General features: G+C 36.6%; 4 protein-coding genes across 9 annotated transcripts; all 4 read left to right on the top strand.

Annotated features, from left to right (window-relative positions):
* The first annotated feature begins 5,639 nt into the window (after positions 1–5,639).
* On the top strand, positions 5,640–50,730 carry LOC121329488 (harmonin-like). Of its 4 annotated transcripts, XM_041275061.1 has the most exons (22): positions 5,640–5,720; positions 11,125–11,192; positions 13,316–13,459; positions 14,147–14,285; positions 17,786–17,894; positions 18,093–18,117; positions 18,255–18,312; positions 18,652–18,755; positions 19,225–19,309; positions 19,424–19,483; positions 19,929–19,985; positions 20,417–20,559; positions 21,714–21,779; positions 23,722–23,855; positions 24,712–24,797; positions 42,711–42,752; positions 43,141–43,194; positions 44,693–44,792; positions 45,677–45,786; positions 46,261–46,316; positions 47,368–47,480; positions 49,653–50,730. In XM_041275061.1, the coding sequence occupies exons 1-21, from the start codon at positions 5,685–5,687 to the stop codon at positions 47,459–47,461; spliced, it is 1,770 nt and encodes a 589-aa protein (XP_041130995.1). In that variant the 5' UTR covers positions 5,640–5,684; the 3' UTR covers positions 47,462–47,480; positions 49,653–50,730. The 4 variants fall into 4 exon arrangements, with proteins under 4 accessions (XP_041130995.1, XP_041130996.1, XP_041130997.1 ...); XM_041275062.1 differs by lacking the exon at positions 42,711–42,752; XM_041275063.1 differs by lacking the exon at positions 47,368–47,480.
* LOC121329489 (harmonin-like) lies at positions 25,199–34,805 on the top strand. Its single transcript, XM_041275065.1, has 5 exons — positions 25,199–25,812; positions 26,047–26,163; positions 26,643–27,282; positions 34,198–34,251; positions 34,579–34,805. The coding sequence occupies exons 1-3, from the start codon at positions 25,546–25,548 to the stop codon at positions 27,135–27,137; spliced, it is 879 nt and encodes a 292-aa protein (XP_041130999.1). The 5' UTR covers positions 25,199–25,545; the 3' UTR covers positions 27,138–27,282; positions 34,198–34,251; positions 34,579–34,805.
* Positions 50,731–52,187: 1,457 nt separating the features above from the next.
* LOC121330387 (ATP-binding cassette sub-family C member 8-like) lies at positions 52,188–105,165 on the top strand. 3 transcript variants are annotated; one of them, XM_041276867.1, is made up of 40 exons: positions 52,188–52,679; positions 56,150–56,312; positions 57,455–57,596; positions 58,712–58,830; positions 59,901–60,067; positions 62,344–62,586; positions 64,514–64,702; positions 67,112–67,276; positions 67,897–68,052; positions 70,315–70,449; positions 70,928–71,090; positions 72,961–73,001; positions 73,695–73,840; positions 76,125–76,233; positions 76,470–76,577; positions 77,163–77,238; positions 77,337–77,442; positions 79,225–79,257; positions 81,205–81,243; positions 81,815–81,913; positions 84,423–84,507; positions 85,742–85,822; positions 87,439–87,576; positions 88,087–88,212; positions 88,372–88,471; positions 90,575–90,819; positions 92,241–92,407; positions 94,336–94,405; positions 94,836–94,993; positions 95,423–95,515; positions 95,689–95,791; positions 96,200–96,313; positions 98,652–98,772; positions 98,872–99,002; positions 99,176–99,254; positions 100,250–100,358; positions 101,088–101,191; positions 102,376–102,509; positions 103,389–103,451; positions 105,025–105,165. In XM_041276867.1, exons 1-40 carry the CDS (start codon positions 52,659–52,661, stop codon positions 105,160–105,162), a joined length of 4,779 nt encoding a protein of 1,592 aa, XP_041132801.1. In that variant the 5' UTR covers positions 52,188–52,658; the 3' UTR covers positions 105,163–105,165. The 3 variants fall into 3 exon arrangements, with proteins under 3 accessions (XP_041132801.1, XP_041132803.1, XP_041132802.1); XM_041276869.1 differs by lacking the exon at positions 67,897–68,052; XM_041276868.1 differs by lacking the exon at positions 96,200–96,313.
* Positions 105,166–107,125: 1,960 nt separating this feature from the next.
* Positions 107,126–109,818, top strand: LOC121329569 (ATP-sensitive inward rectifier potassium channel 11-like). Its single transcript, XM_041275213.1, has one exon. The coding sequence runs from the start codon at positions 107,363–107,365 to the stop codon at positions 108,521–108,523; it is 1,161 nt and encodes a 386-aa protein (XP_041131147.1). The 5' UTR covers positions 107,126–107,362; the 3' UTR covers positions 108,524–109,818.
* Positions 109,819–117,604: the final 7,786 nt, after the last annotated feature.

Genomic DNA, 117,604 nt, shown 5'->3' with positions numbered 1-117,604 from the left:
AAGTACAAGCACATTCTTTACCAATTAATTTTGAGAACTATAAGTGGGGAAGGATTCTAGAATACCATCCAAGTGAATGTTTCTGTCTGATAATAAGCTAATCACTGATAACAAAACTATACATTGTGTTTAGAGCCATAGAAAACAGCACGGTCAGCAAGTGAATGGCAAAGTGTCTCTTTCATTAAAGTAATGAATGTAAACTGTCTGCCGATATTGATATCCACATACACACACTACTGAAGATGTGGAAAGATCACTATAAATGTAATTTAAACATAAAAAATATCCCTATACTTACCATAAGCTGCATGCAATAATGAATGAAGAGCTTCCACTGAATGTGATGTTGTAGCTGACACTGTGGCAGCAGTTAAACTTGATTTCTGTAGTAAACATTTTATACATAAATTAGATTGAGCTATGACACAATGCAGGTTCTCTTGCCATATCAGCCTTCCCTTGCTACATCAACCTCACAACTCCCCCAGTGAAACAATCTGCTTCATACACGAAATAATAAAGTTACCTAAATGGATGGACTAATAAACACAATGAAGTGAAATGCATGAAAAAGAACACATTCTAACCTGTATATATTGTATATATTGACTCTCTTTTTGTAGGACACATTGCTTGGTATAGCGTGGGTATTAAAAAGCATTAGGGGTGTAGACAACAAGAGAGATTAAACACATCTAGCGCTATTGGGTTTAAAATAGTATGCAGGTATTTATGAAAAATCCTATAAATACTAGGATAAAGTCCAAGTAAGAGATCCAGCACAACCTCTAAGCTGTTGAAACTGAATCTGCACCATTTAATTAATTATGTTAAAGCTTCTTGACTTTAATCAAACTGTTGAATTCCTCTACTAGTTAGAAAATAAACCTGACTTCTCAAGTAACAGATTTATAAAGAAGCCTATTTAAAAATAAATAAATAATAAAAAAATCAGTTCTTAGCAGGTTTGAAGCAGTTAAAGAGTCCCAGGCACTGTGTATATGTGGATTATAACTCCTCCACCCAGGTAAGGTCATTGGGCATAGGGTCAAAGGGTTATTGGGTTACAAGGTTAAGTGTGATCCTGGAGTACATGTGATCACTACTTAAAACAGTTCTTGGAAAACGTAATTCGGAACTGAATGAAAGAATGAAAAAAAAGTTTCTAAAATCCACACTCATTTCTTTGAATAATTTATTTTCTAAAGCTCTATATCATAAATTAACATATATACAAGTTGTGAATGTATAAGGGGCATAATTAATTCTGAATTATCACACCACAAACTGTATATAAGAATTTTATTATATCTTTAACAAAAATTAGTTTGGCATTCACTGGGGTGATTTATCTTTGCCAGCCCCAAAATAAAAATCACATTCCCCCTCTTGGCCTGGGTCAGTTTTAAAAGGTTTTGGGCCATGGTGACTGTGCAAGCATTAAACTCTCAGGTCATTTCAGATGCTTTTATCTAAGTTTACCCCAAGGAGCAACATCAACCTCACAACCTCCAAATGAAATAATTTGTTTGTCACGAATACAATGAATGCCACATTTTCACGATAGTGGAGAAGAGCTTGGACATACTATACTCATATTCCTTTATATTAATAATGAAACAAATATGTACAGAAGATGACATCACTTTATAAATAGACAAGCAACTGAACACATCCAAATAAAAAAACACACAATAGTTATTTTTTGTATACGAATGCAAAATACAAAAACAAAAAGACTCTCTTGTTTTTTGTTACCATCTTGTAAACGAGAATACATCTTTTTAATGCAAATCTTAAATAATTCCATGTGTCTTTCAAATTAATAGGCATTAGGAAATTGTTCCATTCTGCAATATTTACATTTCATTTTTTATACAATACATTTTAATTCTTTTGAAATCTAAATATTATAATAAAAATTAGGTTGATTTTGGTTTTGAGTTATACAAATATATACCTTGGAGAAACAACTGTACTAAATTGTTCTTTAATAAAAATACCTAAAAACTGTTGTAAGTACTGAGTTATAAATAGTGCAGACTATATGAAGAATAATTTCCAGTAAACATGTAAGAGATTAGTTAGATTATAAATATATGTATCACTCCTAGAAAACATGACGCACTCCTGTTACATTTTATATAGATAAAAAAACAAATCCAATCTTGAATCTATTGTGTTTTTTTCATAACTTGTTAATTGTATTATTTCATAGTGATGCAGCAAAGAGCTTGCGTTATTGCAACCCATTAAACAAAAGTTAACTTGTCATGTACTTAATTCACTTAATGTTTACTCAAAAAGAGTATGTTAGTGTGTATGTTAGTGTGTTACAAATCAATGATTCTGAGTTCCTACCTGCTCTCCTTGGGAACTAGTATCCCATTTCTGTAGTATTATAGTGGAGAGAGAGAGAGAGAGAGGTGTGTAGTTCTATTCGTGTTAGCTAATATCTGCTACCTATCCTCTGGAACTAGTTCTGACCCTCCCTAGATATTCCTCCCTCTGTAGTATCATACGCTGACGACGAAGACGCGAGGAGAGAGAGAGAGAGAGAGAGAGAGAGAGAGAGAGAGAGAGAGAGAGAGAGAGAGAGAGAGAGAGAGAGAGAGAGAGAGAGAGCTGGTGCAGCTCTCTGCTCTTTCCTCGCTCTCAAGGAGATAGCAAGGCGGGGTTTGTTCCTGTACAGGTCCTCTGCACTCCTTTCATTGACTCATGACTAGCATATACTGAAACACCAAAATAAGACATGCACCTTTGTTAACTTGAACTAATGAAACTCTATAATTGTCTTGATTCTAATTGTGTTCAACAAAAAAGAATTAATGAAGTTAATCATATATATATATATATATATATATATATATATATATATATATATATAGAGAGAGAGAGAGAGAGAGAGAGAGAGAGAGAGAGAGAGATAGATAGATAGTAGATATAGATATATTCTATATATCTATATATCTATATATTTTTAAGGTAAAAATCAAATTAAAAACTGTCTAATTTCTCGCCGTTACCCGATTAGAAAGAATAGTTTAACGTATCAGGTAATATCATTGTAGTAACGAAATTTTTTTTTACAACAAATTTGTGAAGACAAAAATATAATTACTAAAATAAATGTTTAAAAATGTATTAATAGCTGCACCAAATACATGCAAGATTAGTAGGTGCCTTATGTAAGTTTTCTTTAAGCAATAATAATAATAATAATAATAATAATAATAATAATAATAATAATAATAATAATAATAATAATAATAATAATAAAAGAGGTATATTTCTAAGGTTCAAGTTCGATTAAAAGTCAGCTGCTATTTAAATCATTTTTTGCTCGCATGTATATTTTCTTAATTCATGGTGTAAGTAATACATAAATACATAATTTGGTATGACAAATGCACGTTTTAAATGGCTTAGTGTTGCTTACTTATGTTGCACATCCCCATTAGGTAAAGGCACACTCTCTACACTCCGTGAAGTAAGTGCTGTAAAAGTAAAATATATACCGGCATTAAAACAAGCAATGCATTACATCCTTCTATTCATCAACAATTTAAACTTTCATACAATAAAATAGCATTAATACCTACTAATCACTTGTAATGTAATGCATTGATTTATAGTAAACGTAGAAAATGTTACTAACACAAAAACAAATTCTTTAAACTCACCTTGACATATTAAAATACAACAAAATAATAAAAAATACACATTTCGTTTAATGTTGAAATTTAATTTAGAATCCATCCGTGATTCATATAATCCAGCTGTTTGTGGAACCGATTTCTTCCAAGCCAGGAGAACAATTTAGTTGCACGAAAGACACATTCTGCTCTAATTACTTGGATGGAAGTTAACTTGTTTTCAGGTCTCTCACTCTCTACTGTTCTACATCTCCAGCATCCTTGATCCCTGCTTAAAGAATGACGACTGCGGCCAATTAGCATAAATTATGCGGGCAGGTAGCTGCTGTCTATGCAAATTAGCTCTGGGGTTTTCTTTGAACCTCTGGGACTCATTGTTGGCAAGCAAAGCCACCAATCACCGTAACAGTTTACTGGCAGGCAAAAGCAATACAGTTCTTTTGTCAGTCTGCTTCAGTAGATAAAACTGCTTTTCTAAAAAGGATTTTTAAAAATAGATGAGTAGCAGTGTGCTGTTGGTTTACTGTTATTTTTTCTTATGCCTAGACTTGTGTAAAAGTGTCAGGTTTTTGTTTCAATTGTAAAAAAAACGTATGCATATTTTGCAGCAAAATGTGACACATAGATAATAATGAAATTCATATATATCAAATTACCACTGAACTGTTAATCAGCAAGTTCAAAACTAGGCTTCATATACTGTAGTTGGTCTGTTAAAACTAAGATTGTTACCTTATACTGTATCTGAAACCATTGTGCGCGGCATTTTACATGGCTATATAGACTCAAACAAATGCTTGGTTATATAATATAAATAAAAAAGTAACACAAAAGTCCGTTCGTTTTTCAATACGCTTTATATTATTTTCTATAGCACCCTGCCTACAGGGTTCCGCTCTACAGGTTTCTTTCGTTTCTGTCGACGTGACTATTCCCTGCCTGCAACGAAGTTCAACTGTGTAAACTGTCAAAAGTTTAAAAACAAACAAGATCCTTATGAAAATATACACAATTGTTATGTTATAGTGCATTCTTTCCGTGTATTTATAAATAACTTGAACATACAGTACCGCAAATAAAGGTTGTGCGACAAAAAGCACGTGGTGCAGGACTATGTTGCGCTGTGATTAAATCACGCGCGCAGGTTTCAGCTGGGAAGCTACAGCATCCATATTACAGAAACTTGACCAACACAAAGCTAGACTGGTGGGGGCCTGTATTCTGAACAGATCTCAGTGTACTAATATGTTGCAATTACAAAATGTAGACTGGTGCAAGTACCAGTCCTGCGGATGCAAATATGATGCCCGTATAGGAGAAATATGGCAGAATATCAATGTATTAACCTGCTAAAACCCCAACACCATTCTGCGTGGCATGCTTCAGGAGGTTTGAGAATTATTGCGCATACTGTTGAGACAATTATTATTATTATTATTATTATTATTATTATTTTATTATTATTATTATTATTATTATTACAGACTTTTATATATCCCGGTATTTCATTATTCAAAATCACTTTGCATAACGAGGTACTGCAAGTATGATTTTTGTTTCAAAGATACAGTATGTTTTAATACTGAATAAACATTTTTTTAGTCCACCCCCAACTGCTTTTGTTTGTGTTTTTTTGTTAAAGATAGTCACCGGTAAGACACCTGTCTGGCTGATAGTCTATACATTACGAAAATAAAATAAGTTCAAACAATAGCTATATAGGACAGAATGCTCATCATTTGTTTTCTAGTAATGAAATTGGTCATTGAAAATACAGGTACTTTTTTTTTTTTTTTTTAATGCATTGTGAACTTTAGTTTTATAGCTACTGTTATAATAACACCTTGCAGGGTAGCAATAAAAAAAGCCAATAGCATTATCCGAGAAGCACTGTCAAAAGGGAATCACCTTCAGTTCCGGGCTCCTCCCAGCGTTCGGGAAAGGCTGTTACACAGTGACTGAGAATCTAGCGTTTGATGAGACAGTAGTGAAGTGTAAAAACCCGACAATTGCGCAGAAAGAAACATGGAAAGAAAAGTGGCTCGTGAATTTAGACACAAGGTAGGAAACTCCCGCGGCAGAAAACCATATTGTCTGTTATTTAACTGAGTCGTTATGCTGTGGTTTGTGTTTTTTGACGGAATATGGTGTTCTTTTTCTAATCTGACTTAAGTCAGAGGCAAGTGATGTACTCTGGACCCTGTCGTATTAACTGGTGTGGGGGAAGGGCCTTATTACTCTGTAAACAATAATTAAGAAACGAAGCAAAATAAAGGATTTGAATACACAAATCATGTAAAAGGTAGCGACTAGCAGCAACGTTTATTGTTGGCACAGGTGTTTCTGCCGTTTTTCAATTAGAACTCGTGAACTATTCATGGCCTCGGAAATAATGTATGTTTTTCTCCTGGTGTGCCACAGTATCAAACGTTATTAGTTTGTCGACTTGGTAGTCGTAATAATCATAGTCGTAGATGTATTTTGTAGTGTAGTACAGCCTCTACTTTTATTGGAGGAGTTTTAAAAGCGTTCTTCTTAGAAAGGTACTTTTGTGTTTTATGTCAATAATTTATTAGCAGCAGACGCAAGTGTTTCATTCACCTTGAATAGAGAAGAGCAAGTGCTGTGTTATGTTTATGTATTTATTTATAAGTACATAAAATGGAAGCATACAGTGTGCTCTTTAACTGTTAGGGTAACCACTTGTTAAAAATACTAGAGTGATCTTCTGATGCATCTGCCATTAGTTAAAAGCGATTTTTAGACGCCTCTTTCAGTCTGTGAAAATGAAAAAACACATTTTAATTTTTTTTTTTTTTAAACCAGCTAGGACTTTATTCTAAACAGTGTTTGAAGTTCCAACTACTGTACAGTGTGGGCTGCTATAATCCTTACAATAAGGTTATTTTAAAATAATGTATTTTCAGCCTTTTTATAGCATTGTACAGGCATTTTTGATGTGTGTGCCATTACATACAAAGCAGTAAAAAGGTATAGAGTGCAGTTATATGGAATAAGTTGTCTATTAAAACTGTTAACCTGGTACTGTATGTACATTACTGTAGTTTGATTAGACATGTGGTATGTGTTATCACAATGCAGTGTCTTATGTTTTCCTTTCAAACTTCCATCCAATTTAGGCTTGACTTATTAAACCTTCGACCCTATAAACTGTGACCTCATGTATTATACTGACACAAAAGGCACTGGCAGATCATTTAAAACAAGGACCACAGATGTTCACTCAGCCAGAAACTGGCTGCTGATTTACTGTTGATCTGAATTTGAATGACGCAAATGGTAGACAACATTGCATAATGAAGAAGGCTCAGCTATAAACAATTCAGCTTCATTGCTCTTTTATTGTGTGGACTGCAGATTCCAGTACTTGAAAAATTGACTTGCTGTACATGATGTGTTGGCATTTGTAAAGGTTTTCTGTTTTGAAAGAGTGGTGTTTAATAATTAAATGTGAATAGTAGTAGAACAGTTGTTATCTGAGAGCTCATGCTATAGTAGCACAACAAAGAATGGTACTTATAAATTACACTAAAAAATACTATATAACGTTGTGTTGCAGTAGCTGTATTTATTACCTCCTTTTAGCATTCGCACAGAATGCTGCTTAGGCAGCCGCATGTTCATTTTCAAGTATTTTCAATGTTCAATTGTATTTCTGTCTAATATTGTTGTAACATTGTTATCTGCATTCGTTTTAAAACTTTAAGTACAATATAATGGAATTATATAGGTGGCATTTTGTACAGATTCATACTACAAAGTCTAGCTGCTCTAAATTAGGTGTGTAGCAGCAACTATACAGTCTAAGCAATTGTTGCTAACATTAAATCGATTCAAACTACATATGGAAGTGTGACTCACATCACCTTTGTTCTGGCAATAAAAAAAAAAAATGGAATATAGGGAGATGCATCTGATTTACAATCAAGGCATTTTATGGCTTATGCATCCTAGAAATTGACCTTTGCTCAGTTCCGCATTTTGTGAGTTGCTATGTGTAACATGACTAACAATGCAGTTTCTGATACTATAAGTGGGTTGTATGTGTCCAGTTTTTTTAGATGAACACAAATCAATTAATCATATTTCTGCATATCCCTTAGATCAGGCTGAATGATGGTCAGTACTAAACATAAAACAATGCTCACAATGTAATGGTGGTTTGATAGCTTACTGTACCACCAACCAGTACAGTGACATCATAATCATCAGGGTTTTCAATTAGTTTTAAGGTATGTGGCACTTACAAGGTACCAATCTCATCGTGGTGCATAGGGCTGATGGTGGAAGAGTGTGGGAGGGGGGTGTTCCCCCCTCCCCGTCTTTGAAAAAAGGGATTAAAATGGTGCTTTCTGGTGCAATTGTGGATGGTTTATGCATGTTCTAGACTAGTAGTGGTCTGCTTGTAGTGTCTGACAAAGTACTCTATTAGTGCTATGAAGGAGTTTTATTTCAGCACTGCTCGCAGCAAGGCAAGACAACAACAACTTCTGGAGCATCAAGGCCCCTGCAATACAAGACTGGCTGAAAATGTGGCATTGGTGACCGCACCTTTAATTTTGTACAGTTGTAATATGGGAAACCGCATGCTGCAGCGTCCATGCTCAGCATTAGTCAAGTCTTGATCTGACAGCATGTAACACAGGCAGCTCTTATGAGTACATGTTACCATTTATTTTTCAGTAAAAATAAGTTTAAATTTCAGTGTATTTGTTCTGCTATTTTCAACATTAAATACACCACAGTAAGCACATTGTCATATATTTTAGTTACAGCGCACTCCGTTTATAAGAATTACTGATATAAGAGTCAACCGCATATAGTGATCAACACCACTGGGACAAAGTCATTCTTGTACTAGCCGTGCTAAAATACTCCGCTTGTAAGAATCAAGCAATCTGCTTAAAGAATCATTTCAGGGAAAACTGACTGCATGTTATACGATACTGTATCAAGTGCAATGATGTGTGCAGTCAATGAAGCTGTTTTTAAATTTGAATTTGATCACATCCCGTATGTAGCATGTAAACAGCATAATCCCTGGTCTGCAGCGACTCACAGTAGAAAAAAGCAAGTTGTGCAGTTTCCGTGCGAGTCGACATGGCAGGTATTTTTTTTTTGTTCTCTCTTAGTGAAAATTTGTTTTAATAAAGTGAATACACATTCACTGAAAACATAGTGATTACAGCACTGTTATTGTATGATGTACATGTAGGGGGAGGGGGATTGCATAGCGCCATGGTGAAGAGGGGGAGGATTGCATTTCTGCTTAGTTAAAAACTGAGATTTGCATCGCAACTGAAAAAAAGCAAGCCACAGATGCTTAAACACAGTGGTAGTCCTAACAATTAAGTACTATACTGTAATGTCATTTTAATTCTTAGGCCATTACACGTAACACTGCACGGCCGTTAAACTAGGCACCCTCACTATAGTAAAATAAGATTCTGCAGCCTTGAATAAACATAATCGTGATCGTATAACAAGTTGCTTATCCACAATGACTTGTTTGGATTGTTTTGATGTATTGTCCTCAGAAAATGAGCACCATTGACATTTCTGTACTGTATTTAAACTGCTGATGTGTTGAGGCACGCTTTTGCTAATAAGAATCAACCGCTTATAAGAATCTAGTCATCCAGGATGGATGTGATTCTTATAAACGGAGTGCACTGTATTTTCATTGGCACAATCTGAGAGCTAAATTTAGTGAAAGCAGTTTATTTTACCACAGTCAAATAAGCGGCAGTACATTTATTTTTAATTTTTTACCAGCAGTACGCTTCTTAATTATTTCTATGCGTTCTGTTTTCACCTTTCTAGTCAGTCACTTTATTTTCCCTCCAGCAGCTGAAACTAAAATTACCATGCTTGCTCCTTTAGCTGAAGAGATATTATCAACTCATCATATAACTAAGTCATCCTTAAACTCCTGACGGTAAAAATGTTGCAGATGCTATAGATTCTAGAAGATGCAACACTTAACTTTATTTAGGCACTATGCGATTTGACTGGCGAAAGATAACGTAGGTTTATTGCACAAAAAAACCCTTCGTAGCGTAAGCTTTTCACTTCCTTTTTTGTTGAGCTTTGTGCTGCAGTACATCCCTTCATTCATATTATTTTCTTTAAGTTTTCAGGGCAACATTTTTGTTTTTTGCTGTTCTTGTTTTAAATGTCTTGAATGTAACTGTTAATTAAGTAATTTTTTTACACAACAGTACTCACACAAGTTTGATCACCATCGCAGCTGTTGCATGAAACTGGGTTTACCATATTCAGTGTTAATAATATACAGCAACTCTCTGCACCTAAGCATTTGTATATCAGCTGACAAGGTTTTTTAATAAAGTAGCTGGCACAAATATAGTATTAGGGGGTGGATCGCACCAGTCGCCAGCTTATTTTGAAAGCCATGAATCATGTTACATTTTTACATCAACCGATGCTTAGTTACAAATGTCTTGTTTTAATACAAGCTTGGCGACAGACTGTATGAGTATTACCTTTGGGCAGCTCAGTATCACCATTGTGCCTCAATGTGACCAGCTGTCAAACGGATCCAGCATCTTAGTTGGCCAATCCTGGCTAAACCACTTATTGCACTGGTTGGGTGCCTAGCCTTGGCTGAACCAAACATAAGCCCAGCCCTGGAATTCTACATCCACTGGCAGCAAGCTTAACAGTATATGTGTGTAGTCATGTTTTAGTCTCACTTTGCTTTACAGCATTGCCTATTGGGTCACCAATTAAAAATGTAATCACAAGAATCATTATTTATTAATATAATGCAAGCAACGTGAGTTAAAAAGTCTCTTATACAATAAGCCATTTCAGCCAGGGATATTTAACGCGCATATTGCGTTGGCTGGTTTTAACGTTGTTTTTATTTCTGAAAAAAAAATTGTCAAACTTTACACTGGTGCGAATCAAACAAAATTTGGATACCAGTTTGTGAAGGCGCGCCTGATAAAGTGTTGTAAAGTGACACTAGTCTAATTGAAGCCACCGTCATCAGCTACGGAAGTGGCTACTAGTACTGCTCTGTGTCAGGGCTGTAAGCTGCAAAAAGAAAGCGATCTGCCCCAAGCAACCGTCTGTGTAGAACAATACCCGCTGGACTGCCATGTAGCAGGTCTTGGGCCAGTGATCACTTTACACGAGCAATTACACTGATTCTGCATGGGAGGGATGTGTTACATTAATGAGTGGCCCAAAAGGTTTCTCAAAATATTGGTTCAGCAGTTCAGTCGCTACCAGGTAAGGCAGTGAGTTTAATTTCTGTAATGTTTGGTTTGGCTTTGATGACAGCTTTGTGGCTATTATACTGTATTTCAGAATATCTTAAACCACTGTTTTTATCTGGCTTATAAAGAATGGTGCATTTTTCAAATGCAATCCTAATTTTTTTGTGCTGAATACCTGTATCATTTTATAATTCCAGGTGGAACTGCTGATTGACAATGAAGCAGAAAAGGATTACCTTTATGATGTGCTTCGTATGTATCACCAGTAAGTTTTACTTTAATTGTTTTGGCCTTTGCAGTTTAAATGTCATGGCACCTTGTTATACTGGTCCGGAACAAGCCAGTTTTTGGTATTTTCGGTTTAGTTTTAAGAGTGCATGATTTTATGTTTCACTGTCTATTTCACTTTTACCGGGTGAAGAGACCTATGTCATCATGGTTTCTTGTTTAGATTTCAGCTTCAATGTTGGTATAAAAAGGGTATCAACTTCAGCACTGTGGAAACTGTGGAAACACTCCATTGTTTCTATGTTTTAGTTTATTTCTTGTTGTAATAAAATCATTATTATATATATCAAATATCAAACTCCTTCTTTCCTTATAAAATAATTTGCTGAAAAAAGCATGTGAATTATTAGAATTCGGCTTTGCAAATAAAATGCTATTAGTGAAAAACAGTGTTTTTATTTTCTTTTTTCTGTTGTGTACCGTATCTTGTTTACAGTGTAATAATATTTCCATATGCCACAGCTCTTGTAATGGCAGCTGTTATAAATCATTGCCTTTGTTACCGCACCCTTTCTGTACTCCATTTTACAATGAAAAGTCAGACTTAATGTCCTCATTACAGTCTATAAATGTAATTTGAAGTCACCTTGTTATGCACATACATTCCTAGAAAGCCGGCTATTTATGTGATTGCAATTTTCATGGTAAAACACGGTTTAAATACATGTACACGCCTACACATGACCCAATTAAAAAAAAAAGCACTCTGAAACTTAGGCAAATACAAATTCATGCAAATACAGGGCACATTTAGATTAATTGTTGTTTTGATTCATTATTGATCTAAATAAGTAATTCATGTCAAGCTGTCCTATTTCAATAATTAAATACATTTCTTCAAAAATGAATATAATTAAATTAACTGGGTTATGCAATACGTGATATGTAATTTGTAATAACCATTATGTAATATCTAATATAAGCATAATATTAATGGCATTTTGGTGAGAAATATACGTAAAGGAGGAATTGTGTACCTTCCTGAAGGAAAAAGCTGCTGTGGGACATATTGTTCCCATTGACTTGTGTAATAATAGCAGCTGAATGGAGTGAAATGTAGATGTTGCTGAAGTTTCCATGTGATCCTTGTGGTGAGGAACAGTTTTGTTTCCCAGTAGCCTCATATCCGATTCTCTTTCATTCGAGTCTGTCAGATTGAACGCTCTATTCATAAAAGCACTGCCTGTTGCTTGCGAGTCAGGAATGAAATAGCCATTGTTAATAATTTACAGCCACTGCCGTGGTTACTAAATTCATAAACAGCTGTCAAACAATGCTCCAGCTCCTTTTCATAAGGTATGGTTTACTAGCGTGCCTCAGGACATTGCTGGCACTTTTGAGCTGAAGCACTGTGGAGAACCAGTAACTGAACCATTGCCAGCAACTTCATGGCAAAGGTATTAAATATTGCTTATGATAACTGGTTATCAAGACATTCTATCGGCAAGCATATCTAAAATGGGAACTGTGCATATTGCATCACAGTACATTTTTCAGTCATAATCCATCAAATTCTTACATTTTAAAATCAATTGAAGAAGCAGCAGCAGTAATACATTTATAAGTCACTATTTATTATCTCCCCACGTCATACTAGCTAGCAAATCAACATTATTTAGCATGTCCTTGAGAGAATCTGGGGATATAAGAAGGTATCTGTCTGAATCAGTCAATCAATCTTTATTTTATATACATTAAATACAGTATATCTACAATCATATGCCACATTTTTGTTTCTACACATTCTGAGATATATATAAATATATATATATAAACCACTTCTCCAATTGTGATGAAACTTGGTTAGGATATTGTTTAGTTATTGTAAGCATCACAATTTGGGTGTATGTGTTGTATTCACAGGTATGTGGCACTTACATCATTACAAGTAAATAGAGTGGGTCTACATTTTCTAATACACAATGGTTATGGTCACTGAACTAGATGTATATGACAAGTAATATACTGAATTCCTATGCATAGACTGGCTTGGTTATCCATTGAAAACAGTTATATTTCTTAAAGTAAATTAAAGTGCAGTTATAAAGGGTATATTAGTGACAAAATGATAGTGATTCACTTTGTATCTCTGTTTTCAAGGTCCATGGTTCTCCCTGTCCTGGTTGGGGATCTGAAGCTGGTGATTAATGAACCAAGTCGTTTACCTATTTTTGATGCCATTCGACCGCTCATCCCCCTCAAACACCAGGTGGAATACGATCAGCTCACACCTAAGCGATCAAGGTAAGTCTGCGTGGACAGTTTAAGGAGAATCATGTTGTAAAAAAAAAAACGATTTTACCAGCTAGGGAAGGAATGCACAAAGAACAAAGTTTGGTATTTATCCCCTTTTAGTTTTTAATTGCTTTTTTTTCTTCATATACACTGACCTGAGTCAAGGTTGTGGATTCACTTTTATTCCAAAGAGATTTAGCATCAAGGGTGCTCTATGAATGCCGTTCAATGTCAAGGATCACCAGTATAGAAAATAAATCAATAAATAAACTAGTAACAAAATAATTGAGTTTACTTGCACTAAAACAAGTACATTTCTGCAAAAAAGAATTTAATTTATTAAAACTGTATATTTTTTATTGTGATGTGACACAACCTTTAATCCATCTGGGCTCCATCTGATTTATATTAAAATTGAGCTAACAGATAAAAATGTATCTACGTCACACACATTAAGAAGTCGAAAACAGTGCATTTAAGCATTTAATATCGGAACTGAGTTTAGCTGAACGTTAGTATAGCAAGTTCTTGCAGAACTCAAAATGAGTCCTCTTTCTTTAATGTATGGGAAAGGTTAAAAAAAAAAAAAAAAAAAAAAAAAAAAAAAAATTGCATTCTGAAGATATTTAATCTTTAAAACTAATATACCAACCTGCTTGAACGTGACAGCCTTGATTGTTCCGTCTAATTTTTTAGGAGGTTGAAGGAGGTGCGTCTGGACAGAACTCATCCCGAGGGGCTGGGGTTGAGTGTGCGCGGAGGACTGGAGTTTAAGTGTGGCCTTTTCATATCTCAGATAGTAAAGGATGGGCAAGCAAGCAACGTAGGCCTACAGGTGAGGAACCAAATTCTCACTTTGTAAAATGTGGATTCTACAAGGGCAAGAATTTTTTCATACAGAATGAGAATTGGAAATATAGTATATTGAAAAGTAAACTGTGCAAGATTTCTAAATGTAAAATCACCAAGTTGTTCTAGCCAAAGGTTATGCTTTCCTCGCTTAATGGTTTGTAGAGATGGGACTGGTCACACACTCAAAAAGACTATTCTTTAAACATGACCACTGATGTACAGATTTTTTTTTTTTTACCTTTTTATTTGCTTGAAAATATTCTGATTCAAACAAAAATTGCATTACTTGCATCTCACACATGTGTATAGTAGTAACTCGTCAGTACTTGCACACTTAAGCTGTGTACCTTCTTTCTTTTGCCGTCTTCCACAACAAAATCCCTATGGTCACAGGCACATTCTTCTGGGGTTTTTGGGTGTAGGCATTTTTTTACATTTTGTCACAATTCTGTTTTAAGTCTTCTGTATCTTAAGTGTAATACAGCTTTAAATCCCGCTAACAAGCCCCCATTCCTGATTGTAATCTCTTTTTAAATCTCGCAAGCGGAGTCTCCAATAGAAATGTAGGATTGTGCTGCCACTCAGCAGTTGGGGCGGGTTTAAAGTATTCAGAACGAATCAATGATAGATACAAGTCAGGAAGGAGGGACATTGCCCAGCAACACTGGGAAATGTATTTATTATTATTTTTCTAGTAGGTTTTATTTTTTAAGGGGTAAAGTCAACATGAATTGATTAACCATTTCCACTGTTTTTCCGGTGTTTATTGGCTATCCACCAATTTCATATTTTGTATCGGGGGGTGTTTTATTGGGTTTTATTGATTAAAACCGAAAATCAGAAGCCCTAATTTATAACAAAGATATACAGAAATGTTGTAATAAAGAACGAGTTTAGTTTAAAATGTCAAACAGGTATCATTTTGTAAATATATTTATTTTTTAAGTTGCAGACATTAACAAATGTTAGGTAGATTGCTAAAGATTGGTGTACGCTTGCAACAAAAACAAGAGGCATGACTAATTTCTTAATAAACGGCAATAGGAACAGATAAAACAGCCCCAGGTGGCGATTGTAAGTGAATCATGATGGTCGTGTTATTGGTCTGTCTGGTATTTGGCGTCGGGGATTACCTCTGTGTGTCTCCTTCGTAGTCAGGCTTCCAGGACAGCTTTCAATCCTGTTAAATAAGGATAGGCAATTCATTGTTTCAGAGAATTCTGTCTCCTGTCAGAGTGAACGGTTTCTGAAATTTCATCCATTGGGTATTTTAGGAGAATTAGTTAACTGAATCTCTTCATGTTTTGTAATCTTCTAAAAATGCATCTAATTATGTCGAAGACAGAATAAAAAAGGGTTTAAATTTTGGGAAAATCTATGATCACATTAGTTTTCAGAACCTGGATATATTATTGTAAAGCAGTAATCTGAGTTTAGGTAGAACATATTGTATTTCTTTAATCTGCCTGATGACTGACCTAATACAAAGCAGCAGTATTGCTTTTATTATATTGACACAGGTGTACAACAGTATTCTTGAGTAAGAAGATCACAATGCATAATTTAGCTTGTCCAGCAGGTGGAGTAAAACACCAGTTTGTGACTTGACCATCGGTTCTGTGTGAGGAGCTGTATTATTATTGGGTAGACAATCAGCATGGTATGAATGCTCAATACATAAGCAAACATCTTCCCTTTAAGTCTGTGCTTTTAGTTATAGCTTACTTTTTAATATAATAATATAATGAACTTTATTTTATATTGCGCTTTTCGTAAAATAATTATCACATAGCGCTTAACAATGCAAGGGAAGAAAAGTAAAATTGCAATAAAACAAAACTTATGACCTATACAGAATTGGATACAAACTACTAACAGCAAGAAAAACAAGAAAATAAAAACAACAAAGAATCTAAAATAATGCCAATTTACATACTCTTTGATGGAGGTGATTACATTTAAAAATCCCAATGTAATAAATATCACAACCAGGGGTGCAATTCACAGTTCAAATAGTACTCTGTCTCGTGGCAGGAATAAAAAATATATATTTCTAAATAAATGCGTAAACAATAAAAAACTTTCATGAATACAAAATCTTATTTAATTGAAAAAAAAAAGTATCTTTAAAAAAAAATTAAAGTAACATTTTGTGAATATGGTGCCATCTGTGTCAACAGCATAGCCAGGAGAGACCTATAGATCGTTTGTGACTACACCGAAGAGATAACATGCTGGGTAATTACAGACTGGTTGGAACTAGCTCTAGTGACTCTTCAAATGTTGCTGCAATTATGCGTTGTCAGTAGTAATTCAAACATGTAACTAAAGCTCTCAACTGGCACTTGAGGTATGCTGAAAACCTATTTTTTGAACCACAGCAGCTGCATCTGTAGTCATAGTGATGTCTGTGTTGTCATGAAAATTATAAGTGTTTATCTGTGCCCCAGCTTCATTCTGAACAACAGCTTTTTATAATAACAGCAAAGTGCCTTTCATTTCTGTATCTTTACTGTAGTAGAAGCAATGTCTAGTTACTATGAGTTTTTTAACCTTTGTAGCCAATAAAAAGGCTTGTACCTTTCCAGACCAGAAAATAAGACACTGGAAAAACCCAGCCTTTGCACATCCCTTTAATCGTTGTGTCTCTGGTTTGTCTTCCTTGCAACCAGGTTATCACTCCTTCTGGTTTCCAAACCAATAATATTGTAAAAGATATAGTTCTACATGCGATATTAGATTTACTTAATTAATTTCTTGTTCATTAAATGACCTCCTGTGAAGACTAACCCACTGTTTTCCCTTTGCTGATCATTTCCCTAATGTGGTTTATGAAAATCTTTTCATGGCCTTTTGGGACCAGCTCATGTGTAATTAACCCAGTAAGGCGCTTTAAACCTTGTTGGATTAGAGTATTGTGTTTCAGCTGCATGGGTGAGCAAAACAATTCAGATTCAGATCAAGACAAGCAAGTTCTGACATCTGACTGTCCGACCAAGGCTGATTCAATTCAACTATACTGCATTAATGAGATGTTTTTCAAGGAAACATTGCAAGCTTTCAAGATAGATTACACAATATAGGTCACACAAGGGCTGTAAGATTGATTTTTTTTTTTTTTTCTACATTTCCCTTTTCATGATTGTGAGCGGTTCTGGGTTCCGATGCGCCAATATTGAAGAGTTACAGTTGTTTGCTATAGCTACCTTTACCCTTTATTTACTTTAACCAATCAGGGTTTGGATTTTTGAGGAGGCAGCATATAGAGGTCTTAATGACATAATCTGTAGTCATGTAATTCTGTACCCAAGTGTTCAGTAAATGAAATGAAGCTAATGGGCAGTAATTAGATCCATTGCAGTACCTTCTATAAAACAGCATTGTAATGATTTGGTCTCTGTCAGTAGTGATGCATACATACTCTGGGTTGTTTAATGATGATGTGATGGTAGAAAATGAATTGGATCTTAATTTACCCTTTAGGTTGGAGATGAGATTGTTCGGATTAATGGCTACTCTATTTCTTCATGTATTCATGAGGAAGTGATAAACCTGATTCGAACCAAGAAGACTGTGTCACTGAAAGTAAGACGTAAGTAGAATAACACGCCTGCCCCTTTTTAAAATGACATTCAACACTATATTTAATCATCATATTTTATACAAAAATATATTTAAGGAGCTGTAAATAATGTAACATTTTTTATTCAAAATGTTTGATTAAATATATGTTTGTATGTATGTATATGTTTTATTTGTTACAAGTTACATGTATGTTCTGTCTTTACAGATGTTGGCATGATACCTGTCAAAAGGTAAAAGGTTTCTGTTTGTAGTCTATAAATGGGGGTGGGAGGTGTAATACAGATTATAAATGATATGTTTGACGTTCATTTCAGGATTGAAAGATGCTTTCTAGGTGGTTTAACTGAAATAATTTATTTTTTAATAGCTCTCCTGGTGACCCCCTGAAATGGCAGTTTGTTGACCAGTATGTATCTGAAAGTGGGGTAAGACATTTTAATATATGTAATGTTAACTTTTAACACATCTGAAAATAAATTGCAGTCTGATTGCTGAACTTTTTGCACGTATGTCATATTCTGTAACACACACACAGTGTTATCAAAACTACATTTCTCCAGTGACACACCATTCAATTGTAATGTGCGTGCCCTCCCTTTAGAATTTAATTTTCTCATCATGACATGACGTAGCTAAATTACAAAGTGAAATGACTGTCATGTTAAAGAATAATATATTTTGTTGGATCAGGAATCATTGAATCATGTTGCATCTCAGAATTTTGGTGTTCTGTGCCATTTGAACATGTTTCTTGGATGTTACAGGACCATAAAAACAGCATTGCTGGATTAGCATCAGTTGGAGGGAAAGAAATCAAAGAGAAGAAGGTGTTTCTCAGTCTGGCTGGCACAAAGGGCATGGGATGCAGGTGGGTCAGTCATAAAAGATTGTGATCATTTATGAACAAGTCTGACGTATGTTTCACCCCTGCCTGGTACCTGCTGTAAAATCCAGGCACACTTTCAATTACGTTCGACATCAAGTAGACAAATATATTAATTTATTTATCAAATATATTCTTTTATTTATCAGATATATTCATTTATTTATTTGACATATTTCTTTTAGCATGAAACTATTCTATACTTTTTCAGGCCCGCTCCTTTGCTTCCTGTCCCTGAATAGTTTTAGCTGTAAACTATAACCCCAGCCCGAACTGTACTCACTTATTACTCAAAATGTGGTTATTTGCATAATGAATATTTAGGGTATGCAGGCTGCATGTTTGTCTGCGGCTGTCGTGCGGCTGTTTTTTTTTTTTTTTTTTGGTTTTGTTTTTTTGATATTTTCTTTTTGCATGCCCTTAACTAATTGCTGTGGATCATTTGCTATTGCAGCATTTCAAGTGGACCAAACCAGAAGCCCGGTATTTTCATCAGCAATGTGAAACCAGGGTCTCTTTCTGCAGAGGTTGGTTTACAGGTAAGTCACAATATTTGCATGAGTTAAGGGAAATATGTATTTTTGCTTAATGAAATGTTAAGGAGGAACCCATTCTTTGAGTGATGTGCACTAGGGATGTTGTGTTTCCTGTAGGTTGGGGACCAGATCGTTGAAGTGAACGGAACAGAATTTTCAAACTTGGATCACAAAGAGGTAAGGGAAGCCCGATTTCTGTTCTGTTTGCTCCAGGCAATGTTTAGCCTGCAATTGCAAAAAAAAGAAAAAAAAAGTAAATTAAAGTATATAATAAAATAAAAACTGATTTAACTTTTACATTAATCAGTTCATATTTATTATCGTTCTACATAAGTCTGTGAATTAAGGAAGCATCATCTGGCTAGAAATTCAGGTATCTTACAATGTTGTAAAACATGCATAGGTATCATTCTCGAGAGAGATTCTGGCCTTTGCAGGACTTTCACTTCACAACCAAATCCTTTAATGTGGGTAGGGTTCAAGAGACACCCTTAATGTGATTTTTTTTTTCAAAAGGGTCTAATTCAGTTAGGTTGAAAAAAGGTTTGCAGTCACTAAATCAAATCAAATTACTGTCACCCTTTTCAAAGTCCTTTTCTATATTTTTTTATGTTTTGTCTAGGCTGTAAAAGTCCTGAAGAGTAGTAGAAGTCTGACGATCACGGTTCTTACAGGAGCGGTAAGTATTGTGTAGTAAAACATCTTCGTGTTTACCTTTGTATTATAAGAAACCTATTTAAGGTTGTCCAGTTATGTAGAGTGATATTCTGATTTTTGTCAGCAAGGTCTACCAACCAGGTGCTCAAAAAAAACTAAGAGCTATCTGAGTTGTATAAAGAATTATGAATAACATACATGTTGATGTCTGTTAACTGTTTCTAAATAAACAAACTGTATGTTAGTTTCTTGTTATAAAACAGAATGTATACGGCATCAAAACAACAATAAACATTATGTGAAGTCATCGAGTGATGTCAATTGAAAGATAATTGCCACAGACTTCAAATACACATAAGGCATAGGCATTACAATAATTATCCAAGCAGCTCTGTGCTTTAAAATAGTGTCCTGGGAATATGCTATCTGATTCGGTGTGCCTTGTGGTTTAAGGGGAGGGAGCTGTTCATGACCGACGAGGAGCGAATGGCTGAGGAGAGTCGGAGGGAACTGGATCGTCAGGAGTTGATGCATCAGAAAAAAATGGCTTTGGAGACGAACAAACTCTTGAAGGAGCAACAGGAAAAAGAAAGAGCGTGAGTGTCCTTATCCCACCTACTCTGTTGTCATGGGTGACAGAAACTTGGCCTAGTTTTCAAAGCTTGGTAAACTCTGATAATAAAGCTGGAACCACATAAAGCAAACTGGTGCATGTTTCATAGAAACAATATGGCTTCACTGAGTTGAAATACAAAAAAATATATTTACACTTTTAAAATTGACCAAAGTGAGCATGTTTACTCACAAGTAGGCCTTATGTCTTTCTTAGAAATTGTTTGTGCCTCATGATTTTGAGGTCAAAATCTCATTTACCATGAAGCATTGCATACACTAGTTACCTGAGAGTATTTTGACAGATGGGATAAACACAAAACCAATGGCATTTGTTGCCTGTTTTACCCCACTTACCCCCTGTATAGTAAAAGTCATAGTAAATTAAATAAAGTAAATTAATAAAATGTGCACAGGGGTTGCTTGTTAATGTAGTTTGCATGTGCTCTATGTAAAGATTAGACAGCATAATATAAAATAAAAATGTTTAAAACTTTGTGTTTTTCTTTTCAGTAGATATATTGTCAAGCAATAATTCACCAGTATCATCAGCTACCTTGGTTACCGGTTTTATTGAGTTTCCAGTGTAACATCAGATATAATTTTCTGCAACATTTTGCAAACAGAGGCCATTAAAGGAGGTTGTTTTGGGCTAATGGGTTTAAATAAAAAAATTTTTTAGCATATGGTGTTTGCATGTCGCAAGCTATTAGAAGACACTGAATTGAAGCATTCTGTTTGTAAAGAAACATCACCGGTGTGGTTTACTTTTACACAGGAGCAACATCCATCTGTTCATCCAGATAAATTGATCGGGGTTTATTGGGCTGAAGTGTACTGTCCCCATAAATTTTCTAGCAATATGATGACGCTGGTGCATGTTTCATGATTCAGTAGTCCACTGTATGGCCATGCATATTTTACTTAAGCTCAATAACTCACTCATTTTGATACACATTAAATGTCTTTATGTGCAGATTCAAATTGTAAATTACCAAGTGAGCACTTGTTAATAATTCATGCTAATAATTGCTGGATTTAGTAAGAAAACCTACTGTAGCAAGATAACAAACACAGTCCCAGGACTTCTGATGCACCAGGTACTGTTGTTAACAATCTTTTTGAAATATGTTTTCAGAAGGAAGATGGAGATTGCGCAGAAGACGGCAGAGGAAGAGGATCGATACCGCAAGGAAATGGAAATGTAAGTTGCATCTCTGGCAGAATGAATTCCCTCAGTATAGAGCGTGACCAGAAAAAACCTGAAAATGTGTACAAATAACATCAATGATAGTTAGCTCTCATTCTCTAGCAGCATTCAGAGTGGTGGAAGCATCTGCTAGTTCTGGGGTCAATTAATGCCATTTCAGATGACGGGCTCAACAGAAATGTTCTTCTGTAGTACAGGATGTACTTTACTTAAAGTAGTTTAATAAAAAGTTACTCTAGCCCTAATTCGTTGTCTGTGTTATTAGTGGACAGAAGTGAGGGCTCAAGTCATTATTTAATTGTGTTCCCATGTCATTATTGTTCTGGAAATTGTTGCTGAATTTTTTCTGCTCACATTTTAAAAAGACAGAGACTGCATGCATTCATATTTTTTTCCATGTTAAAATAGCAAGTTAAATGAGTTGTCCCACAAAAGCAACTTTATATGGTTTGGTATCTAAATTGTAAATGTAATATTGTTGTAGTACAAAAAGCTTTTAAACATGCAATCAGTTTGTGTCACTGCTGTTTCAATGACACAGTTTTTTGGGCTGTGTCAGCTTTCTCTTCCTTACGCATTAATTAACTTTGAGAGATGACAGCAATCTGTCCCAAAACCACTATGAGTGTTCCAGGGCAATTACCCTGCTGGGTTGGGCTTGTGAAAGGCTAGATCTGAAGAAATCACAGTTGATTGTCCAAATTTGATTAAACTTTGCATGGACAGCTGCTAAATTTGCCATATAATGAGAATATATGCCCTGTATCATGACATCTAATTGGCTGTGCTTTCCCAAGTCTGTATTTTAGGATCCATTTGTCAAAATTTCTGTGTGAGTAGGGTATTTTATTCCACATGCTCTCCACCTGGGAAATCTATAAAACCATTATAATATGAGGTTTATAGTGGTACAGTGTATAAAACATGCATCACTCGATTTTCTACTGAAGAGTCTTATCCTAACAGACAGCTTGGTATACATGTTGTTATCTGCAGGATAAATGAAAAAGCCGTTAAGCCGCACATGGGAGTTACGTACAATATGTCTCAGATTTATTTACCCCAAGAGTTGCTATAAATAGTTAAGAGGTGAAGGAAAATTAATTGTGGATGGGAATCCTTTGAGCCAACAGAGCATGTAATCACAGAAGCAGTATTACGATAGACTTTAATGGAATACCAGGGGATCATCAATACAGAAATGGGTGTTTTTACACATTGTAGCATGTGGCTGCTCTGAGACTGTGCTCTGTATGTCTAAGCAATCCCCCCAAACAAAAAGCACCTGAGCCCAGGACCCTTGAATTATTGAGAATTCAAGAAAACCATGGGTAGGACTGAGAAACGGGGAAGACAAAAGCAGCATAAGATAATTGATTATAATATTATAAGATAAGCACTGATTATAAGCAGATTACTGTTGCTGAAACTGGAATTAAGTGGCTTAATCATGGGATCGCTATAATGTTTTGTAAATTATGCCAACATAGCCAAGACTTCCATCATGCACTGTTAGACAGTATATAACTGGCCCCATTTTGTTATTCTTAAATTATATTGTCTTTTAGTCCAAACACAAACAAATGCAAAGGTAGGTTGACTGCAATCATAGTGATCCAATTAAAGTGAGCCTGAACAGCTGCAGACACTCCCAATGCCCATTCATAGTCTTGTTTTACAATAGCAGTTGATAAATTGTACTGTACTTTAGAAGTTGCTCTTTGGCAATCTCTTATAGGTAGTCGGTCTTAGTTATCTGCAAGCGCTTCACTGTTAAATGGTTTTTATTATTATTATTATTATTATTATTATTATTATTAGGCGTAAAATAGTCGGTTCCTAAATCCAGCAACCTCAGAGTAGACTGGGTCCAGATTCCAAAACATCTGCTACAAACCAGACACTTGCTCACCTGACTTGACCTTGTTTTCTAAAGGATCGAAGCTGCAGAGCAGAAACATAACAGGGACTGGGAGGAAGACTGGGGCCCCAGGGAACAGGCAGCTAGGAAGAGCCCGAGCCCCGTGCCTGCTGACATGATTCCACCTCCACCCAAGCACAAAAGCTCTGGTCAGTAAGGCTTTATATGTGGCTGTTGAATGTACCAATCTTTTAAAACTTCAGGAGTGCATTAGTAAACAGTACTGATTCCTGTCAAACCCACTTTCAGCTTGAACATTGCCAGTCATTCGTAAGTCATTATCATACGTTATATAGCAATGAAAATTGATGCTGCCATGTGGTAATGAGAAAAACAATAGTAACCCCCTTTGAACCCTCTGCATGCATGCATTAGTTTCCTACATGTACAGAATGTTCTGCCAATACTATCTAGTGGTGATTGGTAGTTCAGAAAATTGCCAACGGATACAAAACAATTGAACCACCTTTGGGGGGGGGGGGGGGGGGGGGGGGGGGGGTGTGCACCATTTACCAGATGTTTCAAAAACACATTCTTGCAGGTCAAAACAGAATGTTCCAGTAAATTACAACCACTGAAAGGTTATTGGCTTGAATATAATATGTCTGAGACAGGAAAAATGTGGGATTTTTTTGTAAAAGGACATTGTATACTGCTGGTTGTAAAGCTAGTCTCTTTCAACGGATACAAGAGACTTGTTATAGTCGATTTGATGCATCACATTTTGTTCCGTTTTATTTTACAGATGCATTTGTGGTCTTGTGCACATTACTAGTTGATATTTCAGATAATTTAAAAACAATCACAGATGTCTTCCCTGATACAGCAACTTCTCATAAACAAAAATCTTTTCCAATTGTTTTTTTTTTTTAATCCTCGAAGGTTCAGACTCTACCTGAAATCCAAGAGCAGAAGACTTTTTTCTTTTTTTCCTCCATACTATATTGATGCCTCTAGCCTTCTGCCTTTTCACTTTCCTTCTTTCCTTTCTGACTTGTTTAACAGAGGATAAGCAGACAGGCTTGCATCACAAGAAGGCTGGGGATGAGGAGGTGCATGGAGGAGAGAGTGACTGTGAAAAAGAGAAACAGGTTTGCAGCCAACCTACCTTGTGATACTCAAATTGCTGCAAAGGAGTTTCTTTTGACAACTAAAACTGAGCTTTGCTTTTCCCCTCATTCTTTCAAACATCCTTTTATTGGGAGTTAGTTGTGGTTTTTTATTTTGAAGTTGACATCATTGTGGACGAGATGAGTGGTTAGACATCTCTTTCAATTTCTAACAGAAAAGTATTTATTTTTATATATGTATATGTTTTTTTTTTTTTTTTTTTACTGCTGTAGCTTTTGGCTGGTTTTATCGTTATGAAGGGAAATTGCCTACACTTCGAAAGGTACTATGCGGATGGGTGATTTGTTTTTCTGTGTCCTGGTTTTTGTTGATTTTAACTTGTGTGATTTTTACGCTATAATATAAAACAAAAATAGACAGTAAAAAAAAAAAAAAAAGCAGGCAAACCACAATGCACTTAAGGTTGAAGTGTTTTGGGACGCCGTAGATCTATGGTAGTGGTTATTTGGTTTAACAGTTTGTTTTTACTAACTTTACAGCAAGCCAGTCATTAAGCATCCTCCCATACATTTATTGCAAATGTCCTGATAACCTATAGAGCTTGGACTGTGTATTCTACTTTCTTCGTTTTTCCAACACTGTTTCAAACAGAATACACAACAGTATTTAATATCCTGGACTAAAACCTAGAGAAGCTTCAGACACTGAATCAGATACTGTTTTATTCTGTTTGAAAAGAGTACGCACAGTGTTACAGCATGAAGAAGCATGCCTTCAGTAAGCTTAAGGGTTTGCTCCTCCGAGTGTAGTGCTTTCCAGTCCTGTGCTCGTCAGTGTACGTGTCTTAATGACCCCGTGCTGTTAACCTCACAGAAAGGAAAAGAAAAACAGAAAAAGAAGTCCTCTAAAACTGAGACACTTCAGGAGCAAAAGAAGAACAAAAAGGAACTCGAGTTCGAACAGAAACTTGCCAAAGAAAAGGAAGAAATGTTCGAACGAGAAAAACAACTGAAAATTAATAGGCTTGTTCAAGAGGTACACTTTGATGTGTGTGCAGTGTTTAAACCGTTGTGTCAAAGCCATGTTATTATGATCGTAAAAAGAAATAATGCAGAACTGTCAGTAGCAACACAAGGTAATTGCGAGTTGGCGCCTGTGAATAATGTCCACCCTGTGTAAAGCAAAAACAGCTCAGATCAGGTGGAAAGTGATACACAAAGGTCTTTTATCTTTCTTGGCCCTTGTTGTGTAATGGGAAATGTGATTCAGGTGTCGGAGACTGAGCGAGAGGACATGGAGGAGTCAGAAAAGGTTCAGCATTGGGTTGAAAGGCTGTGTCAGACTCGATTAGAGCAAATATCCTCTGCTGAGAATGAGTCCCCTGAGGTAATTCTGCCTTGTACTTTGTAAAATGATTTAAAAGGCTCTGGCATTATTCAACCTGCTTAGCGTGTGTGTTTTTAAATTCTGCTGGAGTGTAAAGATAGAAGCAATGTCCTTTCTAAATCCAGGTGTGTGTGTTGTACCTTCACCTGCTGTTGTGAACTGTAGTGGACGAATAAACCTCTAATTATGGTCACTTGAACTGTCACTAAGCCAATGCCCCAGAATTGAACAAAATGTTTTGTCGCTTCAGAGAGTTGTTCATTTTTCACAGGAAGTACGGATTTTTAGCTAAAGTAAAATTTGAAAACAAGAATCTCTAGAAAGAAGGTTAGAAAACTGGCATGCGATATAGAACCCTTGTTTTAGAATCAAGTTTTAGTTTTTGTGTGAAACCTTTGCTTGTGACTCTTCCTACATCCTTGGATTTGACCTGTGTGTTTGATAATGGCACTTGAGTAGCTAACGCAGTCTCCTCCTAGGTGTCTGTGGGACGGAGTCCCTCCACAGGATCATCCATGCACAGGTTTGCCGGTGGTCTGCAGCTCCACACCACTGATTTGGATGACATAAATTTAGACAACTTGGATCAGAGTTTAAAACAGCCCATGAAAAGAATAGCACCACCCCCTCCGTCCCCAAGGAACCACCACCCCCCCTCCCCTCGGCTCCCGCACCCTCCCACCCCAAGACTGCCTCCTCCTTCCCACTCTCCCATCTCCCCCCACAGACCTCCACACTCCACAATCCACCGACCTCCACAGCACTCATATGCCACACACTCACAAGCACAACACCCCTCTCCCCAGCCCCCATCCCAGGGCATGTCCAACCATTCCTCCTGGAGGCCCCCTTCCCCCCCCCACCCAGCCCCTCCACCATCACCACCTCCACCCCCACCTCCAGGTCCACCACCTCCCCCCGCCCCCTCCCAGTCAGCAAATCAGCTTTGCTCGCCAGCAGCCCTCTATTCCTGAGGAGGGATATGGTAACAACAGGTATCTTTCCACTAGCCCAGTTGAGTCTGCAAATCACTGGGAGGGTCATCCCTACAGAACAAGAGCCGGGTATGGTGCAGTCAGCCCACCATCCAGTGATCATGCGTATCATCCCAGCCCAAAGGTAGCACCGCATGAGACTGTATGCTTTGTTTGAGTGTGTTAATAAAACTGCAGTAGCTCCCTAATATATAATGATCTTTCCTGCCAGTTATAGAGTGAAGGTGAATTTTAGAATATTAGATCACTTGGAGTACATTAAGGCAGCATCTGTAAGCTACCGTTTAGTCTAGCTTTAATAATACACCATTATAGCCTACTAATGTTCTCTTATTTATTTTTTGCTGTAATTCGTCTTCTGACTTTACAGTAATATATACAATATGAAGTTCAATTGACTTGTGTGATTTGGTTTAAAGACATTTAAAGACATATACTGGCGTTCATCTTGCTGTCCTCATGCATACTATTTTAAGCATACTCTTATGGTGTCTGTTGATCCATAGCATTAGAGATTCAAACCGATCCAGGCATTTAGCTCTAACTTCTGTTGATGTTTAGCCGAAATGACAGAAATAACTAAGCACCACACTGTGTACAATTGAACTGAATCAGGTGATGGTGCCAGCAGCTGCAACTTTAAAGGTCAATTCACACCAGACATCATGTGATTTGTACTGTGATAAAATGATAGTTTTGCTGCAACACTATCTTTCATACCAGTGACAACAGGTGTGCATGATGTGATCAGTGACTCTCCTCTGATTGGTCATTGGTCAGTTTCCTAGCAGCCGTGTGACACAATGGTAAAAATAACCATCAATCCTATTTTTTTTTTTTTTTTTTTGCCACTTCAGTGTCGCAGGCATTTGAATGGTTCATATCAAAACTTTTTTTGTTGTGTTTTTTTTTTTTCATGGTGTAGTGTGTCGTACTAGACGTTCGCTTTTCGCATCACATCTGGTGTGAATTAGCCTTAAGATGCCAAATACACATTAGAGCATAATCAAGGAGATATAAGATATACTGTATATGTTTTCAGTAGATCGTCTCGTCAGCAAAGAACCATTTTTATAAGTCATAATAATTAGTTGAGAAAGTGCACAGCATTTTAATATTACAAACTGATATTGTGTTGTCTGGCATTATAATCTGAAGTTGGAAGTTGCATGGTTTAATTTGGATTGCCGTGTGTCTGTTGCATTTGGTTAATCACATTGTGATGAGTCAAAGGGGTTTCGGTCTGTGATTCAGCCTCCCGACAGTAGGTGGCATCAAACCAACTCGGGACTTCCCTTACCAAGATCTCGTGACCATGGCAAAAGTCATCTTTTGAGGGGCGGCACCTTGGTGAGGGGCGGAAGTACGAGTATGTAACTTCCAGCCACTGGAGTCAAGTAAAGGAAAAGGACACGTGTCAGCTGGGGATTGGTGTTCCACTGACTACAGAGGCGGGACATTACATACTAAAGGGAACGTACTACTGTGTTCGGGGTTGGTCCGAAAGAAAAGTAGGAGGAGTCACGGGTGAAGCGAGAGACTGGTTTTGTGCAGCGGGTTTTTTTTGAAATACTAACATTTCTTTTGTCTTTTTTTTGTTTATGGTCACGACGAAGACAAATTAAAGACGTGTCATCAGTTTGTTTTGGATTTCACCCCTGCACTCCTTCCCTCACACCATTTTGTTTTTTTCGTTTGTTATTTAATCCTTTTTGTGGTGTATAGAAAATAAAAATAAATTATTTTATTTCTGTACACATAAATTACTGTCTGGACATTCCATTTAATACACTCTCGCCTCACACGTGGTGTCAGAAGTGAAAATGGATCCAGCTACAGTTTTGACAATGTTTAGGGAGCAGGAGGAGAAGCGAGAGGAGAGAGAGACACGGCACCTGGAACAGCTCGCCCAGTTCTTGGGACAGCTGGTAGAAAAACTATCAATATCAACATCAGAGAGAGCGGTTGCCCGGATGTTTGCAGCTCAGCCTAATCTTCAGAAGATGACCTCGGAAGATGATCCCGAGGCTTTCTTGATTACGTTTGAGAGAGTGGCAGAGGCTGCAGAGTGGCCTAGGGAACACTGGGCCATGAAATTGGCACCCTGCCTGACAGGGGAAGCTCAGGCAGCGTATCGAGCCCTGACGGCCACGAATGCAGGGGACTATGTTAAAGTTAAAGAAGCCATTCTCTCACGCCTCGGGATCACGGAGGAAACATACCGGCGCCGTTTTCGGGAATACCAGCTGTCCAAGGGGATGCGGCCCCGGGTTGCGGGACAATATCTTTTAGATCAGTGCACCCGGTGGCTGCGGCCAGAAGAACATACACCCCAAGAACTGGTGCAGAAAATAGTTATAGAACAGTTTGCGTCTATACTACCGCCAGGGAATCGAGAGTGGATTAAGAGGAATAGACCTACCACTCTCGAGGATGCCCTCCTCCTGGCGGAGGCCTACGAAGACGCAAACGAAGGTGCCGGGTCAGACCCCACTCCTGCCCCTAAACTAACTCGGACCAACCAACCAATGAAGCCCAGAGGGGGTAACCGGACCTTCAGACCATGGAGGTCGAGGTTAGCCCCATCCTGGGCGAGAGAGAATCCCCCTAACCTGCCGGTCGCGGACTCGCAGGACAGATTAACTCCGTTGATGCCTCCTAACCAAGTGTGCTACCAATGTAATGAGCCTGGACACATTGCCAGGAATTGTCCAGTAAGAAAGGTGGACCTGGCGACAAGATCCTGGTCAGCAGTAACAGGTAGGAACACTGGGGAATGTCGGGAGGGCCCTTATCAGTTAAGAGTACAGGTCGGGGGAAAGAGTACTTACGCATTTGCGGACTCTGGGTGTGCACAAACATTGATTCGGCAAGCTCTCTTGGATGGGGTAGCCTGGGAGCCACAGGGTAAAGTGGCTATCTCCTGTATTCATGGAGAAACTCGGGTTTATCCCACCACTAAAGTTAGACTTATTGTAGGTGATTATTCAGCTTGCGTTAAAGTGGCTGTAGCGCAATGTTTACCATACCCTGTTCTCCTGGGAAGAGACTGGCCGTTTTTTGATCGTATTTTAGGTCGGGAAATGGTCTTAGTTTCTACCAGGGGACAATTAAAGCAACAGGAGAAAACAATTGGCGAGATTTTTCCGTTGCAATCCGACCTGTTTAACCCTAAAATCCGCCCAAGAAAAACAAAAAGAGAGCGTCGGGTGGAAAAATATGAGGGAACTCTGAGACGACAAGGGGAGGGGTCTGACACAAAAGTAAACCAATCGTTGAAACGGCAAGGAAAGGGAGTAGGTATTCAGTGTAACCGGGGCTGCGAGGTTACTGAGGTGGAAGGTCATGTAATAAAAGACACTCCTCTCTGTGTACCTAGCCATTGGGACCGAGATATTGACTTGGGATATGAACAACAAAATGATCCCACGTTACAGTATGCTTGGAAACGGGTTAGATATATCGAGGGGAAGGATATGCAGGAAGGACAACCGGTGGTATTTCCGCATTTTTCTGTATCTGGGCACTTATTATATAGAATAACCCGGGCTCCCGGGACGGGACAGCTCGTAAAACAGTTATTGGTTCCTAGGCCTTTTCAGTCAGAAGTCATGAGATTGGCGCATGACATTCCATTTTCAGGTCATTTGGGAACTGAAAAGACTCAGGAACGAATTCTGGCCCGGTTTTTTTGGCCTGGGGTTTATGGTCTTGTGCGGAAGTATGTATCGGAGTGTCCTGAATGTCAATTAGCTGCCCCTAAGTCAGTTCGCCCCGCACCTCTGGTTCCACTTCCAATTATTGGGGTACCGTTTGAAAGGATTGGTGTAGATTTAGTAGGCCCTCTGGAGGGAACAGAGTCAGGATATCGGTATATTTTAGTAGTAGTGGACTACGCAACGAGATATCCAGAAGCTGTTCCCTTACGCTCTATGAATGCAATAGCTGTAGCGAATGAATTGGTAAAAATATTCTCTAGGGTGGGAATCCCGAAAGAAATTCTCACTGATCAGGGCACTAATTTTATGTCAGACTGTATTCAGCAACTATATAAATTATTGAAAATTCGTTCAATTAGAACCTCAGTTTTTCATCCACAAACGGATGGGCTTGTTGAACGATTTAATCAGACTTTGAAAAATATGTTGCGCCGCTTTGTAGATCAAGAAAAACGCAATTGGGCTAAACTGCTTCCCTACTTGCTCTTTGCAGTTCGCGAGGTACCACAATCCTCAACGGGGTTTTCCCCGTTTGAGCTCTTGTACGGTCGGCAGCCGCGGGGTATCTTGGATCTCATAAGAGAAGGCTGGGAAGAACAGTCAAAGGAGTCTAAAAATGTAGTAAAATACGTGTTGCAGTTACGCGATCGCTTAGAATTAGTCGGTCGATTGGCACATGACAATCTCAAAGCGGCACAGCAGAAGCAGCAACAAAGCTACAATAAAAATGCAAGAATTCGGAACTTTCGACCTGGAGATAAAGTGTTGTTATTGTTGCCCTCATCGGAATCTAAGTTGTTTGCTAAATGGCAGGGTCCCTTTCAGGTTATTCGAGCAATTGGTAAAGTCAATTATGAGATCCGACAGCCTGGGCGTCGGAAAGAAAGTCAAATTTATCATGTTAATCTCCTGAAACCGTGGAAAGAACGGGAAGTCCATTTTATATCTCCTGTACAGGAGGGAGAGGATTTTGGACCCTCAATTGAGTCAGAGTCAGCAATTGAGGTCCCGATGGGGGAACAATTAACTCCTGATCAGCGTGAAGAGGTAAGCAATCTAATTAAAATGTTCAGTGATGTGTTTTCTAACGTGCCTGGAAGAACGCATTTGATCGAACATGCTATTATCACTCCGCCAGGTCTAAGAGTTAGACAGAGACCGTATCGCATTCCAGAGAGTCGGAGAGATTCTGTTCGAAGGGAGGTGGAGTGTATGTTGAAACTTGGGGTAATTGAACCTTCCCGAAGTGAGTGGTGTAGCCCAATAGTACCAATAGACAAGCCAGATGGGTCACTACGATTATGTATCGATTTTAGGAGGGTGAATGCTATCTCCAAGTTTGATGCATATCCCATGCCTCGAGTAGATGAACTCTTAGACAAACTGGGGCAAGCTCGGTTTATTTCAACTCTGGATCTGACGAAAGGATATTGGCAAATTCCATTAACGAAAGCCTCTCGTGAGAAAACGGCATTTTCAACCCCAGAGGGTCTTTTTCAATTTTGTACTATGCCGTTCGGACTTCATGGAGCGCCTGCTACTTTTCAGAGACTAATGGACAGGGTTTTACAACCTCATCGAGAGTATGCAGCTGCGTATATCGATGATGTAGTCATTTATAGTTCTTCCTGGAGAGAACATTTGACTAGATTAGAAGCCGTCTTACAGTCTCTGAGGAGGGCGGGGCTCACAGCGAACATGGCAAAGTGCGCTATTGGAAAAGAAGAAACTAAATATTTAGGTTTCATAATGGGTAAGGGTAGAGTGAAACCGTTGGTTTCAAAAGTCCAGGCTTTGTTGGATTCACCGGTACCTACCACGAAAACCCAGGTGAGATCACTGTTAGGGTTGGCTGGTTATTACCGCCGCTTTATTCCACACTTTTCCACTATAGCCGCCCCTCTCACTGATCTCACTAAAAAGAACGCTCCAAATAAAGTTAAGTGGAGTGCAGAGTGTCAGACAGCCTTTGAATCTATTAAAACTAATTTGAGTCAGGCCCCAGCATTAATAAGCCCGGATTTCAGCCGAGAGTTCGTCCTGCAGACAGATGCATCGCAGACTGGTCTGGGGGCGGTTCTGTCCCAGGAGAGAGATGGTATAGAACACCCGATACTATACATCAGTCGGAAGTTACTGCCCAGAGAACAGAGGTATTCGGTAGTGGAGAAAGAATGCCTGGCAGTGAAATGGGCAGTGGAATCTTTAAAATACTATCTTCTGGGACGACCCTTTGTACTCATCACAGATCACGCTTCTTTAAAGTGGTTAGACACGATGAAGGATTCAAACGCTAGGATTACGCGGTGGTACCTGGCGCTCCAACCCTTCGCCTTTCAAATAAGGTATCGTGCGGGTAAGTTACATCAAAATGCTGATTTTTTTTCCCGGGAGGGAGGTAAAAGGGAAGGGTTAGAGGTTTCCGAGTGTTCCTTCGGCTCCACTCTGAGGGGTGGGATATGTGATGAGTCAAAGGGGTTTCGGTCTGTGATTCAGCCTCCCGACAGTAGGTGGCATCAAACCAACTCGGGACTTCCCTTACCAAGATCTCGTGACCATGGCAAAAGTCATCTTTTGAGGGGCGGCACCTTGGTGAGGGGCGGAAGTACGAGTATGTAAATTCCAGCCACTGGAGTCAAGTGAAGGATAAGGACAGTTGGGGATTGGTGTTCCACTGACTACAGAGGCGGGACATTACATACTAAAGGGAACGTACTACTGTGTTCGGGGTTGGTCCGAAAGAAAAGTAGGAGGAGTCACGGGTGAAGCGAGAGACTGGTTTTGTGCAGCGGGTTTTTTTTGAAATACTAACATTTCTTTTGTCTTTTTTTTGTTTATGGTCACGACGAAGACAAATTAAAGACGTGTCATCAGTTTGTTTTGGATTTCACCCCTGCACTCCTTCCCTCACACCATTTTGTTTTTTTCGTTTGTTATTTAATCCTTTTTGTGGTGTATAGAAAATAAAAATAAATTATTTTATTTCTGTACACATAAATTACTGTCTGGACATTCCATTTAATACACTCTCGCCTCACACACATTAAAACAGTTTTCTGCTATGTTCACAAACACATTATAGCCATAAGTCGGTACTACAATGTATAACTTATTTTTTGGTCACGTACAGTAGCAGCAATGTGTAAAGCCAAATTAAATGCTGAAATTGCTAAGAGGTTTAAGCCATTTTAGTTGTAAACCAATTTTTTAGTTAAATTATTGATATTTAGATAACATATTATAAAACTTACTGAACATGTGAATTGTCTTTTTTGACATCTGCTTTTGAATTTTAATAACATTGCTTTCATGTGGTTCAGGTTATGAGAAATACCTCTCATGTCAGCAAAATTTCAACCTCAAGCAACCCACTGGTATGTTTTCTATTCCTTGCAAATAGCCTCTTACAAATACCATAACATACCTTTTAATCAGACATACACTGTTTAAAATGTTCAGAATGTTCCTCAAACTGTAGTCTTTTTTAAAGTCTGGTATCTGGATGTTTTCTTTTGAAAATTTATATTTATGAAAACATATCTTAGAAAAAAGAACCTTGGAAGCCCTGTGCTTCTGAGGAATAAGATAAGTCACTTTAAACATAAGTAGATGATGATGATGATGATTTTTAGTTTTCATGTTAAACTATTTTAATGTATCAACTGACATTTTTGTCCATTTAATTCATGACCTCTGCATAGCAACTGGCTCCCAGTCCGCCCTGCCAGCGTCGCCCTGCTATGCCCGTAGTCTCCAAGCCAGTCATGCTGCCACCTTCACATGCCACCCACAGGCACACGATCAAATCAGAGGCCTTGGTAAGACATCAGCCTGAGTGATCTGTCTGCTGTGTGCCAGAACCCATGGAGAGTGTTGTGGCTCGTTTATAGCCTTTACAGCAAATGGTAATGCTATTGGCAGTATAGAGTTTTACAATTTTTTTTTTTTTTTTGTGAACCACCTCAAGATGCTATACAAGTTGAGAAAGAGATTCAGAGAATATCAAAGTAAAAGTCTCAACAGCAGGAAGTGTTGAAAGTAATAGTTTTTCAGGTACAATATAAAACAAACAGTCTGATTTATAGTATAATAATCATGTTTGCTTTTTGTTTTGTTTTTTTACAGTGTAATTGTGTGATCAGTTGCATGTGTGCTAGAGTTACGTGCTGTATTTAAAACTGGGAGTTAAAATAACCTTACATAGAAGATTTATGGAACGGAGGGTGAAGTACACTTCCAGTTGGCAAATGTTCAGCTAATTTGGGAGGTGCCCTATAGCCACACCTGTTTGAGGGATTATTACTGTGCTGAAAGATCTTTGCACTAGTACCACATGTGGCCAGCTGGTTGATGCTATGCAGTTCCATGGATAATTTATAAATGGCAATGAGTGATGTTTTATTTGGTCTCTGAGTATATTCATAGTGCTGGTTATTTAAACTATATTTGAGAATGTGCGCACCACATTTTGCACCAACTCTGCCCCATGATGTCATTTTTACTCTATTCACATATTCACACAGAGCTTAAATATATATATATATATATATATATATATATATATATATATATATATATATATATATATATATATATATATATATATATATATACACACACACACACACACAGTACTGTGCAAAAGTTTTAGGCAGGTGTGAAAAAATGCTGTAAAGTAAGAATGCTTTCAAAAATAGACATGTTAATAGATCATCAATTCAATATATAGGTTGAAACACAATCATTAACTGAAACAGAAACAGCTGTGTAGGAGGAACAAAACTCAGCTAACATGGTGAGGTTGCTGAAGACAGTTTACTGTCAAAAGTCATACACCATGGCAAGACTGAGCACAGCAACAAGACACAAGGTTGTTATACTGCATCAGCAAGGTCTCTCCCAGGCAGAAATTTCAAGGCAGACAGGGGTTTCCAGATGTGCTGTCCAAGCTCTTTTGAAGAAGCACAAAGAAATGGGCAACGTTGAGGACCGTAGACGCAGTGGTCGGCCAAGGAAACTTACTGCAGCAGATGAAAGACACATTATGCTTACTTCCCTTCACAATCGGAAGATGTCCAGCAATGCCATCAGCTCAGAATTGGCAGAAAACAGTGGGACCCTGGTACACATATCTACTGTCCTGAGAAGTCTGGTCAGAAGTGGCCTTCATGGAAGACTTGCGGCCAAAAAGCCATATCTCTGATTTGGAAACAAGGCCAAGCGACTCAACTATGCACGAAAACCCAGGAACTGGGGTGCAGAAAAATGGCAGCAGGTGCTCTGGATTGAAATATTTGGCTGTAGCAGAAGGCAGTTTGTTCGCCGAAGGGATGGAGAGCGGTACATGAATGAGTGTCTGCAGGCAACAGTGAAGCATGGTGGAGGTTCCTTGCAAGTTTGGAGCTGCATTTCTGCAAATAGAGTTGGGGATTTGGTCAGAATTAATGGTCTCCTCAATGCGAGAAGTACAGGCAGATACTTATCCATCATGCAATACCATCAGGGAGGCATCTGATTGGCCCCAAATTTATTCTGCAGCATGACAACGACTCCAAACATACAGCGAAAGTCATTACGAACTATCTTCAGCGTAAAGAAGAACAAGGAGTCCTGGAAGTGATGGTATGGCCCCCACAGAGCCCTGATCTCAACATCATCGAGTCTGTCTGGGACTACATGAAGAGAGAGAAGCAACTGAGGCTGCCTAAATCCACAGAAGATCTGTGATTAGTTCTCCAAGATGTTTGGGCCAACCTACCTGCCGAGTTCCTTCAAAAACTGTGTGCAAGTGTACCTAGAAGAATTGATGCTGTTTTGAAGGCAAAGGGTGGTCACACCAAATATTGATTTGATATAGATTTTTCTTCTGTTCACTCACTTTGCATTTTGTTAATTAATATAATCTATTAACATGTCTATTTTTGAAAGCATTCTTACTTTACAGCATTTTTTCACACCTGCCTAAAACTTTTGCAAAGTACTGGTGTGTGTGTGTATATATATTATATATATATATATATATATATATATATATATATATATATATATATATATATATATATATATTTATTTTTTTTTGTTTTTTTTTTTGCACTTTGAAATCAACATAAACCGGAATGTGTGGAAAATTCTTCAAATAAAATTGTCACACAATCCAAGTACAGTTTGACTGCACAACTATTATTTTCATTTAAGACATGTTTTTGTGACTTGTAGGTACTAAGTGAACTGTTATGGAACCCACAGGGAGTTACATACAGTAGCATAGTAAATACAGTCTTGCACATGTAGTGTACTTTGCTGGCACAAACTAGCACCTGTTAGGTTTAATTTTTTTTTTCTTTCTGTTTAGCAATGTTCTGTTTAAAGCTTATACTGTCAATTTCATTAGTATGGGAATATTGATTTTTAATTCAAACTTTTCTTTTTTTATTTAATGCAAGTTTACTTCAAAGAAACATGTGGTAAGAGTACCACTGTAAAGATGTTTTAAAGGCTTACTGCTTAGTACTGGTAAGGCACTAAAATTGACAGGCAGTGCAAACCCACAAAGTAGCTGCTGTGTGATGCTTTCAGCTGTTTTCCAATGGTATTTGTTTTCCCTGCAGTTGCATATGAACCCTTAGTTTTAATATCACTTGTTTCCTAGTCTGTAGTTGTTGGTGGAAGTTTTAGGCAGACAAGCTGTGCAGCAAAATTGCTATGCGTATTTTTCGCATAAAATTAAAATTTTGTGCATATTTCGGATTTTTTAAACGACATGTACGCAGCTTATCTGGCCCGCTATATATATATATATATATATATATATATATATATATATATATATATATATATATATATACTTCTCTTTATCTATATCCCAGGACGAGGCACCCAGGATTTTAAAAGTTGTTCCTTTTTTTGTAGCACCAGCATCTGCATATATATGTGTGTATATATATGGTGGCAGTGTGTCTTCTGGATTTATTTTGTACCTGGGTCCACCTGAATGTATAATCTGTGTATTGCTCTTGTCCTTTTAAGACCAGGCATAGCTGGTGTTGATAAATTGCCCATTACAGCAGCTTTTTGAAGCAGTAGATACGGTTGTTTATCAGTGGGGATGCCATTAATATGGATACAGTCTTGGTGATGTCCCTTTCATTAAAGTTCATATGCTACCTTTAGATTCTGTGAATTAGTACCCAGGGGTTGTTCCTTAAAGCCAGTATACAATGATGAAAAATGTATTCTTTGTTCTGTGAAAGTGTATACTTGTGCTTTTAAAATATTGGACTATTAACAGATGGATATGTGTGTGTATATACTAAATTATTGGGAGGTGTCATCTGTTAATCAGCTTTCCACAATTTTACAAATTACTTTCTTGTGTGCAGCTTGGCTGATGAAATGCATTTTTGTTTGTCAAAAATCAAATTCATATTGTCTCTGTAAAGTTTGGAATTTTCTGTGAAATTAATTGCCACAGGCCTTGATCTGAGAGTATAAAGGTACTTTTTTAAAAGGCACCGTTCAGTAAAATTAGCCTGTTCATTGATAAAAACACTGTCTTTGGCATTAATGCTAATAGTATGCTTGGCTAGCATAGATATCCGTCTTTTTTAAAAGAACGCTAACCAGTGCTTTAAAATCCACTTTGTTAGCTTTATTGACGAGATTACAGGGCCTACTTTTAGTGCATTGTCAATCTTGTCTATAAACAAACGGCTGCATCCTTGTACCTTCGCTGTAGGTCACATGACCAGACTGGGCACCTGAAATCAGCAGCAATGTCCTAATCTTTTGGACTGTATTCAAATATGTAAAATAAACAAGCAGGCAATAATTTGAAACTGAGTTAACCTTATGTAGCATTCCTTTAAATGTTTATATTCTAATACAGTAGACTTTTTAAATACAAAAAGTTATACTTCTAGGGTCAGGCAGTCCAAGAATATTGTGAATTGGAGTGTGTGAAACCTGTTTTTTGTCTGGTTTTAGTCTGTGGTGGAGTTTACAATTCCTAGGTATTGTTAGTTCGAGTGTGTGTTATCATATAGGTGGTTATACTTACAAAATCATATGTCAACAAATTAGCTGCAAAGTTAATTACGATAAATGTCCTTAGCAGGAGCTATCATGTATGGGTTTTTTTTTTTTCACCTGGTAGAGCAACACTTTGGGTTTGATTGAAAAACATACACTTTATAAAACACAGTAGTTCCTAGTTGTATGTCACTGCCCATGCAAACATTAAATATAAGCTGTTTTATGTTCAGAACTTGATATGTGATGCTCATTAGCTGCTCTGCAGATGCAGGTTTTTATTGAGCGGCGGATTACCACATCAGGTCCTGGAGTTAAATGGCTTGCTTCTTTTAATGACTGCAGAATGGTGTCTGCGGAGAATGAAATGCTTATTGCCTCTTTAGTTAAGTCTCCAACCTGCTGCATGAACAACAAAAATAAATGATTTTAGCTTGGTAGGGAACATAATTAAATTTCAAATGTATTTATAAACCAGATAAAAAGCTACTAAGGTGAAGAGGTGCACTAGTCATTAACTGTTGATTTGATTCTGCCTATGAAGCAGATCCTTGATCCATGTTCTAATATTAGTATTGTACACGTACAGTACATTCTTTATTGTTCGATGTAGTACCAGTCTACATTATTCACTGATGATTAACATGATTGTCATGGCAATCACTTCAAAATTCTAGGCAAGGCATTTACAACTGATTATTCAGTTTGCTTGTGTGAAAAGGAATACATGTGGAAGACTCAAATTCCAACATTGTGCACTGATAGATTTACAGTTGATTCTTACCGACTGGCGAATAGTACTCTAAAAGGCTTACCAGAAACGAGTACATGGGAGGTTATACAGAAGCATCTTCAAGTTTAGGATACACTAGACTCCTTTTGTTTAAAAACTACATGAAGAAAACTGAACCTGGTAGTACAGAATAGGTTAGCATAGAAATCTCAAACATAGTGTTTATTTCCTTGTTCCAGTCCAGTGTCTAGCAAGCCGATTTCTGGAGGAAAAAAAGCTGTATCCTGTGTTGAAATTGCTGTCCATATTATGAGTGCTGTTTCTCTGTTAAAGGGCAGGATGTGTGTATTGAGCCCTCATTGTCGTGATGTTGATAATAAATCCACATTGACATGTGTACCCATATCAGGATGTTTGCATGAGTCTAACATATTTCACATTTAATCTTTTTTTACAGCCACCAGAGATGTTGAAAAGAATGGTGGTGTACAATTCATCATTTAGATCCAACAAAAAACAAGTAATTGATCCTAATAAACAATGTACCTTGTGTGGCATTCCCATCTCTCTCACATACATGCTCTATTCTGGTTTCATTTCAATAACAGACACCTTCCTTACCATTTTCCGCAAACTGTTAACATGACCATGTCTTGTATTTGTGTGCAACATCGATACACAGCGGTCATTTTAAGTATGTGTTTTTATCCGTTACAACCGCTATTTGTTTGCTAGGTGACAGACACACAAGCTGGAAGGTAACACATCAACTTTATACACAAAACTGGTTTGCAGAACATGGTACGACTACCCACACCTAATTTTTTTTTCTTTTCCGCATTAATCTCATGTTTAATGCCTTTCAGTGTATTAAGGCATGTTTTGCAGAGTACAATTTTACAAAAGCTTTTACTGTATTCTTGGTTTTCCACTGGCCTTGCAGAGCTCTAGTCATTCCTGATCTTCAGTGTCCACCTATCTGCCCAGGAACGAAGTGGTCAGGTGTCCATGAAGCTGTTTTCAGTCACAGTTGTGTGTACTTTGAGAATAATTATCTTTAAAGTGTTTATCTTTAAAGTGTTGGGGGGGGGGGGGGGGGGGGGGGGGGGGGGGGGGGGGGGGGGGGGGGGGGGGGGGGGGGGGGGGGGGGGGGGGGGGGGGGGGGGGGGGGGGGGGGGGGGGGGGGGGGGGGGGGGGGGGGGGGGGGGGGGGGGGGGGGGGGGTCTTTAATTAGTAGCTCTGGGGATGACTGGCATCCAAGCCATTTTTTTTGTTTAACAAGAGCCAGCACCCTTAGATAAGTTTCCCATGGTATTTTTGCACTTTTACCATGCTTTTTCCATGGTAATACCATGTATTAACTATCAATCCCTGGTTTGCCATGTTTATTAATATGTTTTGCTATACCTCACTGTTCTTTCCTATGCTTTCACTTTGCTTTATTATACTTTGCTATGCGTTTACTATGGTAGACTTTTCTAAGGGTAGTTAAGGGACTTTGTAAACAGCTTGCTGGTCTATAATGTTATCAGATCATTAGTGGGTTTTCTGTTTTATTAATTTCAGTTTAGTGTTTTGATTAAGGATATCTTCAATTAGGGATTTCATTAATGTTGTTGTTTTAACTGTATATTCTGTACATTTATTCTCATACCGGCGGTGGTCATTTTCCTTTAGTTTTATAACCCCTAAATAAGCTTTTTTTTTTAATTTTATTTAACAGTTATGAACATCAGCTTGACATAAAAGATGACTGAAGCTTGTTAATGCTGTTGATGCATTCATATTAGCATAAATGGTGGTGGAGTACTTGTGTCTGCCTGTTTGGTCAGGCTTTTTACGTTCCTACTCACTTTAGAATGAGTTGCTGTTCAGACATCTCTTCTAAAAAATTGAAAAAAGCTTGAACGATTTGTTTAATAGCCATGCATACCAGTCGAGATAAACCCACAATCCCATATTAAAAATCAGAATATGTAATGATTTAGTGGCAGTGCTCTGGGTTATACATACATTGCATTCACTGGATTATACAGTTTAAATCCATAGCCAATTGCTTAGTCTATTTTGTGCTTCTCCCTCAGTTTTTTATATATTATATAATTTTGTTTTATTTTATTGTTTAATATGTATTGTATGTTTGAGCCCCCAGGCAGCTATTTCATTTTATATTTTATAAGGTGTTTTCATATAATATTTTTGTCTTTTTGGTGCTTTACAAAAAGACAGAAATAAATAAATCTATGGATAGTTGTATAGGAAACAAACATATAAAATGTGCTTAATTACAAAATATATATATATATATGTTCATAATTTGGTTGTCAAAAGAAACACGATGTTGTAGTTTAAAGTAATTATTTCGTTTCTTCTTACTGTATATTCATGTTTCTTTCAAATCTGAACTATTACCAGATGTACTTACTTTTACTGTTTTCCTACTCAGTCTCTTGTCTGTCTGTCTATTGTGGTGATTATGCTTTGTAAGAAGTAGCAGGATGCAGGATAGACTATCCCTTGTTTTCAAAGGGCAATTATGCATGTACCTTTCTGCATTACCCCAGCCTCTGTATTGATGTGAATTATTCAAATCACAAAGCTGAAATTGACCTTGGAAACTTGCTGTATTTCTGAAAGGAGTATACGTCCCTTAATCAAATACGTAATCATTGCTGGCTCTTATTGGGTTGGTGCCCCTCCTCCCCTGCCTCCACCTTGTAGCGTGCCTTGTCTAGGGGGGAGGTGGCATCAAGTGCCCCTTGTTCTGCCCGCTGACATTGTGTACTTCATTCATCATAGTTACCAGCATAAGAGAGGCTAACGAGCTCCAATGAGCAAGACCATGGGTTAAACTCAAATAACAATGTAGTCATTCATAGGCATATTTATCTGTCAAATCAATAAATTGTTCATTTCATTCCATTGGCGTGTTTCCTTTCTGGAATAATCATTCTCCATCTTAGCTGCAGAATATTACTATTTGCCACTTTTTAAACCCATTTTGATTAAGCCGTTGCATTAGACTAATGCTTATCACACATCCAAAGTAAATCTATTGGATTGCTTTTGCAGGGCTTTCAGAAATATGTCGAAGACTTTGACCCATATTCTACGGTATGTTCTATAGTTGAAATGTTTTGATATGAGGGGTGCTTCCATTTTTTGTGTGGTGTTTTGGGACTCACCCAAAAGATTAACAAATTTACAACATAAACATTATTAGAGATTTTTCTATTTATTTATTTTTACACAGTTGTATGAATTTCCTGGAAATTATCATTTTAAACAGAGGAAAAAGAGGTTTTGTACACTGTCTGGTTGTGTCTTTGCCTTGGAAAGTATTAGATGTAGGTCTCTTATAACCTTGCATATACAGCAATGCTGGAAAAACCAACTACACTTCAACACACACACACTTCATTTTAGTATTATCAATTTAAGATTCACAAAGCTATCAGCAGCTACATTGTGTTAGTATTCATTTTCTTCTCCTGTATTACAGTTTACTCCAGATCAGATTGCTAGAAGGGATGTTCGACTACTGAGAATTAAAAAGGTACAGTAATCATTGTTTTTTTCTTTTTTTCTATGTTTTTAAACATGAAGATAAACCTGTTATTAATGAAATTACTGTTCAACTGAAATGCTTTTAGAAATGCGTTCCTCCACTTAGTGCTGCTGCTTTATTAATTTGAATTTTTCATTTGCATGTAACCCCCCCCCCCCCCCCCCCCCACACACACACACACACACACACACACACACACACACACACACACACACACACCTGCATAAAGCACCTCTGTCATTGACAGTGGTCTTCATGAGAATCAGTAAAAACTAAAAATCTAAGTCTAAAGAAAGACATGAAAGAAAGTTTTGTATCTAGGAACCTTTAAAATTTTTGTAATAACTTCCTAGGTGACCAGGTTTGTTAAGAGATTTTGCTGTGAAACACATGCATTGCTTTACATGAGATCACAAAAATACAAAATACAGTATGAGACCAATATTTGGGATCATGAAAAATTGAACGTGCAATATTCTGAACATCCTTACCTGAGGCCTTTCTGACTGATGGTACATGGGCAATTTCAAATAAAAAAATGTTCAGTATGCTGAACAACCTGACCAAGAAGGGTAGACCTACACTTCCATTCCTTTTTAAAATTTCTCAAAGAATCCCAAACTTTAGTTTAAATGTGTTATTATTGGGAGTATCTCCTGTGTTTTACCTTTTCACAGTTTTTCAGTCAAGTGCATGAGTGAATGACAAGTCTCTGCTTCATAGTCAGAGAAGAGCTTTTGAGAGACAGCAAAGATCTGTATTGAAACAAACCTGCTATTGCCCTTGTCCATTGGTGGATAATTGTGATGTGACAGTACAGCATCAGAAGAAAATTAATTTGACAGCTTCGTACATTCAGAATAGACCATCAGTCTTCATAATGAGATCACTGATGACAGTGTTTTTCCACTGGGGTTGTAATAAACACAATAAGAATCCGGAGTTTTTTGTGTGTTCTGACCTTGGTTATGTACTTGTTATAGCTACTTTGAAATGATTACCTTCAGACCTCCGCCAGACCCAGAGTAAAGACTGTACAAGACACAAACTGGTTTTCAGCTGTTTGTTTGTTTGTTTGTTTGTTTGTTTGTTTTTTTTTTTTTTTTGTTTTTTTGGTTTTTTTAATAAGAAAATAAGCTGTAACTCAAAATTGTTTATACAGCTATGGCCAAAAGTATATTTCACATCATATAGTAAAAGAAACTACAAAATGATATCACACAAGTCTACTGGAAGCCATAATAGTAGCTCAGTATTTCATGTTAGATTTAGAAAAATGTCAATTTTTCGTAAAGTACAGTATATGAAAACTACAGAGAAATATGTTAGCATAACATTATTCAGCAGGTTTTGATTCCACTTTATCAAGCAAAATTAGTTCTTTCTATAGGGTGATACAAAACTTTTGGCCATATTGTGAAGGATTGTTTATGCAAATACATTGCGTGAATCCTATGAAACTGATCATATCTGTTTACTTTTTTAGGCGGGTCCACTTGATCTTGCATTAGAGGGTGGTATTGATTCACCCCTTGGAAAAATAGTGGTTTCTGCTATTTATGAAGGAGGTTCTGCTGACAAGCATGGTGAGTGTGTGTGATGTGGACAGTCCAGCAGTCTGTTCTCATCTGTGAGCATAATGTAATTGAACACTCCATTAGTGGTGCTTCTTTATCAAAAACACAATAAAACTTTTTTTTTTTTCTCTTAGCAATATTAAATCAAATATTGTTATTTGAAATAACACAGAGGTTACTCTTATATTGTGCACCATACTTCCTTGGAGATTTAATCCCAATTACACAAGTTGTATGCCAGTATGTTTAAGTCTTTTAACATTAATGGAATCATGGTATTTTTATCGAAAGGTTCATTGTTCACTTTGTATTACATACCATGTGTTCTAGAACTAATGACCTTTGGTGCACACCAGGATCTCTGCAGTATGTATTACAAATTAACAAAGAAGCAAGCTACTGGGTTTTTCTATTTTCATTACTTGTTTTGTTTATAGTAATGCTGTATTGATTAATCCAAACAGCAGTGGTATTAAATACTGCTACATGTTAGATAATTAAAATAGCACCCTTTCTGTACCAAAGATTAAGGTCAAGAACCAAACAGATCTTCAACTGAAGGCTTCAGTAATTTTAATAACCGTTTTTTTTTTTTTTTTAAATATCAATGATTTTTACACTTCACAGGATATGCTCCTATTATTTTGTGCATAATATTGGACCTTTCAGTAGGGAATGTTTTAAACTGTTTCCATTAAAAAACAGTATGTATGTAATCTGCGCTATAGATCTCTGATTATTTCATTGGAATTTAAGAGAAAGTACAGATTTTGCTTCATTTTGAATTCCAACTACTAAGTGTGAACATGCTACCATCTGCACTTTGACAGTTCACAATGAGATGCTGGTAAAGACTTTTCTTTCTGAACTCTCTTTCTCTCTCTTGTTCCCAGGTGGAGTGGTAAAAGGAGATGAGGTACTGGCAGTGGATGGGGAGATATTGACTGAAGCTACCTTACAGCAGGCCCAGTCTATCTTGACAAGGGCCTGGAACAGTGGTGGGGTAAGATATGGTTATTGAAGCAAGACATTTAACATTATTGGCTGTTTAGTACCTTATATTCTTTAGTGAATAAACTTTACACTGTTAAGAGGACAAACAACAAAGTTTTGGGGTTTTTTCTTTGGCACAGCTGTTTTTTTTAATTTCCAGCTTATATTAATTAGTGGAGGCAGAAAGCACTGTAAGTAACTATAGTATTATAACCTATAGCACAGGTTTAAAAACAGCAAGCCTGCAAATCAAAGGGTAAGCATGCAGTATGCTGTCAACATTGATTTGCTATGCTTTGAATAGAAGTACATGCTGTTTATGTGCTGATCATCAGGAAGGCTGTAGGTAGCTGGGTAGAGAGGTGAACTTGTGGATGGATTGGTTTTTAATACAGCAATAAAAATTGCTATGGTCTTTACTGGCACTGAGATCAGGTCTGTATTCTTTGGAGACTGGTTTGTGATTCCTTTTTTCTGTTCTCAGGACTGGATTGATCTGGCCATTGCAATTTCCCCACCCAAGGAGTATGAAGATGAAGTGTATGTAAACTAAAAGTTTGAAATATCCATGGCAGAACTGTCAATTCATAGAGCTTTAGTTATAGTTTGACTGTTTTAAACACTTGTTGGACAAGAACTTCTATTTATTTATTTATTTTTGACTACTGCACATAAGATAATTACGATATAAAACATTGTTACTGATGGATATAGGTTCAGTTGTGTAAGCAATATCAACACAAGAGCTATAGCATCATATTTCTACATGTTTTCATTTTGGAGTAGGCCTCTAGGCTTGATGGTGGGATACAGCTTACTAAATGTGTGTTGGTTTACCTTACTGTGTGGAAGGAATGGAGATGAAAGTGTATTCTCCCTTGGACCAAAGATACATTGCCATATAAAACCTGTTAACTGATGCAAGTTGACACCAGAAAGCTGTAACTCTTCAATCAATTGTAGGTTGTCTTTTTTTTGAGTAGTTGGCCCTTGCATTTCAGTATAATATACAACTGAACTTAGTCACTTAATTTGCTAGAGCTCTACTTTACAACATAATTATAAAATGGAATTGGTCACCTTTTACATCTTCATTTAAAAATGGATTTTGTGCAACATTATCATTGCTATATATGATTCCCATGGGATTAGAACTGTAGGCTCCACCCAGCATAAATCGGAGCTGTTCTGTAACTCCCTGTGGTCTGGAAAAGTTGAGATTATTAATAGAAATGGCCTATGTTTACAGTTGCAAAAATAGCGTCATAGAAAAATGAATAATGCATTACTGGGAGTACATAAATTATAAAGACAGATGGGTGCATAATACATAGAACATAAATGAGGAGGTCTAAAACTAATATTATACAACACTATATTAAATCTCTGCTTGGTCAGTATGTATTTCTCATTTTTCCTCTGTACACAGAGTTGCTAACATAATTTACTGAGCGACTCATTCACAGTTTGAAAGTTTTGCGTATTACTAAAATGCACCTTGCAATTCATGACTATATAAGTACAGCCCATAATGATTTAGTGTAAAACTGCTTTCCACTGAGTAATGCTATGATATTGTTTGCATATGCAGCCCCAAAGCAGCATCAGTCAGTCCCTCAGCAAACAGAAAGGTTTTCGACGGCAGTGCCTCTGTATACAGACAAGGGTACCTGCTCCAGCTGTAGCACCTTCACTTTCCTAATGGTAATTACAAACTGGGGTTTGGCATGAGACTTCCAACGGCATGTGTCAGTCAGTGTGTGCATCATCTGCATGTTACAGCCTCGGTCTACATGTCAAGGTCATACTTACATACCCCCTCCGCCTCGCATTCTTGAATCTGTGCCCCCGCATCCCTGTTCTGAATTAGTCTTCCATATGGTGAGTAGTTTTGATCACAAGACATCTGTTTTGTCTCCCCCTGTAAATTCAGAGATTAAGTAAACTCCCCGTCCCCCATATGCCCCATATGCACAAATTGATTATTTGACAGTGTGGTTAAAATGCATGAACTCTAGAAACCTTTAGACAAGCCCAATGAAGCCTGAAATTTTTTCTTCTGCTATCGAATGTAATTTGCCTTTATGCACTGCAGGCAGCATAAAAAAAAAAACATTCTGTTTTGTGTAAATAAAATCTTTGGGATCATCGTTTGTGCCAGTATAAAAGTGAAAAACAGACATTAAAGTCATTGCTTACTAGATTGTCATTGTTTAAAAGAAACACAATGAGTGGCTGTTGCTAGCAAAATGGAGTAGCACTTAAAAATGACCGATATGATCACAATGTTATTTCTAACCGAGGTGTAGTTCTGTAAATGCTTGATTTTGTTTTGGTGCCTGTTAATTGAGCCTAACTGAAATGGAGCATGGAGCTAAGCACAGTTTATAGCAGTAGTTGGGATTGTTGCATGTCATGACACATACAGTATTTAGTATTTTGATATTTTATTTCTGAACCATTATTTTAAGTTGGCAGGCCCTAGTCACAAAGATGTAACTGAATTATTAAAAAAACAAAAAAACAATGAAGTGAAGTTTGATTTTCACAAACTGTCCTGCCTGTTGTTAAAAAAACTAACACCAGTCTATAATGGTTTTCAGTTTATGAACATTCAACATGATTTAATTAATCAAAATACAGCATACTTTTTAAGCTTTTTGAATAGCATTTATTTTTTGCTGGTATTTTATGCTACTCAATCCAGGTTCTACATGCCAAGTGTACACTGGAAGGTAATAGTGATTGATGGGATTATTGTTTTTAAACCTTAAACATTTGTTGCCATTATCAAAACATAAGACCTTGGGTGTATTATGTCAGTTGGGATCTCTTTATTTAAAGCATAGTACAATAAATAGTACTTGAGTTTGCAAAAAATAATGTTGTTGCATCCTTTTACTTGCACAAACTAGAAGTTTGCTTAGAAAGCATATCATAAGATATGTTGACAAGCAGAAAAAAGAATCTACAAATGTCAAAAGTTATAAACCATATTTTTTAGTAACGGCATACAGTAAAGATCATACAGCTTTAAAAATGATATAGGAATCTGTGAAATAATGTATGAACTGCATTGTCACGTTTAATATTGCTTTAAGACCTATAAAATGAATAGCAATCTCAATTACCTTAATCCTGGTATCAAAATAGACAAGTTCAGACTGCAACACAGAATGTAACACATACTGTCTGTGTGAAATATCCGGGGGGGGGGGGGGGGGGGGGGGGGGGGGGTATTACTGTCCAGGTATGAGTAGAACTATGGCCAAAAGTTTGCATACCCTAGAATTTTTGTGTTGAGACTTTTTTTTTTAAACTATGTGAACATAATTTTTTTCTTTTTATGTACCATCATGCAATCAAAGAAACTACAAAAATGATATCGCAAAAGTCTACCGGAAGCCATAATAGTAGTACAGTATTTCATGTTAGATTTTGAATTGTCACATTTTTTAATTGTTGTCATGAAATATTTGGAAAACTACAAAGCGGTATGCAATTCAATATGTTAACGTCACATTATTTATCAGGTTTTCGTTTGACTTTATGAATCAAAATGTTTTATATTGGCCAAAGCTGTACATCACTAATGTAATATGAAAATAGAGAATGAAATTTTACTGATCCAGGATACACCTATCATTTACATAGTATAGTGGATTTTGTATCCAGAATATGTCTGTGTTTGTAGAATAAAGTAACAAAGAAGAAAAGGTCAAAACTATGAAACAAATTCTGCTACACGCAAAGTTGTATAACCAGCTGCACTATCGGGTGTATCCAGGATAAAGATAAATTGTGACTTTGGACTTTATTCTTATTGTTTGTTTTTTAAGACATCTGTGAATGAAAAGATGTTTGTGTTCTTTGCAGGACATTCTTTTAGAAATGATGACCTGTTGTGCCTGCCATGCCAAACCAATCCAACAGGGAAGGAGGATCATGTTGTTTGAAGCGGAATATTTGAAATGAAGAATTCATATATTGTCAGTTACTATTAAACAAAAAAAAAATCAACTTCCATGTCTCGTAGAAATTTTAAACGAAAAACCCAATCTTAACTAAATGCACAATTCAATAAATAAATACATACAAAATCATTATTTTAATCTGCAGCAGGGGGAGATTTAAAAGGCTCCTAATAATTAGATTAGCTCTGAGCAGTACAGGTTGTGTAATTGTATCCATATGGTTAGTTTCCATCCTGTACTTGCTAACTATCATAATCAATTAGTATGCAGTTGCTCAAATTCTTTAACATGGATTAAAGAGTAACCAGCCGTATTTGCTGTTTAATCATAGGAACGACAGGAAAAAGGTTGTGAAGGGGGTACCATACATTTTTTAAAAGATGAATAGCAGAGGAAAGTGTCTGACATTGTTTCATTAACTATAACCCCTTTTAAGGAGGGAGTAAATGGGTTGACAGTTAATTATATTTTCACCCTGCATGGATTTCAGTGCACAAATTTATAATGTAAAAGACCAAGGTGGCATTGCCAAAATGGAAGAAACAACCACCTGTTAAATTAAACAATGTAGGTGTGTTTTTAGGTTAATTGTAAACCCTTTTTATTTTCCATTCAGCGGGGTTTTCAGCATTTTTTAAGTCATTCACAACAATGCAGGTGAATCTCGTTACTGTATTTCTGTATGTAAAAGTATCATGAAGTATTTAGATTCACTTCTGTTTAGATCAATTAAGTAGACCCCACTATCTCTTTTGGTAGACATAGATTTCTTAAGCTTTACCCATTAGTCCAGTGTTTACTGTAACAGCTTTTATTGTGATTTCTTTCACCCTAGAAAGGTAGACCATTTCTCTCAAAAAAAGTGAAAAATAAAATAAAATACTGTGGGAAACAATATATTGCCATTGTTTTACTCTTGGGAAAATGTCTGTTCAATACTGTTTTTACTGAATCAATAAAGATGTACATCTGAATTGCAATATTTTAGTGAATATTTAATGTTTTTTTCATTTTTGTTTTAAATGTCTTGTGATTTAGAAAACTATCTTGACCAAGTAAGATAATTGATCAGTTTTTACTGTGGAAAAGAACACATTCCCTATTGATTTACTGGGATATAATTTCATCAAAAAGTTGCAAGGTCTTCAATAGGAGGTCTTTTGTAATTTCATGGAAATGTACACAGATAGATTTTTTTCTCATCCTGATACTGTGTTGTCACTATGGATACCCAGCTGTTTTCTTGGATATTGTGCCCATAATTTGTATCCTAAAGTGCCATAATCCTACCAAAAAGGGGGAGGAATTGCTCCTCTTCTGTAAGTAGCCCCTCTATCCAAGAGTTATTGCCATCCGATTTGCTACAATGACCACGTTCCATTCCATTTTCTGAGAAGTAGTGCTTAATCATTACAGTAAAGCTGTAGACAGTTGGCCAGGTACTAAATAAGTAAATGGAATTTTGTATTGACTAATCTTGGCAATGTGCTTAATGCCTGTGTCTTGTGCATTCCTCTCGCAAACTAACAGCTTCTGTAAAATGGGCAGAATGCCAAAATCATTTAATTCTGATTGCATAAATGGTTGTGGCAAGTGTATTAAAATGATGTAGCGGTCTAGTTTTTTACAGCATAGTAATGGAATGGCATAACCTTGCAATATGCCTGCTGCATATACTGTACATTAACTGCACTGTTTAGAAAAAAACAGGAACTAATAAGTGTTAAATGAGTAAAACTGCGCAGAACGTTACTAATGCACACGTACTGTTCTGTACCTTACATGGTTTGAAGGAAGTCTTAATGAATCTTGCAGAGAGAACATTGTCATTTTATACCAGTAGGGGGCAGGCCTCCCTGTCCATTGCATTTCACATAACAATAGGGTAAGTGGTCACTCTTGTGTCTTGTAGTATACACATTACATTACATGGTCCATGGAAAAACCGCTAACTGCACAGTGTCTCTTTTTAAAATGTACAGTATGAAATATTTATAAAAGAACAATGTTCATATTTTTAAAGACTGTGACATTAACACAAATTACATACATATGTGGAATAATGTACTTCCTGTTTTGGAGAATTGCGCTCTCTGACTCGTAAATCTACCTCTTTGTTTGACAGCAGGTCAGATACACTTATGTCATATTGAAAGTGGGATCATCACTAAAACCACGATCAACTGTACATGTATACATAATACATAGGTACGTATTACAATGATGCACACATACACTAAATGCCTTCTAAAAAAAAGAGTATGTATGCCAAATAAGTATGGGGGGGAGCAACAATCGAAAAAAAATAAGAATTGCACAACTGCTATGAAGAGAGCCGTGTAGTCTGTTACAGGACATCATACAAGGCCCTTGCAGAGATATCCTTGTTCAAATAAAAACACATTGTACTCTCGTTTGGAGTCGGAGGTTTGGGATTAATACAGGGAATAGTTTTTCATCTGTTTATACCGGTTTTCTGACAGTTCAGTTCAGCACCTCGGCTAGCTCCTTCGTGAGGATTCGCCATCTGGCACTAGGACCGTGTATTTCTCCTGGGAATGAACCACGATTATGCGTGTCTAATTCCTGCAAAAAATTAGAGTAACCCTTAACGATGCATTCCAGTCACGTTTATTATTTCCGCAGGTTTTCGAGATTCGTGTGATACATATCGATATATATATCCTGAAAAGTAAAGGTGTTTTAGAATGTAAATGGTTTTTAGCTATTTATAGCACAATATTACGAAAAGTATAATGCTGACCTACTGCTGCTGCTTAATAATTAAGATTGCTTTTCATTACGAGGATATTGTACTGTGAGCCTGCAATACCATTTGGAATAGTCATATCCATTGTAATTTGTATACGACGGCAGTTGTAGAAATACATCACGTTTTTGGATCAAGATGGTGTCGAGATACAAACCGGTAGGTCTGTGCATATGTATTTTAATATTGCTTTATATATAGTCCACCCTGCAAAACATTAAAATCGGCTTTGGCCAAGGAAAACTCAGTGTTTGTTAAATGTCTGAATGAGAACAATATAGTTTGTAGGTTTTACACCAACTGATTTGATCCTTAAACACACATTTGACATAAACAAACATGTAAAAGTCCCTTTCTCTCACCGGTTTTTATCCTACGGGACAAGAATTTGGTTGCTGTTGGATAATATGGCAGCAGTTCACATAACTGTGCTGAAGCATGTTGGCTTCTTACACCAAAATAAATCAGTCCGTAATTATATATTTTTAACGGCATTAGGTGTTAAGGTTAAGTTAATGTTATGGTTAAGGATGCACTGTTTCCCATTAACACCTTTTAACAATGAATGGTTAATCTTAGGACAGGATTAGAGTACAACGAACACGTGTTAAATGTGTTAAACCAGCGACATAAAATGGGATCATACACAGCTCTGATGTGGTAACTAATGCGCACTTTCTCACAATTTACACACAGCAGGTGGTTAATTAGACATGTCCATGAAATAATTCCTTTAAATTGGTTTAATTTTAGCAATCGGGTTATGAAACGTATCCATACACTTCAGTATCCTAGTTATTTTAATTGTATCTATTATTTTCAAATTTTCGCATCGAGATATACACTATAAGACAAAGCATCTCGTTTGCACGGGGTCCCAGAGGCAGCAAGGTGAAAACCAATCAACCGATCCATTTTAGTCAAACACACACGTTTTGTCTGGTAGTTTGAGAGACTTTCCTCCAGTAGTGTGCTTGAAATAAATGATAATGGTGATGATAACGTTGGTAACATATAATAGTGAGTCTCTGTGGTATTAAACTTCACTTCCAAATGTTAAGCAATGTTTCTACTGTTTGTGTTTAGCGTAACAAAAATGTAAACTGTAATATGAATAGAACTGGACTGTCGCTGCTTTGCCATTGTCCTTCATCATTTAGCTCTATAACAGAACGAATAAATGACTGGACTGCAATTGTTATAATAGCTGGCAATGTTTGTGTGCATGTGCGTGTGCATGTGCGTGTGTTTCTTTTTTCATTCTATTTCCCAATGGGACTGGTCATTGTTAAGATGGATTGGCTTTTCCGTTGTAAAAACTCGCCAGTAGCCAATTGCAAGAGCTTTGCTTAAGGGATGTTTCAAGACAGGCCAGGGCAAACCTCGTTCAAGGGAATAGTCTTGGACAGCTCTACCAGGTCTTCAGAGAGTATGTGAAAATGTATATTTATTATAATAATAATAATAATAATAATAATAATAATATAATAATAATAATAATAAAAACATCACCTTCATCCATAGAAAACGCTTACTAAGCATGGCATTCTGTAAAGCCCACTTCTTCATTAAGATGTTTAATGTATATTAGCAAATGCACAGGCAAAGATAAGGGTCTGCTGGATATTGATAGCTCGATAGCGTTAGATAAGATTTGTTAACAGGGCTCTGGGTGTTAAAACAGAATTATAAAATGAAAAAAAACATGTTGCGACACAAGACAAACTAAGCAGACAGGCAAATCAATCAAAAAAACTGGTTACAAAAAGGTAAAGAATGGATAAAAATACATTATAGGATGCTCTACTGTAAAACTGTAACTTAACATTTCATTTGGAATTTCATTCTATGTACAAGTTTTAGTGTTAGATTAGAACTGATGTTTTGTGCATAGTTTGCTCAGCTGCTAATCTTTTCTCATTAATCTTACAAGTTGCATATAGTCTGCTGAATCTCAACTTATTTTCCAAAGGCGTTTTGGTGATTAATCTTACTTCTCACTTCCGTCTGGCTTCAGGGCTTCGCTAAACAGTGTGCTGGCTAACCTTTAAGCAAGGTCCACATTGAATAGCTGATGAGCACCATGCAGATATTTGTGAGCTATTTACTGCAAGTTTCACAGGTCCCGATTACCATAGTATTGGGAAAGTAGTCCAGGTATAGTGCTAATTGGGGTCTGAGAAACCAGCCACTTATTCCTTTGCTGGGACACATGCTCTTAAACATTGGTTTCAGACTGCAAATTAATGCATTGGGTTCTTTATTAATATGGACTGACCTGTAACAGATTATTCCAGGTATAAAATAGTAAGCATATAGTAAGATGTGCAAATAAAAATGTAAAATCGAGTGATGGGTGTCAAATGTCAGCTTTTACTAATGGTTTGCATTATAAAACCATCCAAAGAAACAGTACATATCACTTAGAGTTACCCTGCTGGTCCACATGTGCTCCACAATCCCCCATCACTAAGAAAATATTTTGATTACTGTTGAACACTGCATTTCACATTCATGGTATTATTTATTAATCTTGCTGACTATAACTACTGGTGTTTGAAAGCCCCGATGAAAACAGATGTTGACTGTATTGTTTGGAGAGTCCTTGTCTATGCATTAATGTGTACTGGCTAATAAGAAAATGGCCTGTGTTACACTACCTGGATCCTTTTACTGTGCTCATCTCAATTTTATAATGGACTGTCTAGACAGTCTGATGGGTGTTTTGATTGAAGGTATTGACAGGTGGCACTGTGCAATATAAAACAAATCTTTGAAAAACCTGTTTAACATTGATTGATGAAGGTAAATTATTTGGCTATAAAAAAAATCAAACACATAACCTTGTAAATGGTTCAAGGGAAAACCACATCTGATATAATTATCTTTGTTTTATATATATATATCTCCAAGGTAGCTGTAGTTACTTGAACTGAAACAGAAAATGACATTTATACAGTAACATCTCTGTTGTAACCATGATTTCTTGAAGACTCTTTAATGTACAGTAGAAGTCAGGGTTCAATCATGATCCTCTCCTAATGTAAAAGTGTCCTTAGATTCTTCAGATATATTTTAGCCTCTGATGCCAATGGGCAACATTAAAGGCTTATGGTAAACCTACTGTACATGGCTACTATCAGTTTTACAATAAGATAACTATACTAGCTCCTTTTTAATCTCTTGCAATAGACCGTCACTCTGTCAAACTGCAAGGGCATGTTGTTATTGATAAGATCAGCTGAAGAGGCAGCTAGTGCTCCTACTGCCCTCAACAGTTTATTTAAAACACCCTGTTTGTTCAGAAGACATGAATGGGTCTACAGAAGCTTTGGAAGGGATCCTGATGCTCTACACAATTGACTGTTCAGGCGGCTGAGACAGTTTACAAGGATTCCTGTGAGGCTGGAGTGTGAAACACAAGGCATGTGCTGCTCTCTGAAAGCTCACTGCAGAAGAGAGGCTGCTTCTCTAAGTGTAGTGCTAGACTCCACTAAGCATTTTCTCTTTTTCAGCATTCTGAAGCAAAAATGTGCAGTGTGCAGTGCAGCACAGGGCTTGTTGTTTTTTATCCTGTTTCTCATTTTGGACTGCTCTGAAGTCCCTCTTCCCTTTCCTGATCTTCACAGAGTCCCAGCTCGACCATGTCCTTGGCATTCTGTGGCAATGACAACAATTCAGCTGCATACAACGTAGACCGGGGAGTACTGAACAACGGCTGCTTCCTGGACGCCCTCAGCATAGTGCCACATGTATTCCTGCTATTTATAACCTTCCCTATACTATTCATAGGTAAGTCCCTGCAGTTCAAGGACTCATGCATTTATGCATTTATGCATTTAAAGTAATAGCTAAAATTCAGGGTCCAGAAAGTGGTGGCATAGCATGTCAATGATTTAAGGTGGTATTGCTACATTTAGGAGGAAGGTAGTATAGCTGTTACTAGTTGTCATTGTTTCAGTTTTTATCGCTTCCTTATTTATATTGAATTCTGTCTGTATGTGAGTATATGGATAGATGTATTTTCAAATCTTAAACATTAGTATCTTTAGTGGAATGGTTTTTCTGTCCCTTTTAAATTACTCTAATAATATAAATTAATATTTAATGTATAACAATTTACAATTATAAGCTGCATAATAGCTGAGTGTAAGCAAAACTATTAGTACCTGGGACTTGTTCTCATTATTTGTATATAGTTTATTACCATTCTGTATACAATATTGAATAGGCAAACTAAATAGTGGGCAAATTATACAACTATTCCCATGTGTGTATGTATAATGTATTAAAATATATTAAAATTGCACAACCCAGTGAATATGTATGAGGCTGGAATCGTATTTAGTACTATGTATGTAACATAAATATCAGCCTTCAGTGATGAATGTATCAACACACACTGTATGTGTTAGTTCCATAAGGAATGAACTTAAAATCCTGCATTGTACACTATCATAGTCTGGTCCTAGTTATATATGTTTTATTCATAAATCCTTTCCGAAAAGATTGACAAATATAACAGGATACAAATTACAAGACTGTCACCCTGAAGAAGCCCTAGAATAACCATTAGCAGTCCCCGACGCACTGTTACTGATTGGTACTGTGCTTCTGCAATACAGGTAAATCCAGTGTGCTTTGGTTCTTACTATGTTTTAAAAATGTGATACCATTGTAGCAACCCTTCCACTAGCACATTAGTACAGAGCCTTTCCTTTGCCATTGTGGTTCCACTTATTTGTCATTAAAGTGGATCTTGAGAGTCATTTTCTGTAAATGATCCAGCTTGTACGTGAATCACCTAGAACATCGCAAGAACTGAAACATGGTAGGAAAAACAAAAATGCATTACTTGGGAAGGTGTTTACCCCAAAGAATATGCACAATATTTAAGAAAACCAAATGTAAAAAATAATTCTCTTTTCACACAGGGTGGGGCAGTCACAGTTCCAAGGTTCACATACATCACAGCACGTGGCTGCAATTCCCAGGCCATAATTTAAGATGGATCCTGACATTTATTCTCCTGTTTGTGCTGGTGTGTGAAATTGCAGAGGGCATAGTGTCGGATGGGTAAGTGGGTGCATACCTTTGTGATATTGCTGGCTATTTTTACTGCGTTAAGTGCTAATGACTGATCTTTCCTGATCCACTCCCCCTCCTGCAAGCATGTGATCTGCCATCATGCTACTGACATGCCGGCTTCACGACATAAAATTCTAACAGTAGTGCCAACATGGCTTCGTTTTAACTTGTAACCTCACTTAAAGACCGCAAATACAGCCACCAGCAGTTCTATCTGAGCATGTCAAAATAATTCATATCTTGTGTTTATTTATGATCATACATATATGTGGCACAAATGTATTCTTAGTGTGTGGGCCTTATACACAATTTTATTTAAGCCTGTTATTAATTAAAGAAGGATATTGTTTGTGAAGAGAATTCATTTTCATGTATCCAAACACTCTCCAACCTTAAAGAAAGGTTATATTCATTAAAAAAAAAAAAAAAAACACACATTGAATGTTGAACACATTTCCAATAATTAGATTGGAGTGACGGTAGACTGCACTCTACAAACCAGACTCTGACCCCTTCACATCAATGCATAGACTGTGTCGTCTTGGTTTCCACACACACAACTTTGCAAAAAAAAGTATGCAGTGCGATTTCAATTTTATGAAGGTCCTATGGGGTGGATTTGTCACTGTGTCAGGATAAGACAACCCCAACACATTAAACTTGACACACACTTTTAGAAGAATGATTGTTCCCATACACCATAGAGACCTTCCACCACTCTGAAATAGGTCAGGTGTGTCCAGCCCCCTTACTGCTTCAGTAGGTAGTCCTGCTTACTATTAATGATTTCAATTAAATTCTCACTGAGTTAAATTACTTTCTAACCAGTGTGAATAATCCTACGAACATCATAAATTGTATACTGGTGGACATTTCATATTGAAAGTCAGTGTAGAACCATGGTCATTCTTTACAAGACTTACTAGATCTTGGTACAATGAAAAGTGGCAACATGATTAATTGGAACAAAATCCATACTTGTACAAAATACATATAATCTGGCCTGGCAGGCAGGCTCTATTTACAAGGGCTTTATTCCGGCATGTGTGAAAATGCATCTAGCGTCTTCACCCTGACATACATTACCGTCTCACTTTCCCCAGGATGGAGTCCCGCCACCTGCACCTCTACATGCCTGCTGGACTGGCATTTATGGCTGCGGTTACATCCATCATCTACTACCACAATATTGAAACCTCCAACTTCCCAAAGCTGCTGCTAGGTATGCTGACACCCTGCTGTGCTTCCAGTTCATTAATATGCTTGTACTGGCCTTCATATGATGCTGAAGCTATTATTGCTTTTTGTTTTCATCCAGTTACAATGACTAAAACCAAAATGCTGGCATTTTTGTCAGGTAATGTAAGAAGGATTATAATGCTGAATTACAGTGTTTAGTTACATTTCCACCTCACCTGTATAAATACATGTAGCTTCGAACACATTTGTTAAAGCTTTGTGAATAGGGCCAGTGTATTTCAAGAAAGTAAAATAAACCTCCTTTACAGTATTATTATTTGTTTAGAAAATAGTTTTAACTTGTAATTAGGCCATTTAAAATGCAGTATGCAGCCCTAATTGAGCTTGATAATAAGTAGCACATCCTAAACCAGGGGATGGTTATGATTTAAGAGACATGTATGGCCTTATAGCGGATGCATGCATAATTACTACCAGCATGACTGCTTCCTATTGTGATGAGCAATTCAATATTAACATCTGGGTGCTCTGAGGGTGGGCCGTGTGTTAGACTGAGTTTTTATCTCATGATACATCATCCTTGCAAAAGGTTAATTATACTGAGACTGGAAGGTCTAGCATTATGTGTTTAATAACTAGCAGCAAAAATTGTACAGCAGTCATTTAACCTAGATTACAAAAAATGTATACATTTTGGTGCCAATTCAGTTAATCTAAAAGAAGGCAGATCTAAATACTGCTGTTGCTTAAAACTGGGCCCTCCCAGTGTTACAAATTTGTACAGACAGAGGTCCACTGAAGATACTCATATACATTGTTAGATGTTTAATTTTCATAACCCTGGTCTTATTTGAGTGATTGAAACAGAAAGATTCACCACTATTTGATCAACTGAACAGAGACCCATTGGTCCTCTTTAGCATACCAAATCAATGTGTGCAAATGTTGGAGATCTCCAAAAGAATTTGAGAACAAATGCTGTTCCATAGTAGAATAAAAGGTACTGCATTTCTCAGGCACTACAAGGGGAAACCTTAGTACAGTGAATGGAATTTGTTCAAATCAGTATTTGTTTGTTTGTTCTTTTGACAGCTTTGCTCGTCTACTGGATTTTAGCCTTCATCATAAAAACCGTCAAGTTTGCCAAGTTCTGCGAGCATGGGATTTGGTTCACCCAGCTGAGGTTTTGCATCACAGGTCTCTTGGTTGTGCTGTATGGAATGCTATTGGCAGTGGAGATCAATGTCATCAGAGTTAGGGTGAGTACTGCAAGGACACAGCAGGTTAACCACACAGCGTCTCTCTCTGCGCCTGTATCTGAAAAGAGTTCTGTCAAGGGTTGGATAAAGGTCTGTGCACAGACGGAGGACAGTCAGTTTTGGTTATGCAATTTATTTTGCAATCTGCATCCCAAATGATCTTGTAAATAAGTGCCATGTGCTTGCAAAAAAACATAGAGAAACCATGGTGATGCATATGTATTACCTTAAAGAAACCATTGTAGAACCATCAGCAAACTACAGCATTACTGGCAATGGCAACATCATGGTTTACAACCGATGTTGCACAAATATAGTACCTTGGTACTGCAGTGATACCATTGTGATGTCGTTGATATGTGAAAATATGATAACATTACCACAGTGGTATGATTTTACCAATGGCTCATATTATGTATTATAGTGTCACTGCTGCTTTACTATCAGAGATAATTTGCTGAAGGCAGCTGAGCTCCTTTTAAAATTATGTCCCCATAATGGGGTTTTAGCCATTTGAAGAAGCACCAAACTGAATGCTAATCACTTGACACTCTTCAGAATACCTCTATTAAAAATTAACTCAGGGTTCTTGCACAAAACAAAGAACTCTACAATTACCATTTCAGCATTGAATTGCTTTGTGTGAGAAACCTGGATCTACTCTAACCATATTAGAAATATATATTTTTTTAAAAACTTTGCTATATAAGAACAGCAATTCATGAAAAGAAAGTGGTTTACACATAGAATTTTAAAGGGAAAAATACACTGAATTCCATATCAATTCACCAACATGTATTGTAGGGATAGCTTATAGCTGCATCGATTATTTTACATGGGTTTCATTCCAGTATTTGTTTTCCAAATATTCTTTGCATATTTGCACAAGACTACCTTTGGAAAAGCAGATGTTTCCCTCTGATTAGCTGACAGATGTCCCCTTTTTGGTTGACACATTTGTTATTCATGTGTTTAAGACAATGGCAGTGTGTTTCAATCAGCTAAACCACCTGTAACGGGTCAAATGCTCAACTGCCCTGTCCATTTAAAAAACAATAATAATCACTTATCATTACTAATTTTTTAAGTAAAAATACAATAACAATGTGCTATTAAAGTTTTACCAACACACGTTTTTGGTAGAGTTACGCAGTCAGTTCCCCTCAAATGGGTAATATGACATTTCTACTAGTTTATATTACAGTCTGTCATAATTCCCCAGAGATCAATCATAGATGAATAGTGGAACCCTGGATTGTGTGGCAGAGTTGCAGATGAGGCATTAATCAAGGTTCTGGACAGTATGAAGTCTCCAGAGCCCTGTTTAAAGAGACCTTATGCTGAATTTTACATATCCTGACAGGCTTATTAATGCCTTATATTCCTCAAAGAGCACTCGACTGGTTATAATGGAAAAAATACATCTAGAGGCACATTAATAATTCTGAAAAATACTATATATATATTTATTTATTTATTTATTTTTTTTTTTTTCTACAAGACCAAACTGTTTTTCATTGGCATACCAAAAGATGTATTGCCATCTACTACTCATACTATTCATTTTGGCAAGGTAATCTAATTTTACTCATGTGCTTTTTTATCCTCCCTAATGTCATTGCATTCTCCCTGTAGAAGTATAAACTCTAGTCTTTTCGTAGCCTGCCATTGAAGACCCACACTCTCCCTCTTAATTATATGTGTATTTTATTCCCTCTTTTTAAATATTTAGTGCCTGCTTAGTGGCTAAAGTCCTCTATATACCCTCAGTGCTGGTACAGTGTAGTCAGGGTCAGTGCTAGTTTGCCCCCCCCCCCCCTGCTCTGGAGGAACCATACTCTGAGGGTGGAGGAGGGGAGTTCAGTCACCACACCTTTTGTGACTTTCTGAGGAATCCAAGAAAACATCTGCTAATGACTTATTCATCAAAATGCAGTTTCGGCTTATAGCGTCAGGATTGTGTTAGGAGGAACCTGGGGATCTATTCAATTGATCTAAACAGCGGCTCCCATCAGCAGCCAGGCTTACAAAGTAAGGCTGCTGATGAGGTAAAAAAAAAAAAAAAAAGGTTTTGCAGGAACCTTTCAAAGAATGGATGGTGACGGCAGCGCTAGCATATTCAGTACTGCTGCTGTTTAGATCTGGATAACCCCCTCTGGTCTATCTTGCCTCATGGATACACTTATTTGCATTGCCCTGAAGTGGGCTTATCTGTCATTTATGATTGCACTCCTCGTTGTTATGAGTATTGTATTTAAAGCCGGCTTTTCTTTCAGCGCTACGTATGTTTCAAACACCCCCCCGAGGTGAAGCCTCCTGAGGACTTGCAGGACCTTGGGGTGCGCTTTCTGCAGCCCTTTGTGAACCTCTTATCAAAAGGCACCTACTGGTGGATGAACGCCTTCATCACTTCAGCACACAAGCGGCCCATCGACTTGAAAGTGATCGGCAAGCTGCCTATCGCCATGAGGGCTCTCACCAACTACGTGCTCCTGAGGAAGGCTTTTGAGGCACAAAAGGTAAAATAATAGGAGAAAATGAATTGCAGAACTTCATTGTAATTCTTATATATACCTGTGTTTGTCATTTTCTGAACTCAGTCAGAAGATCACTTATTGTTGCTCCTCGGAGTTGAAACAGAAGAACAGCAACATTCATGTTTGTTAACGTTTGGCAACAAAAGAACTTCTGTGCAGTTGCAGGTATAGCCATAAGTATAAACAGCCATCAAGATGTACTGTTGTTGTGTGATGTGTGGTTGTCCTTGTCAGGACAGCAGGAGGCATCCATGCATGAATCACTCGAGGCACTAAAGTCCAGTTTGGTTTTACATGAATTCCTGGGTCTTTGAACCGTATTACACAGCAACAGTAACTCTTTTATGCCTCAGGTACACAATAGTGTGTATTAATATTTATTTTCCAAAATTTAACCTTCCATGTAATACATCTGATATATGTTGTACAAATTGTAGATCAAGTGTCATCAAGGAGAATTTTTCAGTACTTATAGTTACCTGCCATATAAAATATGTTAGCTGTTATTCTCACAACCAATAGAAATGAGAGATTGTATTTAAACAAATAGAGGACATGCATTACATCATTCTTAAATTTAAAAAAAAATAAGTAAATGAAAATGATGCTAAAAACATCTTTCTGACATACTTTAGCCTTGAGTTTCCAGCTGTGATCACTTCAGCAGATTCTGAACGGACCTCTGGCTGTTTATTAGTTTGTCTTGCATGCATTTTCCATCATTTGAGAAGGTTGATGGACTTTTTAAACAACCTTTCAAGACAGTTTGCGGTTTTGAAAGGAAATAAACTGCCGTACAGTAAAACATGAGCTGCATAATGGGTTCACAAGTTGAAGTCAAACACATTTTCCATTGTGTAATAAAGTCAAAAAGATGTAATTGACTTCTATTCACTGTGAATAAAGTGACTTTTTAACCTCAATAGGGTTTAAACAAAACATTCATGGGAATCGTTACTGTAGAGGCAAGAAGTCCTTTGGGTGAAGGGCTGTTCCTACAGTATATCCTGTTTCAGAAGTAAACATGATAACATTTATATCAGGCTAATGGAAATGTGGTGGCGCTTCAATGCAAAATTACACACAAAGGAACTCTTTATTACAAGAAAACTGTATTCTTTCAAATGTCATGCAATAGATGAATACTGTGCTTTCCCTAACAATGTAAGATGTCCAAGATGTGAACTGTAATTAATATACCTGCCATTGACAAAGGTACATTAAACATGCAATAAAGCATCATCATCTTGAACCTTGGTATCACTCACATTTCTTTATCATTCCCTTCAGATTTGTATTAAGAGAGTTGTACTGTAGTGCAATATAATGTTGCACCACAATACTACACTATCTTAGATGTTAGACTACATAGAGGTTGGAAATAGCAAGGTTTTGCAAACCTTTAAAACGTATTTTGTAGGTAAGTGGTGTTAAAGGGGAATTTGGGAAATATACCAGGGTCTTCATGGGGTTGAGTAGAAATAATGAGAATTACTAAGGCAGCTAATATTCAGCATGGGGACAAGTCAAGTAATAAAATCCTTTGAGTCAATTTATTCTTATTGATTTCTATTCTATTGTCCACACTGCAATGAATGGAGTTTTGGCATCATAGCGGAAATGCAATTCCCAAACATGAAACAGATGTCTGCAATCGAATTAGAGAACTTCCAATTAATCTAAAGAATTCCATGAATTCTGAGTAAATATCCTCAAACCTGTAGATACCATTCTAGCAGAGACCCACTATTACCAGATTTTAGTGTGAGTAATTCATCTCACTGACACTTTGTTATGCTGCTTTATCTTAAATCTCTCCACCTCACTGAAAACTAAGAAAATTGTCTAAAATATTCTGCAAGATTCACTCTATAAGAAATTACCTAGATGTTTCCCTTCCCATTAACAGACAAATGGTTCCAGTTATCCTCAGGGATCAAAGTCCATTTGGTGTGCAATGTGCCATGCCTTCGGGAAATCCCTGGTCCTTAGCATCACATTCCGGTTTCTGGCTGATCTGCTGGGCTTTGCAGGGCCTCTCTGCATCTCTGGAATTGTTCACCATCTCAGCAAGGAGAACAAGACCTTCCTCCCTCCGGTAGGTCTGATCGGTGCTCATTGACACTAGTCCTGAGAAAACCCCTGGGTGAAAATCATGGCCACAGAGATCAGAAAACAATCATGTATCAAATTAGATGTAGATATGTCATTATTACAGACAGGCAGTCATCCTGTGAAAGTTAATTATTAGTTAATTATTAGTAATTAGCAATTCTATGATTGTGAGCATGTAACTACATATATTTACATCTGGTTTCACAGACCCTGATTAGCGGTAATTTTGAACTACCTAATGTTAGCTTAGGCAAGGAAGTCCAAGACTAGTGCTAATCTGGGTCTGTGACACCAGCCGTAAGTAATTTTCATGATCAATTAATTTTATGTCCGTGCATGTCCTAAATAATGTAAAAAAATTTAGTTAGGTCCACTATGAGAAAGAGGAATAGTCATAATTGTGGCATTGTTGTAGTTCATTAATTCTATAGTGAGGAATATTCTTTGTGTGGTCACTGTGGGGAACAGAAGCGGCACTAGTGTAAAGATATACTAACTAACGCTACTCAGCAAGGAATGTAATACCACAGAGGTAGAACATTCATTAATATTTAATAAGTGATGGATTTAAGTTGGGTCTTATGTTCATAGATTCAGGCTATTTTTAGGTTTCATTCTAGATGAATATCCCATGGAATATAATACCAGCGACAAGCAAACATTAATGGAAGTGCAATATTATCTTTTGCTATATATTCAAAGGGCATATTGCCATTAAAAAAAAACTCTTACATACATAAATACACACAATTTGCAGTTATCTGTAGTAGTTTTCTTCAAACTAATCTGATTTTGCTTTATTTCCATGCATAAAATACCAGCTGTAACTGGTATTCCTATCCGGATAAAGCGGCATTAACACATAACCCTAATCGTCTTCTGTTAATCATCCCTGATAATTTTGTTTAGCCTTAGTCAAACATTGCTTTCTTCTGATGCCAGTCTCTTCTCCACAAATATGATTGTCCCTAATAATTTAGTCCAGTCCTAGTCAAACTTTGCTTTCTTCATTTGCCAGTCTCTTCCATACAGTGGGATATTCTGCTAATATTGATAGATGTTTTGTCTATTTTCATGTTATATTAAACAAATGTTATCACATTTAAGCAATAATACCTGGTACAGAAGGCATTACCAGAGATTACAGACTTGTTTCTTGAAGAATTGAGAATGGGTTAAGAATAGCCAGTGGGGTTGCAGGTTTTACAGTCGTTGACTTACATTTGTTGTTAATTTTGTGCTAAAGAAAGCTATAGGACAGTGGCACTGGCTATGATTAGGTACAGTTCTGGCAGACACCTCTAGAGCTTCCCCTTAACAGTCCTTACCTTGAACACCCCTTGAACACATTCACTCCTGGACCTCTCTCATGAAGACACTGGTAATTGTGCCAAATCGTGTGGTCCTTTTGTCTAATTTCCACTGGGGCTGAGGCTTATTAACTGAGTTTCACCAGAAGTATGCATTGATTAACTTTCCCTTATCCCACGCAAACCACCCCACCATAGACTCATTAGCTGTGACATAAATGTCTGAACCTGCAGTTGATACTGTATGCTTATGTTACAACATCGATATTGCAATTACATAACATTGCAATGATAGTGTGTCCTGTAGCACAGCAGTGTATGCCTGGGTCATGTTTCTCTTTAAACAGATGAACAATCCAGCCCCTGGTGAATACTGGGTCATTGTAATGGGAGCCAACAGCACTGCGTTTTTGCAGCCACACTCCATGTTCCCCTGATTACAATATGAAGTTCCAAAATCAAATAACAAAAATGTGTTTTCTTAACTTTTGCTTCTTTTTGTGTTATACATAAACAACGAACAGATGTTTTGCTACAGCAAGTACATTGCAGTCCATGGCCTGTGTGATAGAAAAATGGTTAACATCCTATCTTTTTAGAACTGCACGTAGCCTTATGCTGAATACTAATAAACAATACCTTGTTAAACCCAATGACCCAAGAGATCCACACAAATTTTGTCCAGTCCATTCAAACTAACAGGAGAAGAGTGGCAGTAAAGTGACATTGTAAAAAGTAAATACCGATATATACAACACCTTGCTTGTTTGACTGTCTGATGTCTTTCTTCCAAGTTTTGATAACAACACATCAAATGCGTTATTTGCTTTTATCTGTTAAACCGTGTAAATGATCATTCTGGAAGCCCCTTCTGACTGCTTTGAAATGGACTTGCCCCAATCTGAGGCTTGCTATGCAAATTCCAGTATGGGTCAAGTTATGTCTGGTTTATTTATGATTATGTATGATATAGGAATTGTGATCAGTGTATTAAACAGTTAAAATAGGGGATGATTAATGGTCAGCAATGATGTCTTAATTAAAGTTTTATATTGTTTGTCTCCCTTTTGGTTGTGTTGCAGGTGAAATTGCTTGGGGTTTATTTCATTTCCTCCCAAGAGTTCCTAGCCAATGCTTATGTTCTGGCTGTCCTTCTGTTCTTTGCCCTTCTTCTTCAAAGGACATTCCTCCAAGCATCCTATTATGTGGCAATCGAAACTGGAATTAATCTGAGAGGAGCAATACAGGTGCTATTGTTTTTTCTAAACTGTTTACCGTTCTTATGTCTCACGGTTCATTTCTTACAGTGCAAAGTAAATGAATATCAGCATCTCAGAGGAAATAATCCTGGTACAAAATGTTATTTTATACTTAGAAAATAATGATATATATGTCATACTCATTATCTTGAATAGCAGGGGATGGGAGATTAATGTGTACTTCGTCACAGGAATCTTGTAAATTTATGTACACAAATCTGTCCTTAACACAAAGGTGATTTGAAGTACTGTAATGTTTACTGAAGCTGACAAAAAGGTTAGCAGGCACAATTAAGTACATCTTTATGGGATGTGTTTTGTTTCCTCCTACAGCTGTAAATGTAGGCAGCAAAAATGTTTTGCTTTTTTGTTAGCTTTAGTTTAGCATTGCAATATATACATTTAAATATTGTTTTTAACAGAAATGCCTAAAATAATTATTTTAAGCATATTTAATATTTTGTAAATTACTGCTTTTGTTAAGTTAATAAACGTGACACATGGTTAATAACAAGTAAAATATATACACAAATATCATAAGAGTTTAGTATGTGAACTAAGAATACAATCATGACTTTTTATATTCCCTTACTTTTTTTTTTTTCTAGACAAAAATTTACAATAAAATAATGTGCCTCTGCACTTCAAATATGTCTATGGGAGAGATGACAGTGGGGCAGATTTGCAATCTGGTTGCCATAGACACAAACCAGCTGATGTGGTTCTTCTTCCTTTGTCCTAATCTTTGGGCCATGCCAGTACAAGTAAGAGAAGAATCTTGATTCAGATTTTAGACATCAAAGAGATTGGCCTCCAGCCAGCTGCTTACATTTCTGTTTTGTGCATTGGAAACAAGCCTGGATTCACTGCTCTGAAATGGGATCTAACGGCCCTATATTATAAAGTGTAGAAGCCTGCTGATCCTGTGATAGGTAGTGATTGAACATGAACTAAGAGGAGTGTTGCTGTGTGGTCCACTTAATTACAGGGCACAAAAAAATCTATTGAATTATGTCTCAAAAGCAAAGCAATACTAACTGGTTTCTAACTAAAGTTATATTTCTTTTTAACGATGGAGAAACATTAAATTCTGCTGTACAAGATTATTGTATGCAATAATACTGTATGGCATGTTCAGCATCTAATATTTCTATTAATTATGAAAATGGACAGGTATGGGGGTTGAAATACTTTAAATATATTTTTCAATAATCTGGAATTTAAAATAGAGAAAAAGAATGCATGAGAAGTCTAGATTGATGCTTGAGTTTATTTAACAATAGTCTAGAATAGCTCTGTGCGTACAAAACAATATTTAACCCTTCAAAACAGACGCACAAAGAAACATCTCCCACGAATCTGTTCCTCACATAATTTGACTGGAATGAGGAAGGATGTCAGCTGCAGTATTTCCTGGTTCAGAATCTGCAGCAGTTTTTTATGTCAGCGTATTAATGGACAGCCAAGTTGGGATGAATAGAACACAAATAAAACAGGGTTTACATTAGGTTGCTGTTGGATTTATATCAGAGATTGATGGATAGCTCACAGTATTAATATTTGTTTAAATGTTATAATAAGGCATTTCTCAAGCCAAGACATCAATCTTTCATTTGTTTGCGTGCCATTTGATACACAGGGTGGAAAGAACCTATTATGACAAGAGGATGATGCTTCCTGGATTACTGTCAATCAAGTGCTCTTGAGCTGTACTATTGAACTGTCTGGGTTAAATATATATTGTCTATATTTCTTTATTTGATATATTGCCGATGAATGCTTTTCTGATTTTGATACTAGGGGCACCCGAAACCCTAGCTACAATGTTGGAAATATATGCACTATAAATCAGTGAGCTTTGCTTAAATTAAATCGGTCTGTAAGTAAACAACCCTTTTCCCAGAAGGATGTAAATGGAATTCTGTGTTCACATTGTGAAGAATGATGTGTTGAATTGAGTGTTACAACAATATACAAATGCGGTTCCGATATAGGCTGTTATTATTGAAGCTATTGGTGCAAGTCCATGTCATCTCGATGTATCAAAGTCTTAAAAGTAAATGATAGACACAGAACTTCATTTTCATTTTATGTAGACACCACGTATAATAAAGCTGTAGCATGGGGTCATTCAAAACCTCTGAAAATGTGTGATCAGATCATACCTTCATATGTTATTCAACTTCATATGAAATTCATGAACTCAAAAGCACAACTGAAGCTAATGTAATAATATATCTGTAACATGCAACTATGGACATGGTTAGTGGTCTGTAAGCATGTTCAGTGGGACAGGTGGCTTATGAAGACGTCCTGCAAGCGCAGGTTACTCACAGACAGTGTAACAGCATCAGCCTTCATAAGAGCAATCATTTGAGGAGCTGCAATAAATCATCTAGAAAAATAAGAGTAGAGTTGAGGCATTCAAGGTCACTGATTAAAGTCTCCAAAGCCTAAGATTTTTATTGCACCCACAGAAATACGGTGTATAAGAATGATTTGGTATTTATTTTGTGTGGAATACTAACCTTTATTGACCAAGTATAAACCCCATGCTACTTTAAAAAAGCAATCTGTTGAAACGCTTGCTATATTTAGTGAATGGTGTGGAATGGAGACTTTTTCAAAGGTCTGCTTTACCAAACAATCTTCAAAGTAATGGCTTAAAGTACTGGTAGATATGTTCTCATGCATGTATTGCCTTTAAGAAACCACCAATTAAAAATCTAAATAAATATTACTAGTCTGAAATGTACACTGATCTTTGATGGATTACAGGAGACTGAATATTTTGTAGCTATTAATTCCACAGTAAATGCAGTAACTATCAAGGTCCTCCAGTTTAGGATTAAACCTGTTATTTATGGCTCTGCTATCCTTTAGTGGCTTCTAGGAAAAGAACCAAATTACAACAGCTTTGAAGATTATATTATTTGAAGATTAGATTTATTATAGTACTTACTGTAAATGATGAATACCATTGATAAGATGTTATGTAACTTAGATTTTTTCCAATTCTATTCCAGATTGTTGTGGGAGTGATACTCCTGTACTACCTCCTGGGTATCAGTGCCTTAATTGGAGCAACAGTAATTGCAGTACTTGCACCTGTACAGTATTTTGTGGCTACAAAACTGTCCCAAGCACAAAAAAGCACTTTAGTGAGTACATCTTTCTTTCTTTCTTTTTCTTTCTTTCTTTCTTTCTTTCTTTCTTTCTTTCTTTCTTTCTTTTTGACTTGTGTTCAGTTTAAAGGAACCATATTGCCAATTAAGGGCCTTTGAAACAGTTTTTGTTTGCATTAATATTGTTAATTGTTTTCTATGTCAATAACAGAATATACTAAATGAACTCACTGACACTCAGGGTGCACTTCTGAGTCTCTGCACCACAAGGTGGCACAAGAAAAATACTGAGTATGGGATGCAGAAGGACAGAACAAGACCCAGCACATTGTTTAGACTATATTCATGGTTCAGCCTGTTGTTGTCAGTGGCCCAATTTGGCCCCATTGGATTGCCTCACTGTTTAGAATGACAGATAGAACCCATGGCTCTACTTTGTATTTCATAGTGTTTTCTTTTGGTTTGAACTCTATAAATTTGACCTCAATAAATAACAACCATGTCTGTTTTTCAGGAGTATTCCAATGAACGTTTGAAGAAAACCACTGAGCTCCTGCGGGGGATCAAACTCCTGAAGCTTTACGCTTGGGAGCACATTTTCCATGATAGTGTTGAGGAGACGCGACAAAAGGAGATGACCAGTCTCAAGGCTTTTGCTCTTTACACCTCCATTTCCAGTGAGTACCTGCTGCAGCCTCGGTGTTTCTACAGCCTTGAGCAATAAATTGGTAACCTTTTCAATCTGAGATTCTGTTTTAAATGCCCATTCGTGTATGCCGCCTTTGAGTGTGAAAGTCATTTTAAAGCTCTTACCATGACTTCAGATTAGATCAAGTGAAAGGTAATTATCCAGGGGATCATTTGTTTTGATAAAATAAAATGCAAAAATCCAGTATTTTGTAGCCTCATTGTAGCCTGTTGCATTTTGTCAACACTTTACATTTTACAAGACTTGTATCTTTTGGTAACTGTAGCCTAGTGTTCTAAAGACTAGATCTACAGGATATTTTCCAATTGACTTTGAGGTCCTGGATAAGGTATCAGTTTAATGTTATGTCCAATAGAGCTTATAATAGCAGGTTGAGGTAATCAAATAAAATGCATAATATTAATACTAATACATAGTATTTTACAGAACAGTAATGTGTAAATGTATAGGATTAGGAAGTATAGAACATTAAGTGTATAACAGCCTGTAATCTGCTGTAACCTTCTTTTTTGATAGTCTGGAAATACAATGAAGCTTGCTTACAATAATCAATGTACTGTGTGTGTGTGTGTGTGTGTGTGTGTGTGTGTGTGTGTGTGTGTGTGTGTGTGTGTGCACATGTGCGTGTGTGTGTGCGCACTTGTGTGTGTGTGTGTGTGTGTGAAAGTAGGTTTTGGAAAATGTTTGATTTTTTTTATCACTTGAGAGTATACTGCTGAAATTGTAATCCTGTAAAGTATGTTTATCTGTTTGGGAATCACACCTGTTTGGATACTTGAAAATGTGGATAACTGGTCACATATATTCTTACAATTGAACCTATAAATACGCAGACAAATATCTACTGAACAATATTACAAAAAGCACAATATTCTAATCAAATTGATAGTTTTACAGTATTACCAATGTGAGTGCTTCATTTAATGCTGTCTATAGCTTTGTAATAGAAAACAAAGAAACATGCTTAATAACCTTATTAATTAGTACTTTCTTCAAACTTTTTTTACAGTGTCGCTCTATGTGGTTAACTACTGTAGATAACATTTTCCCTGCACTAGTTTATTAATATTCTATATAACTCAATTGCCCTTTCAATATAAAGTTCCCAACCCTATGAAGTTTCTTGATTCAGACTGCCCTTTTCTTTCAGGACAGACCTTAATTACAGCCAAATCACAGGTTGATGTCACAGGGATATTGACTGCTTAACCCCCCCCCCCCCCCCCCCCCCCCCCCCCCCCCCCCCCCCCCCCCCCCCCCCCCCCCACCCCCCCCCCACCCCCCCCCCCCCCCCACACCCCACATGACCTGTAATTGATACCCGCATTAAGTCTTTATTGAACTCCATCAAGTCTAAGTAAACACCTCACAAGCACATTTCTGTTTAAGCCAACTACTGTCTGCTCATTGGTGGAAACATCTCTTATCTTATCAACACTAGATATGCTACTCAGCAGCCATGGCAGGTGAAATATCAGACCAGTCCTGTTGGTTTAAAAGAAGCCAACAAATGAACTCAAAACACTCATAAACTGTGCTAAAAGTTTATTCTTATCTTGTTACATTGATTTGATTTCCTACACCAATCTTATTTCTCCAAAGAAAGAAAGACAGGTTTATTGTCATGATAGGAAATTTCATTTCCTGAAGCCCTGGAAGGATTTTTATTATTGAATTGTACATTATGGGTACTGCTATTAATTTATTTTTTTCATTTTAAAGAATAGATACTTAATCTAAATTAAAATTAATTGAAACAACTGTCCTAGATACTGTTCCCATTCTCTTTAGAAAATACCAAGTTCAATTGGCAATGAGTATGTGTCTTTTCATTGCAGTCTTCATGAATGCAGCTATACCCATTGCAGCAGTGCTGACTGTAAGTATAACTGGTACCCTCAGGCTTATAACAAGTGCAATAACATTATAGTCAACACTCATTAAACATATTGGCCTATAACTATAATATACTATAATTAACTATACTACAGATGTACATATCTTAGCAAGATCTGGTGTACAGAACTATATTATATTACTGTACACTTTTAGTTCCCTTGATATACAGTAGCTAGATTTCAAAACACTATGAGATATATGTCATAAAATTAAGCTGAGGACTGGGAACCAATGCTAACATAATAACCAAGTGTGTATAGGAAAGTCTTACACTGACAATGATGTGCTGACACTCAGATGTGGTATCCTTGGTAAACAATCCAACAGATATTTTTGTATATAAAAAGAAAGAAGGACTAACACTCCCATTTAGTACCTATTTAGATCTGTCACCCTCTATCTAATAAGAATATGGTCTGCTGTCATTTAACTTAAATGCATCACAAGAGCAAATATGCAGACAAATGATAATACAATAACCATAAATGTTCCTGATTTCTTTGTGACAGAATTAGCCAAGCCATATATATATATATATATATATATATATATATATATATATATATATATATATATATATATGTGTGTGTGTGTGTGTGTGTGTGTGTGTGTGTGTATGTGTATGTGTACAGTATTTTTTCTTTCCTAAGGCAATTGTTTCACATTTTTTCAGACGTTTGTGGTCCATGCTCACCTGTCTGAGGATGCTGACCTCTCACCTGCTGTAGCCTTTGCCTCGCTCTCCCTGTTCCATATCTTGGTCACTCCCCTGTTTCTTCTTTCCAGCGTGGTGCGCTCAACTGTCAAAGCCCTGGTCAGGTAGGCTAAAGGTTATTTTTTGCAATGCAAATAATATTTAGGATTCAGTTTACATATCCATCACTGAGCTATTGGTTCAAACCATGTTTAATATTTCATTGTGGTACACATACAGCAGGAATCCTTCCATTCTTTATTTCTAGTTTAGAATCATTAGCATTTTTTTCCATCTATTTAATGGTATTTGGCACCACAAGATCAATGAAGATCTAAAAGGTTTTGATTAAACAATAGTTTAATCATTCTATATCTTGTTTTCCTAATATTTAAGTCTACATTTCTAATGGGTTTATGGTACACTTCATTTGATATTCACCCCTAATCATTGATGTCTGTATTAATTTAATGTCATTTTCCTTATTCAATATTCAGAATTGATAGTGCATTGATTCATTAGGGGTTTTTGAGTGCAGCTTGGTTGCTGGATCGTGTTTTATAAATTCATGTTCCACACAGTCATTTGTTTTACTTGGAGTTTTTCAGGTGCGGATGAGCAATATTGTCAGTTTTAACAAGGGCTGCAGAGTTTGGATCTTACTCGCTTTATAATGTGCTAATAACTTCTAATAAAAAAGGGAATATGCATCAATACTGTTTCACTTTCTAATGAATGATACCCTTTTCACATTCCTAAATACTGCCTGCATCATGTTTTGTAAATTGTGAATGAAGAGAACTGTTATACATGGTTTATTTCGGTAGTCTGAGCAGGGTCTCTGTGGAATCTAGATCTAGTAAATCATCTTGAGCCAGACATCGGGTGACACCATTTCTCTTAAATATGTGACCTACTTTTTGCAGTCCTTAAAATATATTAAGGTTTTCCATTCACTTAAGGGGGAAGACTATATAGTAGTGGTTGATTTTCTTGTAAGCATTAACATGGTACATGATCTTGTTCTTGAATATACAGAGCTCCTGAAGTCTCAGACTGGCTGCTGGTTTTTTTCTCTTATATCACACAATGAATTAATAACCATCTGTTGGATGGAAAAACAAGGTAATTGTAAAAGTAAATGGAGCCTAAAGCCACAACATTAACTACAACAGTTTCTGCTCAAAACCACTCTATCAGAGGAGATTCAATAACACCCAGGCAGCTTCCTGTAGCGTTATGAGCAGTAAGTCTACCCCTGCTCAAATGACAGAACACTTAATTAACCTTAACACTTAAGGTAATTCTCTAAATGGAGACTCATTTTTTCTTACTCAGAGTTTTAAATGTAACATGTCTTTATCTATAATTATGTTTAATGAATAGAAATACTGGTACATAAATAAAGGTTACTCTGATATAATGACCGCCTTTGTTCTGTCAAAATGGCTAAAGCAGTTTGAGCAATTTTGGTATTTCCAAATGCTCGAGTCTTTGAAACATTTCACCACAATATGGTGGTTCCTAAGCAACTTGCCAAAAATCTATTACCGCATGGCCACAATATCGCTAAAGGATCATTATGTGCTTTAGATGTACTGTTGAAATAATGAATAGACATCATTCCTCTATATTCCTGTATACTATAAACTTTAAAACACTCAACGCTGGTATATGTAGTTATACAAAAATAAATGTGAATGGTTCAATGACACACATTTCGAATATAAGTCTTTCTCAATGTCTTTCCATCCCATATCAAACAAGACATTGCGAAGGACTTAAAGTAGAACGTGGCTTGTTAGTGGGATTTAAAGCTGTATTACAGTTAAGATACGGAGGATTTAAAACAGAATTGTGACAAAATGTACAAAAATGCCTAGACAACAAAACTCCAGAACGTGACCATAGGGATTTCGTTGTGGAAGACAGCAAAGGAAAGAAGGTACTTCAGTAGGTAACTTAAGTGTGCAAGTACTGTTGAGTTACTACTATGCATATTTTGACAGAAAAAAAAATCTCTAGCAGTTTGGAAAGTAACTGAAAACACTAATTTCATACAGTATATCAAAAACGAAAGCCCCGAAAAAAAACAAAAAAAAAACGATTTATATAAAACGCGAAAATAGCTAAAAATAAGCACCGAAAAATACAATTAATAAAACCTGAAAAACAGAAGCCCTAATTATAATTAAAAGGTGTTTTTATTCAGTTATCTTTTATTTACAGTTAATTCTATGTGCAGCACTACATTTCTCAAAAGATAGCTCTCATGATAGCATCTAGACTATTAGTTTAAGTGAACAAATGGAACAGCTTTTATTAAATGTCCATTTGCTTCTTGACTTATAGTTACATTATGTCTTGATGAGGTGAACTAATACAAGCAAGTTGCTCTCTCACCGTCAGTGTGCAGAAATTGAACGAGTTTTTCTCTAGTGAAGAGATTGGAGAGGAGCACGAGTTCAAGGACGCTGTGCAGCTGAGCTCTGGCAACCACACCAAATACCAGGCCATTGTGAGTAAAAGCTAAACTTTCCAGTCAGGCTCTAGCTGTTTAATCCCTCCTTTAGAGGCATGACAATACTCTTCTCACTTTCTGCTGTCCTCAGAACATTATTACTGGTAATCGTGGGAGTCCAAATCCAATGTAATACAAGTTGTATTTCGAGTATGAAGTAGGATTTCTTTGTTTGGTTGCCGCTTGTTTTACAATCCTTTGACACCCTTCTTTTTGGTCCCGTTCCCACACAGCCCCTAAAAGTTGTTAACCGCAAACGGCCTGCTCGGGAGGACTGGAGAAGTTACAGATCCCAAAGAGAGACAGAGGAGACATCAGAGGAAGAGGATGTTTGTATCAAGGTGAAAAAACAGTCTAATTACCCAACACTCACTGTTGGCTTTTAAAACCAAACTACTAAATTGAAATTGGGTGGTAAAGCAACAGTAGTTAATGCTAGAGCGACTGAATTTTAAGAATTTAAACATACACAGCCTTGGGTTTAAATAAGTAAAAAGTCATTTATGTGTTGCTTCCACTCTGAGTCTGACTTTTACTGAATCAGTCATTTGGCTTGGCAGCAGTGCCTTTAATCAAACTGTACAATGTTATCGAAGGAACTGATTTGCTCCCCCAATGAAAGTGAATAGCAGAGATGTGTTCATATAACAATGTTCATCTATGCTTTGCAAGATATATGCTAAGAATCATGTTATTTTATTTATTTATTTATTTGTATGTATTTATTAATTTGATAGGAATATATGTGGCTACATAATCTGGAAATGCTTGCAGGAGTTAGCTGGTATCAGCTTCAGTGATAGTAATAGAAAGTTTTTGTAAAACCAAATACTCTCATATGTTCAACCAGCCACTTTTAGTCCTTTTGTTGCCCTGCATGTATGCAAGACACCAGCTGAATGCTTGTATTTAATGTATTTAAACAGATTACAAATGGATATTTCACTTGGATGCCTGATGGATCTCCTACATTGTCTAATATTGATATAAGGATTCCTTATGGTAAGTGGGAAAAAAAAGTTATGTTTTGAATATTTAAGAATAAACTTTTTAATATGAGTCATTTTATATTAATTGTTTTTATTTACTTTATTTTACAGGCCAATTGACTATGATTGTAGGACAGGTGGGTTGTGGGAAATCGTCTTTACTTCTGGCAGCCCTCGGAGAAATGCAGAAGATTTCTGGAAGTGTTTACTGGAACAGGTATACTGAGCTTCTCAAGTGTCATTGTTTATAGCATAGCCAGGTTTATAAGTGGTGACTAATTAAAACCATGGCAGCTGTCATATGTACTTCAGTAAACTGATATAGCTAATATTAGAACTTAGTCAGACACATCCCCAGTACCAAATCTACTGACCCTTTTAGTTGGCATGTTTATTTACTTGCCTGGAGTCAGAAATGAACTTCTTCTTTTCTAGCCATTTTCCTAATACAGCAGATAGTTCCTCATTAGTTGTCCTTTTGAGTTTAAGGTCATGTTGATAAACACCACCAATACTGGAAGGCATCTTTAAGCGTTTAGGATAAATGTTCCTATCTTGCATCTTGGCTGGATTTCAAGAACTTGTTTCAGTATAACAAGCATCAAAGGACTCTTCATGACTCAAAATCAGTCTTTTCCTTAGGGATGTACAAATGACTGATTGTTTAGTGAGGTCTGTTCCTGCAAAACAAAGTTTAGAGCAGTCTTGTGTTACTGTTTGTTTGTTTGTTTGTTTGTTTGTTTGTAGATATTTAAAAACACAGGATATTTTATTATATTAAACTATTGACTGTTCTATAGTTGTGTAAAAAGAATCTTCCAAAGAAGACCAAACTTGAGTTTGATGTCTGGCTTGAAAATGTACTAAAACCTCTTAAAACCACTGAGTTGTAGCCTGGAGATAAGTCTCTAACGCAACTTCCTGCAGAACCCTCACTGTCCAATCAAACATCCAATTATCCACTCTATTTCTTAAATCCCTCAAGATCTGCATTCAAGGGTGTGTCTTTAGATTGAATAAAAACAGATATGCTGGTGTATTATATAGTATAGATGAGTATCAGTATAGTTGATCAGTATTTGTTTTTTCAGTGGAGCTAAACAGTGTAAACAACTTCTCGCCATGACTAGGTACCATAGGGAGGGCTACTAACCATGACACAGGAAAATGCAGGTCTGCCCTAACATTGCAAAAATGTGATAATGCTAATGGCTAAAAAATTGACCATTCATTATGCATTGGGGTAATGCAAGTTATATGTTATATGTAAAAAATAATGTATCATGGAAATAATTGAATACTATGATTAAATGAACAAATGGAATATAATTTAATTGTTTTTGTTTGTTTGTTTTTAAAGCTAATTATATTGTATTGTATTCTATATATATAGACAGAACTACTGAAGAATATAAACAGACACAGTTGATTCAATATTGTAAAACTAGAAAGAAATCTCAGTTAGGGATCTTAAGCTGAGGAAACACGAAGCCACTTTGTGGCTTGGAGCTTGGTTTCAGGCCGCTGCATGGCACGCCAGGAGAGACTTGGGGCTTTCATCAAAGTTGCCTCAAACCAGGTCTGCTGAAAATGTGACTGCACGTTTACTCAGCTTTAGGTAGACCTGCATATTTCTGTCTTATAAAATTGAAGTTGTTTCCCTTTCAGGTAAACCAAAAATGGAACACTGGAGCAAGGCTCACATGTTATTAATTTTGTTTCAATCGTAACTTAACCGATGGCATCACAAACATTGGCATCTTTTTGGAGCCTCTTCTCCTGCACCTGCTAGGTGCAGAATAAATGAGCCCTCTTTGCTTTCCAGCTCCCCAGCTGCTGTTTTTATTTTACAGCCATTACTCTTATTAAATGGAGCCAGAGCCCTACACTTACTTATAATGTATGTGCAAAGAAAAGGGTTGACGGGTGCGATGTGCCAGGGCTGTCATTAATCATTATTTTAAATACTTTACCTAATTCTTGGTCTCTGTTTCAACAGCATGTCTGATCACGAGTCAGAGGGAGAAGACAGGTATTACTTCTACTATACTACAGTGGCAACTATACCATATATAATAATAATTGGTTGCTGTTCATATCAAAGATAGATTTAAAGAGCCACTCGGTAGAGGCATGAAATATCAGAGATATCTTAATGAATGTTTTTTTTCTTGTTGGGATTCCCTTTGTATCATTCTCTGTGTCATCACATCCTGGTGACGTTAAATCCTATAGCCTCAACTGAGCTCTTAGAATCATGGCTAGCCTATAGTTACATCTGGTACACTAGAGTGTAACTATTAACCTCCCCGTGCAAACACTGTGCCCCTAGAGGATACTGTATAAGAAGACAATCAGGCTAGTGCTTACATGATGATGGTTAGACATGATTAAAAGAGCTTAATTAATGCCACATGGATGCTTTTAAAAGTTTGAAAAAAAAAAAATGTGCTGCTTGAGTCTAAGCAAGAAGGCTATATTAGTTAACTCTGATATTTCCTTCTCATAGCAAGTTACTATTAAACCCATAACACCGTGTAACAATTTTTTTTTTTTTTTGTTCCTGGGTAGTAAGTGTTATTTTCTAATTGCTTATGCCTCAAAAGTATAGAAAATGGCTATTATTCCCCACAAACTTTGCTTTTGTGACCAGGACAGTGATATTTCAAAATATCACTATTTCCAATAGGAAAACGGGCAACTGTGTGTCTTTTCGTTCACATAAAGTCAGAAAAAAACAACATATTAATCCAAATTAACATGTATTTATACTAAAGTAATACAAAAATGACCACAAAAGATTTAGAAGTGAGTAGTTTTTCGAGATTTACGATTATACTATAAATACAGTATAATCGTAAATCTCGAGAAACTACTCACTTCTAAATCTTTTGTAGTCATTTTTGTATTACTTTAGTATAAATACATGTTAATTTGGATTCATATGTTGTTTTTTTCTGACTTTATGTGAACGAAAAGACACACATTTGCCCGTTTTCCCATTGGAAATAGTGATATTTTGAAATATCACTGTCCTGGTCACAAAAGCAAAGTTTGTGGGGAATAATAGCCATTTTCTATACTTTTGAGGCATAAGCAATTAGGAAATAACACTTACTACCCAGGAACAAAAATTGTGTTACATAGTGTAATAATTCAAACAATCTGACGTTGTTACTTTGTTCATGTCATTGAAAATTAAACTTGCTTTATCTTGATGTGGGAACTGCTGGGATGGCAAGGTCAGGTCAGTTGTGTTGGACTCTTGTTGTGTCATAAAATATGTCTTCTAGGTTAAAGCTCTTAAATTAGTAAAAACCACACTAAGCGCAGCATCAACATACAACCATTTGTTTTCCACCAAAGGAAACCTAGTTTTGCCATTGGAGATCTAGAAATTCCTTTCGGCATTGTATTTCACACTCCAGCGTTCAGGCTTGCTTCATTATGTTCCGCAGGGATAATATATCTATATCCCATTTCCCTCAAGGATGATAAAGCCTGCCTGAATCCACACTGTATGTGCTTGGGAACCTATGAAAGATATATCACACTTACTGTATAAGAACCGCTCAGAAAATTGTATGAAACCTGTATGTATATTCCTTAGCACAAGTTTTAGAGGGTATCAAAGGTTACAGTGACCTACTGCTACAGTCCTGACCTGTGATTGGCAGGGCTAATGGATTTGCATCTTGGAGAACCACTGTCTGCTCATTTGTTGTTAGGTTTTTGCACATGTTAGTAAGAATCTTAATGAATTAGTTTACTGAGGTCTGCTGAATAATGCTGTGCTTGTTTTCGAAGTTAGACTCATAGTCCACTGGTGGGTTTTTTTTCTTGTAAGACTCTAGCTGTGAGTGAAGCATAATGACATGATAAAGAAGTGGTGTCATTGTACACAATCAAGATTATCATTCACACTTACACTCATATACTGTAAAGGTCTAACACAGAGTGTTTCTTTTTGACTTTGCAGCCCCATTGAGAAGGACTCAGCCCTTGATGGTGATGTAAGGTACATGACTTCTTGGCAGAGTTGTAATTGTCTGTTTATAAACAGTGTAGCTCAACTAATTACTTCCCACTGGGAATGAATGGTGTTTTCCTGCTTCCCATAGATTCTCAGATAGTTCATTTTATTATCAGAAATCTATTATCTTTTAATCCCAAAGCTAATTAAAAGCTTTGAAATGCTGTTTCCAGTTTTTAACAAGAAGTTGCCATTAATATCAATCTTAAATGTTGCTCAAAGACCTTGATATTTTCTGCTAGATTAAATAAATCATTAGAAGCCTGTAGTAATCAATTTTAATAAACTGATTGCAATACACTATTATAGGTTTCTCTTCTACAAAAGAAGAGTGATGGCAAAGAATTTTGTGATACATAATAAAACATACAAAAATGTAAAAAATATTTTACCATGATGATATTTCACTGCATTATCTTGAAGGTAATGTAAATTAACGCAGTGATAATGAAAATATAAAATAAAGATGTATACGGAGATAAAAACAGTGAAATTCTTGGGCTCTCCTATGACAATGCCATCATTTCCCATTGTATTTTCATTTAATTGTGACTAGAAAAAGAGGATCTGTGGCCTATGCATCCCAGAAGCCCTGGCTTTTAAATTCAACCGTGGTGGAGAACATCATCTTTGAAATGCCCTTCAATAAACAGAGGTAATATCCTGTCTGTTATAATGTTATATGGAATAACCTATATATTCAGAACTGGGCAGACACGTGGCAAATTACATTTAATAGAGAAAAATGTAAGGTACTGCATGCAGGCAATAAAAATGTGCATTATAAATACCTTATGGGAGACATTGAAATTGAAGAAAGAATCTATGAAAAAGACCTAGGAGTTTATGTTGAATCAAAAATGTCTTCATCCAGACAATGTGGGGAAGCTATAAAAAATACCAACAAGATGCTCAGATATATAGTGAAAAGTGTTGAATTTAAATCAAGGGAAGTAATGTTAAAACTTTACAATATTGTATTCAGTTCTGATCACCTTGCTACAAAAAGAATATTGCTGCTCTAGAAAGAGTGCAAAGAAGAGTGACCAGAATTATTCCGGGTTTAAAAAGCATGTCATATGCAGACAGGCTTAAAGAATTGAATCTATTCAGTCTTGAACAAAGAAGACCACGCAGTGATCTGATTCAAGCATTCAAAATTCTAAAAGGCATTGACGATGTCTACCCAAGGGACTTTTTTGACCTGAAAAAAGAAACAAGGACCAGGAATCACAAATGAAGATTAGATAAAGGGGCATTCAGAACAGAAAATAGGAGGCTTTTTTACACACAGAATTGTGAGGGTCTGGAACCAACTCCCCAGTAATGTTTTTGAAGATGACACCCTGGGATCCTTCAAGAAGCTGCTTGATGGGATTCTGGGATTAATAAGCTACTAGCAACCAAACGAGCAAGATGGGCCAAATGGCCTACTCTCAGTTGTAAACTTTCTTATGTTTTTTTTATGTTCTAATTCAAAACTAGCAACACCTCTGTAGCCAAGGATAATCAGAATCCAAAAGGATACTCATCAATCGCTGGAAATCCTTAATTAAGGAAAATGATTGATAAACTGAAAACTCATTATTTTAATTTTTATTTATTTGTATTATTTCTTTTTATTTCTCTACCATGTCTAATATTTTAGATACATTTTTTCTAAATGATTTGCCTTAAATATATATATATATATATATATATATATATATATATATATATATATATATATATATATATATATATATGTGCAGTTGCAGTTGAATCAACAAATCACACTACATAATCTACCTTTATTGTCTTTCATCTTTTTGATGAATGTATCTTCGATTTAGGGAAGAAAATGGTATCATGTGACTGCAGTATTTGTCTATCAGAATACAAGTGAGAAGCTGTCAGGTGGGCTGAGTGCAGGTTTTATTTACTCTGCTTTTAGAAGGACCTGAGCCAGTCGGTTAATAGACTCCAAACAAAACACTTTGTTCCAGTGTTGTTTCCACACGCCTTATCTTCACACGTTCAAGCAGATCACAAGGTGTCAGCTTGCTACAATGAAAGTTCAGTTTAGTGAATGAAATATATTTTTTTAAAACCATTGACCTCTGTGGTGTGTGAGACAGTATGGCTTAATATATAAATGTGTGTTGTTTGGCTTAATATATAAGGGTTTTTAAACTTCAATACATAAGGATTTTTTGTAATACATTGTAGTAGCACTGCTGTTTTCTGAAAAAAAGGGTTTTCGGCCTTAATAATAAAGAATGTAATATTACGTAAATATTTTGGTTATGGGTTTTTATTTTAATACAAAGACAACACTAGCATGTATAGTTGCCCCTGGAGGTGGTGGTGGTGTTGTTGAAGGTTTCTATGGAAACTAGACTATAAGTAAAACCTGCTAGGGAAAGTGCATGGGAAATCAAGTGTTTACGCTTTAAAGATAAATCTTATGCAACAGAAAAAATGCATTATAGAACACACACACACACACACACACACACACACACACACACACACACACACACACACTATAATATAGATTATATATATATAATATATATATATATAATTACATAGTATATACATATGTTATGTGCATCTAAAGAATAGTCTAAAACAATCGATGAAAACCTAAAATGTCTTTATTTACATAATAATGTAACTCTTAAATATTTGGTTATATTCTGTAGTTATAAGTAAGCTTTATATTGCTTTACTATAATATACAGATAAGTACTAAAATTGCATCTCGGCTTATACAGGGGAAAAAAGGTAATTTAGCAAAGTTATGTCAAAAAGTTATAATCAAGCCATGTGACAACACATTGCCTGTATATGACTTTCCCAGCAATTTGTGTTGGAATTATCTGTACATTTTTTAAACAGCTGGCTGTAATTTTTATTTTAAAAAATTCCAAGCACCTTCAATATAAACTTGAAAGCAGTGGAGTCCATATATATTATAAAAAATAACAAATGGCAAGGGGTATAATTGCATCTTCAGTGATTTCTATATATATATAATATGTTTGTGTGTGTGTGTGTTTAAATAATCACTTTCCTTGGACCCTGTTGTTATAAAGGGAAGCAGGGATGCAGTTTAAAATCTATAACACTATATTTCAATGTGAATGTCATAACCTACTGTTTTGTATTATATTCCTCAGGTATGAAGCAGTGATTGATGCATGCTCCCTACAGCCAGATATCGACATTCTTCCCCATGGAGACCAGACACAGATAGGAGAAAGGGTCAGTGACATCGTCCTTACCTTAACTACCCAAGTATTGGTTTTGTCTTTGGGTCTGCAAGTTTGTGAAGCCTCATTTTGACTTAATTTTGATTGGAAAGAAAAACAATGCATGATTTCAGTTTGTTATTTTCACAGACTGCAGTTACTTGTTTTAATCCAATGTATACCTTTTCCAAAAGACAAAATAACTTAAAAAATAATCATTTAAAAAAGAGCCTATTGAAACAACCTTGTGTTAAAAGTCCATTAAAACACATATTACCAGTCACTTGAGTTTACCATCCATGGAGATTGGATGTAGCCCTTGTTATTTCTGAGTAATAAGAGGGTAATAAAATATGGTAAAATGTAGAAACAAATCAGTATTTTGGTGCACGTACTGTAAGATACAGAAAGATAACTACACCTTTGGAAAAAAGGGTTTGATGAAAATAAAACATATTTAATTAAACAGTAATGGAATGATAATGGATGACTTCAAGTCTATATAATCTTTTGTTAATGGTAGGCAGTGTTTTTGTATCAGATCATTGTTCAGATATTGATGCAGTTTTTTCTCCTGGAGGTTTGGTTGGATTTGCAGTTTAAGATGTGTCAGGTCCCCTTGGTGCTAAAACTTAATATGTGATGAGTGATGAACATACATATTAAAAGGTCGAGGAACAAAATTGTATTTGATGTTATATATGTATGATCTTCTTGCTGACTAATTTATTAAATATTTTTAATCCGCTAATAACTTCAAAAGTTCAACTTCAATAACTTCGGGAGTAAAGCTGAGCCACAACATCCTTGTTGTATTTCAAATAGCATATTGCTATTAGTGACCTATTTCTGTAATACAAAATATAACCAGTAAAACTGTATTTGTGTAATATAACGCTTTTCTTACCATTGCTTCCTGCTTTGTATTTAGATTTTTTTATATGCATACTATTTTTTCTCAGATTCAGGCTTGCTTAGATGCGTTGAGGTCACCACTACCTTTTCTGGGAAATGCCTAAGTAACTGAAAAAACACAGTAAAGCCAGTATCAGTAGGACGATCCTCAATGTCTCTACCCTTAAAGGACAGATTACATTAGAGACCACAACCTCTTTTGAACATATCATTAGCTTCTGTGCTATAATTAAGTGTCAGTAGTTAAATTATGTGTTTGTAAAATACATGCTTCATTTAACAATAATGTCATTTATTTGATTCACTGATGCAATGAATGTGTTTTCCCTTAGGGGATCAATCTGTCAGGAGGGCAGCGCCAACGCATTAGTGTAGCGAGGGCCCTCTACCAACAGACCAACGTGGTGTTTCTGGTGAGTAGGCTGCTTTAATTCATTATAGAGGGGTCTTCAGCACTGTGCGTTTTTCAATGCAAACCCACTCTCGGCTCTATGAGCAGAGATCAGCAGGTATAAGAAATGTCCACTCATGAGCTCAGAGTAATCACTTTAATTGATTTTGAAACTTACAATCGATCTGCATTCTCAGAATTGAGTGTATTCTGCCTGCTGCTGCCATAATGTCACTGTCTATTGACAAGTAATAACACAGACTGAGAGGCAGCCACAAGTGACAAGAATCCAAACTAAATAACTGAAACGTAAAAAAAAAAAAAAGAACGTTTTTAATTTCAGTCAAATTCATCAATTTTGGATTGGCAAATATGCTATTGGAATAAAAACAAGTTTGGGAAAATATTGCATTCAAGGTTACAGTTTTCAAAGAATAAACATTAAAGGCAATCCAAATGCTTTGAAGTATAGCTGTTTCCAAGTAAAGACCTCTAATAGTTAAATATAAATGCCAAAATAGTGACTGTGTTATCTGACAGCATCATTAACAAGACACCACTCATCGGTGGTGAGCTGCCTGGGTATTTTTCTTTCATCCTTATTTTTAGCTCTCAACAGGAAATACATTACATAACAGTCATGCTCTTTATCTTGCTTTATACTCCTGCCCTGAGGGATTAGACCCAATATCACAGATGTACTTTATGCATAAAAACCTTCTTCTGGGAGGGATACATTTTACACATGAATGACGACCTGATAATGTCTGGAATTAGACACTGAGCAATGCTGTGTTTTTTACTTGCTGTGGGTGTACTGTGTAAATTATCTCTATACTTGTTAGAATTGAGTATTAACAACTGTAGATAAAGCCTGGCAGAGCTCTTGTAGCATATCAGACAAACTGTAAGCCTCTGAACCAGAATACCTGAGTTTAAGCCACAATAACACCGATCTATATTAATCTGGGGTACTTGCCCTTACAAATGGAACTGATGACTGAAATTTCCCAACTTTCAGATGTAATGTATGAAAGGCTGTTCAGTATTTTGCATTGCCTTGAAATTGCAAAGCTAGTCCTCAGCTTCTTTTATCTCACCTGTATTTTAAAGATTGTTTAAAATCCCATCATAACAAGCCTTTGATATTGGGATCCATACTGCGTCTCAATCCAGTGTGTGGCTCCCTACAGAAATACTAGGAGTAACCGCCCACTTGGCTATTACCCAGGCAGGTGAAACCACAGGATTCTATTGATTTGATTCTTGTCATCTTTTGCTGCTTCTGTGACACAGCATAGCTTATCAGGAGCAAGCACTGGTTGACAGCAGATTTGTAAGAATAACAACAGAATTTCGGGACAGTCCGTTCAAACTTACAAGCACAGCACCAAATGAAATTCATAATTTATAAATAGCGTTTTAATCATTGCCTAAAAGTAGTACACCATCTGGCTACACTGAAATGGACCTCCACAGGTTTACCGCACACAGTATCATGCATACAGAGCCTGCCTATATGGTCAATGGTGTGCCAAGCTGGTAGAAAGCTCTTCATATCATGTCTAAACCTGAATGATGGACACCAAAAGGAAGATCATTTTGTGTAATTCAAAAGTAATTTCTCTCTTTGTGTAGGACGATCCTTTCTCGGCTCTCGACATCCACCTCAGCGATCACCTCATGCAAGATGGGATCCTTAAGATGCTGAGGGATGACAAGAGGACAGTGGCACTGGTCACCCACAAGCTCCAGTACCTTCCACATGCAGACTGGGTAAGGAGCTATCCCACATTCCTATGCAGTGCAGAGGCTGCTAACAAGGACAGATATTCAACTCATTTTAAATAGAAACCTGTTTCATGGGACTTTAAATTAAATATCCAGGTGCAAAAGTGAACAAAACAAAATGGTGCAAAGCATGCCAATAGGATCCCACTGGTTGGTAAAGGCTACAATATTGCCGTGGACTCTGCATAGACATGCTCTAAAAGAACCCTAGACACAGCAAAAGATATAGTCCCTGGCCTTATTAATAATAATTCTACTTGTCGATTGTTAGTAATAATATTGTTATTATTTGTATTAGTAGTAGTAGTTGTAGTAGCATTTTATATATTTTTTTTCTACAAGAGCTACAACTGTCAAAATATACAGTCTTTTACTATGTTTTATTCTTAGAATAATAATGTAATAATGATGCATTTTGTGTTTAGCATAATAATGTTGAGCCCCTTTTTGTACTGAAAAGATCATTTCATTGATTTTACAAATGGTTATCTGTAGATCATTGCTATGAAGGATGGTACCATTCAGAGAGAGGGAACACTGAAGGACATTCAGAACTCTGAGCCAGAGCTGTTTGAACACTGGAAGACCCTGATGAACAGACAAGACCAGGAGCTGGAAAAGGTGATCTGAAGAAACTGTGCAATGTGCTCTGTACCAACACTGTAATAAACACCATCTCTTTACTGTATGAGCAGAATCGTTTCTGTCAAAGCGCCATTTTAAACCGATGTGTCTGTTTTATTGGACAAAGTTTACACATGCTTTTGAATCTTCTTTCAGGAGACAGTAGCTGGAAGGAAGACTGTCCTGGAGCGGAAAAACCTGCACAGAGCCATGTATTCTAGAGAGGTGCTGATGAAAACTGAGGAGGAGGAGGAAGGTAAGATTATGCAAATTGCTTTGTAATTGTGATCTCCATTGTTTAACTAGAGTGAAATGATCCTCATTAGTTGTCTTGTTTTTGTTTTGTTCACACCCTCGTTTGGTTTTTGGATCAGCTTCACCTCCTGTCGTTGGTATAAATGCTAATTCTGGTGTGATTAATTTGCATGGTTTTTAGTTTAGTTTATACTTTCTTACTGCTCTAAACCACTCTGGTACTGGATGTGTCCTGCAATAATTATTATTCTTATTCTTATTCTTATTCTTATTCTTATTCTTATTCTTATTATTATTCTTATTCTTATTCTTATTATTATTATTTCTTCGCAGATGCCCTTATCCAGGGTGACTTACAATTGTTACAAAATATCACAATGCAAAGTATTGTATTTGTACATTGTACATGAGTTGTTTTGTTATCATTAAAATAAAAAGACTATTAGTCATGATTAATATTGTATTATATTAACAGATTTTTTTGACAAGTTATTGATTCATGGTAGTTGATTTAATAAGGGGTCCTAAAACTTATTTTTAAATTCAAATGTAACCTGCAACTTGAAATGCTTGAATATAGTAGTCCATCTAATGAATAGTATTCACTCTTCAAATCAATTATCATAATTAATAGTAGTTCTTAGTGTATGAAATAAAATGACTTGGCTTTAGTAATGCAAAATATAGTAATCCTAGAATGATGGTGATGATTTTTTAAAATCTTTTTCTTTGAGTTTTTCATGCTTGTTTTTAACACATTTGATATCCAATGTGTGTTTTTCATTTAATTTCTGTTTCACGTCATTTCTGTTTCATCGGATATCATTTACTTGTCATTAACTGTGAGTGCGTGTCTTTTGATTTGCATTTCTTTTTCTCTATTATATTGTTTGTGAAAACAGATCGACTTAAAAAGTAACTCTCCTGCTGCACTGTCATTACCTTTTTCAAAACATTCAACCCATGCACCTCTGTGCAGTTCTGAGACTGTGTCTCAGGAAATAGATTCATTGACATCTTTTAACATATTTTCTCTCTCAATCATGTGATGTTGTGCAACATGCGTGTACTGTATGAAATATGGTCACAAACATCTAACTACTCTGCAGATCTATTTTAAAGTGAACCTCTGAGGTAGTAAGTACTGTTATCTAGAAAAACAAAACAATTACCGGGCAGGCTCGTAGCTCGATATGGGGTTGGGCTACAGGCTGGATTGTTTTTGCTGAAGGAGAGAGCAGTGGGTTTTTTTTCACGTCTCAGAGGAAACTTGAGCTAGCCAAGTCCATACTTGCTTACTCTTAATCCTGAAGCTGGGGCAAAAAGCTAGAGTGAAATTGTACACAGCTTCTTAGTCACTCTCATTTATTGTTGTGATTTTTTGAAACGAAGAAAAGAACAATTGTACATCCTTATACTGTATTGAGTATAGAAAGGCTCATCTTTTTTATTACTGAGAAGATAAAAATATGAAAACCTTTATTATTAAAAAAAAAATGTTAGTTTACATGCAATATCAAATCCATTTGCTTAATGCATAATGAGCCAATGTTTAATCAACTCGTACGGCAGCAGATTTTATACTTCATATTGACAGAACAGCGAGACAATAAAAAGTCACAATAAACATGTGGACATTATACAAATGGTTATATTATACAGAAAAGTACTATACTTTACAATTGCAGTAAAGACTTATCATTTCAGATTTTAAAGAAAAGGTAAAAATAGAAAAGGGTACCATCAGTGCTTCAAGTGTTTAATCTCCTAAACCTTGAAAGATGTATACATCCATTGTCATGGCAACAATAAAATACATAAATCAAGTAGCCCATAAGCTAATGAAAATGGAACTTTGCAAATAAAAGAAACACTTGACCTTTTTTTACTCTAATGTGAAATTCAGTTGGTGTCTTCTGCAATAAAATACTAAGTTGGAAACTGTTTAATCTTTTTCAATTTCACTGTTCTGTCCACAAATATAGATTGTGTTGTGAAGCAGAAAGATATCTAACAAATGTATAAGCCTGCTCTGTGCTGCTTCCAATGTCTTTGGAAGCAAGTCTGTAAACCCTAGCCCTTCTTGTATATGGTTCTGCTGCAGAGGAGTCGACTGAGAGCGACGATGAAGACAACATGTCGTCTGTCCTGCGGCAGAGGGCCAAGATCCCCTGGCGGGCCTGCGGGACGTACCTGAGCTCAGCCGGCATCCTCCTCCTTCTACTTCTGCTGCTCTCCCAGCTCTTCAAGCACTCCCTCATGCTGGCCATCGACTACTGGCTTGCAAAGTGGACATCAGATGTAATTTCAGCCAAAATCAATTCCGACAAGAACTGCACTGTTAGCCAGGTACTTAGGAGAGGGTTGCCAAGATAGGAATGTTAACAATTTAAGGATGGACAGTATTGTTCTATATCATTACAAGAATACAGTATTCATTAACTGGTATTGTGAGAGAAGAAATTTGCTGCCAGGACTTGTGCTATAAAATGATTCCACAGTGGAACAGCATGTTTATTTGTGTTACTCAGAGAGGATGGATAGATACTACTCTTAAATCAGATGGGATCATTGGGCTCCTAAGTAGGTAAAGTGCATGCACTATTAAAATGCTCAAACTTGTAATATATACTAGGAGCTGTACATGGAAGGCTGTTTTCTGGGTGCATTTGATTAAACTTGTGCTTGTAAATAAATGATTTTGTTTGTTGATCTGATGTGGACTGGGACCAAGGCTTTCCAATGTAAATGTCTTCCAAGTGAAATGTACTTATGGTTAAGATAATCCATACATATCTTTAGATGGACAGGTCTGTCTCCACCTTCTGAGTAAAGTGATCAACGAAGTATTGTTCGGTAAACAGTTTGTTCTCCATATATTAGTTTTGTCTTCTGGCATGTACAGTATATGTGAATGTCTGTCTAGGTGTAGATTCAGGCTAGCTTATTTAGTGAAACCATTCTTCACTCACCCATAATATAATGTACCCCTCATAAACCAATGGATTTTTCAATACAATGGATGATCCTTTACCTGAGAACAGATGAATATAATGCTGGTGGACTGGCAAAGAAAATCAAGCACATTATTTCCAGAAAGGCTAGAAACTGCAATTAAATTCCTACTTCCCATTAACTTCCCTAATTAAAATGTAAACAGATCAAGATATCTGATTTTCACAAGTTTGGCTTTTTTGGCGATGTTCAGATCAACTGAAAAGTACGAAGTACTTAGTAAACATTAGAATTCATCACAGCATATATCATAGCATGACATTTGTCTAATTTTTTAACATAAATAACAATATGAGGTATGCCTTGAGAAATGTGTTGCAGGAGTTGTACCAGTCAATCTTAATAAAAAAATTCTAAATATTTTTCAGCAGCACACAAGATATTTCCTACTGTATGATGCATGACATAACCCCTGCTGATAGCAGAGTAGAGGAAATGTCATGTCCTCACATGACAGACTCATGTAAATGCCACAGGGGGTTGTCTCATTGATAGCAAATTATCACTGTGATACTGCTGCCTACTGTTTCTGTAGCACTGCTGGTAAGAAAGCAGCTGTGGTTCAATAGTTTAGGTTCTTTAAATATTCCCTGGCCCAGAAATATTAACAATGGGGATTATCAATTAAATATGTTCTGCATGATTGCAGGAAAATGAAAATGTTTAGGTTTAAAGATGTATCTAACTCGAGTGACCCAAACAAATGAAAGTTCCTTTAAAAACTGTTTCCTGGTACACTATCTTTTATGTTGCAGGAATGTAGATTCAGCCATTCGTTGTATTCCATGGTGTTTAGCATTCTCTGCTGCCTGGGGATCATACTGTGTCTAATTACCTCTGTGGCTGTAGAGTGGACTGGTCTGAAGGTAGCAAAGGAACTGCACCACAGTTTACTGAACAAGATCATATTGGCACCAATGAGGTAATGCATGATGTCACAGTGCTTGTCAGGACTGGACAGATTGTTCTTAAAAAAAAAATCTTCTACCTGTTATAGATAAATCAACTCCTACTTCACAATTATGTGTTCATATGTATATGTCTATATCTAATATATAATATCAAAGTATATATATATATATACATATATATATATATATATATATATATATATATATATATATATATATATATATATATATATATATATATATATATACAGTGCCTTGCAAAAGTATTCAGACCCCTGACCAATTCTCTCATATTACCAAATTACAAATGGTACATTGAAATTTTGTTCTGTTTGATATTTTATTTTTAAACACTGAAACTCAGAATCAATTATTGTAAGGTGACATTGGTTTTATGTTGGGAAATATTTTTAAGAAAAATAAAAAAACTGAAATATCTTGCTTGCATAAGTATTCAACCCCTGTGCTGTGGAAGCTCCCAGTTTGCACCGATGAAAGAAATTGCCCTAACGAGGACACAATTACCTTACCATTGGCCTCCACCTGTGAACCATTAAAGTTGCTGTCACATTTTCTGGATAAAAACCCCACTGTTGAAGGATCATTGGTAAGGCTGTGAATCTGAAGGAAAATGAAGACCAAAGAGCATTCTACAGAAGTTAGAGATAAAGTAATACAAATGCATAGATTAGGGAAAGGGTACAAAATAATATCTAAGTGTTTGGATATCCCAGTGAGCACAGTTGGATCAATAATCAGGAAGTGGAAGCTGCATCACACCACCCAGGCACTGCCAAGAAAAGGCCGTCCCTCAAAACTCAGCGCTCAAACAAGAAGGAGACTTGTGAGAGAAGCCACAGAGAGGCCAACAATCACTTTGAAGGAGCTACAGAGTTCAGTGGCTGGGAGTGGAGTAATGGTGCACCAGTCAACCATACCAAGAGCTCTGCATAACACTGGCCTGTATGGGAGGGTGGCAAGAAAGAAGCCGTTACTCCAAAAGTACCATCTGAAAGCACGTCTGGAGTTTGCCAGAAAGCATGAGAGTGACCCAGCTGCAATGTGGGAAAAGGTTTTGTGGTCAGATGAGACCAAGATAGAGCTTTTTGGCCAAAACTCAAAGTGCTATGTGTGGCGCAAACCTAACACTGCCCATGCCTCAAGACACACCATCCCTACAGTGAAGTATGGTGGTGGCAGCATCATACTGTGGGGATGCTTCTCATCAGCAGGGACTGGGCATCTTGTTACAATTGAAGGAAGAATGGATGGAGCAAAATACAGGAAAATACTGCAAGAGAGTCTGCTTCAGTCCACTAAAAAACTGAAGCTTGGGAGGAAATTCACCTTTCAACAGGACAATGATCCCAAGCACAAGGCCACAGCAACATTGGACTGGCTCAAGAACAAAAAGGTGAATGTCCTACAGTGGCCCAATCAAAGTCCTGATCTCAATCCCATTGAGAATCTATGGCACTATTTGAAAATTGCGGTCCACAAGCGTCGTCCAGCCAACCTGAACAACCTGGAGGAAATCAGCCAAGAAGAATGGGCTAAAATCACTCCGACACTATGTGCAAAGCTGGTACATACTTACCCCAAAAGACTTAAAGCTGTTATTGCAGCGAAAGGTGATTCTACCAAATATTAATGTGTGGGGGTTGAATACTTATGTAAGCAAGATATTTCACTTTTTTATTTTTCTTAAAAATATTTCCCAACATAAAACCAATGTCACCCTACAATAATTGATTTTGGGTTTAAGTGTTTTAAAATAAAATATTGAACAGAACGAAATTTCAATGTACCATTTGTAATTCACTAATATGAGAGAATTGGTCAGGGGTCTGAATACTTTTGCAAGGCACTATGTGTGTGTGTGTGTGTGTGTATATATATATATATATATTGCACTGGCAATATATTTTCTTTTGCACAGACTATTTGAAACAACCCCACTTGGAAGTATTCTGAACAGATTCTCTGCTGATACGAACACCATAGACCAGGTACTATTTTCAACCCTTTTACCCTTTAACCATTCTTGTGAATCTACATTTGCAAGTTATGACTTTAGCTTGTTTAACTATGGTAGAGATAGCTGAGATCATATCATGTTCTGCTAAAAATGTATGTGATCTTATTATCTTTGTGTTTAAGGCCTGGGATGAAGAAGATGCATGAGACAGATCTACGGCTTGTCTTACTATTTAATCTATTTTAGATAGCTGTTCTTGACAGTCGCTGGCATCAGGAGAATTAACTCAATTAGTTGTTTCTGTTTTTCCATTGAGATTTATGTAAGGAACATCATGTTATTTTTAAGTACATCTCCAGTGGCCACAGACTTAAGAAATTTATAAGTGGAGTTGCTTCTAATAGGTTCTAATAGTACATATCTTCTAATAACACTTCAGGATCATGGTGTATGTCTTTCAGCACATCCCTGCCACTCTGGAGTGCCTCAGTCGCTCCACCCTCCTGTGTGCGTCTGCACTGGCTGTCATCTCGTACGTCACGCCAGTGTTCCTCATAGCGCTCGTCCCCTTGGCTGTGGCCTGTTACTTCATCCAGAAGTACTTCAGAGTGGCATCCAGGTAGCTGTAATGACATTGTTTGTTGGCTTCAAAGGGTAGTCAATGTATTGTGAACTATAATACTATCTAACTTTAAATTAGTAGTACTGTATAAAGCAACGTTTAACATTAGATAATTATCATGATGCATTCTCATCAAACATGTTAAAGCAAATGATGTCCTGTTTACAGGCACCAAGGCATAATGTATACAATAGTAGTTATAGTATTAGTAGTAATATTAATTTCTATGCAAGTTTTATTATAATTGGAGCTTGTGACTAATTCTACATGGATAAAGTAGGTGAGATTTTAATATGTAAATGTATTGATTCCTTTATGTTTCTTTAGTTGCTTTTGTGTACAGTAATAACTTTCTCACAAATTCACCCACAAACCTTTGCCAGTATGTGTTGTGTGATAGCTTCTGCTTTTTAATATTTACTATAGGGATCTTCAACAGTTAGATGACAGCACGCAGCTTCCCTTACTTTCTCACTTCTCTGAGACGGTGGAAGGACTGACCACTATTCGGGCATTTGGGTAATTTGTACAGTGTATGAATTAAAAGGAGATGAAACATGTTTAAAATGTGCTACAAATTTCATACAATATAATTTCAGTTGTTTTTTTTTTCATGATGCTAGTAGATTCTCTTTTTACTGAATAATGTTCAAAGATAGATCATGTCCCTAATTATTAATTATGTCTTCTAGGTACGAAGCAAAGTTTAGACAAAAGCTGCTGGAGTACACAGATGCCAACAACATTGCCTCTCTGTTTCTTACAGCAGCAAACCGCTGGCTTGAAGTTCGCATGGTAACTAGTTTTCATTTAATTAACCAAAATAGCATTATAGTTTGGTGGTCAGATAATAAGTGCATGCTGTAAATAATTATTCAAACCACATATACTAAATAAAGTGCATACATCAACCTCTAAGCTTTACACCAATTGACTTTTATTCTTCTTTAATAGCAACTTTAAATATGAACCAAAGCTCACATACATAGAGGGAATGAGTCATTTCCCATTAAGCTGTCCCTTAAATGTGTTGCATTGCACCTGCAGGGAAAATATATCCTTTTAAGAAAGTATACTTTTTTTTTAAAAAAAAAAGCTCCTTCTATAGTTGCTTTTTTATTACACCATTTAATGCAGCTTTTATTTTCTTGATTCAAAGAAAGCATGCATGTGCAGTCATTTGGATTGCTTGTGTATTCTCAGGAGTATATAGGTGCCTGTGTGGTTCTCATAGCAGCCGTGGCCTCCATCACCAACTCTCTGTACAACCAGCTGTCCTCAGGTCTTGTGGGTCTAGGCCTTACATATGCACTCATGGTAAGAGGCAGTTTAAGTTGTACATGAGTAAGTTGATTCTATTAAGCAGCTAGTCAGTAGGGCAAGTTGCCAGTTGTTATACAGTACTGGAGGCTGTGTGGTTAAAGAAATGGGCTTATAACCAAGAGGTCCTCGGTTCAAATCTCAGCTTAGTCACTGACTCATTGTGTGATCTTAGCCTCCTTGTGCTCAGTCTTTCGGGTGAGAGGTTGTTGTAAGTGACTATGCATAGTTCACACACTCTAGTCTTGTATCTTGTAAAGAGCTTTGTGAATGTGGTACACTATGAAAGGTGCTATAAAAAGATTATTATTACTGTATATAAGTGTAATGGAAGTTTATACTTCAAACTCCTGTATGGCAGGGACTCAGTAGAACAGACAAGATTGAGTAAAAAAGTTTAATCGTTTGCAAACCCGAGAACAATCTCAACACACGCAGGTGTTAGGAAACCGAGCAATATTCTGACTACGTAGAGCCAGTAAGCATAATATATACCATGTAACCTACAGTTATTGCAAGCCAATCACAGAAGCTCAACTTAACATTTGTGGATAGCAACAACTTGGAAGAGTAAGATGAGACCAATCATAACAACTTATTTAAATTGCAAGCCCCCTAAAATAAAAAGTAAGTCGGTGACATTTCTGTGAAGTGCCACAGAAGCAGCTTGCGGTTGCTAAAGAAATAGAACTTCCTCTTTCTAGCTAGTAGTCAATACCTTTCCATCCCTTATAAGGGCCAACAACTACCGATAATAACACATTATTATTATATTATACCTAAATCTTATAACCCGTAATAGCATTTAAACTTGAGCATGGAAACCTTAAATAATCATAGCAGTAGCAACATTAAAGTGGCCTATCAAATTATACAATAACAACACATCATATAACTAATATCATAACTACTTATAATTAACTTATTATGGCTTTAGCGAGCATGTCTTGTTCCTCCTGGCACCATGACAATCTTTGTCTTGTCACGTAGGCTTTCTTGCAGTTACTTTAAAGCATGACTATATATGGGCATTTTCAGTCTACCTTAAACCCTCTTCACTTAGCAACAACAAGATGTGTGGTGAAGGCTGAAAGAGGAAGAGAAACGTCTAGACTATAAAAGTTTATTTTTTAATTCTAAACATTATAAAAAATAAACTTCAAACTTCTTATTACATTGGTATGATCCCTTTTTAAGTCACACAGGCTAAGCAAACACATGAACAAACAACGGTTAGAGGTTAGTATAGAATTGCATGAGATGTAATTTTCCCACCACAAAAAGTACCACTTTATTTACATTACTTGAATGAAATATTGTATGTAGTAAGAGCTAAAAGTAGTTCCATCAAAAAGCAAAAACAATGTTAAGCAGATGAACATTATAACAAAATGTCTTTGATGTCTTTATTCTACTTGTCTTGCAGTTGTATCAGATAAAAAGGCTAGTCATTTTTTGTAGCTTCATCATGCAAAACTAGGGGGACTTATAATTTAACATCTATATATGGTTTGTGCATGTGGCAAACTATTAATATCCAGGCTGTAAGGTCACTCTTTAGTTAAAGCATCTATTTATAAAACATATAAATGGGTTTTTAAAGATTTTGATGATAATACTTAATCACAGTAAAATGTCATGATATAAAGTAATCATGGTGTCTCTTTAAAATGGCCTTGTTACCTTTTCTTATTGCACTGTATTGCAATAGAGTATTTTTTATTAATAGTTGTAAGCTGATTTGTAACACATTTATTGATGGTGCATTGATTATTTCTAACAAATCCTTAAATTAAAGTTTCTTGACTATAATTGAACTATATATATATATATTTATATATATATATATAGATATATGATTATATATTGTTATCCTGAACAAAATTTTTTTATACGAACGATATAATCTTGTTTTACTAAAGTAGAAAATACTTTGATACATGCTTTTATTAATTTTTAATTAAGCTAGTTCCTATTGGGGAATTGGGAAAAAGTTGTCCCGTTTTTAACTTTTTTTTTAAAGGGCAAAAACAGAAAGTAAATTTATCTTGACGTGCAACATAGATGTCGATAGATATACTATATATATATATATATATATATATATATATATATATATATATATATATATATATATATATATATATATATATATATATATATTGTATTACTATATATGTATAATATATAGTTTTAAAAATACCCTCCCAATATGTTTAACTTGCATGCATAAATGATGCTTGGGCCATGCAGTGTCTCTAGTAAATAGATTTGCCATGTCATATCACATGTTTGGCTGAGCGTCATTAGTTTCCTTCAATGTTTCCTTTAACAGGTATCAAATTATTTGAACTGGATGGTGCGCAATCTTGCAGATATGGAGGTACAGCTGGGAGCCGTAAAAAGAATTAATGGTCTCCTAAAGATAGAACCTGAAAATTATGAAGGCCTCCTTTGTGAGTATCTTCCCAAGCTGACACCTTTACCCTCTAAATAACTAATGAGCTGCAATGCAGCTCTCATTGATAAATAACTAAACTTCATTCTTGATGCAGCGCCATCACAGATTCCAACCAACTGGCCCCATCAAGGAGAAATTCAAATCCAGAACCTGAGTGTCCGCTACGACAGCACACTCAAACCAGTCCTAAAACACGTCAATGCCCACATCAGCCCAAGACAAAAGGTATGCTGTGACTGTAGATCCTTACCATGGTGGATGTTCACAGTCATTTACAGTTCACGCTTTATCCATGATAACCCCAAATCAGAATCAGCAAAATGGAAATTCTGAAGTGAAAAAAACACCAATTGCAATTGTAAAATGAACTTCATGTCAATGCTTGTTTTGCTTGGCAGGTTGGAATATGTGGGCGAACAGGAAGTGGGAAGTCTTCGTTTTCATTAGCCTTTTTCAGGATGGTTGACACGTTTGAAGGTAAATATTACACAATGAGCTGTGTGATATTCTCCTATATTTGTACACACTGTTGGATATTCTGGCTATGAGTCATCTTACATCATGTTGGTTTACCCACAATGGACAATCTGGACACTAATTCAAAGAGCTGAAAACACAAACGTATTCGTTATGGTACTGTCAATAAATGTAGCCATTCCGTCAGGTTTTTACTGTTCAATTTAACAACTGTGGCACATTGATTAATTATCTGTTAATGAAGCTTGAAATGTATAACTGTGCTTGCATGGGCGTTGAGCAATTATTGATTCATACCATTTATCAGAATAATTTAGATTGAGATGGAAAACTCTGAAATGGGTCTCACTTACAGGCATGCTATAATGATTAACTAAGTTTAATGTTGTTGGATTTCTTTCAATTTATCATGTGCATTGTGGCTCATGAAAGGCAGGGGAAATTAAGAAATGCGTTATGTCGAGCTCAGAAAATAAATTATCTTGGCATAAAACACTGATCTCGACAAAATATATATTTTTTAAGGTTCTCAATGATCCATCGTAGGTATTAATGCTGAAAACAAATACTGCAATTACATAAAATTCAATGAATAAACATCCATCTTACAATGAAGTGCTGTTGTATCTGTGCCTGGGGTGTCATGCACAGTAAATGTCAACATTTAGTTTTAAAGGAAAAGCTATTTTTAATGAAAAGTAATGGATCTGAACTCAAATGTTGTTGATATTGTTCTGTCTACAAAGACTGTATGACTTCAGGATTCTTCATGTTCATTAAAGTACTTTTTTTGGTACAGCAGTATGCTGTTATGAACAGATGTTCATCCATAAACAGTAAAGCAATAATTAATAAATAAATAGTAAAGTATTTTTCTTTGTCGTTTGAAAACATTTTAAACATTTAAAGAATTCCAATTAGTTTTTTTTTTTTATTTCTTCTATGAACAGACATTGTTTTTGGTGTTGATTGTTTGGTGTGCTTTGTTTTAACAGGACAGATTATCATTGATGGGATAGACATTGCCAAACTGCCTTTACAAACACTTAGATCCAGGTTTTCAATTATTCTCCAGGATCCCATCTTGTTCAGTGGCACAATTCGGTTGGTATTTCCTTTTGAATTCTTAAGGGTGGGAGTTCTATTTTTGTCTGCCTTTTGTCATTCGCATTCTATGTCTAAAGCATTATTAGGCATCATTACTCAGGAACAAGTCTCTGTAATTTGACGTGCTTTTTTTTCAGAGGCAGGGGGCTTGTTTCTTTAGACACCTATTGATTTTTGAGAAGGTCACAGTAGGTTTGTAAAGTTACACAGTTCATCATTATCAGTATTACAGATCACGTGAGGCAGATATATTTTTAGTATTAATAGAAATTATTCCAATCCCCTGTTCTCAAAATCCCTAAGAAAGTAACATACTGTACAACAAGCATATTTTGTCCACATTATAACATTGTAAGAGGTGTTTGAGTTGCACAGAGCTATATTCTGAGAGTAAGACATCTTCGTTTCCAATAAGGATTTCAAGTTTATTCCCCCAGTTTAGCTATTAGCTTTGATATCCAAAATAAGCTCCCTGGAGGAGGCTCAATGCTTATCAACTTAGTAATAAGAATTACCCCAGGGGACTCGAATTAGCGTCTCATTCCCACAGCTTGCCTGTAGTTCGGCCAGTTGTACATTACCATTGATACTTGGCATGCTTTTCAACACGTACAGTATCTGCTGAACAAGTCAACTGCTGAACAAGTCATAACAATTCTTAACCATTACATGTATCTTGGCTGAACAGTACAATGCTTTTAAACACACTTGGCATGCTTGCTCTAGCTTTAATTTGGACCCTGAAGGAAAATGCACAGACAGCATGCTATGGGAAGCCCTGGAAATAGCACAGCTGAAGCCTATGGTGAAAACACTTCAAGGAGGATTAGGTAAGCAATATTACATGTACAATAAGCACCTCATTCCATCTGTTCCAAACAGCACAAGCCAGCTCACCCTGAAGACCTCTCAATCCGAGGAGCCCCCTGTATGGTGTCCATCTCTCCTATATAGGCTATTTAATGTTTAATCAATAAATGATGGACTTTAAAGCAATTCTTAATATACCAAGCATCAAGAGAAATGTGTCACTATTATAACACATTTATTTTCAAAAAAAAAAATAAGGCATATAAATGAATGACATTGACGAAATGTTTTTGGTTTCTTTTTAATCACTCGTCTTCGGTGCTCACAGCCAGCAATTCAAACCTAGTGAGATGGTATAACTAGACACACTCTGTCAATGAGAAACCATGAACTGGGAGACCAAGAGTCACAACACCTGCCCAAGATCGACAGATCATTTTGCAGCATCTTCGTGATGTCAATTGTTAATCAGCACAATTAAAAGTCATTCCACCTGGTCTAAAACAGAGTTTGTCATTTTTCAATCACATCTAGTGAATTGTATCAAAATATAAAAAAGTGATACGTTTCTTTTGATGCTCAAATATAACTGATAAGTTTATTTTGATGCTCAGTATATCATCGGAATTTTCCTCATATTTAATTACATACCTGTTTTATATGCTAATAAATGTATTCTGTATGATTTTACATCATTAAAGTTTTTTAAAAGACTCTTCGATGTTGATTTTTCTGAAGTGAGATTAGGGTTCAGGAAATGAATAGTAAACAGCGCAACACTAAAATTCTTCCCCACCTCAATTCCTCACAGTCTTGAGGAATATATTTGCTCAAATAGTTAGTAAGCACAGCTAATAATGATTAAGCATTAACAGCAATAAAGGATGATAGAAAACACACACAATAGAAAATGAAACAGCTGAGAACATACATGTTAGTAAAATATAGAGAAGAAAAGAAGAGAGTGTGATCAAAAAATCCAGCAATTGTGTAGTAAATAAAAAATACTCTGGAGGTAAATCACTCATTCAGTGTTTTTTTAATCAATGTCAAGCTGCATTCTTCCACTTGTATTCATTTCCTGAGATGCTGAGTTAAGCTAGGCCATTCCTTTATAGTGTGCACAGCCTCCATCAACACTCACAAAAGTACTTCCTCTAGCTTCAGCTATTGTGACAATAAGAATTATTGTATTATGTTTCAGATGCAATGGTCACAGAAGGAGGGGAAAACTTCAGCCTCGGGCAACGGCAGCTGTTCTGCTTGGCTAGAGCATTTGTGCGGAAGAGCAGCATTCTGATCATGGATGAAGCCACTGCTTCTATAGATATGGCCACGGTTAGTTCAGGGGAGACCTTTGGGTTTTATTGGGGTGTGATGTGCTCACAATTACAGGACTGTCTGCTGAAAAGGCAGTTCAGCACTGTAGCAGGCTTTGAGTTACCACTGAAATCTAACACTTAGCTTGCATGAAAAGTGAATGCATGCATTTTATCAGTAAATAGGGCAACTGCATGAAAGAGGGAGACAACAAGACAAGACGCTGAATGCATAAAAAAAGGTCTAAAGCGAATGTTGGTTGGAAAATCGTGTTGCACAGTGTGATAACTTGTTTTTTTTTTTTTATTGGTTAACAAAGCTAATGTAGTTTTACTTATATATTTAAGAGTGACTACTACTACTGTTGCATGGTCATTTGTTCTTAAGCTGTTTTAACTTAAAGGGATTTAAGCAAGTTTTAAAACTTTCTAAATATTAGTCAAATCAAAGAAAGCTGCCACTCTACATTATTAGAAATCCCTTATGAATTCTTGAAGCAGCTTTTTCAGCCACATGCAACCATTTGTTAATTGTGCCAATATTTTAGTAAACTGTATCAAAGTGACACAAGTTGTTATACTACAAGTGCGGGTATATCCAGTGCGGGATACATTTTTGTTAAGTGTAATAACATAAGTGGATTAACGTGTTTACCAGAAACAGTTTAGAATGTGTCTTTGCTTACATTCCAATCCAACGGTCTGCTTCTGAATTTCAGGACAGAGCTGTGCTTCGGTATTTCAAATGTCTGAAATAATTTCACATTTCTATTATTGTTTTGCACTCGGATATCCTTGAGAATGAGTTTAGTCAAGAAATGCCTGTTATCAATCCGCCTGAGTCTGACTTATCCAAACAGCCTGGAAAAACTTTTATAACTTGTTTTACTTCTTCTAGGAAAACATTTTACAGAAAGTTGTGATGACTGCCTTTTCTGATCGGACTGTGGTTACCATAGCAGTAAGTGCTACTAAAGATCTAGATCCACAAGACGTGCTATGCTAGTGTACATTCTACCAGTACTCTAGTGTTGCCAGATGTGGGGTGCTGTACACATGATCCCATACTCACCATTCTCTGAATCTCCCCTTGTCCTTAGTCTGAAGCGGTCAAAAATAAATTGACACTGGTATTAACTTTTGAAGTTGCTTTGTATGCCTACTGTACCAGGTCACTGATGAGACACTGCACAAAACATTTGTCTCCTTATTTCTTGTAGTTTTATCTAAAAAATAGAACAAATTTCACGTTTCCATTAACACCATGATAAAAACTATATTTTTGTAACAATTTGTAACAATTTAGGTGTTCCTGGATTTTTATAAAACTGTTTCTTACATGTTGTAATTCTTCAGGTCTCAAGTTAGTTTTATTTATTTATTTATTTATTTATTAAAAATGGTTTCAATATTGCACACCTGAAAACCTGCATATAGCTCACAGTCAGATATTATTCTCATGTATATATGATATGTTGAATATGGAGTTTAACTGAATTATTGAATGCTTGGCTTCATCACAATGAAATCTAGAGCCCTGTAAGAGCTCTTGCAAGAACAGAAATACAGAGTGGTGCCTACATTTCCTGAACTAAGTTTACATAATATGACCCACTTTGGATCAGATTAAGTCAACTGTAACGAGCAGAGCTGCATGGTTCGACATAAGATTAATGGTGTAAGAACTACATGCATCTCTTCTGCCTGTGTTCATTTGCATGTATTGTATACAGTATACTGAAACCAAGGATGCTGCAGAATGGACCATAGACCTACTATCAACACTTTAACTAAAACTGTTAGATCTTTATACTGTTATAACTCTTTATTGTGAAGTGTACAACAGGGAGATACAGATGTTCTATATTACAGAATACAGGTCATCTACACAAAAGTGTGTGTTTCATATAGCAGGACATTTTGCACCCTCAGATCAAGTATAATATCCAATATATTTATATTTCATTTCAGTTATAGTGCACTTAATTTAAGAGAGGATTTGTGCTAGATTTCAGAACAAGTGCCTTGACAATATCAGTACAGATTTTAGGTCACTCTCAGCTATATAAATGATACATCACTGGTCTGCTGTAAATGAGCTTTTCAGAAACAGAAAAAAACAATCTTGAGTGCAGATTGCATTCACACAGCTATGAATAAATCATTTTCTTTGAGTTTGTGCTACACATTCCGTTGCACAAATGTATAAAAAATATATATTATAAATTAGTAGTAATGCAATCCATTTTCTTCTTGTGCAACATTTTTGTAGTCATTTCTGATAATGGTCCCTGGACTGAAAAGTATTGGTCTGTATCCAGACCATTTCACCTCTTGTGAAAAGTGAATAAAACAATTTTATGACAAGTTGAACAAGTTGAACCATTTGGTCTGTGGAGCGCGCACATCAAATGATGACTGGTACGCAGCTTGTGTAATTGTGTAAACGTTTTTGTTTAAAATCTAAACATTGTATATTTATGGGTATTAAAATGGAACAGTTTGATGCAATGATGTTGTCTTGTGTTTTCCAGCACCGTGTCCACACCATACTGAACGCGGACCTGGTTATTGTAATGAAACGAGGGATCATTTTGGAGTACGACAGGCCTGAGGTTCTGTTAGAACGGGAAGACAGTGTCTTTGCCTCTTTTGTACAAGCAGACAAATAATGGACAAACATTTGCACATCTATGAAGTGCAATTGTACTATTAATTTGTTTTTTAATCATGTTAAAAAAAATATTCTTTTAATAATAAAAATCAATTATGATGTAAGTGTTTCTTTCATGTTCATCCAGGATATTTGTTATGTACTTTTCGTTATGCAACGTTTCCCTGTGACCCTACAACTCTGTGAAGCCAACCTGCTCTAGATTAGATTTTAGAGCAGGTGGGGCCAGAAGGTTCTTGCATATTTTTTTTCTGGAATGAGGAACATCACCAAGCAACATGGATGCTATAAGAAGCAGTGAAAACCAGGTAGCCAGAGCTGTTGAGAAGAAAGATTTTAAATCATGGTAATGGCTTATTGAGAATCACTCAGAATGATGGCAAACATCAATTTTGGTGTCCAAAGCCCTCTAACCAACAGGTTAAGTGATTTCTGGGCAACACAAATTTCAATACTTGAGTCATTTTACATGCTTCTAATGTGAATGAAAATGGCATGCCTTCTAGTAAACATGCACGACTAAGGTACAGGTCACATTAAAGCCAGGGTTTCTCTGTACAGTGATTTAAAATGCCCATTTAATAATTAACAGCCTATAATTAACAGCTGTCTGCTATACCAGGAATAGAAGATGGGAAATACAATGCCCTGCTGATCATTATAGTGATTATTTCCCATTCATTTATTTAATTGTTGTTGTTTTTTTATGTATTATTTGCCCAGGAAATAATCAGTTTGAGATGAGGCCCAATTTATAAGTAGGTTGTGTTTCCTGTGGCTTTGGCAGAAAGAAAACACATAATACTGGAATAACAATAATATTTTATTCACTGATACACTCATGCATTGAACCACATTTCTAAACAACTCCCAACTCTCAGGGTCCATCATAGTTCGCTCATATAATTGTGCTGAAATTTTGTCAGGTTTTTATTTATTAACGATAACAAGTCGTGCACATGATTCAAACTGATTATTTGTGCTCCCAGTAAGGACAGCCTGTTCTTATTCTTAGCACTTGTCTCAGAGACAAGTCATATCAGTGCTTCACAAAATGTCAGTGATATCTAAGAACTCCCAAGTGGTCACAAGCGCTCTGTATGAGACACATGAAAAATCCCAACGTCTCGTGGCGCTTAAAATGGTGCTGCTGATTTTGTAGTTGTGTTACGTATCCCTGCGAGGAAACTTGCGATCGGTTTTCTTACGCCTGCTTACACGTGCAGGGAATAGATAGCCAAGACACGCAGAAAACTATTAAGACCTGCCAAATGTGCATTTGAGTCGAGATAGAAGGTTCCACTTGTTTATTAGCTCAATCAATACATCTAAATCAATAGCATAACATTAAACGGCATGCTTTCTTTTATATATATTGAATTTAGGCAAAGTGATGCTAATGTACACTATCATGGTTTAAAGTCATAAATGAAAGACATGTATTTTAATAATAATTGTTCTGAAGTGTACACAAATCACAATCAATATGTAAGGGAAGTATCGAGCAAAGTTACTGAGATCAGTCTTTAAAAACAATCAAACGATGACTCAGCCTTCAAAACATTTCAGCATTTTCCTTGTTTAAGACTAAGAGCTGTCAGCGGAGCATTATCGAGCGCCTTCTAGCTGCTGCTGCTGTACTTTCTGCAGTGAGTTAAAGCAGTTCTTGCAAACTCAGCCCAATGGAGTCCTATCCTACTCCCTTGTGTGCTGCATTTACGCTGCGGCTATTAGGCGCATCACATTCTCGCACATTTAACTGCGGACTGCATATTTGTAATATTGGTGACCACAGTCGGATTCCCAGAATAATTATTTATTAATTATAATATTTTCAACAAGCCCCCCCCCCCCAAAAAAGTGTTTTGAGTGTCCACGGCAAAAAGCTTGTGGTTGCTTCCTACAGTACCGTGATTGGCATGGGCAGGTGGGATAGTGAAAGACTAGCTATCTCCGGGGTATGTGGGGGCTTTCCTGCGGCTGATCATGTTGTGTGAGCTGAGCGCCTACCTTTAGAATCGGACAGCAAGTGCAGCAGTCAGCTGCTTCTGGGTCACTGGCAAAGGGGGTGGGGTGGCGGCATATCATATCGTAAGATTTTGGAATACAGCACTTTGGTTTTTATGAGGACAAAACAAAAAAAAAGCAGGAGACTTTCTATTATGTACGTGGGATCTGTTGAATAGTATGGGAGCGCTATGTTGTCCAGAAAAGGGATTATTCCTGAGGATTTTATGCCGACACGTTTAGCCGAGGATGTCTCTCAACCGAAGTTTAGAGCTAAACAGAGGAAGGCTCGCTTTGTGGCGAAGAATGGGACCTGCAACGTTGCACAGACGAATATTCGAGAGCAGGGACGGTTTCTGCAGGATGTTTTCACCACCCTAGTGGATTTAAAATGGCTTTATACTCTTATAATATTTACAATGTCGTATCTTTGCAGTTGGCTGCTGTTTGGTATGATTTGGTGGCTTATAGCTTTTGCACACGGAGACCTGGACCAGAATAGCGACAGCTTTGTCCCGTGTGTGACGAGCATTCATTCTTTTTCTTCGGCCTTCCTTTTCTCTATCGAGGTGCAGGTGACCATAGGCTTTGGTGGGAGGATGATCACAGAGGAATGCCCCGCTGCCATCCTGTGCCTCATCGTCCAAAACATCGTGGGTCTTGTTATCAACGCCATCATGTTGGGTTGCATTTTTATGAAGACAGCTCAAGCCCACCGCCGAGCGGAGACCCTTATTTTCAGCAAGCACGCTGTAATTGCGATCAGAGACAGCAAACTTTGTTTCATGCTGCGAGTGGGGGACCTGAGGAAGAGTATGATCATCAGCGCGACCATAAAGATGCAAGTAGTTAGGAAGACGACCACTTTGGAGGGGGAGGTCGTGCCCCTTAACCAGATAGACATCGAGATGGAGAACCCAGTGGGTACCAATGCCGTCTTCTTGGTGTCTCCTCTTATTATATCCCACGTTATTGACAAAAAGAGCCCGCTGTATGAGATATCAGCCAGTGATCTGCACCATGAAAATCTGGAAGTGATTGTCATTTTGGAAGGAGTTGTGGAGACCACTGGGATCACTACTCAAGCCAGAACGTCTTACTTAGCTGAGGAGATACTCTGGGGGCAGAGGTTTGTACCTGTAGTCTCAGAAGAAGAGGGAAGGTACTCGGTGGACTACTCAAAGTTTGGAAACACTGTGAAAGTAGCTACCCCCAGCTGCAGTGCTAAAAGTCTTGACCAAGATGGAAGTCTCTTAAAAGTAAAACTCCATGACTCTTTGACACAACAGGATTTCGTGAGAAAAAGAACCAATGCCACAATCCGACTCAAACAAAGAAATGTCAACCAATAACACAAAATAATGATTTAAGAATCACACGCAAAATTGATAATTTTTAGCAGTGGTGATGTTTTGCTACATTATTGTCGTCCACAAATATGAGGTATGGCAGATTATAATTCTTCTGGTATTAATTTCTGTACACACTCTACATTTATTGTAAGACCATTTTTAAAATCAGTAAAAATACAGCGCTCTAACAGGTAATTTCTGTACACTTGTCCGTTACCAATATGTTCTGTAAATGTTCAGTCATTCATTGCGAATATAGTCTGTAGTGTTACCGTTACACGTTGCAGCAGTCTGGTCGTAGTTTTACATATTTTCTTAACAGCGTAGAGAAGAAATGTAAAATGTAACTTCTCCTTTAACATTTACATGTGCTGTGTGTCTCCAAACGTGTTAGAGAGCATGCTTTACATTTTCGGGAAATGTTATCTTGAATGACTATTTATATTTATTTTTCATTTTAAAGTGCATATTTCTGTACATGAAAGGATACATACAGTAAGTAACCCCTGCAATGTATTGCACTGTATTTAATACAAGTTGGCGAGAACTTAATAACTCTGTAGCCTATAATATGCAGTACTGGAGATAGGTATCCTCTGCATCCCGCACGCGTTTTTCAGTTTTTATTCAAAATATTTTATGGTTTTGACTTGTGTAGGAAAACTTTTTTTCATTATTATTGACAGTTTTAATGCAGTCCAAATGACTTAACCCTTTCATAAATGTCCTATAATTATTTATACATTAAAATGTGTCATACCTGTAAAATCGATTTTATATGCATGTTGCACTACTAAAAAAGTACTACTCAGGTAAACAAGCGATTCAGCTTTTATGACAAAAATAATATGAAAATGTGTTAATTGTTTTTTTTTTTTTGTTTTTTTTTAATGTGTAGATTCTATTGTTTATTGTTTTATACAATGGTGACAAAGGTATCAGTGGTGATCTGAGTTATTGGTTATTATAAAACGAGCAATTCCACTTTTTGTTTTACTGTATTGCATTGAAATTTAAATTTTCAGACTTTTAAAAAAATCTAATTAAAGTTTCATTATGCAAAAGAAAAATACAACTGGTAAATCAAAAATACACTTATTTAAAAGACTATTCAGAAAGAAAAATATGCAGTATTGGATCCGTTCTATTGTATTGCCAAACGTTTGACGTCCTCTGCTGAATGTATTGTTTTTTGAGTTCAGTAGTATTCGCTCTGTTCTATTCACTGGCTAAGCTATTTGAGTACTATCCTATGCTACCCATGTCTTTGTTTGATTAAAGAAAGTTTTAACTCATGTGTACTATTATATGTTTAAAGTGAGTTGGACACAAAAAAAAAACAACCTGCCATAACAATGTCAGCAAGATGTTTCGAGTGTCAGTGCTCACCACCTTGAAAAAACAGTAAACCAATTGTGATAAAAGCTGTTAAGGACCTTCTTAATTTAAATGCATTTTATTTGTACAGCGCCTTTCATACCTCAGTATCTCAAAGCGCTTTACATGTCGGTTAAAACAGAAAGAAGTATGTAGTATTAAGGAGTGGTAAAATTTACACACACATGCATGTACAGTATATCATAGTGTTCTACTTTCTGGGATGAAATACATTGATATACCAGTACTTGTTCTTAATTATCAACTTTTCACAAAGTTTCTTGGGGAGAGATGTCTTTCATTTTTTCATATTCTTTTATCTAGTGGGGATGCTTTATTTCAGTTATGCCTTATTGTATCTTAATCCCTGTACTATTGGCTTCTCATTTTAAGTATCTTGTATTCTCATTGCAAATGGATAGTCTCTCCTGAGTAAAGAGCTCTCTTTTTACTCCACATCCTCGTCTATTATTTACCCCATCTGTAACAGGGGTGTTCTGTTACTTTCTGGGGATCCGCTGATAGACGAGAGAGACACAGGGGTTGACGTTGAAACGCCACTCAGGCGCCCACGTTTCATTAACAATCAAACACAAATCACAGGACGCTACCAGAAATGGTAGCGCAAGAGTACATACATTGAGGAGTACAAAAAGGCAAAAATTAAACAACAATAAACAAAAGCTGGCCAAACACCAGCCAAGCACTGCTCCCACTAAAAGAGAGGTCCCACTCCAGGAACCTTCTTCCTAACACACACTGAATAAACTGGGGTGGGATTACAATCCCCTAGATTACTCCCTTTGCTATAGTCCTCAGTTTGGTTTACTCGCCCTGGCAATATACACAGTCATTTGCTTCGAGATGGTAGATGAAGAACAAAGGACTGGCTTTTCACACCCTTTTTAAAGGCACATGGCCAGGGTTATTTGATAATCAATTAGTCAATCAATGCCTGGCCACTTGCTGCAGATGGGTTTCAATTAGGCAGGGATGGAATTTAACCTCCCAGACCTGCCATATCTAACAAATACAAACTTTATTTACAAACCCAACAAAACATATTATTTACATGTGCACACCATAATATATTACAGGCATACAGATTTAATATATTACTATAGTAAATTGCAAAACATTTGCTTACAGGAGAAAATAGATGATTATTCTACATCATCTACCACCATTATACCTTAAAACACAGTTGCTTGCCTTTATTTTAGATCTTTTTTTTTCTTAGCCAATATATAGCTTACTTGCAAATACAGATAAATACAACATGAACAATGTAGGAACAATTGATTAATTTATTATTTGAAATATCTTTTAAGTTTATTAATTCCAATAAAAAAAAAAAATTATTTAAGTTCAAAGAGACCAAGGATTTATTATGAACACTTTATTATGAATTATTAAATAATTATTATTATGAATGATTTATTAGGAATTATTAAGATCAGCAGCTTAAGACTAATTTTGAGTGACAAAAGAACAGCTTCAATACAAAACTTTTGAGCAAAAGCCTGAAGTTTCTTTCTAACTTTTCTTCTGTAAAGTGATGGGCAATCTCACATGTGAGGCCGTATCCCTGGTCAGTGGCTCTCGGTATCGTCTATGGAGCTTTTAGCACAGAACAGGCCACTTTTAGAATTTCAGGTTCAGTAGTACTGGGATTGCTTTCAAATGTTCCAACTTCCTTGTACCATTTTACTGCGACGTCCCCAGGTGACAAACCAGCTACAGATACGGTGAGTCTTACTGCTTTATTGACTTCTGGTGCATCAGAGATATGGTTGAGATCTCCGATACAGTCGGAGACTTAGCTAAAAAGTAAAATAAAAACAATATAAACCTGTCACTTTAAATCAGATTGAAACTGAACTTAAAACAAATGTGTACATCTCACTGCATTGACAAAAAGTGTCTACAACTTTCAAAATATTCAATAATCCTTTAAAAACACTTATACAGTACCTTAAAAGTCACCATAGAACAGGACCAATAATGCAGGCAGCTATAACACACATCCCATCACCAACTAAAATCTACCATGGTATAACCCCTTCAGGCTTTCCTCAGAGTGATTCCATTCACATTGCCTATGTGACTATGCACCTGTAAATCTCTTCAGGATGGATGATCAAAGCTTACTGTATCGGAGCTACAGTTAGACTTTAAAACAAGGTTGTACCTTGTATTTGGATTATACAGGGTCTTGAGGTTTCCAAGATTGTATTGTATTGTACAAAACTAAAACATACCTTTTAAAAGCATGGTGTACACATTATTGAGTAGTCTTGTGTGTGATTCCACGCTGAGCGATCTCCACAGTAAACTCAGTTTCATTGTCATCAATTGTTGGTATGTTTTGTGAACTTCTCTGCTGTAGAGTTTTGTGTCTTTGCTGAATACAGGCTCACTGATCTCATCTCTGTCCTCGGTTCTTTCGAATCCCCTTATCCACGCAACAGTGCAATCTTCAGGGTAGCAATTCTTTAGAACACAGTGTAACGTCACTGGCTTTCTTAATTCTGGTATGGAGGGTCACTTAAAATTTCAGTAACAGTTGGAACCGAAACTATGAAAAGAAAAGAATACTGAGTTTTAAGTAAAAAAAAAACACAACAAAACATGAAAAATTGTGCATTGCTTTGTTTGTAGATAAGAGTATGAATTCATTGACAAATGTTTCAAAGTTTTTCTCAATGTCTCCCACCCAAAGTTTCCTCTAGCATTACCATCCTTTTTATAGTTCATAGAGCTTTTCTTTTTAAAAACATTTGTTTTTTTATTGATAAGTACAGAAGGTATTTAAATGGTTTCACTTACCGAGTTCTTCCGAAGTCCAGTGCGTACGTTTTGGTTGCAACAAACCTCCGTGTTTAACCTCACAAGTAAACTTCTTGCCAACATATTTGTTCCCTCTTCCATTAGTTTACCATCGAAAGTGTACATTATCTGCGCTTTACCATGTTATTTTAACATACTTTACCATACTGCCAAGTATTTTATCATGCTTACCTATGCTTTAACATCATTTCTCAATGCTTTTCTAGAAATTGTATTTTTTTTAAACCTGGGTACTAGCAATAGTCTCAAAAGTGTAATGTTAGCCAGCTGTAGGTCCAGATACAAAATACAATTCAAAACATGTCAACCTTATTATTTACATCACTCTTGAGTTGAAGTATGTATTCAATCAATACATAAATCAAGATGACAAACAGTGTGGACTCAGTCACAGCCGGTTTAAAAATGTCTTATGCATCACCTCGCAGGTATACACAGTTCCATTGTCATCCTCAAACGGCTCCTTCTGCTGTAGGTTCGGAGCTCTGGTGCACACATCACCCATAACCGTGGTCTCCACCCCATCTTTGATTCTTTCCAAGTGATGGCAATCTTCTTAGGATAAAATCAATGTACTGTACAGTCCAATGACTTCTCATTACCAACCAAAAGATGAATTTCCTTTGGTGTGAGATCAATTTGTGGTCTTGCTGCAAGAGCAGCATTTGATTAAACAGTTATGAAGGGCATTCCGTCAGAAATTCACACTTACATAAATCTTTCAGTGAATTTTCCTAACTTGGAAATACATATACAGAAACATAATTCTGCCATTTATAGTATCTCTTTGGGCTGTTTATTATTATGTAAGCAAGCATAATGTTTTGGGTTTTTAAGAAAGGTGTTTCCAGATTGTAAACATAGTTGAGTTATCAGGACAGGTGGCAACTGAATAAACATGTAACATTTTATGGGAGGAGCTTGCAAGCCATTTCTGCCTCAGCGCCTTGACACCTTAGCGTTCAGCAAGGGTCCACAGTACAATTGGTGTGTCCCAAAAATTACTGGGTCTGATGGCAGTGGCTTCAGCAGCCATCCAACTGGGGTTACCCCACATGCGCCCACTCCAAGCTTGGCTCAATGCCCCAAGAGAGACCGAAACTGTCAGCTAACCGTGTCTCACCTACACTGGTGGAGGAAACCCTGTTACCTGAGCAAAGGCGTAAGAATGGGAGTGATACACAATCATCAAGTGGTGATACAGACGCGTCCAACCCTGAGGGCGGTCTGGGCAGGCAGAGGAGTCTGCGGACCCTGGGCAGGCAACTGGGCATCCCTCACATAAACACGCTAGGGAGGGTCCTCGAGGGAGGGTCCTCACCCACCAGAATGGTGACTGCACCCTCTAGAGGTCATCCCATCTATTGCCCTATAGCAATTATTTTAGTTTCTGCAAGATCTGTTAAAGGAGGGTAAATTCCCCTCTACGTTGAAAGTGCACCTAGAAGCCATAGCTGCCTCATTATCCCCAGGTGCTCATATATTAGAGACCTATTTTCTAAAGGGTGCTTGGCGGTTACGTACTCCTGTAAAACGTCCTACCCCAATGGAGTCTAGATGTGGTATTGGAGGCTCTCACTAAGGCCCCGTTTGAGCCTATACATTCCATAGAGTTGAAATATCTCTCTATGAAGACAGCCTTTCTGGTAGCTATCACCTCCGTTAAGTGGGTCAGTGAGCTACAGGCACTGTCAGTGCACGGTTCCTGTACGTGGATTTGGGACAGAGGTAATAGTGTATCATTGCACACAAACCCTGCTTTCCTTCCTAAAGTGATTACAGCTTTTCACTTGAATCAGTCAGTGGAACTAGAGGCATTCTATCCCCCTCCCTTTGCGGAGGAGACAAATAGGAGATTGAATTCCCTCTGCCCTGTATGGGCATTGAGAGGTTATGTGGACAGAACGAGAGTGCTGTGTCAGTGAAAGGACCCAAGGCCAAGCCCTCTCTAAGCAGCAGCTGCCTATACTAATGCCGGGGAATGTTTTCACAGAGGTGTTATTTTAACCATCAATACCTGTCTATGGACAGCAGCTGTATGCTAAATGGAGTATGTGGGTGTTCACATAACAGCAATATTATCATTGTGTGTTACCCTAAATAAATAAACAGATAGGTAGAAAGATAGATAAACGTGTCAATGAATCAAAATAACGTTTAAAGTGCTATTCAAATACAAACACACCAAACTGTAAAAATTATAGATTTAAGCTATAGTTTGAAATAGAAATACAAAAATACAGAAGCACATAAAAATGACACACCTGCAACAGAGAGGCTCGATTCAAAAACATGTGATATATGTGTAGTGGGCTGAAGCTCACGTGACTGATGGAATCCTATATGCAATATGCACTATATAAAAGTTTCATCTCCCTGTTGCAATTCCGTTTCAATCTCCATGGGCAAAAGATCTGACAGACTGATAGAGGGCTGACTGAACAGCATGTGCTTGGTTGCCAGATGTTTTTCTTACCAACACTAGGCTACGCAAAGCACATGTTTCATGAGGCTGAGCTAACAATGAACTTATATAGTTTCATCATTTTATCTTCATAAACTTTTTCAAATGTTGTTGATTTGTGTTATATTAAAAAATACATCAAACTTTTGAAGAAAATTTCACTTTTTCCCCCGAAGTCTCCTGAAGAAAACAGAAACATTGGCAAAGAATGACAGTATGTAATTAGGAAGAAACATGCTGTTTTCTGAGCACAGTAACACAGACTTTTGAAGCTATATCAAAGATATTGTATTAATATATTTGGTTATATTCTTAATTTGTTTGTAAAATAAACAACACAATGGAACATTGGAAAACAAACATAATTAAGACAAGTGGTACCTGTTGAAACAAGGGCAGATAATGTTTTTACAGAAATAAAAAATTCAAAGAAAAAACAACGACCATATTGTCTTTTCTGTTTTTCGGGGTCTCTGAGCTTTAACTCCTCTAAGATGGATATTCCAGTGGTTCATTTTAATGCCTATAAATTGGGTGAAGATCAGATTCTTGATGAAAGACTGAGTGTTATGATTGAAGAGATAAAACAAGCATTTAGTGGCACTGGATTTGTCTAGCTGGAAAATACTGGCATTGAACAACATGAGGTGAGGACAAAAAAGTCACCACAGAGTAGGTCTGTCAGCAGGCTCCAGAATCTCGGCACACGTTAAGCCAGGTCAGGTTTTGTAACTCACCTCTCTAAACTGCAGTATATTCAGCAACGTGAGCGTGACTTGTGAGAACATCAATATACAATCATCTGTAATGATGGTGTTGTGATATTTTGATAGATATTGTTTACTGTATAAAAAATTCAAGCAATACCATTAATCGTTGTTACGAGGCTCTCTGGATAGAATCACCACCACAATTAAACAAGTAAATACATTTACTAAACTGTTCAAGTAATTCGCACTCACTTTACATGTTGAATACATTGCAATTTAGAGAGGCGAGTTAAAAAACTTGACCTGCCTTACAGTGTCCCGAGATTATGAAGCCTGTTGGCAACCTACTACAGAGTAGGCGTGTTAGAAAACTGCTCTAAATATTGGAGGTTGTTTTCTATAGAACAAAAAGTAAAATGGGACAATAGGATAACTTGAAGGAACACTAAAGTGTCAGAATTATATACACTAAATTCTTCTCCTTCGTAAGATTTTCAAGGGACCAGCAAAAAAAGGGGGCACCTGCAAAGTATTCACACCAACAGAAAATGTGTGTAAAGTGTATAAGACGTGATTTACAATAAACAGCTGCTAAAGTCAGCCAGAACCATGTAGGAATTCATAGTACCAGGAAATTGGTCTAATTCAAGTGTGTTTGAACCAGGATTGACTGTATAAAACTATTTTACAAACTGGAAATAAACTATTGTGTAGAATGGATTTAATAATATTGTTGTATTCCTCATTGCATCCCAGGTGAACAAAGTCATGGATGTTTGCAAAAAATTTTTCCTTTTACCAGAAGACACAAAGAAGCTGTGCTCTAGTAACAGTGATCATGTGAATTTTAATGGCTAGGTATCAAGAGACTGAAAGGTTTGTGCTGTCTGTTATAAAAAAAATAAAATAAAACATCTGAATATATATCCTGCAATATTCAGGACACATAGTAAATTATTACAATGCAGTGTATAACAACTTGTCTAATTTAATTAAAGTAAATTTAATAGATAAAAAAACAAGACAAAAATTAAATAAAAAGAGCATGGTTTTATTGTAGCTATCACTACTATATAGGATGCATGTGTTTTTGACAAGTCTGTCTTGCCTGTTTAACATCCTTGCCTCAGAATATCTTAGAAGACTGTTGTCTGCTTATACACTCAATGTGCTCTGTGGATATTACTACACTTTTTTTTTTTCAAAACCATACAAGCAAATTATATTGTAGATTTTTATTACTACCTTCCTTATGGTGTTTTCAAAATACATTTTATTTTTTTTTTCAGGTTAAGTCCTCTACTCCCTGGAGATCTTAAAGAGGCCTTTAATGTCTCAGCCACAGACAGTAGTAAATCTGTATTATTATTATGTTCACTCTGATTAGTATCTAGCTGAGCAAGCACGTAAATGGGTGACAGCTAATATACAAAAAAATAAAAAATAAAATAGTGAGAGAGCTGTTTCCTGTAGACAGGAGAAATGCATCTGAGAAAGGAATTGGCTTTATTTAATTGCTGTTTCAGAAGCGTGGAAAACTAAGTTCTGGTTCATAACTTGAAACGTCATGCGCAGACAGCTAATAGCTGTGCAGCTTCACTATTTGCTGACACAGAGTTCGGGACGCATCGTGTCGGAGCCTTTTGACTGCGCACAGTGGTGGCAGTTGTTTTTCATACT

The sequence above is a fragment of the Polyodon spathula genome, chromosome 17 (assembly GCF_017654505.1).
Source record: "Polyodon spathula isolate WHYD16114869_AA chromosome 17, ASM1765450v1, whole genome shotgun sequence".
Lineage (NCBI taxonomy): Eukaryota > Metazoa > Chordata > Actinopteri > Acipenseriformes > Polyodontidae > Polyodon > Polyodon spathula.
This window is presented reverse-complemented; position numbering and strand designations above follow the sequence as displayed.

Coding starts and splice junctions, on each gene's coding strand:
- LOC121329488 (XM_041275061.1), top strand. CDS start 5,685: ATGGAAAGAAAAGTGGCTCGTGAATTTAGACACAAG. Junction 23,856..24,711: donor ACCCAAGCACAAAAGCTCTG/GTCAGTAAGGCT, acceptor CTTGTTTAACAG/AGGATAAGCAGACAGGCTTG. Junction 42,753..43,140: donor ACTTTGACCCATATTCTACG/GTATGTTCTATA, acceptor CCTGTATTACAG/TTTACTCCAGATCAGATTGC.
- LOC121329489 (XM_041275065.1), top strand. CDS start 25,546: ATGCCTTCAGTAAGCTTAAGGGTTTGCTCCTCCGAGTGTAGTGCTTTC. Junction 25,813..26,046: donor TTAATAGGCTTGTTCAAGAG/GTACACTTTGAT, acceptor AATGTGATTCAG/GTGTCGGAGACTGAGCGAGA. Junction 26,164..26,642: donor CTGAGAATGAGTCCCCTGAG/GTAATTCTGCCT, acceptor GTCTCCTCCTAG/GTGTCTGTGGGACGGAGTCC.
- LOC121330387 (XM_041276867.1), top strand. CDS start 52,659: ATGGTGTCGAGATACAAACCG. Junction 81,244..81,814: donor GCCCTTGATGGTGATGTAAG/GTACATGACTTC, acceptor AATTGTGACTAG/AAAAAGAGGATCTGTGGCCT. Junction 87,577..88,086: donor ACCTTCCACATGCAGACTGG/GTAAGGAGCTAT, acceptor GGTTATCTGTAG/ATCATTGCTATGAAGGATGG.
- LOC121329569 (XM_041275213.1), top strand. CDS start 107,363: ATGTTGTCCAGAAAAGGGATTATTCCTGAGGATTTTATGCCGACACGT.